This window comes from Rhopilema esculentum, chromosome 20 (genome assembly GCF_057945365.1).
Source record: "Rhopilema esculentum isolate cy_ngs chromosome 20, ASM5794536v1, whole genome shotgun sequence".
NCBI classification, from domain to species: Eukaryota; Metazoa; Cnidaria; class Scyphozoa; order Rhizostomeae; family Rhizostomatidae; genus Rhopilema; species Rhopilema esculentum.
Genome location: NC_142834.1, coordinates 10933807 through 11052413, shown reverse-complemented (window position 1 = coordinate 11052413; position 118607 = coordinate 10933807). Strand labels below are relative to the sequence as shown.

Here is a 118607-nt window from a genome sequence, read left to right as displayed (position 1 = left end):
TCATTGGCATCGTTATGATACAGCTAATGATTTTTGAATGCCATGTAATCCGTATTTATTAGCTTTTTTCATAAGTATCCTCAAGGAAGATTCAATGGGTGAGTAGATCATGAGAGCCTTTATGGAAAAAGAACTGACTGGCACTGTTAGTCTATGTCTTAAGATTATGAATACCTCGTAATCTGTAGTTATTAACTTTTCCGAAAGTATACCTTAAGGAGATTCATAGATGAGCTTCTTTGTAAGAGATTCTCCTCATTTGACCTTTGCCTCTTTCATTAATCGTCATGTTTATAGCCAGTTTTTTATTTAGTGTTGGCAAGGGACTTGAATTGAAGTTAATAGGAGAAAAACGACGTACAGTAATCGATCCTTGAAGACGAAGAGCATTTTAATCCGTTTAAGTGATTCTGTAATGCGTAACTTGCTTTGCGCGAGGGTCTTATTACTTAAAGATTTGTTCCTGAACTTACGTTTTTGACATAGATGGAAATAATGGCTTTCGTACTTAGAAACGGGAGAGATTATCATAACAAACGCACCAGAAAGAGCAGATTGGAAGATGAATCTCTAAACTCTAAACTCTCTATAGTTAGTTACCTGTAGTGAAAAATTCGTTGATTAATTTCAGAAGCTTAGATTGAATTTTCAGAGCCATACTAGGTTGTCAGACTAAAAGATGTCGAGAACTAAACAGCTGGCTTTAGCGATCTAGTCACAGCTACCTTGATATAGTTCACAGACCAGACAATTTGTAGATTGAAATGAAGAAATTACTTTTCAAACTGCTTGGTGTTGTGGATCTTAATTTCTTATCCATGATTCCCTAGTTTTTAAGTTATTCAACACTCACAAAAAACATGAGTTCATAAGAGTCAAAATATCCACTCTCTCGTGTCACTTCAAAACTCATCTTTAAAGCAGAAGTGTTTCAACTTACTTTTCCAGACTTATTAAAATATATTTGTACTTACAAACTCTTCCCCTGCTTTAAACTGCAAGCAAATTACTTGGAAACATATGGAAATAAGCAGTATCGCAACATGCTATAAAGATAATTGCAACCAGGTAGAAATATTTGTTCACTTCTCAGAGTAAATTTGCGAAGGGATCAGTTCAGTTTTCAGTTTCCTATTTGTGATCAATCAATGCAATGTTCAATTACATCCTATAACCATATAAATACAATAAAATCCCTTCAGAACTAGCAAATTACATGATTTTAAAAAGAATTGATTGACTAAGAAGAAGATCACTGTAAAGGTTTATTTTCAAAAGAGTCCTTCTCCATCACCCATAGAAAAATGTCAAAGTTGCTTCAGTCGCAACGACGGGTAACTTTCTTTTTCATTCATGCATGTCGCATTATAGTAGTCCATCTACCAATATTTCGTGTATGAATATTCTGATGACTTGTTAGGATTAGTATTTTTATTAGTTCACAATGTTTTCTAGCGTAACTGTACTTGAAAAAATATTATAAATTTCAAGCCATCAGGTAACTATGATTCATCTAGTAAGTTATCATTTCTAACATCAACCAAAAGGAAGTGAGTAGAAGTCAGGAAAGTAACATAAAAATTTTATTTCAAATAAATATTCCAAATATTGTTTCAAGCTTTTTGTTTTTTCTGTGAATAAGCATGATGTATTTTGAATATTATGCATTTCTTAATGATACTTTGATAATTGACTAGAGACGAGCTTCCGATACTTTGAATTTATCGTTTGCATGACGCCTTTTGAGAAACTGTTATTGGGAAGGATTACGACATAACATATCTGAAAGAGGCATGGCAACCTTTCTGGCCCAATGATAACACTGAAGCCTAAAGCAAATGTATAACTTAGCAACCGTTATTCAAACACTCTTCCCGTTTTGACTCACTATGATCAGTGCCGCTATGTAAATATATAAGGCTTGTTCCTATCGCCCAGATCGATTCCGTCTCAACATAGCATAAGCGTAGGCTGTAAAGTATCAGTGATATCGATTCAATCTCTAAAAGTACTTATCTTATGCTACATTAGTCATCTTTCATCGACCTTTCAAAATACACGCAAGCATTTACCTAAACCTGAACCAAAACTACATTTTTGTAACTGCAGACAGCCTATATTTTTGTGGATAATATTTTTAATTCCAAAGCTTATTTTTTCTGCTCAGAGATTGTAAACTTTGAAGTGCTTTACTCTCTCATCGCTTTAAAGATTCTGCCATCTTTTAAATTTAGAATCAATAAACTTAACCCCATCTCACTCTCTTCATTTAGCCTCTCTTTTTCACTTCTTAGCCTCTCTCTCTCTTCTTAGCCCCTCCCTCCTTTTCTTTTTTAAGGACTTTGCAATAGGCTCCCACGCCTAATTATATGCAAAAGTAGTTTGCAGGCTGCAAGTGTCTAACAATTCTTTTTGAGACCAGATATCAAGGCAGTTTAAGTGAAGCACATATAAGGAAGGAAGCAAGAATGATGACAGATCTACAATTTTCTAAGGACTCGATTGTGTAGAAAAGAGAGCACGACTAGGTAGTACTTTAAAAGCGAAGCCCCCTAAGTCTTGCCAATACCTGACTGCCTTGCATTATTTTCAAACGATGCCTTGCTTTGTTTTCAATGATGTTTTAGCTTTAATTAACTAGTAGTAGGCAGTGGCCTGACGACAGCCCCTCCCCCAACAAAATACATCTTAATAGCAATGTTTTTAAAACTTCGCTCAAGTTCACCTTGTTTAAAAACAATTTTGAATGTTCTTTAACTGAAGCATGTATCTCAGGTCCCCATTTTGAAATCATTATTTTGTTATCTTATTTTTTCTGTTTAACATGCTACAAACCAATGAACGAGACCTTCTTGCAGTCCGTAGAAACAAGCTCGTTTCAGCGTTATTTCTAAGAGCCAGAGGTTCCTCTGTTACGCCATTGGTAACAGATTTGAGTGAGCTTTGAATTTTTAAATTTAGGTGAGAGTTGTGTATGTTTAATGACCTATTTAAGAAAAAAAATACTTAACCTAGCACCAACTGTTAGTTCGGATTTGAATTTGAAAAAGTAGAAGATATATCTTCAATAATTGTTTCAATGCATCAAAAAGATATTATCAATCATTGCAGATCACAAATTAATATTTTGATTATCTTCGAAACCCTTTCCAAGTTGAATTGAATAACAATTTTAGGTATGTTTCCAACAGCAATCCAATTTATTTTGCCTTTATAAACATAATTTCTAAGAAGTGATGCAAAGATTTACCAACATACCGATTGCCTGTATCCTTGAATTCCAAAACAACGCCAGTATCACAGAGGGTTTTCCAGTGTTTACTATTGATGCCATTAACTCAATTCTCACACAGTAATCCATTCCTGCGTAAACGTAAGATTCTGCAGTAAACATACTTGATGAGATACATTTAAAGTAAGTGAGCGGCATTATTGACAGGAAATCAGTAGCAAATACTTCATACAAGAATAAAATACATCAAAGTAAAAAACTTAATTGAGATATGTTAACAATCTCGATGAAAATTCATCGTAGTTATTGACCTAACTTTTCTCTATGGCCGGCTTAGGCCTGCTACAATGCTGGTGATCGACAGTATTGCTGTCTTATGTAAGTTGCAGACATTTTTGCTCCTATTAGATCTCTGGAGCTTAACTTAATGCCGGTGTCTTTAACGTTTCAAGATAAGCTACTTTAAGTGAGCCTGGAAGTCTTTATACCAAATTAAGGCATTCTGCAGTAGATCGTCTAGCAGAAGAATGAGTCGCATCAGGTGCCACAGTCGCATCAAGTTAATTGGCATCTTTATATGTTGCTGCTCTAAGGCATTGGCAATACCTGTTTCTTTAAGATACTGGAATTAAATTTACCAGCAATTGCTCAAAAAATATTCGCTCAAAATTTAAATTTGTTTTTTCGAGAATATTTTTCGAGCGTCTTTTGTTGGGTATCATGAATATTTTGATGAGGTATTCCTGAAAAACACATTTTCTACCAAAACTGAGATTTCCAGGGAGACTTCTCTATTGATTAGGAATCCTTCTTCATCCTTTCAATACTCCTTTTCTTTCAATGATAAAAAACAAAATAAGGCACATGAAAGAATCTGCCTAATTTATATCGTACTTAAAAGGGTATTATTTTTTCAAAATCGACTTTAATTATCTCAAAATCTTAGAGAAATGTAGTTTAGGCCCACCAGTATTTATTCAAAATAGGAATAGTCGTGCAATCAATTATATCGTCCAATAGTAAAATATAAATAAAAGTATATAAGCAAATATAGATATAAGTAAGCATATAACGTATATACAAAGGATACATGCAACAAAAAGCATTCATTTGAAAGGCTGAAGTACTGAAAATTTTGAAGCTAACGACAATCTTAAAGAATGAAATTTTTTATTTTTGTCTCCACCACTGGAGAAGATCAAAAAATGTACTCTTTGCTTTGAATATAGGTTATTTTAAGTATTTATAATAGAAATGGTTTTCTAATATATATCTATATATTTATATATATTCTATGATTTACATCATAGAATATACATATATATATATATACTTGCGATATAGATTTAATCGCAGAAATAACACATTGTTGGTACCGGTTTCATCTGATCGTGCAGAATCTTCAGCCATATATATATAGATATATATTTCTAATACCCTGACCCTGAACTCTATTTCTAAGACATATATCACAATATCTTTAAAGGTATATAAAATCTATTATGGTATTAACCCAAACCACGACTTTAGTTAAAAATCAAATTAACTCTTTACTACTAATTCTAAACTATGATGGCCAGCAATTTAAGGTATTATATTTAGCACTTATACTTTAATCTCAAAACAAGAGCCTGGGGATAGATACCTCAAACTTAATATCTTGAATTCCGATCCGATTCTAAAATTGATAGAGAGGCAGAGAGAAAAACTTTTGTTTACATTTCATATTACAAGCAAAACAATAACATTTCCATAGAATAGCAGAATACGACTCTGAACTCTACTTCCATTAGTTTCTTACTACATGTCTACTTAGACCTTGGAACTTCAATGCAATACTTCTCATTACTCATTTAATAGATTCTGATGGCTGATAACTGGGGGAAAACTCAATAGACAGTAGCTCATCAATCTTCAGTCAAATGATTTTGAGCATAGAGAAAAGCTCATAGCAGCGAGACCTCCTCGAGGGAACCGACGCTTTCCTTGAACATTATCATAAACTACCTTGGTATTTACGAACCATATAGTCAGTTGAGGTAATGTGAAAGCCGGAAAACTGCTCTCAATTACATTTGCCTTCACCGGAGTGGCTCGTGCGGGACATATCAAATTCAAGTGATGCTTTTTCGCAAATAAATTTGCGTTTGTGTATTGTTTTGTTTGGTGGCAACGCATTATATCACTTGTCACTATAGCTGTTCAATGACCAAAGGGTAATGATTCGTGGCACAAGTTCTGGCTTAATTTTGGATTTCCGAAAACTATATTTGACTTGGTCAACAATCTCCTTGCAAACAACTGGTTTTCAGAAGAATCTTAGTATCAGTTTCTGCACAGGAAACAAAAAGGGAACGAAAGCTGAAACGATTCTTCTAGAAACCAGTGGATTAGTAGCAAGGCTCAAACTTTAGTATTTCACATTTTGAATTTCACTGTGTTTGTTACTTAAAGACCTTTAAAGACTAAGATAAACTTTGCTACACAGTTAAGAATATGAAAATGTGGGGAAATCTGAGACAGGGTTTCACTGACTGAAGTGGTAGAAACTGCACCGTTATGTAATTGCGAATTTTGTTTATCAGGAAAAAGCAAAATTCCGGGATTTAGTTTTGTTTAAAGATCAACCTCTTATGTTCCTATTTCCACCATGAGTTAACGCTCGGATGAATTTTTAAGGAAGCTCTTACTTTTCAGCCAGATCAATACTATGGTTAGATGTACGTCATTCAAATATCTAATTCAAAGCGTGTTCTTTTCGGTAATCTAGCTCTAATTGTACATGAAAGTCACAAAGTAAACTTGATCCACATTACTTTGGACTTCTTTTACACTTAAAAGGGCCCTCTTGAGGTAATTATAGTTTCGTGACATCGGAATTGAATGCAGATAGTATCAATGAAACCTCATTGCAGGTCCTGGAGTCTCTTCCCATTCAAACAGGGGCGTCTCTGCACGGATTTTTTGGGATTAAAATTAACTAAATATACAAACGCAAAAGCATTTTTCGATTCTCAGATATAGTAAAAAAATACCGGAAATGTTTTTAATAAAAATGAGTCCAAGGAATTAACAACTTTGAGACATTTATCAAATTTCATGGTTGTTCATTGTGGAGGCTGAAGTTTAATTGAGGAAACTTTTGAATGAAATCTGCAAACATCATAATCTATGGAACATAAGAGAAACCTTGCCAACAATTTTTGTTGAAAAAATCCCATTGAAAGTTTTTTTGCGTCTATAAACCTTTATCTTCTAATGTGTATAAAGAATTCTAATTAAGAGGCAAGTATAGTGAAATCTCACCTTTATAAGTTCATAGGCCTTGAGGATAAAGAGAACACATTTGACGTCATAGCAGTCATTCTAGAAAAGAATATTCGTTTTCTTTTCCTAAGTATCTTTCATATCATTTAGCGTTGCTTTGGGTTAAGCTAAACCTTTAAGTTTGGAGGAATCTTTAGTCTCTTCCTCTTAAAAATCTCCCAATTGACTGTTTTGCTGGTGTCCTTCACTACATTTCTAATAAAAGACTTCCTTAGAATTGAAGAGGCACTCTACAAATTGTCAGAAGTTTTTTGTTAAAATCTAAAAGAGCTTGGAATCTCGCACGAAAAATTAAAAGGTTTTATCACTTAACGATAAGACATTAACATCAGCGAATGATAACACAGTGTTCAGAAATATCCACATGTATCTGTAACAGGACCACGGGGAAAGTGCGGGCAGCGACAGATAGGAAACCAAGAGGTTTTTCGGTTTTGCAAAGCCCAAGGATCATGGCTCAGTCTATGTTTGTGAGAGTTAATGTGGGAGCTAAACACAGCTACAACGCTCCATGATCCGCATTGACAAGGCAGGTAAACCACCAATTTCGTCAAGACAGACTTCTTTTATATTTTGCTACCTACCAGTCTTGCAGCAAAAAGGAGAAAACTAAGTTCTTTTTCGCATGAACCTCGAAATCGTTTCTATTAATATAAACAAATTGGTAAGGATGGAATTAGCGCATCCAATAGCAAGGAAAACCCATCTCTTGCATTGAACAGTCAGTACTTGGAACTAATTTGCAATACTCGACTCGGAACTTGAAAAACTAACTAAGATCTTTCTGGAGAACGGCTATCCAGGGGATGTCATTTCAGTTTACAATAAGGAGAAGATAGGAAATTTCGCGGCTGACGTAAAATTTGGTCCTCAAAAGTGCCCGGTCTATCTAAAACTACCCTGGATCGGTGACAGTTCCCTGCTTTTTGAAAGTCAAATAAAACAGGCCATTGCAAATTATTTCTTTGCAGTCAACCCACGTATTGTTTATAGTACGAAAAAGGTCCTTCCGTCCATTAAAAAGAACTGCGTTCCTGCCACACAAAAAAGTTCCGTTGTTTATGAATTTACGTGCCAATGTGATTCTGGCTACGTAGGAAGCACTACCCAATGATTGGAGGATGGAATAAAACAACATGTTCCGCCTAGTATTAGAAAAAAAACTCGTCCCCAAAGAGAACAGTCGCCTCGGTCTTGCAAATCTAAAATTACAACTGAAACCTGCGATTCTGTTATCGTGCAGCATTTACTGGAAAACCAAGATTGTACAAAAAAACTATAATGGCGACATGTTTCGGATTATTGGTAAAGCCCGATCGTCGTTCCACCTAGCAGTTTTGGAATTTATCTACATAAGCACGAAAAAACCGCTACTGTGTAGACAAAAGGAGTTCGTTTTCATCTTAGGACTCCATTGGTGACATTCTCATTAGGCAAGCGCCACTGATTGGTCAACCTCAACAGTCATGTGCTTGTGTTTCTGATTGGCCCATTCCGATCCACAACTGGGTATATATATTTCTTAGCGTAGAGTTTTCGATCTATGTTCTGACGTTTTAAACTCTGAAGAGTGTCAGACGAAAAGCTTTAGTTTACTAAATGTTTGCTTTTTTCAAAGCTATTTTAATTTGCAATAAAGGTGACAAGATTCAATTTAGTGTAACTGCTGGTTTAATCTGAATTTTCAGTTTTCCAAATTTCACCAGATAACTTTGCTAGTGAACTGAAATTACATAAAATGCTTCTTAACTTTCTGTTATAAAAAGTATTTCATTACCAAAAGTTGCTACAAAGGAATGTCTATAGAGATTGTCTGCTTGATCAACATATACCTCTAAATCTTTGTATTTTGATAATATTGATAAGCATTGCAGTGTAAATTATAGATACCTTAGGTGATTAGAATAGTACGCGCCCTCTGTAGTATATGAATAAAATTGAATAAAATTGAATGGAGTAGGTTCTGTAATACAAACAGATTTTTGTTTTTGAAAATCGGTTACCTATAAAAAACTATGAGCCGTATTCAAAGGTACTGAAGGCAAAAACATATAGTTTCATTTATTTGAAGGACAGCGATTAAAATCTTATAAATTCCCCTCACAAACCAATTCATACGAATAAAATTGAATTGGATTGAATTGAGTAGGTTCTGTAACATAAACAGAACCTTACTTTTGTACTAAGGGCCATATCCAAGGGAATCGAATGCAAACACGTATATTTTCATGTATTTGAAGGACAGCGAATTAAAATCTTATAGATTTCCTTCACATACAAAACTGGCTTTAGGAAATCGATAGCTTTCCAAATATACTCAAATGCAGAATATAATCCTGGAGCTAAGCTATTTTGCAAGTAAGAAAGACCTGAAACTTACAGAGATTGACCAAGGTCAAAACGATTTGCAGTATGAATATGATTATGTAACTTTCGGTCCTCTCCAGTCAGCATCAATATAAAGAAACTTTGAATGGAACTTTTTAGGGTAATCTAAGGGATTGATTTGTGAGTCAGAATATTTTCAATTTAATCTTAGAAAGGGCAAAATTGGGAAAGGATAAAGATGCTTGGTATATTTGAAGCAGCGTGAAGATTTGTAATTACAGTTATCCACATCAACAGATTTTCTGGTTTCTTAATCTTTGCTTCCATTTTTCAGCCTTTTGTCTAGCTTTCTAGGTTCCATTCAAACCGATTTGTAAAGAAGGGAAAGGCTCTTCTTGACAAAAATTTCTTTATACGATAATGCCTGCCGTTTTGATTTAAGTACCCTTCTGTAAGCGTTGATAACTTTAGAAAAAATTTTGCATGCGTGTTTCTCAAACCTTATGAGTACATATCGTAAATATTTCAAATAGAATAAAATTGAGTTTTAGAATTTATACAAAATCAACTTACATTCTTCATTGCATCCTTTAACCCATTATTCACCTTCTTCTTTGACATGTGCAAATGCAGTCCTATAGTATACAAGATTATCAAGGACATAAAAAAATTCCTCTCCCTTTATTTGTATTTTCTTTATTTGTTTCTACTTAGCACCCGAAGGTAGTTTTTAGGACACTAGGAAGCTATGTTTATCGAGCAGTGTCTTGGTCCTTCCTCTCGATGTGACCACACCTCGTGATTTCTACGCCTGGGATTCGGAGAGCTGGCGACTCTCCTCACTCTGGGTGAATGTCTGGTCATGCCAGGGACTCGAACAACGGACCCTTAGGTCTGTAGTCAGCGCCTCTAACAACTGAGCCATCCTCGCAACTCCCAGTTTAACTATTTTTATTGTAATTATCATATTGCTATAAATGTCAGTAATGACAACTGAAAAACAGTTGTGGATGGTACCATGTGATCATTTTTAATCATTCCAAATAGCATGGCGCTCATGCGCTACGTGAGTCGCTAACGTCGAAATTGTTGTATCGCTAAATATTATGCTCCCATCTTAGTTGCACGCAACAAAACACCGAATCAAATAGCAAACAAGTCAAGGTAAGTAACTATCAGTCTTGTGAATGGCAAGAAAAATGTTTCACAATCATATGCAATGAAAGGACGCAAATTAAAATAGAAAAACACTTTGAAATTACCTACTTGGAATACGTAACAACTATGCTGAGCAAGCTTTATAGTAGAAGTTCTTTCTTTTTAATAAAAACTTTCAAGACATAGGAAGTAGCTTAGGGCAGTACCTGAAACCTAAACGCACCTGAAACGATTCCATGACAATGGCCTAAACTACTTCACCAAAACATGGTGCTCTCGTAAATTGGTTACGCTAATCAGCGGAGCAGTCAGTTCATGAGCCATCTCAAAAGAATCATTATAGCTTTTTCGTGAATTGGAAACAAATATCATTCTGAACTGTATTTAGCTTTTTCTATGGGGAAGACGTCTCTAGAGGTATTGATTTAATTGTAATTGTCTGAGCATTGAATAGAATCGATATCTATATTTTCTCTTGCAAGATGCACGCGGGAATTCCCGTCCTACGCAGCCCCGTGCAATATAAAATGTGCGAGACTGACTTTTACAGTACCATTGCTTTTTTGCTTTGCCACAACATTGTCAACAAGAATGGCAGCTAAGACTGAAACAGACGGAGCAAAGCCAGAACAGGTGAAGTATAAGCATCCATCTTATGCTGTAATGGTGGAGCAAGCAATAGTAACATTGAATGAGCGTCAAGGTTCCACCAGGCAGGCGTTGTTTAAGCACATGACAGGCAAGTACCAACTAGATTCGACCGCATGTCAGACACACGCCAGCAAAGCCCTGAAGGCGTGCATGGAAAGCAACACGATTGCATCATCGACAGGAGATCTTAAAGGAAAGTTCAAGCTCTCCAAGGAGAGAAAGGAAGAGTTGAAGAAGCTTGAAAAGAAATTGGTAAAGAAGGCAGAGAAAGATGCAAGTGAAGAAAGCGGTAAAGTTGCCAATAAACCACCAAAACCTTCGCTCGAGAAGAAAAAGAAGGCCTCAGAAAGTAAAGAAGACAAGGAAAATGAACCAGTTAAAAAGGGAAAACAGGGAAAATCAACAGCCAAGGACAAAGAGAACGAAGAGGCCTCCAGTAAGGCCAAAAAGCCTGCAAAAGAAAAGGAAGGGAAGAAGACTTTGAAAAAGTCAGCCAGCATGAGTAAGGTTGAAGAAATGCGAACCGAAGAGAAAGCGGCAGCAAAACCTAAAGGAAGAAAAAAGGCATCTGACAGCGAGGACATAAAAGATCAAGAAGAAGCCGAGAAAAAGGCTGCCAAAAGAGGGCCTAAGAGAAAAGCCACAGAGTAACTGAGCGGTTCATATGCCTCATTCGATGATTTGGATACGGTCTCATAGCTGGAGATAGAATGTTTGTATCAGGTTTGCAAGAGTATTATTCAAGGTCAATAAATCAATAGAAACATTGATGTAAAAATAGCTTTATGATGTTGCTCATCGAATTATCGAAGTTTTGCTGTTTTAAATGAAATTAATCGTTGGGCGTTATCTTAAAAAGCGAAAATTTCGGTCTATCGATAGTGAATTTTATAGAACTGGCGAATTTTCTTAGAAAGCTTTTTTACCTTTTTTGGAAACATATAGTTAAATGTTCATGTTGATCAATTTCTAGCTTGTAAATAAGTATTCTTTAAAGTATTAATTTTATGTACATTTGAAAACATTGAAAATATTTTTATGAATTACGATATATAAACAATTTGTGGCTCTTGTAGTTAATATTTCTCAGTGCCTGCTCATCAAGCCTTGATAATGTTGATTACTAAAACTTATAAAAATGGTAATTAAAACGTGCACATAATTAACAGAGCTTGGTTTAAGCGCATGCAGTAGAAATGGAAAAACTTCTAACACGCTGTAAGAGAGCACAAGTAGCGGGTTGAAAAACAGCAAACTATGTTAAATTCAAAATTGTGCTCACAATTTCAGAGTGTGTTGATCTGCATATTGACCAAAATCAATTTAGGTGTTGCTTATAGATTTTAAATTCAACTACGATATCAATAATAACCTGTATAAGTTGATACTTTGAGAAAGATTGTAGAAAATACAAATCTAGAAATAGATTCATACAACATAGAAGTTCTAAAGATTCATGCACTAAGGAGGAGCTCTATAAGTGACTAAACGAGAAGGAAAAATTTGAAAGAGTCAGCTTGGTTTACAACAATGTGCAATAGCAAGTGATTGCTAAATTTACAGAAAGATTTAAAAAAAGTATTGATACTTAAATGGTATACTTGCATCTACTGGAATGTTGTTTCAAAACCATGCTCGATAAACCAAGTTGTTGGAATATTAATTGCTATCATTAAACAATTTATAAAAACAATTTAAATGTATTATGAAGCATACAAGTAAAATATAAATTATTTAAATATTCGATACATTGTTTATATGCACTATAATTGTTTCTTACGTTTCCCAGGAAAGTACCTTATGTTATTTCAGGCTCAAAATTTACTTAAATTACTTTCAAAATTTCGTTCTATTTATCAAAAAAGTTAATGGAACAATTTTGCAGAAGCTTCATAAAAATGAAACTAGAAGTTATAGTACTTTTGATACTCTGATGAAATATTGATAAACTTTCAAACACGTATCAAAGTACATAATCGAGATTCTATTAAAGATATTCAGTATTAAGCTGCTACAATAGGTAGAACAATCTTCGGCTTGACATATTGAAGACAAGATAACTTTGTGCTTTTGCTAATAAAATTTGAAATTTTCAGTGGCGACATCCAATGGTATTCTTTCTCCTCCAAAGCTTGCTGTTTTCTAATATCATTAAAGAAGAACAATTTTGTCATTGATAAGAAACATTTTAACCTTTTAGGAAAAGTTTTATAATTTTGGAAAGGTATTTTAGTGAAAGGTATATCAGAAATAATTTTGAATTGTTTAAAAATATTTCACCCAATAACCAGCCCATTTTAATAGCAAGCTACACGTCATCATATTTTGTGACAACGGTGGATAAAAAGAAGCAAAGAAGGTAGCTATCCTACTTCATTGATCATCACAACTACTATAGCAGCCTTTAATATTTGAAGAATCAAGCCACATTGATACTTCGTGTATCGTGTCATGTCAATGAAAGATACTAAAATGGGATAAAAACATTAAGATTATTTCAAAGATGGGCCAAACAGGATTGATATGGATATGTGCCTACATTATGAAAATTGCTATCGTAAAACGAGTCGATCATGGTGTTGGGTAGTTTAGTCGGTTATTGTAAAGAGATTACCAGAAAAGAAAAATCCAATAAAGAAACTTCTATATGAAAAAAAGTTTAAATGAAGAAATCTTCAGGATTAAGAGTTTTTCAGAAGAGAGTATTCGAGAAAGTAAAATTTCTAAAATGAAGAATTTTCAGAAAAAAAGTTTTCAAGACGAAGGAAAATTCAGATGAGGGCTATTTGAGATTTTTTTTACACAAATCTTGAACGAATTTTGTTTCAGTTTAATGTTTCATTACGCTCACTCTGTTTATACCAGTTACCGAGGAGTAAGTTTTACATTCGGATTTGACTCCTGAGATAAGTGTTTTTCTTGCAGCAACGAACAGTACAAAATATGCACGGCAAATGTCTACACAATAATATTTCTTTAATAGAATATTGAAAAATTCTTGAAAAAAGAACTTATTAAAAAGACTGCGGTTTCACCAATCACCAATCCAATCAAATTATTTCAAATAATTTTTGACCATATGACCTATGTAAAAACAATCTTAAAATCTCTGGGAAAGCAAGACTGTTTAGTTTTCTCTCTCCTCTTGTATTTTTTTTTATAAACCAGAAACATATCTTCGGAGCTCGTTTTGAATTTGGACTCTTTAATCGTCTCAGTGTTAAATGGGCATTTGAATACAACAAATAGGCCATCGGATGCACCCTTCGGTCACAAGAAAATTTTTGATTCTGAACTGAATAGAAATTTATTTTAACCTCAAGCCCAACCTAGTTTTTTGCTCTGTCTGCTGTTCTTTTTGTGAACTATCGCCCAATTTCCTTTTGTCAATTCTTGGAAAGATATTTGAAAAACTTTGATTTGATGCTATCTATAAGCATTTATATTACCATAGCCTAATAACTCCAAATCAATCTGGATTTCGCCCTGGTGATTCAACCATAAACCAACTGTTGTCAATAACGAATACGATATTTACTGCCTTCGAAAACGTACTTAGCAGGAAAACTCGAGCCGTCTTTCTTGACTTATCAAAGGCATTTGGTAGGGTATGGCACGAAGGTCTATTATACAAGCTGAAATGCAATGGCATGGGTGGAAATCTTCTTCGAATTATTCAAGACTTCTTACACGAACGCAAACAACGTGTCATATTAAATGAGAAATATTCTAATTGATCCTTAGTTTCAGCTGGTGTACCACAGGGCTCAGACCTTGGTCTCTTGTTCTTCCTCGTCTACATAAATGATCTCCCTGACAGTGTTTCGTGCAGAGTAAAGCTCTTTGCTGATGATACGTCTCTTTCTTCCATTGCAAAAAATAAACATGAAACAGGCTCAGACTTAAATTGTGACCTTGAAAAGCTCAGAATGTAGGCATGGCAGTGGAAAATGTCTTTTAATGACGATAAAACAGAGGAGTTATATTTTCTCGGAAAAAAACTAAGCCACGCCATCCTACTCCCAAATTGGGAAAAGACGAAATGAAACCATGCTCAGAACACAAACACCTCGGGATGATTTTAAACTACAAACTTGATTGTCAATGTCATATACGAGAAGCAATTCTGAAGGCACCTAGAGGTATTGGGTTGATAAAATATTTTTCTAAATGTTCCCAGAGACGTTCTCGAACTCTATAAACTAAAATTTTTGCTTTTTTCAAAGCCATTTTCAAAACAAAATATGTTTTTTCAAGGTTTTCAAAAAATCTTGCAGAAAGTGCTGATCAAAACTTTGTCTTCGGTGAATTCTCTAAACTTTTCATGGAAACGTACTTTAGACAGGAGGTCAATTTATGATTGCAATCAGTTTTAGTTTTATTCGAAGGTTAGTTTCTCTTTTGAAAGTTTTCAAGTTTTTGAAAAAATATCTTGGGGCAAATGGCCTACCGGGAAATTTCCCGGTGTGCCGGTGGGCCAGTCCCCTTCTGGTTTCAGACATGCATTTGACTGCCTTGCCCCTGTCTGTATCTGTAGTTTAGCCGATGAAAATAATGGACATTTTCTCCTGCACTGTTCACAGTTTCACACCTTTCGTTTGGATCTCTTTGAGCAGATACCGGACATCCCCGAAATGGACCTTACTTGCTTAGATGATAAATCCCTGTGCAATCTTTTTTTATACCAAAATCCTCGTTGCAATGTTATAGAAAATAGTATCATTATTGAGGTTACTATTTCATACATAAAAAATACGGGTCGGTTTGATAAGGGATAAATGGAATCAAAACAGCAGCAGCCTTTTATGTCCTTTTTTCTATCTTACTTTATTTTTCCTTTTAATTTCAATCTATCTTTCCCCTTAAAGGTCTGTCTAGGGCTAGACGTTGGAAAGGTCTGTAGGAATAACGCAAATCACTGATCAATTCAATTATAATTCATCATTTCTGAAGTCTATCTTAAGACACACCTTTGGTACGTTTTAATCTTTCTAAAATTATTGTATTCATTTCTCTTGTTAGTATGTATAATTAAATGTTGTATATTGTAAGTGCCACACATAGCTAGAACTCGGTGACCCTGTGTCTCTTTTGGCTATGAATGGCACATTTTATTGAATATATTGTGTTCCTTTTTAATTGGAATACAAAAACCTAGTTTTTGTCTTGCGTTCCCACTGCTCTGCTACCACAATGGAGTCATCTAAAACAGCAGATTGAATGCAGTTACTACTGAATACTTACCGAACACGCTTCATTTTTAGTGGAACGCCAAAATTGGAGACCCTTGAATACTCTAAGTACAGCAACAATTTACGCGCTTTCTAGCTACCCATTTTTCGAACATTTCAAATGGGTACAAAAAATGTATTCACAATAAAATTTTTGCAGAGTTTGATGGCGATTGTTACAGTTTTAAGTTAAATGTTCTGTTTAAAAACGAGACTACAAACAGCGTTTTAGTTTTAGTCAAGAAAATGTGAACCCTTTCCGCATTCATGGCACATTCATTCAAATATCGGACGTCTTTTGCACTAAGGAAAACCAAGGGAACTGAATACAGAGCAGTGGGAACGTTAATCGCTAATTGATAATACTGATAAGATTTCTATAAACAAATTTAACAAAATGTCAGATCATCTTTTAAAACGGCCAGGTCGAGAACGCGGAAAACGCGGAACACGCGGGACACGCGGAAAAGTGAAATTTTGCTTTAAGCTCCTGGATTGCAAATACATAAACAAAGCAACAGACATCTTTGAAGAATTGAAATGTAAGAACTTACTTTTAAAGGAACGAGAATTCCGCGTTTTCCGCGTCTTCGATTTTCACCCGCGTTGTATTCATAAGACAGGTTTGAATATCGTTGTATTCATGAAACTCTACCAAAGGCTTAACAACTCATTATATACCTCTCTTGTCATCAAATTAGCAAATATGGTTGATTATTAAAGGTTTCCGCGTTTTCCGCGTTTTCGATTTTCACCCTCGTTCAAAATCGAAAACGCGGAAAACGCGGAATTCTGATTCCTTCAAAAGTAAGTTCTTATATTTCAATTCTTCAAAGAGGTCTGTTGCTTGTTGTTTATGTATTTGCAATCCAGTAGCTTAAAGCAAAATTTCACTTTTCCGCGTGTTTGCGTGTTCCACGTTTTCCGCGCTTTCCGCGTTATCGACCTGGCCTTTTAAAAGCTATTTAGATATTTTTTCTTCGACAAAAGTCAGCGTTGGGTGGGACTCGGGCACAAAGAGAAAGTTAACGACGCTAAATCAACGCCAGCATTTCAATCAAGCGAACAAATAATGACACGGGATTATGATACTTAGATGAATGTGGGCCTCTAAATGACAAAAGTATATAGATGTTAATTAAAACATATCCTCGTGATACTCGTAAACAGGACATGTGTATGACTTTATGTAAACAGTTAGATTTATCTATTCAGTAAAGAACTGATAGTGAATCGATTCTTTAGCCTGCTAATATGCTATTTCTTTATGAAGAGAGGCATCAATTTGAAATGAATAGAAAGTTTATAAATGATGGCGAGATATCCAGACTGCTAACATCCATTATCTATGTGACGCATTGCTCGAGACAATGGAGCAGGACGGCGCTAAAGGATTAGCGAGCCACAGGCAATCGTTAAATCTCTTTAAGAAGGTAACAAGCCGGCCATATTGAACGGCCATATTGAATAGAATAGATGAAAAGTCGTCTGGACAGGTTGCAGTATTCAATGTTCGAGGCTACCTCGTTTAGGCTTCATTTACTAATACAACGTCATGCTAAAGTTGTTATTAGTTTGATCATGCTATGTCACTAGCTTGCTGTCATAGGCAACAGTTTAGCAGAAAATGCATCAATATCCACATTAATTCTTCTAGCACCAACTTTCGCGGCAAAGTGCACTTTATTAGGAATGTGGCAGAGAACGGTTCAAAGATGTCAGTGTCACGTATCAGCCAAATGTTTATGAGTATTGGATCCCTTGGTGTATAAAGATTTTGAATTGCAAATATTTGAATATTATGCTATTAAGTAAAGTTACTGGGATGTTGACCATAATTTAAGTTTCTTTGGCACTTTGGTTTTAAGTTTCTTTGGTACCCCTCAAACTGCACTTTGCGAAACATCAATCATGTTCCATATCTATTTTTTTGAGGCAGAGATTCTACGAGCTGCAAATCCAGACGACCAGTACCTTGGATTCGAAACCAAAACAACTTCTTCTTTAATTGAGCTGTGCAATATTCTCTTCATTGCATATTCAATTAGCAATGTAGCTTTTATAAAAGAAGGTTGCGAAGTTTATTAAAAAAATTCATTTTACAGCTTTTGAAATATTGAAGTTTCTTGCTAGCTCAGTTTAGTCTAAACTCCTGTCACTGCAAAAAATAAGACTTGTATAAGCAAATTTTTGTAAAAGATTGAATGTAAAAACTATGGGTGTAGTAATCTCTTGGTTCCTGTAAAAATTCCTTTCTATTTGGAAAGGAGATTCAGTCATTGATGGTAGCGCCATATCAACCACAGGGCACACTTGGCATTGTGGCCAAGGCCCTAGCATTAGAGAGGCCACAAATTTTCAGGAATTCTCAGTTTTTTCGCAAAAGGATTTATGGCACAAGATCAAAATCCAATTTTTTGGACAGCCATTATTTCATTACTTCATCACTTTAGAACAATCGTATGACAATTCGTCTATACCAAGTAAATATACTGGGTTGCATGCAAGAAAAAATAATTACCTAATGTGCACTCAACGCCCTATGTGTTGCTTATAACTGGAAAAAAGCTTTAGACATAATATAATTATTGGCTTTCGTTGTTGTGACATAATACAGGGCAATTAAGAAAGTTTACAATTTGAACCTCAAGATATGTGTTGTTATTTAAACATAATTTGCTTGCTTGTTATGTTTTTCTGCAAAAAGTTTTTACGATAGTGTTTTTTGAAGTACGGATATTCACATGGGTGCCCTAATTACATTTTTTACCCAAGGCTCAAGATTCTGAATGCGGCCCTACTTGTTGATGTAAATATTAGCCAATGTGTAATAACGTGACAGCAACTGATGATTAGCGAAGAGACAAGGAGACTGGTGCACAAAATGAATTAAGAATTCAACCATTGATAACTGAAAGGCTCCACCTATTCAAAACACAGACATGGGCATTCTTGATCACTTTCCTTGGTTGTCTCCACCTGTAACATAGCCTCTTCAAGTTAAAGGAAACACACTAAAATATCTAAGAAAGGCTACATAAAAGATATAATTTTGAACCAGCAGAAGAAAGTTTTCAAATTAAGATCAAGACAAGATCATTGCCAGAGAATCTACGAAAGGTCTGTTAATCACTGTTATTGGAAGTGTTAGAAGCCCGCGACTGTACAATTTCATTCTCAATTGTAAGTACAACTTTCGATTATGGCTTTTAAAGCAAATATAAAGTAAGAATTAATTATCACCAGCTCATAGTTTAACAGTGCATTCAAGAAGATACTGTTCGAAGTGCCATGTGATCACGAAATATCCGAAAACATAAATCGACAAATCATTGACATTTACGGGCGTTAGTCTGTGCTACTTTCATATTCTTTAAACTGCAAAAAATTGCAAGGAATCAAAGGAAGATCTTCCTGCAAGTTTTTTCTTTACGAAAACGTTTTTCTGGACCGATTCTCTCTCATTGTTTTCCCGCATCAAGGTACCTTAAAAAGCTACTTTCTTTCTCTAATACCTTTGCTCTTCGTGAACTACAAAAACCATGAAAAATAGGCTATAGCTTTTAATAAACTTTGACTTTCTTCTAGCAAGTGATTGATTAGCAAATTTCTTTGGTTTAATATTCGAGCTTCTAAGCAAATAAATGACGACACGTTTATAAAGGATAATGCTTTCAATACACACAAAAATTGATACGTCAATAATAATTTTGATTAATATAAATATATATAAGTTTCTATGATGTTATTGCACGTTGTGTCCTTCAAAGTCAAAGCTAACAAATGACCGCATATATCTTTTTAACCATCGTTAATATGTCATTAATCTTTATAACAAAAACCTCACGTCTTATGTTCAACATAAGAATCCATGCAAACAGTCGAAATGTCCATTTACTGGAGCCATTTGCATATGTTATTCCAGTCAAAATAAGAATGACACAAGAACTGGTTTGCTTAATTATTTCAAGATTGTGTTTTGCTTCAATAAGTACTCGGTAAAAATACATTATTGAATTTAACATTTATCAAGATAGTTTGCGCCAGTAAAAAAGACAAGTGTGCTGCGTTAAATCATCAATGAAGTTCGTACATATTCAGAACTTAAGGACTATACAAAAGGTTTTGAACTTTTATAGTAACCCAAAGTTCTTAAAGCTTGGATAAAATTTAGTGTTTAGGAAAGAAAAGAAAAATGCAAAAATCATTAATTTTAGAAAAAGCAAGAAATTCCAATTTTCACGGAGTTTATTTTCAAAAAGTCACTCATTAATTGTTGCATTTTGTTTATGAATCCGATCATGTCCTTTAAAGGTCTTATAATTGGCAAAATACAGATTGCTCAGCAGTAAATGAGCTTGTGTGAATTTTTCTAGATGCTAATAGAACAATCTTTCATCTTGCGTTCTTTTGGATTATTTTTATCGTTAAGGGATCTGATGTACAAGGCACTTCTGATACAATGGTCACCTTATGTAAAACACAAATTTATGCCAAACAATTAAATATTTGCCTGCCTTTGCCATTCTAATATCCTTTAATTTGTCTTGTTTTTTTTAAATCATGCAAATGTGTTACTTGAATCGAAAATGCTGCTCATCAATTACTTACTCAATTTAAAATCATCACTGCCATAAAGATATTTTCAATAAAAGTTTCGCTATCGAATTTAGTGCTATTTACTATTGTAAAAGAGAATTAGTAGACTGCATTACAGTTTGAGCCTCTTTCTACTTCATTTATCAACTTCTCTTTAAAGTCCGATTTATTTATTTCACTAGCTATTTGCAAACCTAGTTGCCGAAGCACAGCTGAAATGAAATAACAATCTATTTAGATTAAGGGTATTTATTGTTTAACAGGCAATTGCTTCTTTGGCCTTCGAATTGAACTCAGCTGTACAAATCACATTGTAGCGTCATTTTAACATCTCAATCAAAAAATCATCCCATATATCTACTAATAGAGTAGAAAATCTTATTTAAACAAGCTTTCCTTTCTTCCCTGCGCCTTAAGGCTGTTGCCATGGATACTGTAATCGAATATTCGCTTCGATCATACTTTGCTTTTAAACTCCACAAGCCTCGTTTTAAGACTGCGTTTTATGACTAAAATTCTTGGGAACACTAAATTTTAGAATTTTGAGCCTGAGTAAAAATCAAACAAGATTTCTTGAGGATGGATTCGGTAATCAAGACTATTTTCCATACAGTAACTTAATAAGATGCTTGACTAAGGAATAAATAACCTTTGGATACATTCCAAACGTAGCGAAATACTAGTCACTAAACAGAATCAAAACAATGAAAATCTGATGCATTATCATTTTTCCATCGTATTTGTGATGAAATGAAGTGATTAATTATCGAGCGTTTCTATTCTCTCTTTAATTATTAGTTTCTATTTTTTCATATTAGGTTTTTCTAAACAGGGTAAGTCACAGAGGTATTCTTAGCCACAACTGAGCCTGAAATAAAAATTGAAGAAACAGCCTTGCTTGCACTTTCTTTATAAGAGACTCCATCCAAGTATAAATTTAAACCAATAATTTTGCACTTATGTTGGATGAGAAGTATTCGAGTTGCCCGCCAAAACAGCTAACAGATAAAATTGATAAAGGATATTTTCTCTGTACCAGCCTACGCCAAAACACCAAATTGGTTGCATTTAAGATAGATAATATTACTCTGCAATATATTAGAAAATATGAGTCTGCAATTTATTCAAGATCATTAAGCCTTTTCTAAAAAAATCATAGACATATGATTAAGAAGACTTGGCATAAGTGAAGTAGTAATTGTGTGTGTGTGTGAACATAAAATACTGACATATATTACAATGAGATGTCGCATAACATCAAAAAAACGAAGCATATTTATAATATGACCGGCAACTTTCTTTTACTTGCAACCACAGAGAAGAACCTGCAAAAATTAGCACAACGAACCACAGGACAATAATTTCATAACGAGCTTTGGAAGATGCTTTCGAGACTAACTAACAACTACCCGTTAGCTCATCTAACACCAGTCTGTGTATCTTTTTGCTTCATCGCTGATTGCCTAAGCAGGTGGTTGCATTTTTTTGATTTATGATTTTATGATTCCATGTCATTTAACCTAAGGCCGAATTGGTTTTCACCAACTTTAATTAAAATGTCGGATGGAAAAGTTTTGCTGGAGGAGTGAAAAATTATATTATTAGTTTCACTTATATTCATGAAAGTCTAGCTTATCAAGCCATTTTAGCACATTTTCAAATTCTGTATTTATGTTTCTAACAAGATTGTCTATTGATTTTGATTCGTAATTAATATTTGTATCGTCTGCAAAAAGGTAAAAGTTTAGTTTATTGAGACTTTGGGTTAGTCATTGCTAAAAATTTAAAAAGCAACGGTCCTAGTACAGATCACTGTGGCACACCAGATATGATTTTTAGTAATTCAAAATTTACGCTATTGACTGAAACATATTGATGTCTTTCTGAAAGGTGGGACCAAGCAGGGGCAAATCCTCCGATACCATAGTGTTCAATTGTGTTAATGAAATTATCGTGTTTCACAGTATCAAAGGCTTTTTGTAGGTTGATAAATAATCCACATCCATATTTCCAATTGTCAAGAGTGCTTCTTATTGCTTCAGCCATACTAATCAAAGCATGGTCAATTAAATGATTTTCTTGAAAACCAAACTGTAATTGGTAGATTATTTTGTTATGAGTAATAAACGAATAGAGTCATTTGTATATTAGTTTTTCATATAATTTGCTGAAGACTGGCAACAGCGATCTAGGCCTAAGGTTTGACTTAGTTTCGGCGCCCCTCTTTTCAAAAACAGGAATCACTTTGTTTGGCTAATTTTAATTCATTTAGAAAAATTCCTTCGAAGAATGACAGATTGATGGTAGCTGTGGAGTTCATAATATATGGTCCTAGAACTTTAAATATATTTATTGGAATACTGTGAGGCCCAAAAGAATTCGGCGAGTCCAATTTTGAAACTTCACTCTCAACTTCTATGTGATTGACTGGAGAGAGGAAGGTTGAATTTATTTTCTTATTATCAAAAAGCGACTTAGAGATTTTTGGCAAGGTTTGGGTGATATTTTCAGCAAGGTCGACAAAGTACTTGTTTAAGATATTAGAGATTTCAGCAATTATTTTTTCGTTATCCTGGCTTATTTGAGGTGAATTATTAGTAATTCAATGTGAAAAAATTCTATAAAAATACCCGTATGCATTTCTCGTTATGAAAATGGCATACAAATGTTCTCAAAAACTTTGCTAGCAGTTTCGAAAGTTTCTTAAAATCAATCAATTATAATGTCCTCATCTTCCTCAGAGTCACCAGAATCAATTGATATCCCTTGAGACATCTTCTAAACAAATTTTGACTGACCTCTAAGGCGCACAAGTGAATCCTTACATGGGCTGTATTTAATGCACACAATCTTATCGTCATCACACTCGTCAAGAGACCACTGAATGCACATGTTTTCTTTGTTTGTCATCAGGGGCTTAAGAAGGAGAGGGGCTTAAAAGAGAAGGGAGGGGGGCTTATTTTGAATTTTGCTTAATAAGGGGCTATATAGAGATAGGGGCTTAAAAAGGGGGCTTTAAAGAGAGGGGGCATAATAGAGCTTTTACGGTATCTGAACTGGTCGCCCCTCGGCATTTTACGCATCTTCAAAATAACGATGACAAAGGCCTTCTGTAACACACATGGTTTGAAGTTTCGACGCTTGCATTATAACTTAGATACACGCCCAAAATACAGGGAAGCTGTTTGTTTGAAAGTATTTTCAGTTTACAGATCATTTTTCACGAAAATCTCCTAAGTTATCTCCACAAAATATGTTTGTCACTTAATCATATCAGTTGATTATTCATAATTCCTCCTAATACTTTTCATATATTTGCCAAAAACGGTGTTTCCCTCTATTTCGATATAACTATTCCGCAACACCTTAAAATGATGAATCTTTTACACCTTGGCTCAACAGATATGATAATCATTAATAAAAAAGACTGCTAAAAATTCACAGCTTGGGCGTTTAACTGCTTCACACAAACTACAAAATGTGGAAAAACTGCATCACAAATACTACCAGCACATTAACTAACTGATAACTTGTTTTCTAATGAAAGTATACTTCCGGTTGTTATTTCCGTGGGTGTGGTCGCGGAACTACAGCCTCATCTGTGTGGCTTGAAAGCCACCCTGCAATTACGATACCAGACTGCCGCTGGCAATGCTTAAACGTCTTCTTGAAACAAAAATTATCATCTTCTTGATGTATACTTCAGTAAGGTGTTGAGGAAATTAAGTAGCAAAAGGGTTATAGAAATTGAAAAAAAGAAAGCTTTTCAACTAAAAGTACTTGAATATTTTATTCATTACATAATTTTATACGATTTTTGAATGAATGCTCTTTTTGAATGAAAAGATCAATAATATAACGATAAAAGTTTGATATGATGCACAACGCTATGTATTGATTATGTTATCCAAATAAATAAAAAAAGTGCCGAAAACCACTAAAAAGCCCGTCTGAATAAAAAAAGCTTTGTGCGCCTTACAAGTTCCTGAAAACCTGTTTTTCTTAATTTATACACTTTTTAATCTACAAAATGATAATGTTTTGGCTTTATGAATTATAGCGATTAGAAGTAGTAGATTTTCTTGCATTTGTAGAACAAGATAGCTTCAAGCTGAGCGCTCTCCTTAAATGACTAAACAAATATTGGGGCAAATGATTATTGAATAGTTTTTCAGTAAGCATCTATAGTTTCCTTAAGATTGAACTGATAATTATCCATCAAACTTTCAAATCTGTTCAAAACAATTGTTCAAAATTTCTAGTGACACAAAGATGCTACTATTGTACGGCTGGATAAAGTTTCTACATACACGTCTATTCATCAAGGAATTAGTTTGTCTAGGAAATTAGGAGTTTCTAGGAAAAGGTTTTTGAATAGTGGGAACGTTTAAAAGTACTCGCGTAAAAGAACTTTAGCTATGCCGAGCTTCAGCTGGCGTGCTTGCATAAGGCTGTTGTGCTGATAGCTATTGATTCCGCTATCTAAAATGTTTCATCTCAGCTTTTAAGGAAATCACTCCAGAAATGATTTTCTTTTTGTGGTGCACAAACAGAAAGCTAGCACACATGGTACACATTTTAGCGGGAACCTTTGAATCGGAGATTATCGCTTTATTTGAGAGGAAACTATCAGTATAACATGAGGCTCTGCTGAAATCATTATTGCGAGATCGCAGTTAAGCTGTTCAGAGCGTCCTCCGACATAGGTCCGAAGCCTCGCCCATCTGACTCTATTCCCATGGATCCACCACGAGCAGACAAGTCAACAAGAAGCGGTCAAAGCTTCCCAAAGAGAATTCCTCTCTGAGAATGCATCTTTGCCTATGAGCAGGTTTGCTTTTTCGAAGAATCGCATAATTTCCACCCTATATCCTCAAGATTGTATGAAGCTTACGCTGTGCAAGGAAAAGCTTAATTTCTTTTAAAGCAATAGGAGAAATGAACATTTTAAATATTTTTATTTTGCAGCGAATGCTAGATCTGTTAAGAATATCAAAGTGAAACAATAAGAGATATATCGGATGCGGAAGCATACTTAGAATATGTCCGTGAAAAGTGAATCAGCCAAACGATCCACAGGCCAATGTCTAATTAAAGCATAAAACATGAAGCAATAGCCAATCAGAATTGGTGATAAACCCATATCAGGAAAATCCCTTGTTTAGATTACACAGTTAATTAGCTAGCGGTATTACAAACATTATCATTAAAATGTTATAATAAAGTTGAGCTCGTTTTAAGGGGCTGATTACATGGAATGGGCTGGCCGGGTCACCCGGGCTGTAACTCCCTAACGATTATATGGATAACACAACCCGGCCTGAAAATTAGCGTAAAAGTATTAGAGGGTAAAGTGATTTTAAACATGGCTGCAACGCTCGCCAAGAAACCTTTTCAGCTATGAGAGTCTTCAGCTTCATGATTTGATTTATGCCCGAGAGCGCATGCGTCGTTTAAAGCCGCATTCTGCATTGCCGGGCTGGTCAGGCTTTAGTCGATTACATGAACAAATACGTTAAATTGCGGCCCGATTTGCCGTGCTAGCTCCATATAATCAGCCTCTTAAGTGTTTAAGTTATTTCAATTTATGATCGTTTCTTCATGCAGATCTTAAGAGCGGAATCTATGAAGTAGGCCCCAAAAAATCATAAAACATCTGCGTGAGCGAGCTCTGTCTTGTGTAGTCGCTGTGTTTACAGTTGCGGTGGCCGCAGAAAAGAAATAGAGTAGACGGAAAGAAGACGATAAAGATAAAATCACAAAATCTGCTTTTCCCGTTGTGCAAAGCTGACAGTCTTGACAGTTGCCACTGTCACAAGTCGCACGTCCCATTTTGAAAATGTAGTAAGAAAATTCAGATCAACTCACCAGATGGTGTACCTACCTTCCCATCAATGCTCCCTCTGTCATATTCTTCTTTCGGATGATGTCTCTGCTCTTGACATGTAGCGCGATTTGAATCACGAAATGTAGGCCATTGATGTCGTGTAGTTATATGTGTTTTTATGTAACTGCTCTATGTGTCCAGCTCAAGCCAAGTTGGAATTCCCTTTCAACAATTGAGCAATTCTGTAGAATCTAATAATCGTGAATCATTTCCTCTAAGGGATTGCTGTTAAGATTTTCGTGCTTTTTGCATCGAATTTGCAGAATGGAAAGGTTATTCTGCTAAATTCAATTGCACAATTCCACTTACGGGGGGAGGGGGGGGGATGGTGCGGAATTCGAGAGGCTGTAAGAGAATAAATTAGAAGAAGGAATCTTTGTAGAAAACGTCGATTTTACATTGAAATGCAAATGTTGCTTTATCTTCCTGGTATGTCCGTCTCCAGCAAAAATCATAAGCCAGCAGCGGTTTAAGGGACTGCGAGGCCCGAAGCCAAAAACATATACGGGGCCCTTGTTCACTACAATTTCTGTCTTTCTAGGTGTTGGGCCCCTTTTGGTTACCATATACGCGGGGCCTGGGGCCATGCCTTAAAACCGCCACTGCCATAGGCCTATGCTTAATTTTCTTATATCATCTACATCTTAAGGTCTCGAGTTAGAAAAAAGTGTTTGACATGAAGTATGTCACGTAATTTGATGTAATTTTGAGGTAACAGAGATAACAATAATAATTATAATAAACATTTTTAGAGCGCACATACAAATGAAAAAATATCTATCTATGGCGCTTTACAATGACAAAAGTTTAAAATAAGCTAGTTTAAAATTTAGATAATCAATAAGAAGTCAGAATCATTGATCATTGATCAAGAGATCAGAATGACGTCTTTGCAAGAAGAACTTTGGCCTATGAAATGTTTATGCTGTAAGAGCCACTATCCTATGTTAGTGTTCACTACAATTGGCTGTCAGGCACATTGGCTCGGTAGCTTTTTAAGCATATACATCAGTGACTAGCAGTTAAACTTAGAGGTTGATGGGGCAGCCAGTAATCTCAAAGAGGTTGCATGGCTGTGAGATGCTGCAATCCACGTGTCAGTGACAATAAGATGGTATAGTTCTGGCTCGATCGGGTAATAGAGGATAATTTTTGACTAAGCAGAATCAGAATTGACAGAAATATCCTATCTTTTGTGTTAGGCTGCCAACAGTAGCCTGGGGAGTTGCAAGATCAATGGAGCTCTTGAAATGTGTATAAGAAAGTTGTCTGTTAATTGCTTAAACTATTCCAGTACATATTCAGAGTGTATTTTCTATCTTATTATTGTAATACAAATTAACTATTAGACGATTATTCTCCCATAAACATGTCTGAATTTTAAATTTCAAGAGATTATCCCCTAACGACATCTAGTCAAACTTTTAATGTAGCACTCCATTGAAATGTATTATTTGGATGTGTTGTGTGGAAAATGCTGGCGCCGTGTTCGGCGTAATCGCGTAAATATAGTCCGTCATGACCAGTAGATATCCTGATTGTGGCAGACTTTGGGCTGTAGATAAATCGAGAAAAACAACGGATTAGGCCAATTAATGAGCTTATTTTCCAAATCAGAGTTGATTTCATAAACAAAAGTGGAACAGTTAATAGTGACAAAAGGCAAAAGGAAGTCTGCACTCAGCTAATCACTTAAACGTACCACTGTCAAAATTGAGAAGATATATGAAAATGTGACGGTTTAAGCATATCAAATAAATTGTAATCAATGGTAGAACCAATCAGTGGATGTTCATATGTGTGGATGCCATCCTTGATAACCTAATCACAAAATGATTTGGTGAGAAGAGCTCAAACGGGACAACACTACCCCATATCTTTCCAATTCATTTACTGTCATTACACTAAAGAAGTTTGAATGGAATAACAAGAATGTTTTGCGCATGTCAAAAACAGTGGCGAACCACGTCTAGAAAAAATTCTCTTTTTTGCCTCCTTTTGAAAAGATCCTTTCTACGTGAATTTTCTTGATTTGCTCATCTTAAATCCAGAAGGTTTTTCACGACAAAGCTTACAAAATCACTTGAATTGAATTAATGTTCTTAAGTATTACTATAGTATGGTCTAGAAATGCCATATATTGATGAAAGCCAAGTCTCCTTTTAATTTAGAACATCAATAGCCCTAAAGCATTCCTAAAGAACTTCTCGAGCAATTTCAATACAAAAAGAGCTCCTCTAGTACCATACATCTGAACTATGCAGAATTTCACATCGACAGAGCTGATAAGAAACGAGCTGTGAGATAGAATAAATTGATCTGTTTCGAAGAATGAACAAAGATCAGAATTAAACAGAAATAAGATTCTTTGCAGAGTTTTGCAAATAAGATTAACTTGAGAAAGTAATAATGATACAAAACAAAGCAATATAAGAAGAATCGTTTATATACAGCCACTGTCCAGATATTTTCCTTGAACCATATAGGCCTGAAACATTTTTTGCCTCTTTTCCACATTTTTCTTCCCCTTGAACATTTTTACCAGTTTGGAACAATATCCTCTTAGCAATAAAATTTCTTCATATGTAAACGTCTTTGGAGAGATTAAGTTGCTCAAATAGGCCTACTTCTTCTTTGCTGCAGAAAATATATATCAAGCCTTGCTGTACCTAAAGCAAAGCTCCACCAAGCAGATTTACATATTTCATTATTAAAAGATAACAACCACAGAACTCAGCATAGCAAACAAAAACAGAAACCTAGAGAGAACAGAGAAATCAAGATTATTTCTGAGAAGATTGCATTCTCTTTCTGCCAAAAGAGAAAAACTTTTAACCTGAAAAGCCTAGCTTTAGAAGAAAATGCACCTGGGCTTTGTAACTGAAATTATTTGCTTTAATGACGTTCTTTGCAGTCATCTGAGACCTATGAGGAATAATAATTTGCATAAATAGAACTGCACCATGTACAAAAATCGAAATCAATGGCTGCATTGCAACACTCTTAAATAAAACAACCAAATATGACCTTCTTAAACTGAGGCTTTAGAAATGAATGAATTTTAGAGTTTAAAGGATGAACACAGAAGAAATCCGAAAACGTTTTATAAAATATTACTATAATTAGTAGCGAGAAATTCACTCAGAGCACAGTTCTTTCATGGTAAATGGTATTTGCAATACGAGCCTAGACCTATTTTTTTCTAATTAATCCGACGCATTGCCTCTCTTTAAAAACATTTCTGCCGTACACGGCTGGCAGTATCTCTCGTGGTCTACAGGCAGGTGAAAAGTAATGATGTACACGTCACTGTAGAAAAATGGAAGCATTTCTTGCTATAAAAGAGTTAGCGATATAACAACATCATCACATAATGACAAGCTGCACAGCAAACAGACAGTAGAAACATGCTAACGGCAGACACACTCGTTGTCCACCGAAGGTAAAAAAACCGACACCAAGGTAAAAGAAAAAAATATTCTATCTATTGTAAAATGTTTTTGCTTCAGATTGACAGCTTTAGAATATGCTGAACCTATGTGACCATTCAATGTGAAATGATGAATATGTGATTCGCAAGAATATTTCTTTTAATACCCTTTTGATAGGACAGGAATATCGATTGGTTGCATAACGGTTTTTCACTAATCGAAATTTTCCTAACATTGTCATTTGGTCCATTTACAATGTAGTGACATGGGAGTACATTGCACACAGAGAATTGTTTTTCAAGCAATCGTTGCTGGAACTTCTATAAAAGCTTTGCAACAACATCACTCCTTTTCGAGGTCATTTCGATATCAGAATCTACACAAAAACAGCATAATGTCAGACTACACCTTATTGAAAATTAATATCAAATATCAAGCTGCCAAAATATCTAAATAAAGAGAAATCACATTAAATTGATAATACATCAGAGAAGTAACATGATTTAGTTAGCCTATTTCATTTAAGGTTACACCTGGTGCATCTGTGGCTCGAATGATTTTTGCACAACAAAGAGCAGACACTTGTAAGCGGATTTTCAACATGACTTGACGTATGTTTTCTAATAATAGTTGATCCCCTACATGAAAACGTCTGTTCCCCCACGCCATTTTACCCGCTTCGGTAACTTTTGTGTATCCTATCGATCAGCAAATTAGAAAAATTAGCCAAGATGATAGGGACAAATTTCATACTGGGTATTAGGGAATACTTAATTATACAATTTTCAACATCTTGTGAATATGTTTCTTTGTTTTATATGTAATCTTGAAGTACAGAATCACTTAAATTCTCTTAAATAGATACAAAGAACACTATGTCGCGTGATATTCCAATAATCGGCGAATCCTTGCAAAATGTAGGAAATCAAGTAGAAATGAGATCACAGGGCTGTAGGTTCCCTTGTTTAATGGTTAATTTTCCATGGCTTTGAAAAAAAGATTCTAGAAAGGAAACTTGCGGGAATCCAAAAGTGCAGGGCGATGTTGAAACTTGACGTATATTTTCAAATGTTTGTCTTTCAACAACACTTGGTGTAAATGCTTAGTTGGCAACACTTTTTGTCGCCTTGAATTTTAGCAAAAAACAAGCTTGATGATTATTCCAAACAACAATAAAGCCATTTCTGCACGGAAGACTGGTCATTTCTCGAGGAGAAGGTCATTTCTGTTGAATTAAATTTCGGGTAAAATGAATTTTAACCTTGTCCAGGTATTTGAAATACAGACGCAAACACTAGAAAAAGTGAAAAGCTCCAAAAAAATTGCAGATTGATAAAATGTAACTTACATTCAGAATAAAAGATAAAGCTTTGTACTAATGGTTGAAATATTGAAAAACTATGTGCTAGCGTGAAGCGGACTTTAGCGTCGAAATAAAAAACCTGGGGATTCTATGAAGTGACAAAATATTTTTACAGAAAATCACAAGTGGCAACAGACAGGGTATTCTTGTAACAACACAAATCTGCATTTGAATGTATGTAAGAATCAATCAGAATTCTATATCCTAAAAGCTAAGAAGTCAAATATCATTATAAACAACCCGATTTGGATTGATTTGCTAGAAAGTTTTGGATTCATAAATAAATTTCATTTATAAATACCATTAAAGTTATTTTTCTATACTGTGTGAACTTTTTTCGTCAAATACACTTTCAAAGGAAAATACAAAAGCCATTGAAAAGGTGGATGGACTCTGTAAACGTCTTTGACAGTGACTAAAGACTCTTGCGCAACCGCCATGCTTAGCGACAGTTGTCTTGAGAGCTTGACTCTGTTTGGTATTTTCATGCAGTGCGATATTAGGCTGGTCTTTTGAATGATAGTCGCAAAGCATGCCGGTTGCGCAAGAGACTTTAATGATGCTATAATTCAACAATCAATTATTTGGTATCATGTAAGCAATGAGAAAAAAGATTAGCATCGAAATTTGAAATCTTGATTGATTACTAAAAAGGCTTATTTGGTTTCAATAATCTTTGAAGAATTCTCTATTTTCTTATTTGAAATCAACTTGAAAGTCTTTGTTTGAGATGGCCTTTTCAAATAGAGGAAAACATCAAAGCTTGATAGCTAGAAATGTTTCTACAGTTTCTCAACTCAAGCTTTTGAATCTCAGCTGACTCGGTATCAATCGTATCCGTCACTTGTGAATTGCTTTCTTAAATAGAGAAGAGTAACTGCACATGTGATGACTCCATACCATATGGCTTTACAGCAACGTCCTATCATTTATAATTATCATTTAATATTACTATTTATATTTTCGTTATTTACATAGCTATTATTTTTATATTCAAAAATAGCAATAAACAAGACAAGTGAGTGGAGTTGTAATATTAACTATATCAGGCATTATAGATCTTAAGCAATATGTCTGTTTCTAAGGCATGAATGGGAAATTGTCGATATTCATCAGAATAAAAAAATATAATGATATTCATCAGAATAAAAAAATAAAAAAATAAGATGCTTCGTGGCTCAAATAGCAGCCCTGCAAACCGTTCTGCGGTCTTCAACTTTATAGAGTTTGATATGATCTTCAACTAAGTATCCCGTCTGCAAAGCTTTGTGACATTTCTGTCGAATGCCCTACTCTATAACTTTCCCCCTCTAAGTCTTATATCTGACGATTTCTCACAGTTTCAAATCATATTGACATTTTCATATTGCAGAATTTCAAAATGTCAAATTAACTTAATAACACTAAAGAAAGATTTTGTAACAGTAGAAATAACGAAATGCAAGTTTATGTGCTTGCATGTTCAATAAAGTAAAATTGAAAGCAAAGCCTTTATCACCAAAGCGGCAAGGAAAAGGAGTCAAAGAAAAATATAAAGGAAATCAGTAGAATTCACACTGAAATCACAAATACAGGCAAATTTGATTGTAATTAATCATCATCGGCTTTTGGCCTTACAACGGAACTAGCTGATAAATATTAATTATCAAACGACCAACGAAATAATCTTTTTGATGAATAATGTTCAACTGTGAATGATTTGCTCATTTTTGCGAAAATTAATCCTGTTTCTTTTTGACTAATACCACTATGATCCATCGAAGAGATTATAAAATCATTTGAGCATAAACAAATTCCTAAATATCGGTAAAGCAGTTTCAGAGATACCCAGCCTAGAGCATTTTAAAACTTACAAACTACACAAAGAAGAGATTTATGGGCTTGAATCCAATACATGTGCTTTGTGACATAATAATTTGTGTTAAGTATAAACTGAATCTATGGGTTGCCAAAATCGAATAGAGATAAGCCCCTTAAAAATCTAGTAGTCTTTAAAGAAAGTAGTTCATAATCTTCTTTGAACATTTTGTATTTTCTGTGTTTTCCATGTCCTCTTGGTGTTGGGGATCTGATTTTCTACATCATTTTTCTTCTCAATTTAACAGTATTTGCAATAGTGCTTGCGGTTTATACAGGGTGTGACATCCTTATGTAAATATGACCTTGCTACACATGAAACTAGTGGAAATATGGTACCTGTAACTTCGCTTCAAAAACAGGAACTTTTTGGGACAAAATCCCAAGCCATTTTAATAGTCAAGTAAAGCGAAGAATTATCATGAATGTGCACGATAATTTTTTATGCATCCTACTGTTTTTCGGCTGTACATTAATGCCATGAGGAACTGTTTACAATCCGGGAAGATTAACGTTGCGTGACGCTCTTTCATTTCAAATAGACGCCGATCGTTCTACAAGCCTCAGTTTTGATGTAAAGCATTTACACGTGTATTGGTAAAGATCCTACAAGCATCTAGGCTGGCAAAAAGTCAAAATAACAGAATTCCCACTAGCATGAGCGTGCTTCTCTTACAGTAGAATCGGATGCAAAAAACACAGTTTTGGTAAATTTTCTACAAGTGATCAGGCCTGTCGGTAAATTTGCTCATTTTAAAGCAAAAAACCAAATGTATTTGTTTATTCTTTGATAGAATGTCGACGTGAATAAGGTATCGGTAGTACTATATACAAAGTGTTGTCCTGTAAATTCATAAAAACTTCGATGAAAATTGAAATAGGTTACTATCATAATTATATAGGCATGTAAACGAGTCATATGCAAGTCAACTATAATTGAAATTTAGAGCTGTGTGAAAATTACTAACAACTTTCCGGTGGTACAGAACTACAAAAATAATGAGAGGGGTTTATCTTTTGACTATCATTCTGACGATTCACACACCGAGAAGAATGAGATGAAACAGGCTTTAAATATGATGAGGCTGTTTCTTGAAAATGCTTAGTAACACTATTGTATTGCAATCTTAATGACATCTAAATATACGCATTGCTAAGAGAGAGGTCAACTTTTGAATTCTCAGGTCAGATTCGGTTGTCAGATGCAAACAAGAGGACATCTATGACGTTTTGCACTTGAAAGAGTTATACGAGTTTCTTATTGATAAAATGAAGTATCAGTGATAAGGAAGACAATTATACACATCTAGTACTTTGGATATTATTGTAAAAAAGTATTTAATTGATGTTGATACGATCGTACGTATGCAAATGTCACCTTTCAACAAAATAAACTGATAGCACAAGCAGCCTCCTGGTGTTCGAACTAGTTTCTAGCACTACGGTTTGTTCCAGCTTTAGCCACTATTAAAGGCCAAACTAAAATCCACGAATAATGACAGAAAATACCGAAAACAACATTTTTCAATCTGAATGTATCATCAACATAGACAAAACGGCTATGGTAACCATTGGTGATCAGCAAAAACCAGCCTGGGTCATCAGTTGATTTAGAAAGGTGTCAGCCAGACCGCGAGTCATAAGCTAACCACCTTGCACCTTAAATGCGGTCAGCCTGCAATTGTTACGTACTTCTTGACTATTTTCATACTAAGGTAGATTTGCTGCAGTGATTCATCAACAATCAAACAACCAATAGCAGAGTATTGAGAATTAATTACTTATTGGTTATCTTATAAAGTTTACGATTTAGAGAAGGTCAAGTAAAACAGTATTTAAACCACATGCTGCGTAAAAACAAGGTCACGAAGAGCGCGTTGGGGCATTTTATCAAACATCGTGTGAGAGCAGAACTGAATTTGTAGTGTGCAAGTCGAAAATCGATGTGTACGGCGCTAAAGAAAGCATTTGAGAGCAACTGAGCGCGAGAAAATATCAGCATCGTGAGTAGAAGAATTTCAATATAAAGGCACTTAAAGTTTGTGAAAAACGAAAGCAGGTTGTAAAAAGACTTTAATAAGTTATCATCAAGTATTATTGTAAGCAAGCATAGGCAAGCATTAAAGCAGTAATATAATTATAAATATTCTGTCTAGCAAATGTTTATGCACAGACATTAGATAAAATAGAGGTTTCGTTCTTCAATGAGAAGCTTTTTATACAGGTAAACTGGGATGGCAAGATAAGTAAATGAACTTCCTCATTTGTTTAGTGTTTTATTAGTTCTCAAGCTAGAAATGTAAAATCTAACAACCTAATCATGAATCGGTTTTGCTCGTCTCTTCCAGATATTCAATACACCTTTACAAGCATTTTTATTTGGCAAAGTCAACCTTTTGGTAAGTACATAAACATGTCTAGGTATCGATAAGTTGAATTAATACGGACTTCGATGCAACATGTCTTACTTAATTTTACTGTACATATTTGATCGACAAGGCTGCATAAAGTATAGCAGAAAAAGATTCATTTAAGAAAAGAGCTGTTAGAAGTAGTATAAAGGGTAAAAGAGTATAAGAGGTATGAAAAAAGTATCAATCAGGGGACAACATTCATAAACAAGTGGATTAGATAATTGGATGGCGTAAAAAGAGCATCTGCATAAATGTGATACATTAGCTAGCATTTCAAAAGGGATTTTTGTGAAGAATCAAATTTCTATTTGTAAATCAGCAAAGTCAAAGCACTGTCTTCAAATTTTCATCATTCAACTTTCTTCAAGTTCTATCAAAACTCCACCACAATCTTTTGGGTGCAAAAACACGACAGGCTTTCCATGTGCACCAATCTAGAAAAAACAGGAGATTGTTTCAAATGAAAGACAAAATCAGTGTTAGCTTCATACAAAAAATCCTTACGGACAGTCTTGCTGATCGTTTACTTACAACGCTTTGGGAAAAATTTATTTCCGACGACTACCTGCGAAACAAGATATTGCTAAGCTTCGATAAAACTTGAAGCGGAGCACTCTGTCTTTAGGTTGTAACGAGCCTCAATATATTGCAAAAAGTTCAATGAAATGAAACACAACTAACAATCAAATGTATTATATCGGACAAAGACATGTACTATCATTCGCCCAGAGTGCCATGCTATCAATTTCGTGAAACGATCGAAGAGAAAATCGAGTTTTAAGTAAACTTCTTGTAGAAAGACATCGCCAGAAAGAAAGACAGATTTTTTTAAAAACCAAGAGTAACGATGAAAGCAAAAGTATTGTTTCTGCAGATAGCATCAGTTAATGGAAGCAAGTTCTTATAGTAGCGTTTTGTATATTTCAGAAAGCTACATACACCATCGGCTAGAGTTATAAAATTGTTTAAATATCCGATCGTTCGTCACTGAGGTTATGTTATAAAACAGTCTTACGGAAACTCATATCTGATTCGAACACGATTCTTCACTTAAATCTTAAACTATCACATATATGAGGAGAAGTTGAAGCGATTTTGCCATACACATATAGACCTTTGATGCATAATTTGATCGCTTTCGCCTCTCAGTACTCTGTATGAGTGCATTGCAAGAGGAAAAGGCTAGACGAAGCAGGAATTCTTTAAAATAAATGATCAATACAAAAGAATCGCAAGGGCATTAAACCATTAACTGCAGTATGCAGAAAACATGTCTACCAAAAACCCGTTTAAACGAACTAGTTTATGAATGAACGTACATTCTGGAATCAACATGTAGGTGAATTGAAATTAGACCAGCAAGTCCATGAGAAAAAGGCATATAGGAACCGCATTCGGAAACCGAACAAAGTGGATCATGAGCAGAGTTAAAAGAAACCGTCTTCCTAATAGCCCGTTGAAGTGCTAATAAAATGCGCGTAAAAACTCAAGTAGAACATCTGTAATAGCTCTTAAATGTTATGATTAACAACTTAGACCCGTCTAAAAGTGATGATCAAAGAAACTTCGCACCAAAAATTGTTGAATATTTCAAGATGATAAAATTGTTCATGATAAGATGGTGTCAACGGCTCATCCTATGCATTAGAAGTTGGCTTTTTTCTCGTGCACAAACAGAAGGCCCAAAGAAAGAGGTTTATTAGAGCATTGTCAGAAATTTTGTCTCATCAAACCGACAATTCTCGGGATATTAATAAAAACAACTGGATATTTCAGCTTCGGTCTTGCTCTATTTACCGAATAGATTTAGAAGCAAAGTTCCTTTGCTGATGTGTGCTCAGTTACGGTCATAAAGCAACATTTGAGCGCAAGCTTCTGGTGTTAGTTGTTACCTTAGAGTTAGGATATAAAGTAAATCTTGCAATCTTAAAAATCTGTATTATCCGGAAATATAACAACAATCACCAATAAGAGTATATTTAAAAAATGTACGTTTCATGATTAGCAACGGAAAACGTTAAGCTTTTTGGCCAGTTACATAGAAGTACATTTGACGTACGAACATAAGGCGATGGGATATTAGCTTAGCTTGTAAACTGAGTCCCTGAAAGTTCAATCTTTTATGAAATAATAAGAAAGTTAAATGTGCCGCCTATATACCACTGCATTGCTATAGACCTAGTGATGAACATTAGTTGTATTCTAATCAGCCATAAAGTGCTCGAGGCCGTGTATGTAGACCTATGCACCCTTGGTGTGTAGAACAGAGCAGGTTTCTACACCTATCTAAGGGATAACTTGCTTTGGTAGTAATTTCAAATTGGGCTTTGGACAGGGATATTTCCTCTAGTTAAAATATGTCGAATAATTATCTGTAAAACTAAGAAGAATAAGCTTTAGCAAGATTTTGTTACGAGCAAAGAGTATCTAGCGCTCTATCAAGCTGTCTTCACACGAACTAATGAAAATTAGTTTCTGATTATAATCAAGCTTCGGTAAGACGGCAACCCAAAATTTTGCCAATTTTTCACTCGAAAATTATTCAAAATAATTTTATGAAAAATAAGTTATCGATTTTTCCTGTAGAAAGCCATATGGTCATGCATCTGCACACATTAATGTGCACAATAGGACGGTCTCGAGTTGATACAGTGAGTTTCACGCTCAATGCAATAATCAGCCAGAGTTTCAAATTTGTCCGAAAGCATATATTGTATTTAAAGTACAAAAAAACAGAATGAACCATTTTCTATGTTTTAGGGCATTGTTTGAATAAATCAAATTTGAGGTAAAATCAGTTTGCAGTCATTTCGCCTGATAAGAAACACGATGGCATAAGAAAAACGCTATTTAAGCTAGCAAGAAGGTGGCATTCAATTAATGCCATAGCACATGAGCAAGCACTTGGGCGATTGTCTCCGATGAATAAATTTTGTAAACCATTCAATCAAAATCAACTACCGTTACAACTGGTGCCAGAGAAGCATATTTCGGAAATATGCAGCGTCGTTTATAGTAATACCTTGATGTGGTAACTGTATTAAACCGATGGGCATCAAAAGAAATAATGCCATTGCTTCTAAGATACCAGTTACCTTGAATACAACGCAAGCATCGATAACGTTCCAGCGAAATGAAGCAGAAAATTGTTTTTATTCAATAAGTAAACAAGTTTTACATTTGCAAAGAGCTGGTGGGCGATTTTACCTGTCAGCTTGTTCACGCAACGAAACAGTTATTCCACAAAAGATATGAGGTGGCAACAAAAAAAGAATAACAAAGGAGGAAGAAAAAAGAAAGAAAATGGAAGATATGACAGACAAGAATAAAAACGGTTAAATCTATCAGAGTCTAGATAACATTGCAGTCACCCGACCATTTAAGGTGAAGAAGGAAAATGAAAATGATTTGAAATTTTAGTGCCACTCCCGAATTCCACATTCCTTTTATAGCTATTCCTAGAGACGTTCTCAGAAAAGGTGAAGATAGGCACTTTTCTAGACTCTTCTTCATTAGCTTTGAGATCTGGAACTACTGTTTTGTGAAACATCTGAAATGAAGCATACCCTTAAGTATAAAATTGCACGAGTTAGGGAACGAATACCAAATGGGCAAAAACGCAACAACAAATAGCAAACACTACGAAAGTTTACGAAAACTAGCTCTTCCAAATTTTTTAACTGCTGGTACAGACTAGGTAATCTGCATTAGGGTTGCATCCGCTTGTAAATTTGTTTGGATTTCAATAAAGTAAAGTGGTGAAACTTGCGTTGATCAGTAAAATCTCTGACCTTGTAGGACAATGAGCTGGAATACAAAAAAAGGTTTGGGATGCTATGCAATGCCGTAGCTAATTGCAACAGGGGCGGAAGGTTCTTAAAAAACAAAAAATTTATGACGATACTGTTGCTTTGTTTTGTTTAAATATTTTTTCCCTGTTTTCTTATTTGTAAGGCAATCAGCGACATATCTCTAGCATAGAGAAAAATCGTTATGACAACAGTGCCTTGAGAAACTATTCATCACTTTAGATTTAAGGGTCCTTCCCTATTACGATCCCGAAGAAAAAAAACTTCATTGTTTTATGATAAACAGGGCTAATAAGTTATAAAAACAAACAAGCTTTCCGTTCATCAGAAAATCAAATAAACTCAAATTTGAAAAACATTGTTCTTTTTAAAAATCCGTCCGTAAAAAAGATTGCATCACGATCGAACCGAGCATAAAATGTTTTAAAAGACATCCACCAAATAGGACATATAAAATGAGTTACAGATGATATGAAATAAAAAATTTCTAATAAGATTTAAAGACGCTGTTCTGTGAATACTAGCATGATGCTTGTTAATGCTTAAAAAAAATGGACCAAAAATCTCTTTATGCACTTTAGAGGCGTCTTTAAAAAAGTACTAAAACTATTTTGATTAACCCAACTTCGAAGAAAAAACATGCAAAGCATGCATAGAGCAATGTCAATTGCGCTGAAGCATCATTTGTTTTATGTTAGGGATATCTGCTGTTTTATTTGAAGAAACAGAATTGACCACGTTATAAATACGTTCAAAGATTGATAAACTGAAACAGAAATGCTGGTTTGAGGTCTACAAAGTCCTTACATTTGTTCAGCAACATAATGCCATTGCAAGTAGAACATATTAGCATTTTGAGCTACATAAAGCACGGATGACATATTTAAGGGGTCAGACCCTATTAAGGGGGTTCACAATTTTAGAAATTTTAAAATTTTAAAACAGAACATTATCTGGCTATAGAGAACATTATGTGGCTTCGTTAAATCTGAGCTGGCAGAAAATTAATTGTACTATGCTGTCACATAGCAGTAATTCTTATATAACCATGAGTCATTTCACTATGGCTAAAAATACGGCTTTGTCAAAGAGGTAAAAACACGGCAGGTTCAAATATACTTAAGATCGGCCTAGAAAAGTCTCCTTCCTCCTGTAAAGAGAGAATTACTTTTAGTAAAATCTACTTTAGTTCAAGGTAAACAATCCACAATCCCCCAAAAGATTGTATATAGGAAAGAAAAGTAACAACAAACACCGGTGGATTGACGGTGGAGTTAGCTGGAAAATCAAGGATATCTCAATTCAAACAAGATATATACGAAAATCGGCTCTTTCACACATACAATATTCACATTCAAAGACTTTAATACCCGAACTCGTTTGATCTTCTCTGCGCAACTTTGACATAGTCACAACTACTATTCATTTACATTTGCATTCAAATAAGAAGCCCGCACAAACATTGTTCACCAATTGAACAAAGCCCTAGGATACCCTCGCGAACCGACAGACACAACCGCGCATTACGTTTGCGCATAGAACCATTGATGGAAAAAGAAAACTGTAGGTTTTAGCATGGTTTAAGGGAAGGTTAAGAGGGTAAGACTGTTCAAACGAGAAAGGTACATGAAAGACATATTCGCGTTATGAGGCTGAAAGATGACAAAAAGCGCGGTGATCTTAACATGATGTTTCCATCATTGCGACAATTGAGCGACCAGTAATATGTGCGTTGCACCGATAGTAACGTGACTTAGGGCGCAAACTTTTTAATCCTTACATATACTTAACGATCTAGGATAGTGAATACGTGTTGACAAACAGTATTACAGCTTTCCTGTTCAAAAAGCCTTCGGACCAAACACTTTTCTTGTACAATTCTAAAGATCGTAAACCATGAAAAAGACCGAATACGCTTTTTCGTACTGTACAGAGTTATTAGCCGACAATCAATAGCGCACAATACAGTAACTTTGACAGGTTTGTATGACTGCCTCTGAAAAATGATTGACAGATCACGCCCTCTATAGCTAAACTGCGAACGACCGTCAAGCCAAAACCAACAATTTGACAAATGTGCCAATACGATAATGATGAGCGAACATCGCTAAACGCCAACAGACTAGCATCCGCGCTTGACGGAGCGGAACGCGATAGTGGAGGCGTGAACAACCGACCAAAGTAAGTAACTACGAAGATATCTTTGTCAACTTTTATTGGTTTTCTTATATTGGTTTTGCAACATGATACTTTCGTTTGAATGTCTTAAGTCTATTTGCCATCCCATTCCAGCGAACAAAGAAGTGCCATGAGAAAAAAGCAAAACAATTCCATTAACCTTGACGTTTTTTCAGTTGCAAGGGCACATAAAAAGATTTTTTACAGAAATTTGGAAGCAATAAACACATAAGAATAAACATCCTGTAGAATAACTACGCAGTTTTGAACATATTTCTTAGAAGTTAATGTTATCATTTCATCACACGCATAATCATACGCAAAACACTACCATTCTGAATTTAATTTGTACGCTTTGAACTGGATTTTGGCTTGATAGCCTAGCTTCCTATGCAATAACTAAACATTGGATATGAGAGCAACACAAAGTAACGATTTCTGCAATTTTCATCCTGAATTATATCTAGGTAAAAGACGTAGACAGTAACAAATGGAGAATATGCTACAAATGTTATAAATCAAAAATTATTACCAGGAAATTAAAAAATCTTTGCAGCTAAAGATATAAAAAATACTTGTTTGCACAAATAATATTCATTCAAATATAAAGTAGCATTTTGCATTTTTAAACTGCAAGTTTTAATGCATTCCTACAAAGTATGTGTCGAAACAGCCGATTTGGCGAAAACGAAAGTCTCTGTGAATGGAAATCTTGAAACTGAAAACAACTTTAGGGAGATTTTTAAACGTGGATGAAAGCCTGAGCTCTACATAAAGTCAACGATAAGCTTGGAGTCTTTTCCTTGCTCTTTGAGTCTATGAGTCTTCAAGTGGGAAAAAATTTCTCTATAATACAAAGATAGCAGTTTTGCTATACCACCTTTACAAAAAGATGGAATAGTAAACTGAAAACTGTTATGGCAATGCTTGAAAATGATATTACATAACTTAGTACAACAGGTATGTGAGCTAACAACAAGAGTTAAAATGTCTGTCCCTCAAATATTAGCCAGATGCAGAGTACAACGCTTTTTATCAGCAAACATAGAATATGTACAGGGGATAGAATTCATTGCCCTAGCACTGAAAAACTACGACTGTCACAATTATTACAAGCATTGAGTTGCCTCATTAAGGTAAAGGTAACACTGCAATTGCATAACAACAGATTGGAGATAGAATACAGTTTAATCGTGATAGAGAGCTTAATCTCGGTAATTATAAAGCAAGCATCTTAAAACAGAACAATTTAACTGGCAAAAATAAATGATTTGAATGATGCTTGGCTTGAAATCAGAGTGGCATTTTATAATACTAAAAAACGATTGTTGTATATTCATGAAGCGCACACTATCACAATGGTGGAAAAATGTTTTTATCTAACAAGTATAAGATTCTCTAAATACTATTTCCTTCAAAGATTTAAAAAAGAGAAAAAAATAATGGTTTTGTACAGATTTCTGTGTAAAAAGATGTGCAAGAAGGTATTCTCAAAAGGAAACACAAGACGAAGTACATTTTAGCCATAAATATTTAGCGTTGGGTACTAAAACTGAAAGGTTTGGGGCATATCGAGCAAAATACTTTGATACAAAGAGCATCTTTAATTGGAACAAAATGTGAAAAGGTTACAAATGGCTTGGTGACCACACCTTATAGAAAACAGACCAAGCCATTATGAGGCATATTCGCGTAAACGAAATGCTTAAACGAAATTAAGCCAATTAAAAGCGCAATTATTATAAAATCCGAAAATAAACAGTTAACAAAATGTGTGAAACTGTCTAAAGTTTCAAAATTAGCGAAATAGGGACAAATACGAAAGGGAGGGGTACACATGGTTGATAAGTGAAGCAGAAGGGAAATGGTAAACGCCATATATTTAAAAATTACGATTTTTCAAGAGGATATGAAATTATTGAAACCTTGGAAACATACAAATTTTTTAAAGAAACCTGAAATTTGTTGTTGTTGTGGTTTTAAGGAATATTTCAATTATTTTGTAAGTTTTTCTCACTTTTGACTTGTCTAAACATAATCAATAACGCTATAACTGCAGAAATCGTAATTATTATAGAATATACTTAACTTGGTATAGCTACAAATTCGCAGATATATTCAGATGAAAGTATATCGCTCATAGTCAAAGTTTGGTCCTGCCATTGACACGAGCCAGAATTGAACAAAAAAACAAAATTCAACTTTAAGAATACCTTTCAGTTTTCAATTTTTAGAAAGGTTGCTACCTAAAAGTACTACAGAACTCGCTATGCAGTTCAGAAAAATGTTCGATGTTCTACTTCTGAGAAAATTTGAAAACCCAGTTTCAGGTGTCAATAGTTGTACCAATTACAAGCGATGCATCCGTTAGATCTTTTATGCATCTAGGCATGTGTTTTTAACAAAAGTGTTAAAAGCCTCATGTAGTGCAGCGAGGAGCTGCAAGGACTGATGCGATAAGATCATTCTAAGACAGAAGCATTTTTCGCAGTTGATACTCAACTCATTAGAAGAAAGATGCAACCTTCGTATCAAATTATGCTTGGTATTTGATTGAATAAAACAGTACTGATAGCAAAACATATTGCTTTGTCATAAAGTAACAAATTGAGAAAAATTAATTGACGTTGTAATCAGACTGTAGTACAGTACATTGGATAAAACAGGCGGATTAGCAGTTTGCCTTTACATAAGATTACATGTGCGTTATCCACCTTGTTTCTGGCAACACTGCAGCCATCTGACTTTCTCATTAAATACAAGAGATGGCAACTCCGCAGACAAGCAGCTACTTCGACTAGAAAGCTAATCGCTTGAACAGACGACAAGAGCAGATAATATGACCAATTTAAAAACGTCGCGGCCACCTAACGCCGATCAACTGATTTCACTGTCTCCCTTGTATCATGATGTAAATCGGACATGAAAATTTTTTCATATTCATCTGTCGATTAACCCATTTCGATTGTAAACAGTGTCACAAAACAATTAGAAAATTGTTTTGCATAAATAAAGAACGGGCCTTGAGATATGTATGAAATAACAGTGATAGAGAACAATGAAATTATTTCGCCCGCAAAGGGAGGGAAAGCTACCTAGCGCACATAAACAACATATTGAGCTAAATCTCCAGTGGTAGCTACACTAGTTGAGTGTAGGATCTTGCTCTCTATCAAAAGCAGATAAAAATATCAAGTGAGTCTACCTTTGACTGAAGACGAGGAAATTTATCGCGCCACAAGTGTTTTTACGAACAAAGACTTAAGTTATTTATGGCACAGAGGCAACAACGCAAGACATTTCTACAGAAAGTAAGTAAAATGTAAATGGCAGACCTCAGTCCAAATACAGTTCTAACCGACGTTGTGTTAAGTTTCATTGATGGTTTTTATGTTTTATCCTTAGCTCTTTTATCCAAAAATTTATTCTCGTGAAGATTTTTGCCAAGAATAAATTGTGTTCTGATTATTTTCTAAAATTGTGTTCTGGTTTGGCAAGTTCTAAAATAAAATGCACTGCCTTTAAGATCTTTAATATCCAAATAGCAATAAAAACGTACCGGTATATAATAAAAAGATGCGTGGAGTAATTACTCTCTATTTGCTTGCATTAAAACGTTCCAGGATTAATAAATTCACTCTACTAACGAGTAGGGCTTTAGAAATATAGATATGCACATGGCCAGTGGCTTCTAATGATTCAATCAAATCATTAACTGCATTTCATATGTGCAAATAGCTATCTAAATTCAGGGCACTAATGACGAAACTTTTCTAAAAGAATCCTAAGGATGGAATATCGTTTCCGACTTAGTGAATAACACCACGCCCAGAGCATGGAGCCTATAAATGATGATAAAGTTACTATTAGGGTTATGCAGTTTGTAGTGTCCAGTAAACAGGTTATAAAACACCAGCATATATTTCATGAGAGTAGCTGTAGGCCTTAAAAATGGTCAGAATACTAGCAGATACGCAGAAGATAGGCAGCAAGTTTTGCTGGCCTGAGCCATGTTCAAAAGTCGGCATAACATTTGGAAGTAGAAGAGGAAAAAACATGTGCTTGGAACGACTGCCACGAGGTGGACTAATGATGGCTCAATCTCCGCATAAGAAATCACGGTACCTAAATCTTCATGATTTATGTTCAATTATCAGAAAGTTACCACATTCTATTGGCTTGTTGCACCAATCTGTTTGAAAGCGAATGAATTAGAGATGAAGATCACCAAATCTTTCAAGAACGATTAAAGGTATACATAGCTACTAAATAGATAAAGTTTAACCTAACTGTTTTTGGCTGATCATCAATTCTAGCAGGTTTTTACTAGCCCATATTCTTCAAATGTTGATGCATAGAGACATTCTCGTCATGTGAAGCAGATAAATTCGCTTAATTCTAAAAATAATTAGCTAATGTAGATGCATTTCCAGAAGAAAAAAAATTTTGAACATTTTAAGTTATAGATATTGCATGGAAATTTACAAAAAGTAAGCACAAATGGAGATGTCAAAAACTAACTTTTTTAACACAATAAAAAGAGCATAAAAAATGGTCAAGGCTCTGAAATTTCTCCTTTTGCATCCTTAATTAAACAATTTTTTTTATAAGCTCAGATAATTTTCGCAGCAATAGTTGTGACGTCAAAAAACTTGTTTATTTGAAAAATAACATGAAAATGCGGAAACGCATAACTAGTAGAATTATACTGACTTTCCAAAGGATCACGATTATCGATCCGGCACTTACAGTGAAAAGTAAAACTAGTCGGTTAGCTCTTCACAGTACATAAGTAAATCTGAATTTAATACAACAGGAATTGCAAAAAAATTCATTGCAAATTTGCACGATTATTGTCTAGCTAGTTCAAATGCTAGTTCAATTGTCTAACATCAAATGCTTTTCAAAAACAAAATGTAGAAGACCAAAGGCCTGATATAATAAACATGTTATTATTTATAACAAACTGGTATATAAGAAACTGTACAGACACGAAACTCAAGACGGCACTATAATTAGCGGATAAATTCAGTACCAAATGAAGTAAATTTTTATCTATTTCATTTTGGCGCTTAGCTTGTTCGCTGATCATATTGTCGTTATTTAGATAAAATACCACACGTAACATCAATACGAATATGTTATTTACAAGAGGCTTTTCTTATGGGCAAACTGAATTGTAGCTTTGTTGTTTCATTGTGGTTTTTTTATACCTGAAAATAATTTTTACTATATATTCATATTAGCTCTAAGGTTCTTGACTTATTTACGATAAGGCATGTTCTGTTATCTTGAAATGATTGATTTCTTTAACACATCTAAATGATCTTTGGCATAATTATAAGGATATGCAAAAGATCATAAGTTAGCGTTATTTCTTATGGTAAATGAAGGTATAGCAATGGTCATGAGCAAGAAAAACAAAATAGAACTAATAAACATGTAATAACGAGACAAAGCTTATGCTAACCGATAGTTCAATAATATTATTCCAGTTATAATCATGATGATTCGAGCAATAATAAATACAAAAACAAACGTTTAAACACGATAATAATGACAAAACCGCAGGTAAAGTGGAACAGAAACATTGTGTTACAAATAAACATCACTGTGGTTGTTGCTGTAGCAAAACATGTTTAGAATCTTCTGAAAATGTACATTTGCTGGACACATTTGAAGGCTTTCATTATCTCCTGTTAGCGTTAATATCGCATATTTTCACAATGTTAAGGTCTGTTTGCCTCGGCATTTTTACTAAGCAAATACTTCAAGCATTTCCTTACCAATCGGTACTTATGGAATATTAATCATTTTTAAAAAGAATGAATCAATGTCAATCCACTCAACAAACAGATAAACGTATCAGAGTTCCGCAAAAGACTGAAAGAAAGCTCTCAGAAAAATATAATATCGTCTTGGCAAATTCGGTAACAGCCAGCTCTTGATCAGCTTTGACGGCCTTTCAAATGAAAATGAATGATTTCTGACTGCTTCCTCGAAAAAATTAACACGGTTGGATGATAATTGTTTGTGCACGAGCTCATTTGCTATTTTTACAAAATTTGCAGGACGGCAAAAAATTCACAAGCTAACCAAACATTCTCAATATACCTGTGTGTTACAGTGCGCTTTTGAAAGAAAATCATAAAAGCAAATCAATGACCTTTTCATTTGCTAATATTTACTAAAACAGATAGGTTAAAAACAGACAATATAGAAAAAGATTTCTTAAGAAAAAGCCGCCAATAAAATTGTACAAAAATATGTCTTTCATACACGGGTTATGTTTTAATAACAATGACTGTAGAAAAGTGATCAGTTGGTCCATTCAATGTGCAACAGATTTGAAAAGTGCAGGGCGTGCAGGGTTTCTGCAACGAAGAGCCGTTGTTTGCCTGTGAACGGCATTGATTGCGGAATCAGATTTTTCCATCTTTCTCTGGAGTCATTTAGGAACACATTGACAATAGCAGTGTTAAAGAAGAGCAAAATGAATAGCAAGCACTTGTTGCCTGAGAATACTAGAGCTGTGTCAACAAAACAAATAAAACACATGAAGCGGGGCCTTTACCACCAGTGAATTTCCCCTGATAGTTGTGAAATGATTCTATTTGGTTGTTATTTTAGCGAGGAAACGCAAGCGCGCACAATCACAGCAAAAGCGCCGCTCAATCGCTCTTTTGTGGCGGGATGTCCGCGAAACGATGATATTAACGTTTTCTATGCAATGTGCAAAAGTTTAAGCGGCTGACGATTTGGATCACTAAAACATGTATGGTCGGTTGTTCTTTAAGGTCTTGTTGAACATAGGAAGAAAAAGGGAAGCGAACTTTGCGAAACAATAAGACAATCACACAATGCAGTGCGCTCAACAAATGTTTTCACCATTTCATTGTGACAAAGAAATAGAGCTGCTTACAAGCCTAGCGAAGCCCTAAGAGCATTAAAAGGGTCGTCAACAGCCTTCTATTTCGAAGATGAAACAGAGAATAAGGGTGTGACCTCGAATTTAGCATTAACATTGATATCTGAATGCATCTGGTGAGACATGCTTAACGCACCAAACAGATATTCAAATACAAATTTCTTCAGAATTTCAAAGATCTTCGCTCTCATATTTTCGGTGCGAATTTAACGAGTCATTTTTGCGGAAAATGTATGTAATTTTGCAAAAGGAAAATACTGAGCTTTTAGAGACTTTAATTTGTTTCTTAGAATTAAAAAAACCCATAATTTTAAACATTTTCTAACATGAATCAAGGAAACTAAGTTATCAAATAGCAAGAAAACATCATTAACTTTACTGGCTGAAATAAAGCTAATTAAAATTTGTCAACTTATGCTGTGTTCGTTAGGTTAAATGTAAAATTTGCAAGAGCATTTCATGCAAGTTCCGAAATTCTAAATATAGATTGCTTTGAATTACAACAGGCATGGGTTTGCTTGGAAAAAGAATTTTTGATACTGCCAGAAAAAACATCAAAAGTTGATTGATATACCAATATTTAAATTGAAATTTTTCTTTGTAGGTGCCAAAAATTTGTTCGAATAAAACTGAAAACTATAGAGATGCAGTTACTTAACACGATAGATCATGAAATCAAGGGCATAAAACTACTTAAAGGAATCTAAAATAGGGTAAAGCGTTTCTGTTCATTCACAGTTAAAAACCAATAAAAAAACATACAACTTTGAGTAAAGATTCGCTAAAGCTGTCGAATGTCGTAGAAGATTTCTGCTATAAGTTCACGGTTGTAAAAATAAATAACGGCACAAAATAATGACAATAATGATAAGAGACTGTGACAGTTTTCTGTTTTTTTTCCCGAAATGCAAAGAAATATGTTAGCAATATAGTGACTTATATGCAAACTATGGGAAAACTGTATGATTTCGTATTTATAAGAATGAATACCTCTTGACTGATCTAAAAAGAATAATCGAAGAATCTAACGCAACGACTTCAAGTAATGAAATTGATGGTTCGCTCCAGAACTCAGATAGAAAAGAAGTGAATATAGTTTGATAGTTAATAATTGCATCTGAATACACAGGCTTTTTCAAAAAACTATTAGGACTTTGCTGTTGTAAGTAGTAAATGAGATATGATAGAGCTGTAAATAAATTCAAATAAAAGCAGAGTAATGAACATTTTTTTCTTAGAAGAATAAGATCCTATCCCTGTTTTGCAAAGATAGGCGCAAAGATAGGAGTTCTTCATGGTTATTAACTTTAGGAGTCTTCTAAACGGGTTATACTGATTTTTTTTTGGGAAAAGCTAGCAAGATTTTTCCGAAAACTATCAAAATGCCCCTGTTGAATTAAAGAGTTATATTTCAGTAGCCTCAAATACAAGCATATGCTTGGATGCTGGGTAAAAGAAGTTTAGCCTGTTGAGGAAAAATCAAAATAACTGGCTTCTTCAGGGAGTTCTTAGACTTGTGGGACAGCTGGTTATTTTGTAAAACATAAATCTTATTAGCTTATTTTGCACGCGCAAGGAATATGATTTTGATTTTTTTCAAATTAAAGCCTGATTCTTTTGCAAACTGGTGTGGCTAGCTTGAAATTCAGTTGGGGTTTACCGTTATGTATCCGGGATCATTACAGCAAGTTATTGATTTACAATAATATATCGATTAAATATTGACGAGCTCCAGGTGTCATAAGCACCTCTTTTATGCCCCAAACATGAAAGAAATGGCAATCTTTATTCATGATGCAACACCATTCGTGACAATCTTTCACGGAGAGATATCTCCGTATGAGGAGTTTTCCCACAGAATAGAAGGGCATGGTTTCATGGGAAGTGAAATGCGTTCGCACTGCTTTAAATTTACTCCAGAAGAGCGAATACCCAATACAACTGGGAAAGCTCAAACAGATTTTTGAAAAGCTTGCAGGGTTTTCGCGGAAGGCCTTTTCAGCTACATTATGTAGTTTTGGAATCTGCATATGAAGCGACTCTCTGAAACTCTACAAAACACTGACAACATGATAGACATGATCAACCTTCTATTTTATAAAACGATTTAAAATTTGTAGACTACAATAGCCTTTCAGTTTTCAAGCAATTGAATGGAAAGTGATCAGGATAATTAGAAATTTCTTTAAAACATAGAAAACAACCACAATTCGCCATGCATCCTTAGTAGTTTAACTTAGAAAACGCACAGACATCTCAGGTACACTAACTGTCTGTGGGAATACACTTAGTCCTTTATGTAAACAAGCCCTACCAAAGCGGGTTAATGCGAGACTTTGGGCTTTGAATCGTAACCACAGTTCGCCACCCCTACGTTACAATCAAGATTTCAAAGCCAGGAAAAAAGGGCAGAAAATGAACAAAAATTTAAAAATTATTGTCTGCATTAACTTAAACAAACTGGAAACTGCTTTCTAGTTTCATATCAGCATTTTAGAGTTTGTTTAAGGATAGGAAGAGAAATTTTCATCTTTTTAACATCATTTTGCTCGTGATTATGTAGGATGTGCTGAATAATCCAAGGCTTTCTTTCGACTTTCCTCTTGGTAAAAAGTGGCCAGCATGTAGAAATTGACAGACTAGATTAAATCCAAGAACAAACAAGTAAAAGTTGCAACCAAAAACTCAAATCGCAAATGAATGGATGGTAGTTGATCACTGCACAAGTTGGAACGTTAGAAACAGGCAACACCAGTTTTATCGAAAGAAGTGCTGCAAAAAAGATTCTGCCTCATTCATCTTGAAAATAAATTAGCAACGTATTGCAAAACCAACAACTCATTTTACCTAACTCATTCGATGCTTTGACCCATTACATATTCGTAATAAACTACATATTCTACATATTCATAAAAAGTACATTTTCTAGCCAGAAATGCCTTCATGAAAACCCTCTTAGAAAATCTGTTCGAGCTTTCTCAGCTGTACTGGGTATTCGGCTTTCTAGAATGCACTTTCAAACTTTCTTGTAGCAAGCAGAGAGAATGAAAGCTACTTCAATTAACTGTTGACAAGATTCCCTTACTTCTTATCAAATAAAAGAAATGATGGCAACCAACTCTGATCATGCAAATTAGAATGAAGTTTAAATGAGGAATGTGAAAGATTTGAGACATAGAGTACCAGTTTTCACAATTATCTTGAGCATATCAAATGAAATTGCAAACAAATATCTGCAGCATATGTAGCTTTGCTGAACAATCTCAAAATGTTTCATTGTCTGCTCACTTTGCAGGGTTTAAAATACTGTTCACAAGGTGCTCTTCACGTCTTTCCATGAGTTAACATAACTGGCAAATTAATTTTCATAATAGCAAGTAATTTTGAGCAGGGTACGAGAAGTATCTACCTCAATGTAAAAATGAAAATTTAGGCTTTAATTAGAATCTTGTCGATAGTAGCTTAACAGTTATCGTGTACAGATAAAGCGCTATGCCTTTAGAATTATTCAATCATCATTAGGGCGACTGAGTTCGTTTTTTGTACATTTTACAATTCGTTTTTTCTTTTACGGACTTGATAATGATCGGAGCATCTGTTACAACGGACGGCAAGCTTTATGGACTTCCAAAGTCCAGTACACCGTGGGAGAGCCTAGCATGAGATATTATAAGCAGGCTTGCAGCTCGTCGTTGACAGAACAAAAAAGCCTTTGGCAAAGTAGCTCTTTGCTTTCAAATTTCAATCCATATCGAAAATTTCTTAAATTTTTAGAAGCACATTTTTGGCTGTAGAAAAACAGGTTAATTGCTGTTTAAACAGAAGATCTTTTATGATAAAATTTGGCACAAAAAAATCCGTAGGCGTCCTTGATTTAGGGGCAGCTGAGAGAAACATAGTAAGTAGCATTGTAATTTCGATACTAATATTTGTTAGACATGCCTAAATATTATTAGCTGACAAAATTTGACCCTATTAGCCATTATCTTAATAACATAACCAACATAAAAGGGGTTATTAAGAAGATAGAAAACAATAAAGAGCAAGAAATATTTTATCTCTAAGGTTTTATTATCAAGCAAAATTTCAATTAGACGACTAAACTTTAGACAACCAACTTGCAAGAAAAGCAAATGCAAACAATCGCCATGGTCGCGTAATCTACTGAGCAATATTATAAAAACAATACTGAAAAAATATTATAAAAACAATACTGAAAAAATATTATAAAAACAATACTGAAAAAATATTATAAAAACAATACTGAAAAAATATTATAAAAACAATACTGAAAAAATATTATAAAAACATCAAGTAGGATGAACTTATCAAATCATAGAAAAGTTTACTCAGCTGAAGACACTTTCAAAAATCGTACTCATTGCGGGAAGACTAGTTACTGCTGGAAAACTATTCCGAACTTGTTAGATAAAAGGTAGCTTCGTTAATTCTTATTAAATCATTATTATTTTAATTACATTTATAAATTCATATCTTTCAACTAAATCGCCAACCATAAAAAAGTCAACAAAATGGTCTTCAACAAGATACACCAGAAGCTATCACATAGTAAATCTTTCTACAGTACAGCAGTGTAATCACAATTCTTGTGACGTAATGATATTTCACGAAGAATTTTGATATCTTTAAAAGCCAGCGTATTTTTAATTAACATACTTCTGCGATATTTCATGTATTTGTCGATTCACAGATCAGAAACCAAAGCCAGCTAATCAAATGTTCGGTCATTAAATAAGGAAACGAACAAATATATCCAATTTGCACACCATCCTGAAGATGTGCGTGTAAAATAAGCAAAAGATAGTACATGACAAGTGAATTTAAACAATCACAATTTCCTGTTAATTTTCCGTACTCATCATCTTTCCGCATGGTGTAGTGTATTGAATTTTTGTTCTCTGGAAAACATGATTCACACAGCCCATGCTAGCAGTTGAACAAAGATTCACGATTGTAAGAAATTCGATTGTTAGAATTAAAAACAGCAAAATGGGGAAATTTTACAAAATAATTTTCACCAGACATTTGTCAAGTTCTAAGCATCTCACTTCACAAACATTCCGGTTTTTGTTCCATCTTTTCAGAAAAGACGACTTTCATAATAAATGTTGCATGATTTAAAAATTAACGCCCGAAATCTTACGTTTATTTGGTAAGAAGCATTCTATATTTACTCCAAGAACTATAAATATCGTTATAAACTTCCCTAATAAAATCCCTGTGTAGAAAATTCAAATTTTCAGCAAAAGTTAATTACACTTTAACTGACTGTATCATATCGGCACTGCAAAGCGCAAAAACGTTGATCATAATTTTCCCTAAAGATTCGAATATTAATCTAAGGTCTCCTTACATAAATCTATATCCTATACGAATTTTAAATAGGCAATAGCTATCTGAAACCAAATGTACAAAATAATTCTTGAAAAGAAATTTATGTCATAGAAAATTATGAAAATATCCAATGGAGTACTAGTGAATAATACTGGATGCAAATTTTAAAGTTCACGAAATCACGAACCAAAACAGCTGCCTTGAACAACTGATACAAACTGATAAAAACTACTATTGGCTGAGTATATACAGAAAATCTCGTTTTCACAAAACACAACTGCACTTCTCAATGTTAAATGTTTTTGACACAGCATTAAAAAATACACAATAACATTTGTTTCTGGCTAACATGCTGCCTCTGCGCAGGCGCAGGTACCAAACAACTTGGCACGGAAGCCCAGAAGTTAGAGCATATTATTGCCTGAAATAAGAATAATTGTGGATAGTGTAAACCCAATGAATATATCCTATTACAATCTATTTGAAACAATAAATGTTAGCGAATAATTTGAATAAGGTGCACAATTTTTATGAATTAACGCATCCAGCTGTTTAACCGAAAGGCTCTCTGAAGCACATGTGCCAAGTGATGAATGTTATTTTTGCTAAGTTTTGTTCAATACAACTATTTAGATGTGACCACAGAACGATGAATTGTTAAGAGAATAACCTAGGATTTAATAGCTTTCACTGGCCTTTGCTGAATTAACGCCATTGATTACCAATTAGACAAGAAGCGGGTAGTTGGAATGACTTTGTAACAAAAGCACACTACTTCTTGATAAAAATCCTATTATGTGTCAAACCGATGTAAATTAAACTTTATTTCTTTTATAATCTTGCTTTAAAGCGTCTACTGGATTCATAAAAAGCTCTCAGAGCAACGTTCTAGCAAATACCAATGTGGTTATTTTGTACTGGCAAGTTAGTGGGAATCAACAAAATGTGACTCCTCAGTACATTTTGGTACTCGAACCAGACTCCATTGAAGCAATAGGCGAAAAGGCGAACCAACAGCATCATGCTATATTGTTTCATAAATCACGTGGTCACTCGGTTTTCTAATCAACAGCACGGGCATAGCGTATTAGCACAGATCTTAATAAACAACAATGAGGCGGTAGGTAAAGAGGTTTATTATTTACAAAGAAACCTGTTTTAAGTCAGATCGAGAGTTCGTCATCGGTCATCAAGCATCAATCCTACGCTCACATTCACGGAGTTGTGTCAAAATCACTCTCAGAGCCCGTATATAACTGACTGTATAGTTGGTTTGGGGGAGAGTTACAAGAAGATCGAGCGCGCCATCTGATTGGCTACTTAGTACGGGTAGCTGCGATTGCTAATTAGCTTTTGAAGTGTGAATGTCGGAAGGGCAAAAGAGGTCATAATACGGCTATAATGAACGGGCAACATTACCGCTTTAGTCGACAATCGTTTTAACAAGCCAAGACAATTACTCAGAGTGTCGGTAAAAGGCATTCTGTCTTAGATCTCGTACGTAATATCTTTGACAAACACACGGCAAAAGCTTCATTTCCCAGTTTGAATACGTCGATACTTGTCGTTTTGTGCAGGGTGCAGCGATCGTAAACACACCAGACCGAAGTTGCGGAGTTGGCGTACACAACGTGGAGTAGCAGATGAGCAAAAACGTAGCCGAGATGAAATCAGATTTTTCCATGGCATCCATTTTAGAGGGGAGCAGTGGCAGCCCGAAGAAATCTCCCGATACGAGTCCTAAGACTGAAGTATCATCGAATCCAGGAAGTCCGGACTTGGAAAACAGAGAGACGAGTGGGGAGAGCAGAGAATGTGTAAGGGTAATGCTGGATGATGTTGATTTGTGGAGAAGCTTTCATCAACTCACAAACGAAATGATTGTCACAAAAAACGGAAGGTAAGTAAGAACATTAAAAGCTTTATTGACGCTTCGTATCGTAAAGAATCTCATAATTCTTGATATACCCTCCCAATTCGCTACACTTTATCGATTGACCGTCTGGTTTTGGAAACAAAAATAATGGAAATAACACTCTGGATCGAAACATGCATATATCACTTCAAAATATCTTCAAATCATTTTTCAAAACAATGCTTCAGTTTAAAATATTAAATGCTTTTGCATCATTCAACTGCACTAAAACATTGCGATAAAACAGTTATCGTTTGATCGTTTCATATTATTCGAATTATCTTATGTTTGAAGCAAAAATGGTTTCTCTACTAGGAGATAACTTGAAAACATCGACATTGGAGTTTAAAAACTAACAAAGAATTGCATTAAAACACACAGTATTGATTAAGTTACAAGACATGAATAAAGAAGGGAATTCAGTTAGCTGAGATTAAACTTTATCCATTCCAATCTGTATATTCCTTTGGCCTTTATGCTTCTGAGGCATCGTCTTTTCACTTCCTTCAATAGGCTTTAAGCGAATCCACGATTTATGAAAGCTTAATCAAAAGCTACTTTCACCAGAACAATGGATTAGAATTATTATCAAAAAAGTTATTGGGATTTAAAACAAATTAAACGAAAGTCATTTTTGCCAGTTTTTCCTATCACATCCACACCACTTCTCAGAGTGTTATGAAAAATGGAGTTTGATTTCATTTGCAGTATACAATCCAAATAGAAAATTTAATTAAGAGTGTTTACAGAAGCATCTTCGTGCTAGGATCAGCCAGACTATAAGAATTTTATTTGCACAAAGTTTTATCAACTGACTTCAAAATATATGGTAGTCACATAAAGGTGCTCACTTAAAGCCTTTTGACAAGAATCAATTCCATAAAGTTAATAGATTTCCGATTCTCGTTTTCAAAGTCAGTTGTACGTCCTCAGATGTAAATTCCATTACCCCATCAATTATATTTTCATTAATAAATTTTTGTGGATGGGTCCATGGCTGAATTTTAAGAAAATGAAAATCCAAAGACGCAGCATGAACAACTTGTTTTCATATTAACTTCACATTTTCACATTGATAACTTGAGAAAGGCTAGCAAGCTCTGAAATAAATTTATATTTTCTACAACCGTTTCCCACTTTCAAATGTATGCCCCTCAAACAGGGATGTTGATGAGACAAGAGCTTTTAGATAGAATAAAGTTCATTTTGCATTGCTAAAAGACATTAAATTGTGTTTTATGACATTATACATAGCAGCTCCCAGTACTTCTTGCAATTAGGTAAATAGCCCAGATCTGAACTGAAACATATAGCAATGTTATAAGAAAATGCCTGCAGCACCTTTAATGACATTCAAAGGGAAAGCAGCCATGGTGTTAGCAAAAGTTATTACAATCCACAAAAGTAGACCTTCCATAGGTTTGAAAGCTTTATACAATGATAACAGATGGTTTGTTCCTTCGGGTAAACAGGCTACAGCGAGAATTGTATTTTTGGCATGAGTATATTGTGAAGCTTGTTGATCTGATGCCTTTATTTTAAAGTGCGAAAAGATTAACAGAGATCTATATGACAGGTGGACTATACACAGTGCAGGAAATACAGGTCACTTTCAAACTAAACATGCTTCTAAACATAGGCAACATGAAAACCACAAAGCAGCCCTATTTTGTGTTGCTTTAAAACAAGAAATTTGCAAATGCTTATAAGTAAGATGAAAACTCATTCGCCACTATCTGTCTTCTATCAGATGAAGAAGGCAAATATGCAATTTATAAACAACTTCTTGGCATGAAGTAACAACAAACGTTAACCCATTTAAAACACGAGACTTGATTACAGCGAGAAACACCTGAGGACAATCAAAGTAGAACAAAAGAGCGATAAAACGCCGATAAATCTTAATTGCGCCAATAATAGGTAACAATTACAAGACGTTAGCGCCAAAACCAAAGTTGCTCTCAAAGGACCAAACAAACAAGGCGGGCAAAATCATCACAAATATGACTTTTTGTATTGATTTCAATAAGGCAAGACTTCGGTATCTTTAAGTATGATCAGTTTTTAAGAAAGTAAATTTTTCATGTGGGTTAGATTGGTAGAAAGATGGGTGGATAGATAGATATTCTTGACCAATCAGAACATTCAAAATGGCTTTATCATTTTTTGGGTAAATGACCAAAACTGTGCTTTACTAGGACTTCAAGAAGTTAAAACATCTCCATTTCCTTTATCAATAATCCTTCACATCAACGTGCTAGGAAATGATGAAGCATAAATTTGGAGAGCTAATTTTACTAGAAACAGAACAACTGAAAACTACAATGAATCCTAAATACGAAATTTTTTATCTCGAGCGTTAGGAAACTGTCAGACATAACAAAAATTAACATTCTATAGCCACTGAAACTCTATTTAGCATATTCCAAGTCTAAAAGACGTAGGATCTAGAAAGACATATAAACAAGAAAAGTCTTAATTCACAAGTAGATTTTGCAAGATATTTGAAACTAACTGGAAGGTCTTTAAACTTTTATCTCAACTGAGCATTTGAACAGTTTACCATATCCAACATCACAAAATAAATTTTAAGTCAAATAGTTTGATGGAAACTCGCAGCAAAAAGTTAGCTCTTTCTCGATTTAAGTATCAGCCTTAACTAACCTAAACTAAACGAACATCATTAGAAAGATTGCCCTGTCGCATATTTATTGGGAAAAATTATTTATTTATTAGAAATTTATAGATTTTTAGGTTTTTTTACATTTTAATCAAAAATTTTCTAGGTAAAAAAGTCTTAAAAAGTTTCAAAGTTTCAATCGTACATACAAAATAAACATAGAATACACCTTTATTTTTATGAAAATAAAGCACAACTGTAAGTCTTCAAGGTTGGAAAAAGGGTCCAATTAAATGTCACAATTTTTCTCTAACTTATATACTTGAATAAATTTGTATTCAAAAATAAACAAGCAAAGAGCAAACAAAGCATAAAGCAACATGAATAAATTGGCAATTCAATTCAGTTAACACTACAACATTCGTTTTGTTTTTAACTGCTTTATTTTCATCTTGATACAAACTTGAATCTTCTTGCAAATGAAAGAATCATTTTGAATCGTTTGCGGTGTACTATACATTTTCCAGTTCATCACTTTTAGCCGTAAACACGAAGCAATCCGTAAACATCAACTGGATTTAAACCAATTTCAAAAATGTTTAAATCAACAAAGTTCTTGATCCGATCTTCAGATCACCAAAGTCATTCTAATGAAAGCAAAATCAATGAAAGCATTTTAACAGAGGCGTTTTAAACCGCCAAACAGTCCTGAGAATATATCAAGCACCAAAAAATAAATTTTATTTTATGTTGCTGAACTTGCATTTCAAACTTGCAATGCAAAGTTGATAGAGCGGAGAGAGGGGGGAAATTTTTCTTTCCGAATACTCGAAAGGGCCATTTAAAAATTTTTCTTGAGTGAGAGCAAAAATAAAAAGATGACATCACTGTATGCTTGATTTTCTATCTCGTAAAGCACTAGCCTTAGGCAGTAAAATTCTCCTCTCGTTATTTTAGCGGTATTGCCAACGAGTTGCAAAATTCTAGCAATGACAACAGAATTCGCGAACCTAAAAATTTGATAAAAGTCTTTGAATCCTTTACGAAACTTATGTATAAATGTTTAAGATCAAGTATAACCCCAGATTAGACTCTAGCCCCAACTCCACAAAAAAGGGAATGGTTAACAAATGTTGGCAAAATATTTTCCAATGTTTAGGGTATACATGCTTGGCAACTTCGAAAAAAAGGATACGATAAAAATGTATGTGGGCAAGCAAGAAACTGTCCAGTATTAGGAAAAAATGAAACAAAACTAACTGATATAAATTTATGGTAAGGTCAACCAGTACAAAAGTAGTCTTTACTTCCCAGAACAGTTTCCTTAATATTGCCTTTTGAATTGAGACTTCATATCTTAAAAGTTGCATCTTCAGAATCTCCACTATAGTTAAATCGGGGTTGGCGACTGTTATCTTAATATTGCAATGTAGCATAAAACTGTATCAATCGGTATGTAAACAGTAGGCCAAACTAACTGAATGACGTTTGGGGGATATGATGGTTTTTCTCTCAGCTACAAATAATGTTAGCTGTATGCATCATTGTATTATTTCAAGGAACTCAGTCAAGTAGCAACGCAGTATCAACGAGCGTGTTTAAATTTTCGATACAGAAGGCAACCTACCGCGTGGAATGAAGTACAACATTTTTACTAGAAATTCTTTAAAACTTTTGTAAAACGCTAATTTTTTAAATCAAATGCACCTTACTTCGCTACAAAATACACGAGGCCTGCAAGTGCTCGTGTATCCAATGAATGATAGTGTTTGTAAACATTAATTTGCTACAAAGGATCCGGATTGGGCGTGGTTTTTTTAAAAATCAGAAACGGGTTTCTTTTTAATTTCCACAATGAGTTTCCGTTAATGCGCATGTGCAAAATTTATCGGTGCTATTTACCAAATTAGTTGTAATGACAAGGATTAAAGGACACCATAAGAAAACAAGGAAAGTTCGACAATTTTCTTAACTGGAATTCCAATTTTTAGAGAGATGGGTGTACCTGAAAGCCACCCAGGAAAAATTTGTGACAATTTTGACGTCCTCCATGTTAGCTGACAAAAAGGGAAAATGTACATTCTAATTCAAAATGCAGCGAAAGCGGCATACTCGTTCGCTTATTTTTGGATTTCAGAGAATCCGAAAGAATGTAGAGTGAATGCAGATTTAGCCAATCAATGAATTACTTAATACGTGAATACATCCAATCAAAGAAAAGAGCGATCAATTTAACAAACAGAACAGATTAAGACCTGTGGGATTCAATCTGGTGAAGCGCATGGCTAGAACGGCAACATAAAAAGATGCACCTTAATGGATATAAAGCCTTAACCACGTTGCAAAATCTTCTAAAAAGAAGCGGCCTAACAAAGCCTGCAAGCCATACACAGCCCGAAACTAAACAAGTATAATTGATCCTTAGATCTGAATTCCTGCCCGTCCAGTGCGAAAAAAACGCTAATTCAGGATACAAGATTGGCGATCTGTTTTATTTGTTAGAGAAATTCTAGAAAGTAACCGACAGAGATTTAGAACATTTGTGTAAGAAAATTTTCCTTTCTGGCACTTCTGGTGCCGACAAGGTAATGCCCATGCCACCTCCAAATACCTCGCTCATTCCAATCAACCTGTGACAATCCTCAGGTTTCTTATCAAACGATTCCGAGCTACGAATTTGTACCTTAGTCTAAACAAAAGCCTGCCTTAAAACGCATACTTATTAAAAATCGTCTAATCAAAACATTCGAAGTTTTTGAATCACCAACACTAATGGAAGGTATTGGGTTAATATAGAGGCAAACAACTGACTTTATTTTGCAAGCAGTAGGCAGTGGAAAGCTTGGATCATGAAAGGAAAGCAAAGCTAGAGATAAGGGTACATCTTTTAGCAAACTAACCAAATCTTGTTGTGTACCTTCTTAACGGATAAAAGTTATGTTAACAGGACCTTTCTCTGAAGGGAAATTGACAAAAGTATCTACCAAGCCAAAAGTCTCCTGTTAATATAGACTACGGTACCTGGGGCAAGATTCCAACGCTGTAGAGCAACAAAGTATTTAAAAGTAACGTCATCTAGTGGCTAAGCGAATTGGGCCTGGGCAGCTCGCTCTGAAATTTCAATAATATAAGAGACATGAAGGTTTAGAGGGAATCGTGATGTATTCCAATAATAACAGCAGAGATTAAGGGGGCAATCAGAGCAAATGTGCCAAAGACAGTCTGAATTCATACTAATCGCTAGGCTCTACATTTTTTAGTATTCATATAGGAATTGATAATCGCATGGTACATATTTCGATGCAGATGAAGACTATCGGAACCTTTTAATGATATATCCATAGATTCTGGTTGCCAGGTGACAGTAAAGGTGCTAGCACAGGATAATGCGCGGTCGAAATTTGAACATTTATCGTGGGTGAAGTGTCAAGGATTTGACTCAAGTGACTTTGCAGAAGAATACTCCAAGAAGAGTTGACATATTGTTCTAGAATTATCCTGCAAGAAGAATGATGTACCTGATCAAATACTTACATAAAGCTAAGCTGTATGTGGGAAAAGTAAATCTGGGACCGAAACTGAGCCCAGCACATCCCCAAGGCATAAGTTCAGGTAGAATAACACGGCGGAGTATGTGAATGGGGCCTAAAAACTTTCCAATAAATTGGAGATCATTATGAACAAAGGCCTATATCAATTAAAGTCTTTTCACTGTTGTTAATTTTGAAAAAGTAGCTTGGTTTTGTTCACTATTCAACTGTAGGATCTTCAAAGAGATCTGTAGGAGAATCCTTACTAATAATTGCTGAGATTCGAGCATTTGCGTCAAATGGCTTTGAGATCAATGTGCCATCCAAAAAGATCATCTAATTTCCTTTTAGTAATGCCGTATTAAGGTTATACAATAAATAATACGCGTCATATTTCGATCGAGCACTCACAGCAAGAACCCTCTGGATTTACAGGCAAAAATATGACAAGTTTACTAGTTCCTCACAGTCTCACGGCTTAGAGTGTTAGAGACTAAGATGAATACATTAAGTTAAGGGCTTATATGGGTATATAGACAGGTCAGAAGTTCATCTCGTGGTCCACGTTCAATTCCAGACAGTGGTATCAAGTTATCACTGTTGAGTAGAAGACAGTCTCTTTGTGTAACGGGCACACTGCGTTGGGGACAGTTAGAAGACAATGCCCTCCGGAGAAAATATGGCAATCAAAACGGGCAACTTGATAATGTCTCGATAGAACATTCCAATTCTAGTTGTTGTCTACTTGGTTATGGCTACTTAGCACAATAAACATAGGTGTGATAGATAAAATGAAGATATATGCTTTGCTGTATTATCGTGAGCTGCTTTAAAACCTATGTTTCTACGTAAGTAAGGGCAACAACACAAGTAAACTGTAAAAAAGTAGAAATTGTGCCATTCAGGCAATGACATCATGACAACTATTAATGCTAACAGTTGAAAGACGTTCTTCATATTAACCCGTTTCTACGGATTCGCAATACATCAAGGCCATTTTCGATTGGTTTTAGAGTTCCTATCTTTAATTCATGATTAGGTATTATGCCAGTAAGAGGCACCCTATTGTGGTGTGAAATCAATCTAAGGCTAGAAGATTTACGGATCAGCATCGAAATGTCTTTATGTTTGATCTTTCCGCAATGTTTTCGCGCTCCACTGTAATCATGCGATATATGAATGTTTATCAATGAGCTTTTACCGTACATCGGATAGAAAAGACTTAAGCCAATCAAACCAAACAGAGGCGGAAACATCGAAGAGAGAGATCCAGATTTTTGAGATGCAAAGTAAAACAAGGATGTGATGTAATCTGATGAAAGGACGGGAGGGAAAACAGTAAGAATTAATGTCACTAATGATCCGGAAAACACACAACTCGAGTATAATTTTATTATTATACTCAAAACTAAATGTGTTTTAGATGAAAATCCCCCGTAAATCTTGAGTGGCATTAACAATTTGAATGGTATCAGAGAAAGTCCGGCCTTTGTGTCGCATTTTCTGATCTTAAAGACTATGCCATTATAACCTATCATAAAATCATAACAAACAGCCTCCAAATTAACTACGAATGCTCCTTCACCAACCCTCCAAAATTAATACTGTTGATTTAATGTCGTTTATATTTCGATTTTGTGAATAACTTTCGATGATAACTGGTATAACCTGTTGACAATTAGGCAACACTGATAATTACAAGCGTGGGGAATTGTTGGTTATAAATAGGCCAGGTAGACAACTGCGATAACAAGTGGCATAAGCAATAACAATCAAGTTTACGATTTAATATCATTTTATTAAGGATATTGAAAAGACAGTCGTATCAAATGATCCTTTAAACATAGGCACAAACTTTTACAAAGCAAAATTTGAGTCCATTGACTAAAAATTCATAAAAAGGATTTGATATTTTGTAAGTCTCAGCATCATTAGTTGGTGCAATTATCACTTTCTCGCAAACAGGAATATAGCAATAGAGAAACTATAAAACCAGATAAAAGTCAATGGATACAGTCTTGTGGGGTTAAACTTTGAATTTTATCAAAAATCTTTTATTAATTTATTTTTCGATTTTGAAATCTTCATTGGTGCCTCGTCGTGGTTCTTCATAAGAAACATCTACATCAATCTATATCCGTTAATGAGTCGCGGGTAGGCAGTTTGTCCGCGACGCGCTATTTGCTCAACTATCTAGTTTTGATCAATAGGTGGAAATTCATTAACGAATGTGTGAAATTTGACAAACAGTTTACCGTTTTGTATATTTCAACTTTGAGGGAATGATAGCTGCAGCTGACTCCTTTCAGAGAAACAGCTTTGCAGTGAGAAGATTTTAATTATAGCTACGAAAAAATCATTAGCTTGAAAAAGCTTTGAATGGACATTCTGGAAATGTGACAAAGTATTAATAGGCAGATAACAGCTTCTGATCTTCTATCTCACTTTTAAAATTTTCCTATCTATAAAACATGTTTTGCATTTCGCGGCTTTCAGAAACTGAATAAAGAAACTAGATAATCAGTAAAACAATCAAATGTAGGTATATCGCGAAATACTCGCAGCTTGAAAGGATATTCATCATTGTTGCTTAATGGCATTTTCGCACCACACTCAAAAGAATGTGCGATGTATTAATGTGGATACGAAAGAACACACAAGAGCTGAATAAGATGAAGAGAATTGACAACAGTCGGTAACAACATGCATTCTTATCGTACAAATTGGGTGTTAGATGAAGGATAATCCCCGAAGGCAATGAAATTAACGCGACAAACAGGTGGATAGAAGAAAAGCTTAAGGGGCACATCAGTGATAGCATTCGCTTCTGGTAACGAGCTTTTACTTAAACAAAAAATTGAATAACAACATTGCAAGGCGCCTGGTCTTAGGCACATTGAGAAGACTATAAAGGTTTTGAAAATGTACATGTTGAGAAAATGCAATGCCTGCCAAATTATTTGCAACATTCTTGCTTTTTGCATTGCTTTTCATTATCTTTAAGAATTCGTACACAAACAAAACCCTGATTTCAACAAACATATGTCTTTGGTTGGCTTTCAGAAATGTTAAATAAAGAAAAATTGAGATAAGAATTAACGACTAAATGGAAATAGAGAATGTTTATCTAATTAGAAAGAGAATTTTAAAGATTTAAACGTCATCTTTAAATGAGATACATTAGAACGATTTACTTGTATTAATTCGGAAAAGTTATCGTTGACAAATATAAATAGTTTTGACACTGATGACCCATGTCGGTTCCTTTTTGGCTGCAAAGTCAGACACAAAACCTGACAGCTTTAATCTGTTTGTTGAGATAAGGGCTACGTCAGACTAGTACCAGGTCCCTTTGAGGCCTTTAGAAAAGAGAGCCTAAAAAGAAATATGCTAGGCTGGCTTATGAAATGTAATAGGTTTTATTGTTTAGGACCAGTTGAAGACATTAGCAGGTAATACAGGGAGACTAGACAAATTATCTCTCTGAAAGCAATTACAAGAAAGAGGATCAACAATGTCATTCCCCATTATTCCGTCTCTGCCAGAGATTGATAAGTGTAACTATTTCAATAAGATACGCTGATTTGTTGATAGCAGACAAAAAGATGGTTTCAGCAATACTGAGATATCTGTACTTTTGGTGAAAAAACACCGGAAATATTGCCAGCAAACTCAGTAACCACTCCCAACGAGATACAGGAATCCTATATTGTGAACACAATCATTTTCAAGATTAGCCATCGCTCGTACTGAGTGGGTTATCAGGACCATGCTACTTGCTAGACTGCTTACATCTTACTACAGCTGGGAAAACCTTGTTTTCTAAACTGCCTACCCTGTAGTATCATCGTATGTACATAGGTTTCTGTATCATCTCTTCAATTCCACAGCAAATTTGCCTGGCTTGTTTTAATGTTGTACCACAGTCTCATAGAAGGGTATTTAAAGTTGGCTTCTTGGATTTCTATCCTCCCTCTATAATGCTACATCTCCATGGTAGAAAAATTTAGATTTTTCAATCTCTAATTTCATTATTTCTTTAAATGAAAGTTTCGTTATTTACAATAGGAATCCAAATCACTTTCAGATCATTGAAACATCATTTTATCCCACATAACATAACATTAGCCATTAGAGCAGTGGTAGCAATGAAAATGATAAACGCTTGCAGATACTAATGTTTATGTTTATTTCCTCAGACGAATGTTCCCTGTTTTAAAGACAACGATTCGAGGACTGGATCCTCAGGCTATGTATTCCATTCTTTTGGATTTCGTTGCTGTTGATTCACATAGATGGAAGTACGTTAATGGCGAATGGTCACACAGTGGTAAGCCTGAACCAACTCCTCCGAGTCAGGTATACGTGCATCCGGACTCGCCAAACTTCGGAACTCACTGGATGAAAAACCCCATAGTCTTCTCTAAAGTCAAGTTAACTAACAAAGAAAGCAGCAACAACCAAGTGGTAGGTAGCAAAAACACTAAATTAGATTTCAATACTTTTATACTTTAGATGAAAAATTTGAATATGCAATTAAAAACATAGGGCTATTGGTCTGAGTCAAGGTCTGTAGTCTTACATAGCATATCCATCATTCATTTAATCGGGAATAATCTTGAAAGGCCCACGCATATTATACAGGTAGGAGCAGTAACCAAAACACTAAAGCAAGGCAACTGGTACTTTCGCAAAGTAGAAACAATTAAAAAACATAGGGCTCTATACAGATTATCAAATAATTCATTATGCTTTGAAATTTAAAGAGAGTTAGACAAATACTTTGAATATAATATTCAAGTGTTTGTAAGATTCAGCAATATTGTGATTAAAAATGTGGGTAACCAAGGTGTTCTGATGATCTAATTGAGACAATACATCGTGGTTTACACATTTCATCATGATCTACTTGAAAACAGGCCATGTGATGAAATATAATTAAAAATACAAAAGAAACGAGTGTTTACTTGGTATTCATGCTTATTGCAACTTTAAATATGTATTTATACCATTTCTTTGATAATAGCCGCCACTTGGTAAATGGCTGCTATTTCAGAAACAATCTAACCTGCACCACCAAACCTATTCCCCACAAAGATAATTGAACAAACGAATCGTCAACATGTATCTTGTAATTACATACAGGTTGCTTTATTTTCGTTTCAATAGTTGAATACCAAATGAATGTCACTTCAAATGTGTGATATCTTTACCAAAACTGGTAGCTTAATGCCTGACAATTCTTTGTGACAGTTTTGAACAATCAAGTAATTTCACAGATGGATGGTAATACCAGCAAAGTTTTTGACATCTTCAGACATGTTTACATGGAACTCTAAAAACACGTTTTAAGTAACAGCATACGCGTATAGGATAGCAGGCACTTTAATTCGATCAGTTGGTAGTCGCATAGCTAACTTGAAAGTGATGAGAATAATACCATACAAAGCCTTGTCCTACAATTGAGTTTTCATTCAATATCAATTTTCATGTGTATAAATATCTTTAGAACGTATTCATTAGGCAAAATATTTGATCGCCTTCTTTCTATTAGCAGTCACAGAATCAATTGCTTGACATAATAATTAAAAATGATGACAACGAGTTTGATTGCGATAACAACAAAAACTAAAATGTGAGAATTGTAATTTGGTTCGCTAGCCAATGTTTTGTAAGTGTTTTCGAATGTAAAGCGAAGCGTAGACAATATACTGGCTTGGCATCACCTGGCTTCACTTAGCAGGCTAATTGATGAGTTTAGGCCTTGTGGATTGAGTGTTAAACGACAGTGCTTGAAAAGCAATAGAAATAGTTGACAACAGGCAAAAGGAAAAAAATCCAAAGAAAAGAGAAAATATTTCATGCATATTTATTATGCATAAAGACTCATTTCATATTTTACATCCAGTTATCTAACTTTCTAAATGTACTTAGCTCGTCTTCACTTTGTAAACAACGCAAAAAAAGTTGATTCGCTAAACAAGTTCATCAAATCATCAAAATAGGCACTCGTTTTTCCAAGAGTCGTTTTACAGGAAGCCACTTTTGAAATTTTTGCAAGGAGCATCTTTGTTAAGATTAATGAGAATAACACAGTTAGTAAATTTAGAAGCAGTAACGACAAAAATATCATTTCCATGTTGCCGATACATAAAGTTAGGAACATGGATGCTCACGATTTCCACAGAAGCTGCGGTACCTAAACAAAAAAGTTCGAGCTGTGCGGACTTTGGCTTTCATCCCATTATTATAAAAATATTTTTACTTTAAGGTGATGCTCAATTCACTGCACAAGTATGAGCCTAGAATTCACATCATGCGAGTAGGTGGACCAGACCCAGAGAAGAGAGTTTCCACGCATACATTTGCAGAAACCCAATTCATTGCAGTTACAGCTTACCAAAACGAAGAGGTAAGCACTTACTTGAAAACCAATTATTGTTTCTTTCACAAAGACTAGGATCTTCTTTCTCGGACATATTTTATACGTTGGGAAACTTATCTATAGGATAGTTGCATACCAACTGCTATTTATGAAGACCTTATTTAGCACCCACTTCCTGCTCTAGAATATCGATGTAAAGGTGTGAAAAGAAACACAGTTGCGCATTTTTGGCTAGCTTGCACTTTGATGAAAAAAGGTAAAACCTGTTCACAGGTGCCTGGAAACGTGAACTTTCTTCAACATAAATATAGAAGATTATAACCCATTTGTACGAAGTTCGGTCCCTCTGAAGGAGTTTGTGCCAAGCGCTACAAGAATGAATAAGCAAAGTCCCACGCAAATCCGAAATTCGGCATCGTTTAACGCGATTCAAATGGATGGTCGGTCGCAAAAGACTTTGATGTCAAAACAAATTCACATGTCTTGAGCAGAAATCTCCATTCTCTCAGTTTCCATGTCCATTGAAAGTTATTCATTGGCGCTTTAATCAAAACGTTAGAAATGCGAACAGAACTCTTTGACTTAAAACGGATAGGAGCGCATAAAACACTAGCGTACAATGGACATAATAAATCTTAATAAAAACATTATTAAAACGAGCCGATGAGCGATCGATCAATAATAACTGTTTATATACTTAAAGGATTTAGACAATCTATGTAATGAGGGCATTTTATAGCAAGAAAGCTGAATTTGTAGAAAGGTGCGCGAAACTCTAAAGGAGCCTTTCATGGCTTTCGGATAAGATCTATCTTACACTAATATAGTGTACCACAAAGGCTACCGCGTGCGCAAAATACCAACCGCTTTGCCAGTGGAGCTGATTTACTCGCACTTGATGAGATACACAGAGAGCTATTTTATCTTTCTAACTACATTTCATTCAAGGCTAAACCAATTAGCCGATGATCATCAGTGGTCGCAGGACAATGACGCGAAAAACAGAAACTCTCAGCGAAATAAAAACGCATGTGATTAATGAGTGTGTATGTATGACAAATCATTTGTGGTCGAGACGGTGCATGATAAATCCACGCTAAAATTCCTAAAACGGATTGTGTTTGTTATAAACGTCTTCAAATCACTCTGTCGATTGACTCTGATTTATAAACCCCCTGCTAATCAACGATTTCAATGGATTTCAGTGCAGCACCTTGGGACAGGGCACTGCTTTAAGTGACCTTGTTTACTGCTTAATAAAATTCTAACGGATAAATAAAATAAACACATTGGAAGCTACATACTAATTCTCGCGCACCTACAAAGAATAAATAAAAGCTAAATACAGCTAGATTTTAAACGTCTGTTCCCAATAACCTGTATTCAATTAGTCTATTTGTAACCCCAGGCATATAAGCTAAGAACGTTCATCGTGCCACCAACCCTTTGAAAAGTTGACAAAAAGAACAAATCATCAAAGACCAAACTTCTGGATATCTCGTCTAGCTGATTTTCGTGAAGAAGATAGGTTTCCTGGGCCCTTCTACTAAGTCACAAGAAAATTGACTCTTTTCTGAAAATTTTCAAAGAAGCATGACAATTTTATGAAACTTCTCAATGCTATAGAAGCGGTCCTTGCAAAGAGAAAACAAAATAGAAATTAACATCAATTCAAAAATGGTAGAAGTTTTAATTTTGTAGACACCACAAAAAAACATTTGTCAGCATTCTATATACAGATGACATGATGACACTTAAGCGAGAATGACTTCGACTTGCAGTATTACTGGGAGAAAAAATGGAGGTTACTTTCTATTTTTGACCTGAAAAATGACATTCGAAATACGAATACGGCAAGAATTAAATAAAAGCTTTCTGGAACGATTAAAAAGCTGAATATGCTCGTTAGCTTTGCACTAAAAAACAATCGTTTGCCAAAGTTACTAATAATAATGATATAGAATCTAAAGCACGGTATTCGGAATAGGGAGGACTCTCAAACGTGTTATAGTTACAAGTGCTAAGAGCTGAATATGGCAATGTCGGTGAAATTCACAAAGCAATCTTTAAGGTTGATAACAACAACATAACACTGCGGCATGAGGCAGAAATGTCCAGAGAGACCGAATAAGTAAATCATGGTTTATCGATAATTCGAACAAATGAAGATCATTCAACAAGTTTAATGAATATTAAACAAATATAAGAGAAAAACAGTTGAATCGGTCGCGCTAAAGATTTGGTAAGGTCGCTCGTTTCTGTTCGCTTAGATAAATTTGAGGTAAATTAGTTCATTGTTCAAGCTCTGACTGGATTTGACACAGGCCGTCAGGCTTGTCTTGTTAAAAGAAAATACTGATTGATTTAATAAATGGGCCAATATGCATTTTCATTTCAAACTATAACATGCGGAGAAGTTAATACAGTGATTTTTTTAGCTTCAAATTTATTATGACAGCCGCTAATTGACTCTAGTTTAGAACAATAAAAGCGGCAAAGTGCAGATTAGCAGGGCTGTGTCTTCTTAAATATTGTCACAAGAGGAATATATTAAATGAAACCTCCTAAATGAAGACAGAGTTATGAAATGGGCAACCTTAAAAGGGAAATTACTATAAAGATTGACAAAAAGATGCGCCAAGAAAGCATGCAAAAGTTATGAATGGTTTGGATTATCTTCCCATTGAAAAGAAAGACGGTTTGAAAAAATTACGTTACCTTGCAGAGGTAGCCAAAAGGCAAATCTTTGTTGGGTAACATGGCAACGTACTCTTGAGTTGTTATCGAGCAAATAATTGAGAAAAAGGCCGATGTTATGCCTATCATTTGTTATCGATGCATGTTAAGATTCCAAGCTATCTAATGATGACTACTTTTAATCTTAGACATGCATATAAGCGACATTCTAAGTTGGAATAGATTGAAGCATTTGCAGTATGAGTAGCCGTTCTATGTTTTGACTAATTCAACTGCTTGAAGCAGAATAGGAAGTTTTAACTGACAAAATCTTCCATTTTGCAGATAACGGCTCTGAAAATCAAGTTCAACCCATTTGCCAAGGCATTCCTTGATGCCAAAGAAAGGTACGTACCCTGAGTATAAATACCAATTATGATATTTGCACATTAATATTCATTCTGCTCTCAAAAATATAAAATCAATGATTCTAAAAGGATTTCAAGTAAGCTTAATTCGTATAGGACTTACGCCATTCGGTGGGAGCAAAGTCTGGGTGCTGAGCTATCAAAAAACCATTCATAAGAGACAAGAATATTTTGACGGCTTTAGTAAAAATCAGAAAGGAAAGAGACGATATTTCATTTTACGTTTAGGCAAAACAATTTTCACTGTTATTAGGACTACAGTTTGTTATTATTCTAGGCGCATAACGAGAATTTTTCTGTAGTTCATTGGTAGTTACCGTCATTTACGGCGATTAACATGAAATCATCTTAAGTGGTCGATAGATTCCTTGGACCGTGGACGTTAAAGCACCTGAATTCGCAGAAGGAATAGTCATAACAAACTTGTATAGCTTTGCGGTTCACACTATTAAAACATAAGTGATAAGTACACCAAGGATGATTAGCTTCATAATTGGAACTATAGTAATCACATATCTTTAGTTATTAACTCTAAATTCCACTGATAGGTTGATGACCATGCGACTGGACAACAGTCCAACTAAGACGCGAAATGCAATGAAAATTGTCATTAGATATAAAGACAAGGTCATATCATGTCGTTATCAACAGCATAACAACATGCAGATGGAAGATAAAATAATTATGAGATACCATAAAGACAAAGAATATGACGGGTTTCACGCCTAATTATTTTTACATCTGTTGTTTCTCGCTAATCATCAAACACAGGATTACACCGCGAATCGTCTGTGAAACTGGCAAGCTCGCAGTTTATGCACTGGCCTATCTGCCACAACTTCTGCTAACAAACTTAGGCCAATAGACGAACTTGCTGTATCTTTCGAAGAAATTTTCTGTTGAAAACGTCTTTTTAAATAGATAATCAAATTTCACCGATTATTTTTTCAGGGCAGAGCAACGTGACATCATCGAAAGAAGTTCCATGATGAGCTACGGTCCTTCCTGTAAGTATGCCCAAAATTCAGATAGCTGTATATTTTCTAATACTTTTTAAAAAAAATAGCTTATCTGCCATGTTGCTCGAACACAATATGAGTAGGCCGCCACTACAAGAGAATCCCACAATTGATAACAAATACATATAAAAAAGGCGAACAAAAGGAACAGGAGAAATTTGTGGACATAGCCAAATCCAGTAGCCGACGTAATCAAATCTTTGATCAAAGAAGAATTATCAAATCTAAACCAAAATAAGCATTACTGAGAAAAAACTCTTTCAAATTTCAGGCAGCTGCTGTCATCCATCTGGTCCATACAGCCCACCGTCTCATCTTCCACCGCAACACACGATCGGCCTTCCTCCTCTCCTTCTCAGACCGGAAATGCGCATGCTAGATCCACACCAGTCTCCTTGCCACAGGCTCGGTCTCAAATTGCATCGCCATGCACCGTATAGAATAAGCCATCCAATAGACGACTCAGACTCACGACCGCCAATGTGTAAGTATTTCAAACCAAAAATTTTCGATTGAATCTATATTTTATACTTCTGGAAAAAAAAAATTGGGAATATACGAAGATCTTTGATCGGCATTTCCAATTTTACTGAGATTTCTAGTGTGATTTGTCGACCAAAGTGTTCTTAAATCAGAAAGATATCATAACTTTCAATAATTATATTCTTTATAAAATTTTCACCATTACTGATTGTATCAACAGGCTCATCACCTCCATCACACAGCTGCCCACGATCAAGCTCTCCAGAGAGACATAGGCATGTTTCTTCGCGGCACCCAGTTGACGACGAACATATCAAAATAATTGAATCGATGCGACATAGTCATTCGATATCCGACCGCCTCAAAGAGGAGAGCTACCTACGAGATATGTCACGTGGTCACCCATGCGAAGGACATGGTCACTCCTCTCACCCAGTCCCTTATGTGCATCTGTCACCAAGATCTGGTGCACCGTACTACAATGGTCACAAGGTCCTACCTTCAGTCTGCCATAGATCACCAATAAGATCCAGGAGCCGAAATCACAGATTATCACCACCTACACCCTACTCTAGCTCTTCACATCATGACAGTACACGCAGAGACTCTCCACATGAATTTGATGAGTCGCCAAGGCACATGAAACACCTCTCGGCAAAGCATTGATAAAGTGGTATAGACGTCCTTAGAAAAATTTCAATTGAAACAATAAAAAACGGCTTGAACAATCAAATAATTTCATTACAAGGAAAAGTAAGCTTGGAAAAAATGGATTTCACCACTCTGAAAATGCAAAAAATCTAGAAATATTAATGAACCAAATGCCAGTAAAGATAAAACATGAATCTGAGAAGTTTATATAGCCAAGAAAGTTAAATTGCTTTGAAAATTTCACAATTTGTTGCATTTTGCTAAAACAATACTGAAAATAAGACTTTTAAATGCATCAAATAGTAAAGACTGACTGAGCTCATTGAAATCCAAGCAATTTTCCGTTTTAATAACAAGAATATTAACCTATTTATTCAAACTCTCGGCAAAGAAGATTTGCTTTGAGTTAAAACAGGTAGTTCAATTCAATGATATGCCTTGTAAATATTTCTAACTTAGAGTAACTTATCAAAAGTTTAGCTTTGCGGTGTCTGGTTTTTTCACGCATCTAATTCTCAGCAGAAAGTCAGTCACATCAATCAGATTAGACTAGATATTTTGTTTTTTCCTTGCACAGCAAAAGTATGTGAAATTGCAAGCTGGGAGGCTATCTAGCTGGCCTATTTGCTAAAACCTCTGACAACTTAGGCCAAAACACTAAATTCTATGATGATAAACAAAAGAAATACAGATGTGAGATAAACTGACAGTTGGGAATGATGCAATGAAGTAAGCGTTGAATAGCAATAATTTACGCTAAGCTATCATTGCTTTGTTAAATACAACGACGGAGCACATTTTAATGTCATTAATGTACAGAATATGTAAAGATTTTAGCACTGTATCGCATCGTATACAAACAACGTTTCGTGAAGGATATAAATAATATTTGAAGATTTGAGTGAAAGTATTTAACATGTCTCTTATTTCTTATATCCAGAAACAGCCAATGCTTAGTACGTGGAAAAGTCACGTGAACATAAAGCTTGAATTGCTGGAAAGAATATTTCTATAAAACTAACCAAATGACATTTTATTTCAAAGAAGAATAAACCAAACAGCTATCAGTTTCTCTTCTCAAATAGTTTCACCATATTAAACGTGTATAGAGGAAAAAAAAGAAAAACTTCGACAGTAAAAAGCAATGAGATATCTTCGTCTTTGGGCACAATTCCAGTGAATCATATCTTTGCTTTTAGACCTAAATTTTCATTGATACTTTCAAACTTACCTTATTTTAATTATATGTTTAGTTTGAGAATTTTTTGGTGGTACAAAATTTGAAAATGGCTTTGAAAAAAAAAACAAAAATTTTACAACATACTAAAAGCTTTTTTATCTGAAACTCCTTGGAGTATAAAAAGTCAGAATAAGGTTCCGAAAGAACACGATGAAAAATAGATTTCCAGTTGTGGATCGGAATAGGGTAATCAGAAAAACGCGAGCACATGACCAGGATAGTTATTACAATTAAACTATACTTTAAAGGAGCTCAATAAGCCATGATTGCCGCATGAAACAGAATAGGCAAAGACAGGAAAAAGGTAAAGAGCCTTTTAAACCCAAAAGTGATGCCAACGGATTACTTCTTTCGACATGAATAATTTTAACAGTTTTTCAACGCCTCAATTTTACTCTAAACTCTAAATTAAAAAAAAATAACTTGAAACTTAATCAAGAAAGCATTTTGGTTGAAGTCTAACTTGCTGCCTTATACTCGCTCCAACCTCCCTTCTAAACGATAACCATAATTGTGGTAATAGTCCAGAGGCACAAGGGGGAGCATTGCCACCCGAGGGAGGACTTTACCAAACCAACTTTTCCTAGATCAATTTTTGATGTAGAAATCAAATCCGGATGTTGATCGGGGGGAGAGAGGGCTTTCCGAAATACAGGGGGGCCTTGTCTAAAAACTGGGATGCAGCCTATGAATGAACTGTCAATGACCATCCGAAGAGGAACTTTACCAAACCAACTTTTACAAGACTAGTTTTTGGTGTAGAATTCAAAAAGAAAAGTTGATAGGGCGGGAGAGGATGCCTTTCCGAGATTCGGGGTGGGGTTGTCCAAAAGTGGGATGCAGCCTGGGAATGAACTGTCAATGACCATCCGAAGAGGAACTTGACCAAACCAACTTTTACTGGACCAGTTTTTGGTGTAGAATTCAAAAATAAATGTTGATCGGGTGGAAGAGGACGCTATTGCGAGATACAAGGGGGCTTTGCCAAAAACTGGGGTAAATCCGCTGAATGTCCCATAAATAGATCAAGTTTATTTCTCGCGCATGTTTAGCAAAAAATCATCTCCAGTGTACATAGACGAGCACTGCTGTCAGCACTGGGGCTCTTGACTTAGGAAGAGGGATGAAATTAGGGTCATCTGGTTTGGAAAAAAGAATTATTGAATCAGTTTAGTCCCTGAGTTATCTCTACAACATCAAAACCTGAAACCATAACACATTTACATTAGCTTATTTTATTCAGATAAAAATTTCAAGTTCATAAGCTATCATGTCGTTAATTTCTCCTTTTTCTGCACTGTTACTAGATTGTTCAGTGTCCGTATTACCTTCGTCATCTAGACTTTCTTTACATCTAGCTGACTCAATAGTCCTTTTTTTACTTCTGAATATGGCTTTTCTATCCTTTTCTATCCTCCAAGGCTTGCAATATAGTTTGAGCGTAGGATGTGCTTCCTAAAGCGTAATCTGCCTGGAGGAGGTATTTCGGAAAAGCCCCCCCCTCCCGCCCGATCAACACCCAAGTTTGAATTCTACACCAAAAAACTGATCTAGAAAAAGTTGGTCTGGTAAAGTCCCTCGTCGGGTGGTAATGCTTCCCTTTGTCCCTCTGGACTCTAAGCTAGGGTGGAGAAAAATCCACAAATTAATCTACAGTTTACAACAATAAAAGCGAGAGTGAATTCCTAAAACTATCTTGAAGAACGAAAGCTGAGACGGGATGATGACGACTTCAAAATGACAAGACCACCCTTAATACTTAGACAAAGACAAGAGTTCACCGACACAAAGTAGCATTAAACACATTCGTTTATGAGGCCATCATGACAATAATCATTATGGGATCTAACTAGCACGTTTATCACAAGCTAATGAAACAACGTCATTACCACCGTAAAATGCATAACACTGTACATTTAACTTAATAACAATCCACTTAGTAACTGATCCTAGCCGAAAGGGGAATAAAGCGATTTAGTAAACACTAGAATTCTAGTATAAACTGCTTAAATGTAGCTAGAAGCAATAAAGTCACGAAGAAAGCACAAACTTTGCTTGCAAAATCATCTGGGAAGGGCTTATCATTGCTGCGAAGAATGTTAATTGTTGGATAAGAAATCGGCTAAAAGTATCAAAGGATATCGGTTGATGACTTTCGACATAGAGGCAAAATAACATTATTTGAATTTGTATAGCAATCTGCAATGATGAGTAAGATCTATTGGATAGTTTCTCTTTACATCTGTAAGATAGCCAATTGTAGACAACAACAATTAAGAAGCCTTAAAGCAAGTTTATCACTGGATAAAATCATATTGGAGGATTGTTTCTTAATGGAAAACGTTGATCATGACGTTAACCGCTTCTATTGGGTTCCCAAATATGCGAAAAATGATGAAATATTTTAAAAAGAAATACACATAGTCTTAAGGTCTTTGCAGATAACTCGTGAAAAATAAGTTAAATCTCTTCTGAGAGACAGCACTGATCGAGACAATTATTTGCTGATACAGTCCATACGGTATAGAAAACGACTTTGATTGAGTTGTGAACTCTTACAGAAATTCGCGTAGACCTGACAATGAATGCGATGATCAAAAACCAATAGAAACAAGAATTGAAAAGATGGTCATAAATATTTATCTTTCAAGGACAATAATAACTACAGTTTTTAGATTGTCTTTGTATTGCAACAAAGTTTAAAAAACATACCGAAACAACACCAAAGATCACCATCAGAAGCAAAGAACAAACATATTGTTTTAAAAATTTCCCCGAAAATTGTAGTTATGAAATTCCTGTCATAACAGTAACCAAGGATCAAATACTACAAAGCAATATCCGCAGCAATGAAACAGCTTTTGGAAAATATGACGTAACGAAATAGCAAAAACAGAAACAAAGATCAACCTAGGCAGAATGATTCTTGGGCAGATAAGGTCTTCACAAATAAATATCCACCGAAATGAACAGGAAAGCGTAGTTTACAGGAGATGTGGAAAGTTCACAAAACTAGGATTTACTTCTCGAAAACAGAAAATAAGCACCAGAAAGGTCTTCGCAATCTGCTTGAACGGCTTGAAGACAATAAGATATTTTGGTATTTCATTCCATGGCTTTGAGTATCTTTTCAAAGAGGATAAAATGTTTAAGAGAATGAAAGCTTGCTGGAAGAGTAACAGAAATGGATTAGCCTTTTAGATATAAAAATTGGCTTACAGACAAATGTGCCAAATATTTGGAAGGTTCTAAGTTAACATTCAGTTGAAAGTTGAAAATAGCTAATAGGTTATTGAAATAACTTCTTTCGTCTCGATCTATCTAACCAGCACGTACGTTAGTATCAGGCAAATCCACGTTACGTTAGTTCTGTAAATCCTCTAAATGGGTACATAAGGAATTTACTCCCCTTGAAAACGGATGACTTTTATTTCCATAAGATTTAAAAATGCTCTTCTACCTACGTCTTTGCTAAACGCTAAAACAATCAGTAGAAAAGAAATAACCGATATAAGACTAAATGGGAGATTCATGATAAATGATGAGCTGAAAAAACTAATGACAGATAAGTTCAAATTTTAGAAAAGTCTTTATTAGAAGAAGCTTATTAAAGAAAAAAAGATTCCACAGGTTGAGAAAAATGACAAGCATGCAACACGAAATATTTTTGGTGCAATGTTATTTAATCATCACATTAGTAAGAGGTACAGCTTTCAAGAAAACTCTCGCAATCAAGTCAACAGTTAGACAGCTGAGCGTAACAAAGTTTCGCAGCTAGTACAATTGAAATGTTTGATCGAGATGAGACAGATTGCATAACATTAGAGTAAGAATCAAAAATCAAAGCCGTAACCAAAAGAGGCCAGGGTACCCGTTCCAATATTTATTTAAAGTATTCTCCCTCTCTGTTATTAGGTATAGGCAACTCAATTATTTCGTGGAGATATGAAGCAATGCTGTCACTAACGCACAGCCTAATTTGTAACAGACATATATCATGGTTGTTCTGCAAGATTTTGAGATCTGATAAATTTGAGATTTTGAGAAATTGAGCACAAATGACTAATATAAACATGATGTCGTAGAATGCATTGGAACACATGTCTTGTAAAGAAAGCGTTGCACTAAGGGGAAGTGGAAGGACATTTGTACTTTCCATGCGATGAACTAATTGTACAACGACGGGGAAAAAGATGAACAACCCACCTTCACTTTCTTCGTGAGCATGTAAAGCTATTCCCTTACCGCAAAAAATATACGTTATAGTTAACATGGAGGGAATGGGAACTGGAATAAATTGTGTTTCGAAAGAAAGATACAAGGTTTCAAAATATAAGTACAATATTTGTGTCCTGAAGACCTTTTACCATGCCTTGCAAATAAATCGTCAAAGAAGCAACACAACCTGAAAGCTAGCTGCATTTGTGCTTCTAGCCTGTCTACCATTGTGCAAAATGTATCAAACTGGAAAGACACAAAGAGTTTTGTTCTATCATTCAAAATGTGAGCATTTATTCGTTTTGGAATGCAAAAATATTATTACTATTAAGCAAACGAAAGCGGAAATTAGATCTTTTGAGGCGGGGCCTTGTTAGGAATTATCTTAACTCTCATGGAAATTGAAGATCTAGGATTGAAAAGATGCCTCATTCTGTTTTCTGTGTGCAATTATTCCATATAAAACTGCTTTGATATTTTCACAAAGTTTTGATAACACAAGAGATCAAATTTACTTCACATCCTCTGGCACACCGGAAATTTAAACTGAATCACAAGCCCATTACTAAAGCTTTTCACTACTGGTTCAACGTGATACTAACTGATTGAGAATACACTAAACTGGGTAATCACATACTAAGGAGAACGAGATTGCTGCTCAAGGCATCCATTGATCAGATCAAGGCTTTTGTCAGTATATGCAAAAGCATTAGAATGTATCGCTTTGATTGTTCCTACCTAGCGTAAGACAGCATATTATAAGACACCGGAGGGCTATATGCTTATGCAGCCACACCTAAGCCTTATCAATATATTAACACCCCTAAATTCTTTGTCAAAAAGAGAGCTTGGGGGTCTCATTTGTTCAGAAATAAAGTTTGCAACATGACACTGAGCTAAATCGCTACTTTTCTAAATCTGCTTTAACATTATTCGCTTACATGAAAAAAATATACATTTTAAATGGAACAGAATTCCGCCACTGATCAGGCAAAGATTCCATTATTTTTGTGGATTGAAATGACGATGCCTGGAGAATCAAATCAAATCTGAGTGGTCGTATCACTACAGGCGCTGCAGGCGTACGATGGCAAAAAATCATAAATCGTCAACTGTCGCTGCTATTCTTCAAGGTAGTTGACAGAACTCTCCTGCGGAAACGATCTGATTTTACATTTATTTACATTTATTTTCAAAGGTATTTCAATGTGCTGCCTCCATTCAACTCAAAGCAATTCATTTACAAAAGATTGGTGGGTACTAAAAAGAGGCTTGTGTAGCTTTACATTATTGAAAATTTAGCGTTATGATCGAAAAAAAAGTACGCTAGACTACACAATGAAGTTTTACTCTCTCTTCAAAATTTGACAAGAACTTACAGTTTTAAATAATCTTAGTTTAAGCATGAGAACGTAAAAAAAGTTTTTTTCGTTTGTATAGAGAGAAATTGTTGCCAGTAAAAAATTAATCTAATTGAATTCAAAATTTTAATGATAGTAAATAGCATAAAGGTAAATATAAAAAAGTATGAAATAAATTGGTTGAAAGAGAAAAAAAATAAAGATTCCTAAATCACTTGAAAATGACTTCCAGCAGGTCGCTTGCTTTTAAAGATGGAAAAAGCACCAGTTGAATGACTGGAAATGATATGAAGTACTATGCAAATACTATGCAAACAAAATTGAAACTAAGAATCTCATTTTCTGCCTTTTACTGATAAGATTAGAATGAACTCATAAATGCCTGGGCACTAGATATTCATCATCATTACTGATGGATATGGGAATCGGTTGCCGGTTGCTTATGCAACAACCTACAGTGACCTACAACTCTATGTCATTCGGACTTGTTTCTATTCACATTTGTGCAGTATGTTGACAAATGGCAAGTTTAAAAGAAGGGGCTTTTGTCAACCTTTGCAGCATAGATGGTAATATGAGGCCTCGGAGGAAAAAGATGGTCTCATCTACGTTGTGATGTCTGGGAGAGACGTCAGCACTAAACCTGATAGTATGTGGCCTCAAAATTACTTAAGTGAATTGTTTAAACAGATGAATCCAGTAGATTAATGCTAGGTAGAAATGAAAATAACCAACTTCTGTAACCTACTGCGACAATTTCGGAAGGACTTTTTGTACTTTGAACGATCAATCGTTGCTGTTCTACAAAACTGGTCACAAATGGAAAACGGCAAATGTCACAAAAAAGCGATTCGCACAAAAATAACCGAATTTGTTTTTCATTTAGCTGCTTTGATAGCAGTAAACGTCTATAAGGAGATTTTAATGCCAGAATTTGCCAAACAATCCCTGTGTGATAGTGGAAAGTAATCACCCAAAGGCTCACACTAATACAAGGATAAAGCATAAGAGAAACCTGCTCCGCGTTGAACAAGGCTAGCCGCGTACCATGCATACTGAAATAATCCACCGCAGTGAGTCACCCTTTCAGCTTTTAGGAGAAATGAGAAACAAACAAGCGTTTTAGGCAATAGCCGACTCAATGATGAAATCCTCTCTAATAGCCAAAACATTATAGAAATCGACGACAAACCCCAATACCTTCCGCGTTCAATAAGTGATAAATAAATTCAATTTCTAACAGAGTATATCCAGGGTGTACTTTCCTCTGGAAACTATCCACAAGGTGTGAGAACCTTCCTAAAAAACAGTCAAAAAATAGTTGGGTATGGGTGTGGCACTAAAGTTTTCACTATTTTTTATTGGCCTTCCGCGCGGCCTTTGACAGAGTGGCCGTCGTGTTTTCTAGTATCTGATTATTCAACGTCTTTACGATTGTCGACAGATTTGCAGCGTTTTAATACTTACAAGCTAAGGAGTAGCCTGTTTCTGACTAGGCTGTTATCATGATGCTTATACAGGAATCATTTAAGGATCTAGTTGACATTTGCCATTTCATTGCCATTCATTACGTCATTTTAAAGATCCTAACACTTATCTCAATTTTAATTGTGAATGATGCTTGCGTTCTGATTTGGACCTTACCTTTGAAATTCAGGGAAATGTCTATTTATGACAGAAAGGGTGTAAAGAACCGAACAAAAGGTGTAACAAGGAGGAGAATGTATGAGGATATTATGAGGTTATTTGCAAAGGAATGATTTCCTTTCATAATAAGTAAACATCGGGCAGTTTAACTTAACGTTTAGATACGATTTCAGATCTAACGAAAAAGTTACCAATAAATGTCTAAAGCTATCTGTTTTTCGCACCATAATAAGACGATTAAGAGAGAGAAGTAAGGTACCTAACGATAACTCGGTAATTTGAAGTTAGCTTATTACTGAAAGGGCGTATGATACAGGGTGGAGTCATTCTATCAACCAAGGCACTTTCCCATTCATTCTTTCGCACAGAGAGGCTAGTGAGACCATTTCGAAGAAGATTTAATAACCTTGTGTAGCCATGCTTTGTAAGTAGCTTTGCAATATTGAGTCTAATTCAAGTTACAAAGATGACACGGTGCCATTTTCTAGTAGTTTTACAAAAAGCGGCGTTTCTCTGTTGCCCTTTACCTCTTTCATTACGCCTCAACCAGGTTATTGACACACAATACCGTCAACATGTTTTGCATATTGGCCTCCTGTCTCTACATTTCGCTAACTTGCAGAAGAAGTAAGCGCTTAGCTGCACATTGATTATAAAATTAGTTTGGACTGACGGTCGCATGTGACATCCATTGAAGGGGTGTTTGCTCTAAAAGTACTATGAAAACGCACCCCTTTCTTGAATTAATGTGGATTTCCTGAGAGGCAATATGAATGGAACACGTCTACTGTGATTAAAACTTGCACAAGGCCTTCGAATTGGAATATTCTAAGATTTGAAATAAACCGATTAAGGGAGAGCCAAAGAGCGCACCCTTTACACTAATTTGTAATCATAACATTCTCATCAGTGCAATTTGTTAATCCACAGTCACTGCCATCACGCTGTAAACACGATCGAGGAGGTAAAGTGCACCAACGCCATTACAAAATTAAAAACATTTGTGACAATCTCGATTAATAGTTTATAGGGTATGTAGTATGCAAGCATAGGTTGATGCCATAAACTTCTGGATATAACAACGAAAAGATACAGATATATTCTATTGGAAATGCTAAGTTGTTATCTAAATTATTGTCAACATAGTGCGAGAGCTCAATGTAACGGGCATGTCTGACTAATCAACATTTAACAATTATTTGACCACTTGGGCGAATGGGATAATTTGATAACAAAAAACAATTCGGCTTTATGTACCGCCTTGAAACAAGAAACACATGGCAACTTGAATATGGACAACTAACTAAACATTTGAGCTAACTGTATTCTGCACAACCTGCGAATTCGACCAGAAAGTGAACACTGCCTCAGGTGAAATGAATAAGATGTGGAATGCCTGAATCAAAATTGTTTTATATCCCAAATGAAAAAATTTCCATTTCTGTCTCTTGTTCGACAGCTAAAACAAACAGGATGATTTTCAATACAATATGCAATTTCATCCAGTTCACAACATCTAAAAATACAAAGTGGTAGAAATTTTAACAGTAGTGAACCACTAATAAATAGATCCAATAACACAGTTCCCATTTAATTTTGCTATGTTGGTCACTTGGAAAAAGCAGATTGAACACAGCGCGAAGGAAGGAATTGTAAGAAAAGATTATCTAGATACAGGAAAAGGTTCTATAAGCAAGTTCTTGAAAGTGGTATGCCTATTTGAAGAGGCGAGACAGCAAGAAATATGACAGGTATAAGAAAGGTAGACGTCAAAAGGAAGGAATGAACAAACATAAGTAGAAATCAAAATGACGAGAGGAGAGAGACGAGAAGATATATATTTATTTCTGTATTTCATGAATATCTTATGACGACTGTATGTACCAAGCAGTCTTCATGAATTATTCAACTTATTTAACGCTATTTAGCCTGAATAACCAGAGAGTAAATCAAGAGAAAATGCCACCTTGAAGAAATATCGCTAACTAGATGTAATTTACAAAGAACATGTCATTTTGCTGTATGCACAGATAATCGAGCTAGACATGACAAGGTGGGACTGGATCAATTTCATGTTTGCCAAAACTAACAATACGTTTGGCGACTGTAATAACAGCAGAAAAGTAGCAAATTCTGCCCTAAGCAGATTCTAGTTTGACATAATCGGCTACCTGCTGACATTCATAGACTGCAGCTACACCTGAAAGTTCAATCAGGAAAAGCCACAAACGATCGCAGGGACAACACCGTCTATAGGACCATGTCCCATAAAAATCTTAATGAATACAAAGCAGACTTAGACGGTATGGATTTTGACAAGATAGGCAGTGGCAAAACAACAAAAACCATTGTGGTCGGAAAGGCACTAAGACAAATACGGGTATCAATCAGAGAAATGCCAACAGTGAGAATAGTGAGGTTCTGCAAATATCGTAAGAATGATTATTGCAGATATGCGAGTAGCTAGGAAGAGTGCTAGCAGTTTGGTTACTTTAAAGCCTTACTACTTTTTTTCCTATACAAATTTTTTCCTATACTGCTTTTTTTCCTATACGGCTTACCAGAGATCTTATCAGGCTAAAAAGATGGATTGGAAAAGTTTCTTCTACACCACAATTCAACGTATCTATGGCTTTGCTGAGTTTTCAGCTGACGTTCATTGAATGTAATCATACAGTGCTAAGCTGTTTTATTGAGAAATGGATGTACAGATCTGGAAATGACATTTGCACATTTCACAAGCATTGTAACCAGAAGAATCCTGTCAAATCAACAAGTGCAGAGATGTCAATCTGAACGATAAGATAAGCAAACATAAAGACACCGGCTTACTGAAGAAACAATCTTCATTAGAGAAAAAGCCTGGATTACACAACTGGAATGTCTCAAGAGCGCCAAATGGATCCACTCTCGAGAGCGCCTGCGCTATAGTAGATTAATGGGCCAAATATTGTCGCTTTGTCAGAGACCAGAGTTATTTGCAACATCAACCTTAGGCCAGTTGTTTATTCTCAAAAAAGTTCACTTTAAGAAAGCTTGGAGGTTGAGGTGTCAAATTTCATAGAGGTTGAGGTGTCAAAATCATCTTGATTCTCATTCGGGTAGATAGGCCCTTGTCAACCACAGCATCAAATCTAATTTTTTTCTGCTTTAATCAACAAAGTCATATAGACTTATGTAAAATAAATGAATCTTACTCAAAAAAATAATGAAACAGATTTGGCAAAGAAAGGTAATGTATCGATAGATTGAGTCCACCTTTCTTGATAAATGACTGTGACACGATTGTCTCTCGCAAGGAAGATTGCTGAAACACACAAGGTACCAATCCTGTTTTGTGCCATCTACCCTATATTTGTTTTTAGAGAAAATTTGCAAAGATGTTCCTCATTGGCCGGAAGACGAACCAATACAATTTAGGGCTTTACTTTGACCACAACAAGATTCTATAAGCCCTAACTTACGCCCACTGACAACTCCTAATCAATTCCAAATGCATGCCCTTCAATCTAAAACTTGGCACTGGAGTACAGTCAAGTCATTAAACCGGAAGATTTAATTGAAGGTGATAATCATGCTACAAAATATATGAGTAACTCCCGGTATAATAAAAAATTTTGCTTTCAAGGATATTAACGCAAATAGGTTTAAGGTTATTAATAGGTATTGAAGGAAACATTATTGTTCAAACACTGTAAACATATTTAGCTTTTGCTACAGATGATTGGAAACTAAAACAGTAAACTAATTTGGCTGTTTGAAAACCTTAATAAAATGAATGGATATGATTAAGTCTTTTGTCTTATGCCATACACATAATTAAATATATAGAGCAATCCTATGATTTGTGGCGCTTTCTACTTTCCAGTCTGCAGACAAATAAATTTTTACTAATAAGACACCAGCCGTTTTTCCTCTTACCTCAATGAAAATAAACCAAATCAAGTCAACTTAATTGAGACACACCAAACAAATTCCTTTACTTTGCACCCTACACAGGCAGCAAATGGGCCTAAAACTAATACAGCCAAAGAGAGGTACACGGTACACGTAGGCAGCGGAAGGAAGACCTTTTGTTCAAAATCGCCTTTCATTGATAAAACTTCAGAAAGTCTAAGAAGCAGAGTCATCCTTTCAATAACTTTCCTACAGCGATAAGATGAAATTCCTGATGGTCTCGAGACCATGAAAGACAGAAACAATCGTAAATTATATTGAAAGCAAAGCTGACAGAGCTCCTCGGGACATTCTTCTTATCACGGCCAAGCATATTTTCCAAGCAGAATCAAATGACACGGCAACTATCAGGTCCCTTAAAGATTGGTAAAGTGGCAAATTAGATATGCTTTCAAAAATACATTAAATGCTAATCCTGGTATAAAAAACCAAACTAAGTCTAAGACTTGGTAATGAATGAAAACAGAAGCAGTTTTAAACATTAATTGCAATAAACTAATGCATTTTTTGTCAAGCCAAGTATCATTCTTCGCTAGGAAAATTATATCACCATTGTAACACAATGTTTACTGGTGAATTTTCATTTAACGAAATTTTTATTAATATAAACAAATGATCGATCAAAAATGTTAAAAGCCATCGAAAATAGCTACAGCAACGGTTAGACTAAAACACCTCATAGCTACAAAATTTTAAAGGAAAAATGCAAAGACATTTCTGCAAAATCGTCACCTATTTTCTAAACTTCAAATCCTAAAGAATTTCCTGCGTTCGTAATTATGAAACATCGAGTCTTATGTTAGGAAGCTCTCAACTTATTTCTATTGCATTTACTAAGGTTTATTAGATCTTTCATTTTGCATCAAGAATAACTTTCTATTAACTCAAAAACTTCGCAATAAAATGATATCTTAGGTGACCAGAGAAGAGAAGACATAGAGAAAAGGTAATAAAATTAGTCACAGTAATGCATACAAAAACGATACCATCAAGTAAAAGTTTAAAGGTCGAGGTACAAAGCATCAAATGTATATTAATAGTGGGCAGTAATACTTTGCATAAATATCAAAGATTGTGAAACGACCAATAATACGAGCAGCAGTGCACAAACATACTGAACTGGTTTTGAAATGTTAACAGAAATAGGACCTATCCAAGAGTCATAAATGCCAGGTATTTATTTAGAATATAAGAGTAAAAAATAACAGAGACAGCAGTAGCTGCAAGCATTGATTACAGAGAATCGACATTCCAAAGCAACAGTGTATTGAATCGGCAGAAGAAATAAACTAGAGAGTTTATTTGATATTGCGGCGTTGTTTTTAAGATTTTACACTCGTGAGATGTTATAGGAGGCTCATTTTGATTAAAATACTTTGATGTAGATGCGTTTTTATAGATAATAACGATAAAAAGTGCGCGTGCATCTTCAACGATACTTTGATCAAACCGATCTCGCTTTGACCAAAAAATAAAGAAATACAAATCTCTGTCGATAAAAACTAAGCATTTAGAAAGGTTAGTGAACAAGAATTTCAAAATGATAGAATTCCCTTTATTTCTAACAAGTAGTCTATAAAATAACTAATTGTATGAACAGAAAGGCCGGTGTCTCGAAAATATACTGGACTTGAATGCGGAGCGACATAAAGCCTAGATTGCCTTGCGAAAGGTGAAAAGAGACCTTATCAAGATAAGCTGAACAAAAAACGAAAAGAAGGCTTTAATTGGCTGATGTAAAACAAACATTTACTATCAGATGTAGTTGATATTCAATTTTCACAAAGTTATGAAAACTGCTTTGATCCAAGGCCACATTAATCCTCTAAGAAATGGCAAAGAATAAGACACCCGTAGCTTAGGCGTTCTGATTACATCACAAAATGGCCGACTGAAAGATAGCGGGTGATTCGAGCCGTGTTATATGCGTAGCCCATGATACGCATCTTCATCCCTTTTTCCATGGATAGTGTAACAAAAACAAAATAAAACCAGACACCTAGCGATACAAAGATCTTTGACTTTGTCAAATATGATGACATAATGCGATAAGCACACAAAGTCACCTCCCTTATCTCACAGGCGGCACATTTTGCTTAATTTTAACAAAATCCATCTACATTAATCGGAAGATGATAAAGATTTTTTGGCGATAATGACTTTCAATTGATTGACCAAACGTTTCAGTTATGTCGCAGCATTTTCTCTGCGTTAGGTAGCCGCTGAGATTTTCAATGTCTGTGAATATTGATGCATTGATGGTAACGCATTGGCTTGTAGTTAAGTATAAGACAGTCACTATAAAATGGGCAATTAACCCATGCCTTGGGAAGCATAGTTAGGATATGTTTACATTAGGAATATTCTCTTGGAAGTTCCTCTTTAAGTTACTTTTGAAGATATTTAAATAGCTAGTGATTATTACCTTATTCTCCAAAAGACTGCTTTACTCCTAATAAACCAAAACACTAAACGATATAATAAATAAATTCACAATGAGAATTACATTGGAAGGCTAGAGATTCTTAATATGAAGCGGAGGCTCTGATACCAGAAACAAATTTTTGCTGGAACTACGAATATAAACGACAAATACTTTGCACATCACCTGAACCTGTCTAGAAATATCATGAAAAATATCAAAAGTTGAAAACATAATAAAACATCTACACAGCAGACTCCCTGTTTGTTGAAGGGATATGTCCTTACTCTAGCGGCTGCTTTTACCAGACTTTAATCCAAGGAAAGAAAATCTGTTCGTTTATCGTTTGAATCTAAATATTTCTCGCTGCTAAGGTCATAGCAGGAATTGTGGAGGCATCTTGAAGGCAATAAAACTCTACCATTGTGAACTATACCATTGTGAACTTTGGCAGATATCAAATCATGCAACATTCCTTCTTTCAATATAACTTGCTCTTTGATTTATCAAATTCAAATTCTAAGCAAATGATAGTTCACACCTGAAAATTCAATGACAACCAACAGAGAGACAGTTTCCTGGCCAAATAAAATGACCGTTTCTGTTTACCAGTTCTAGAAGCTTAAGTATCACAGAAAACTAGCTTTTATCAACATTAAGCCAGGATTCATTGACCACGTTTGAACCTGGAAAGCTGCCAATTTCGATTGGCTATTAGGTCAAGGCCTGTAGCCAGCAACCCTCTAGAGTAAAAATAAACACCAGCACCAAGAGTGACGTGGGAAGAGATAAACTGCCAACAAGACGCTTGCAATTCAGCTATGGATTTTAGCCTATGAGCAAGTTCAAATTCAAAAGCAAGCAAGATTCCTATCAAATGTTAGCAGTATTGAATTTAGTTGAAAAAATGTTTTCATGAAACGGACCGCCAACAAAAAAAAAGCAAAAACTCAAAATTACTTCCCAAAAGAAGACTTCATTACTTAGTTCAGGAACATGCCTACCCTTAAAAAATTATATTGAAACTACTTTGCGAAGATATTCAGTGACACTAGTTCGCTGGTATTCTCCTTCAGAAGCAGCTGAACGTCTGGACTAAAGATAAAAAATCAAACATATCAGAAAAAACTTGGTGTTAATGAAAACCAACTTTCTGTCTTCTTGATGTTTGATTTGATCATTGCCAAGTGACATACAATCCCTTTCACGAATATTCAAATGTGAAATTTATCTGGTTATGCTCACTAATCAAATACATACAAACATGCAAAATCGAGTAAAAAAAGCCTTACTTACCGTCTTTATGCCACCTAAAAATCTCCTCAAGTCTTGGCCTTGTCTTTCGCTAGTTTCCAAATAAGTATAACTATGTTTAGATTAAAATTTCAATCAAATGGTACCTTTGGCTCTTTATCCAAGACTCTGATGTTGTTTTCTTTCATGGATTCCATTGCTTTCCTTACATCATCAACCTTAAAACCACAGTTAAAATAATTAGGCTTGTTTATTTGCGTAAATATTTCTTGACTTGAGCGTTGCTTTCAGAAATGCAGCTTGAAAAACATCAAAACTTCACTAGCAAACGTGCTGCAAAATGTAACAGAAACTGGAAACTAAGATCCCAGAAAATTATCCGAATTAGTAGAAAAACTTTCACCAAAATAAATACATTTACAAGTAAAATCTAAAAATTTAGCTCATTGTAAGAAAAAAATCATTATTTGCAATATCTTTCACAATCAATCTACAAATCTTTAAAGTTTTAAATCAAAACCAAACTGAGAAATTTTTGTGGAACTGTTTAATGAAAAATTCTTTCATGTTGCAGACAAGTTTTCATCCACCAACAAGTTCCCAGAAAATTTTTATTTTCTGCAGGAATGCCAAAACATACAAAAATGATATATTTAATCTGCACAGTTTTTGAGTCTCATAGAGGAGAAACAGCAAAGCCCAAAACTTCACCTATGGATAATTTTTGTATCACTGATATAGATAAAAGCTGAATAGGTATAAAATGAATAGCTAGAAAATAGAAAACTAATGATTCAGGTAATTTGAAAAAAGGTGGAGATATTTTTCATATCAAATTTCACAAAGCAAAAAAAGCTACGAGAAAAAGCTACAATATTCTGATTAATTTGCCTAGTGACGACATGCAACAGAAGTCTAAAAAACAATATATTTTGGGTGAGTTTTAAGGAAAGTGCAGTGAACTATTGCTTACAATTTTCTAGGTTTCTAACTGTGGTTGTCATTAAGATGCACTTTCTAGGCCTAAAAAAGGGGCAATCTTAGTAGATGGAACCACATCCAATAATTTATGTGTCGAGTAAGACGTAGTTTTATAAATCAAGATTAAAGAAAACCTTTTCGGTACTTTAAAATACTACCCAAAATAAAAAAGCAAAGCGACCACTTTTATTTCGTGAATATGTTTTTCTAATAAAAAATTTCAACAAAGCTTTGAATAATTTTGAGCAGAGTTATCCAAATAAACTGAATCAATCTTCTTGATCTAATCATGCATTTGTGAAATATTTCGCTGCACATTTCAAATTTTAAGACCAAAAAGTCGAACGGGCCTACAACTTTATTAAAAAATTCTTTAGGTTATTAAAGCATAGTATGCAGGACAGAAACTAGTGTGGTTTTGCTTTTTATCTCTGAGGACCCTTGTACGATGATCAAAATGAAGATGTCACGCATAATGGGCAGACTCGAGCCAGCCAATCGGACCACACAAAATGACTGCAGTACAAAATTTACTTGAAAGTGTTACCAACTGGCTAAGGTGTGGATACATGAGCATAGTTCCTTTTCCCTATCAAACCACTGTACTTTGGCCTAAGTTCTAAAATTCATGAGCCAACCCAGAATAACAGTATAACGTTACCAAATTTGTAAACTTCCATTGGCCATATCTAGCCCAGATTATAACATATCTAACGGTATTTGCAAATTAAGAGGAATTTCATAATGCTCCTCCAGGCTATGCTGTCAAATTGAAATATTCTGAAAAGAGATTTTTGACGCCGTCACACTTTAGCACCCTAAACCAAGCGCATGGCGCGTTTGACAGGACTCAACTGAACGTCAATTTTGTAATCTCTATATTGGAGAAATTTTAAAGGATACAAAAAATATATCAAATTAAATAGAAACTAAAATCACCGTGATCACAAACAAAACCCCCATAACCTGTTTCTTCGTCTCTCAAAAACGAATTTTCGTTGAAACCCAAACAATAGCTTGCACAATTTTCATTCATGGAGGTTTTTTTATAACGGAAGCACTATCATGGGCCTAACGGCTTCTTCGATGAGACGCCGGGCTCCCTGTTATGATGCTCGACAATTTTTCTGTGGCTGAACGTGTGACACGTGATGAAATCTCATTCAAGTTAGAAAACCAAACTGGGGGATAACTTTAACTGTAAGCAAGATGTGGTTTTTTCCTATAACCAGGGAGGTTATAGAAGTTATTTGAACCAATTTGTTAATGCTGCAGTTTTTATCTTTAAGGACAAATGGCCCTACGATAAAATTCTATCGAACTCTGCTGAGTCATGAAATTAAAATTATGAATATTCTCCATGTTTTGCCTCACCTCAATGCAAATATGATGAATTCCGCCTGTTGGATTCTTCTTAAAAAAGCCTGCAATCGGGCTGTTCTCTCCATACACCGATAAAAGCTGTAATAAAAACAACAACAATATTCAAAATTCAGAATGTAATTCGTATAGTCATTCATTTGTATGTCTAAACTCTTATTTTTTATAAAAAGAATAAGCTGCTCAAGAAAACTGCAGAAAATTTTAGGCTTTAAAGGGCACACTTTTCCTAAAATTTCATAAAATCAGATTAGGACTTTTCCATAAAGTATGTCGACATTTATTTGCCTGTAACAAAGCAAAATGTGCGAGGATTGCTCAGTTGTTAGAGGCGCTGACTACAGACCAAAAGGTCCGTGGTTCGAGTCCTTGGCATGACCAAACTTTCACCCAGAGTAGGGAGAGTCGCTAGCTCTCTGTAATTCCAGGCATAGGAATCACGAGGTGTGGTCACATCGAGAGGAAGGACCAGGACACTGCTCGATAAGCATAGCTTGTCATTGTCCAAAAACTACCTTCGGATGCTAGGTAGCAACAAATACAAAAGCAAAATGTAGATCTATATATAAATACGCAATTTATGTAAATGTGCAAGTTAAGGACAACTAGTCCTAATTCCCTTTTTATCATCAACACTCCTACGATGGATCGTTATCATCACCATAAAAGTCTGTATAGAACTGCATGATAAACACCAGACGCAAATAGCTTACGCTACCTCAATTTTTGTGTTTCCAAGTTCAACAAATACAGTGTAGACCCCATGTTCAGGCTGAGGCTAAAAAGAAAGAAGCACAAAAATACTTAGTTTCTTTGAGAGAAAAAACCCAAGTTAGTTGAGTCATAAGATACTTTGAAGTGAAAAGAGTGACAGTCTCTCTGTTGCTAGATTTGATATCGCTACAGTCTCTTTAGAGGTTCATTTTCAAAAATTCGAGAGTCATTTTCAACAACACTGATATTTTAAGTATAAATTCTGCTTAGAAAGAAAAATATGGTAAGTCGAATATGGCTTTTACTATTAATTTGGTAAATGTCACAATGTGTTGATATTGCTTCATCGCGTGATATCATAAAGTGAACATTCCTCAATAGCATTCAAGGACAAACACTATGAGAAAATTGCTTTCTCTTTTCAATATGACGATTCAACATCTATCCATCATATCATTTAAGGCTTTCCAGTCTGCTCATTTGATGCACAAATGGAAAGTTGTAACGTAGCCTGAAGTCTTTCCAGGCCACTAGATGGCTGTGACATCCTCACCTGTTTTAAACCATCATTACTTAGGACTGATGAGCGTTCCAGTTTCAAATATTTTATTCCCAAATACAATACCACATCTTGAGAAAAAGGTATTCACCAGTTATTCGCCAAAGTTAAAAAATGGCACATAACTAATGGTTTGAAAAAAATTACTACAATGTTAATAGAGGAAAAACAACTTAAAATATTGAACAAAAACTGCTTAATCTTTCCTTATAAAGAAAGAGGTCAAATTAATGTCTACACAAGTATTTCTCTGCACAGATAGTCCATTGAAAATTTTTGACTTTTTCAAGAAAAACCAAACCTGCCTTTCAACATCAAAAATACTGTCACCAGTGAATAAGGTAATAGGAAACTTGAAAGGTTTTTAAACTACGCAAATATGCAACAAGCATTCTCTGTGCGGCAAGAGTGATCAGGAAAGCATAAAGAGAAATGACAAGTTGGGAAAATTGTGAGAACGTATCAAATGTAGAATATATCAATGACAAAGAAACAGATATGAGGGGAAAAAATGGCATACCACTGCTATCAAAACAGATCTGATGGTACCAGAAATTAGAGAAGCATTAGAAGAAACAGAAGGCTGGCAGAGGTGGCCAACAACAGAAAAACAAAAGCCAATAACAAGAAAAACAATACAGGAAGAAAAGATGGATGACTTATTCTACCAAGCCAGAAATATATACCAAATAAACAGATCCAAAATATATTTAGTGCCTGAGCAATCCAAATACCATATTCTTTATTCACAAGCATGGTATTGCTGGTAAAAAATTATTCCACCATTCTGAAAAATGTTGATGGGAACAGTTCAAGAAAATACAGAAATGGAATGATCTAAAAAACAGAGACTTACAAAAATGGAGTAATGAAAGAAGGCCTCAAAGTAAATAGCAAAAAATCAAATCTTTAATTGATAATATTTGAAAGCATATGATAATATCTGGTAATATATTTGTTGTTGGCATTTTGTAGAAAGACTCAAATTGCAAACTGACTCAAAATAATTATAGATTTTTCTAACAACCCCTCTTCTCCTCAGTAAAAAATGACCTCTTCCCTGTGTTAGTTTCTTCCTTTTGATGCTGCCCTTTTTTCTTGGGCATAATTCAGTTCAACTCATATTACTGTAATAGCGACCAATAAATCAGCACAAAAGCACTAACTAGTAAGCTTTTGCATTAAGCCATACGTTTTTTCCTATGCCAAAAAGGTTTAAGGTGCTCAGTTTGTCAAGCACCTAGTTCTCCTTTTTCTGACGTTTTTCTCCATGCAAGCCCTGACGGTATTGCTGGTATAATATGATTCCACCATTCCAATACATCACTTGGTAGTGAAAGAAAAATGTTCAGAAAATAGCCAGTACAGCAGTGCCAAGACATAATTAGCAGATATATTGACAAAACACCTGTAAAATTTCTTGCAAAAATATACTCACAACTTTCTCACTGACGTTGGCTTTAAATGCATCTTTATAAAGTTTGCAGGCTTTTTCTAGAAGAGGGACATTCCTGGTTAGAAATTGTTGATACTGTTTCACTCATTTACATGTTAACACAGATATGACTCATTCCTCTTCATGGCATTAATTTATTAGAGTACTCCAGAAAACAGAAAAAGGAATTTTCATATTAGCTATAAAACCAAGATACATAAAGAAGGATAACAAACAGATAGAGAAACCATCAATTCAAGGGCCATTTTCAATATTGCAAACTTATATTGCATAGCTGATCAGCGATACTTCAGAAAGTGAAAAAAAATGGAGAAGGTGGAGGAGGTAGTAATAATTGGATGCAATTAATCTGAACTTTTTTTGTCATATCTTCATTATTACAAATACAAATAATTAGAGGTCTGATTAGCTGAGGGTAGAAAAATTTTCAAAATTTAATAAACACGAGGGCTGATAATTTGGTATTATATAGTTATCAATTTGAACATTATAGAAATCAAAAATGATAAAAATGCACCTCTTTACAAAACAGGTCCTTCAAAAATGAAATATTTTCTCATTAACTGAAAAGGGCCCACTTTAGAAATTAAATTGAACTTTAAGATGAAAGTAAGGAGATGTCAGTTACAAATGGCGGCCTACAGTAGCCAGGGGCCAAAGTGAACCAACTTACAAAACATAATTAATAGGTGAAGGGGCTTGAAAGCAGTATTTCATTGCCCAAAGATGCATTTGCCATTTTACAGTTTATAAATTGAAACAAAATTGAACGATTAGAGCTTGGTGTTTTAATGAAAAAATTCAGTAAGACTTTGAAGCACTGCTCCAAAACATAGGGGTGTAAAATTGCTGATAAGTATTTGATTGCTGATAAGATGACAATGGAAAATGCAGCTTTTTGAAAAAGGATGTACCATACTTTAGAAAAGGTTATAGTAAACCATTTAAAGGTTTGCTCTGATGACAAGTTATTATAGAAGAATAATTTAGCAGAAATCAATGTCTCAAAGTTTAATAATTGACTCCAGGTGAGCTGAAATTTTTGTCCGAAATCAAGACTTTTTGGCTCAAACTTTCTGTTTGAAAATCAAACATCTGAAATTAATTTTTGGGGATTAAATGTATTTGTTTGAAGGAACATTCCAGTAATAAATTACTTGTCAGAACATCAGGATTCAGGATTCAAGTTTGAACAAAGTATGTTGTTCTTGTTGTGATTGTTTATGAATCTTTTGATAATTTTTCCAGAATGGTTTAAAGTTTCCACAAACTTCTTTTTCAAAACAGTAAAATTATTCTTCAAGTTAATTTTTATTCCAAAGCCATTGATTGCCACATTATTTTCCTGCTAAAGTATCTAGCCATGAAGGTACATTCACCTAGCAATTTTGCTGTGGAAATTTGTTGATTTAAGCCCTTGGTGACCGTAAGCTGTACTTTTTTGTTTCCATACTTTCAATAGTACCCTAAGAGTATGTAGCTTGGACTTAGAATGACAAATTATGGATTCAAAAAATCAATTCAATCATTAAAATGCCAATATTTTAAATTCCTCTTATGTTTCTACACATGACTTTCTAGCTGACCTTGCAAGCTCTTCTTCTTAAAAATGACTGGTGGTATTAATTACAATCAATTCTGCTGGATGCATTGCTAACAAATTTATTTTGATTTTCCAGTGGTGGACTTTAGGTATCTTTCTACATTCTTTTTGCCATAAATAATCAAAGAAAGTTAAAGCTTTAAAATTATCTTTGCAACAGCAGAGATAAATGTTCACACTCACCCATATCAGGAACAGCAATGGCAACATGATTTAATTTTCCAAGTTCCCATGGATTTTCCTTGAAAATATAAAAAAGAACCAAACTAAAAATCTTCATTACTCTATAACATCTTTAATGTAGAAAAAGGGCTTTAAACAAAAATCATTTTGACAGCAAGAAAGCATCCACAAAGATTAACCTTATTTTATAACAGCTGGGTAAGAAAGCTTGTACTGCGCACAGAATTTTTCCCTGAAAAGCTGTGTTGCAGATTTGCAAAATGGGTGTATGTGCGCAAAGTAAAAACTTTCAAAGCACAGTTTTCATTTTTGGTGCCAAATTTCACAATGAATTTGACATTTAAGGTGTCAATTTTTACAATTTCAGGTGCACAAATTTTGACATAAATATTTTAACAGTGCAGCTCCTGGTGCATCATGGCTTCAGTTTCATAGTTCAGGTAAGCAGATTTGAATAAATCACATGGACTGCAATGGATCTCCCTTTTTTATCTATAGCTTAAATTCATTCCATAAAGAATGTGATCCTGCTATTCACAGGGACCTGCCAATAGAGTGAAAATATATTTGATGCTGCTTTGTAATACACTGACACTGACATTATTCAACCAGCTCCTGATCAGAGGATAATATGCACTTTTTAAATAGAAATATAAGTAGATCTTGCTTTCTTAACTAAATAAAGGTTTGTTACCTGAAATATTTTGGTTCATGTAAGGGTACAAGTCCAACGGGACATGGAGGGCAATTCCTACCTTGTGACAGAAAACTTGAAATCACAATATATACTTATTCATGACTTAGGCTCATTCTCAGGGATTAAGAACATTTTCGGAAATTTGAACCATAAAATGTTGGTCCCTGAGAAGTCCACAGCACTGTCAAAAATTATCAACAGCTTTAGCAACCTTTCTTTTATAGCATTGGATTGGATTGGTCGTTTTGTATCCCCGTGTCGGCGAATCAGGGGCTGAATGGTACTGCCAAGACCAACTAACGATCACTAGCAACATTTGAAACAAAGAGGTAGAAAAGTGACTTTAATCAAGTAGAAATTTACGAAAGTCACATATTACTACGTATTCTCTCAAATTATTGTCATTTTGACACATTTCATGCACTGTTTAAGGCCCATATTTTTTGCAAGATGCGAATCTGGGGGTTGATAAATACCATGCCTAGGCCTCCTTAAAACATCAAAAATAAATTGGCAGAAAAAATATATTGTCACCTCGACACATTCAAGCAGCAAAAAAAAGTTTTCGAATCTTAGGATGAACCTGGGGACGAATCTAGGGATGAATCTGGTGTTAAATGGCACGAGGTAAAAGGGGGCGGGATATCAAAAGAAAAAAGCTCACACACAGCTCATGGCTTACTGCTACTTTAGGACTTAGCTTTCTGGAAAATAGTTACCAAAGCTTGTAACTTACTTTTAACAAACACGAAGAAGCATGGAAGCTTCTCCTGAAGGCTTGAAGAAGTGCTCCAGAGCGAAGTACGTTTCCCAGTCTTGACGCCATTTTGATGAAACCAACAAGAGGCTGCATGTAATAAAATGACCTATGCCTCGACTTCTGACCTTTTCCCGCCTGTCAACAGAAGGGGGCTTAAATAAACTGAAAGGAGGAAGAATTTTTCTGAAAGACAATTAAAAACAGATAAACAAATAGAGATGCTTTAAGATGAAAATAAAGCTTTTCATTATCATATGCGAAAACCTTCTTTCAGTGATAGGAACTGATTTTTGAGATTCCTCTTAGTTTTGTACATTTGGGTAAAAAACTTTATGGTGTAAATATCATATGTTGCAATTTGCTGTTATTTTACATTAATCAATTATTAGCAGCTCACACTCAACAAATGGGAACATATTACCTGCTGCATAATACTGCAACGTCAGCTCTTTGAGAATCTAGTACCCAATGACGCCTATGCCAGGGGGGGGGGGCTATGGAGACAGGCTTTTTTATTCGTTTTCCTATTGTTTTGCCTTTTTTTCTTGGGGCTTTGCCTCAGTCGCCCTTTTTTGAGTACAGGCTTCCCTGCTAGTAGCCAAGGTACGAGGAAAACTGAGAAAAGACTGTGGGTATTCAGAGCATAGAAAAGTGGGTTTTGATTCTGTACTACATTGAGAAAAGAGACTACATTCTGTACTACATTCTGATTCTGTACTACATTGAGAAAACTAAGAAAATCGTAGTAACTGTTCAAAGCTTAGCCCTGAAAAACCTTAGAATCTGAGGCAACGAAAGTTAAAGCCAACTGCTTTGTATCAAAATGCTTTTAAGTAACCTTATGTGCTAGGGTTTTTATAATTTAAAGAAAATTTCCTGCACTTTTCAAACCTTAATTTTCTGTCAAAGTCTTACATGCTTTTTTCTTTTTATTTTCGAAGGATTTCAAGCTTTGGGACGAAAAATTTCCTGATCTAATAAGTGGGAGTTTCCAAAAAGCCCCGGGAAAATAGATGAAATATACAAATCAATGAGCGGTGGTAAGCATTTATTAGGAATAAAAATAGGCAACCAAGAAACACAGTGAAAATGAGAACCATTGCAACTTTGTCAGATTAATTGAAGCTATACATTGGAGTTGAAAACTGATTATTTTTCATCAAAAGTGTCATCTTATTGGGGGCTATTGGGCTCAAGCCTCTCAGGAAACTAGATTGGACATGGCAACTACTGGTAATTTTGAAAATTCAGAAGAGGTTTATGGGAATTACAGAAAGCTTCTGTATCGTGAAGGTCATATCATAGGAGGGGCCAAAAAGACCAATTTGCATTATATTTGGTTTCATAATAGACTTATTGGACATGAATTGTTTTGCTTTTCAAAATTCAATTTTTTCTTATTTTTATTGAAGCATAGATATGAGGGTATTGAGAAAGCGATAACTCAGATTTTGTAACAATTTGCGCACTGTCGTAGTAATTTATGTGTTATCCGAAATTGCTTCAAGACTGATTTGCGATGCACTTTGGTAGGCAGCTGAATCTATGCTAGAATTTAAATTTGAGAAAAAGGTTTTCTTTTTATTAATCACACTTAAAACAGTCATATGCAAAGGAAGGGGGTGTGATGAAAACAATACATTGTAAACATGCAGCAAACACAAGGGGCTGTTCTATCGTTTCTGTTTCAAAATCGTGCGTAAAATGCAAAATCGTACATAAATTGCAAAAACTTTCACTTTAAAATTGCAAAAGATTTCTAAGTGAATCAGCCAAAACGTCACTGCTTTAAGAAAAATAATTATATCTAGCTGCTCTAATACTTCCAGAGACAAAAAAGCTTTAAACAGAATGGAGAAAATTATGCATTTAAAGAGCATGAAGAATAGAGAACGAAATGCTTAAAAATTTTTAACAAAATGTTTTGGAATCACTTTAATTTTGGCTTGCAAAATTATGGCCAAATCCTATATTTTCCAAAAGCTTGCGAGAGAACTCCAAAAAAAGAATTCTCAAATGCTATCGTAATCGTTCGGCCTTTTATTGACCCTTGCTCTCATTTGAAGGTGCAAAATGCGGCCTCAAATTAGAAACCTACTTAGGCAAATAACCTTATACAAAAAAAGAACACAAAGAGTAACTGGAGAACCATCGCACTGGAACCTGCTTTCAATAACCTGTTTACCCCTTGCTTACACGCATGCCACTCACCATTCTATTTACTCGACAGCTCTGTAGCATGTGGTACGGATCAGTGAATGTAGCTTTAATCTTTAGCTCTCTTATAGCCGCGTTTAGAGCCAAGAATATAAAGGAACAGCAGTTAAAGCCTCCAAAAGCTCGCATCCTTAATTTCACATTGTATATTTGTTGGTGATGTTGCTATAAATCAGAGGTATTTATGTTGATATATTTTGAAACGTTTGGTAGCTTGAATATGTGTCATTTACATCTTACAAATTAAAAATAAATGGAGGCTATCAATACGGTTTACTCAATTTTCGTAAATGAATATCATTTACCTTGAAAAAGGTTTTAACTATGACCTTACTAAAATAAATCTTCTTTGATTAAGGTGTTTTTCATGATATAAAAAAGCGCTTGAGGCTAGGGCAAGGGAGCTGCAGTCCACACAGATTTTAAAAATTATCAAAGTTAACAACAGCTAATAGAGCAAAGACATCTGATACTCAGGCAAAATTTTGGAAAAAACTTTAGGCTAGCAGCCTTCCTCCCTTTGCAAAACCTATATTGCACATGCACATAATCATCTCCTGTTGATATGCACAGACGTGTTCGTGAAGTTTTATTTCTTTGGCATTTGACTGTTAAAATATTATCATATATTCTGGCAATTGGCGTTACTTTAATGAAAGACTTAGATTCGTAAGATAAATATATTGATGCATACTGGATGCTAGGAGTAGCTTGGTATCTGTTTTGTTTGCGTATATTGTTTACAAATATTGTGTACCAGCGGCTTTAATACTGAAGTTGTTGTTGTTGGAGCTCTAGCTCAATAGGCAAAAGCATACTGAAGCTCGCTTTGATGCAGTGCCTGTGCTGAATGCTACCAAAAACTGCTAATTAATGATAACAGAAGTATAAATGCATATAGCGAAACGGTATTGCATCGATGATGACATGAAGTTTTGATTAATATATCGAGATGTTATTCATTCAAATATTATAAGGTGGTATATTCCAGATTTGTTCTGACAATGTAAACTAATATCTTGAAAGAAAACGTTAGAACAAGGTTTGTACTACCTCCTTGCCAATTACTGAATAAATTTTTATGTTCGCAATGTTATTCTGATACATTATGGCAAAGAATATGTCAAGTCTGTATTTCTAACACATTCCATCACAAATTTTTTTGTATATGCTACTATGATATATTGAAACTCTTCTCGTTTCGTTTCTTATGCATTTTACTATTTTCTAGATATGAAAAATATTTTGGCGGTTCAGAACTTGAAAATCACTTTGAAAAAGCCAAAATTTCGCACGATACTACGTATAGTAGAAGTAGTTTATCCACAGGCACGCGGCACTGATGGGACAATTATGCCGATAATGTGCTAGCGATTTTTCTGATTGGCCTATTTCGATCCAGAAATGGGTATATATTTTCCATGGTATTGGACTCTTATTCTGACATTTTTAACTCCAATGAGTGTCAGACGAAAAAGCTTGTAGTAGTGTGCTATGAAAGGTTAGCTTTTCAAAGCTATTTTCTAGATATGCTGACAACAACTACGTGACTTAGTTTACAAATTAGACAAGATTTTTTTATTTAACTCTGTTTTGCAATTATTTTAAATTTCTGCTGAAATTGTTTAGAATTAGGATCTATGCTTTAAATAGTTAAATTCTGTATTTACAACAGTATTTAAATAATATGTATACTCTCAGAAATACTGTAGAAAATGGTCACAAAGAATTCCATACTTATCAAATTCCTTTTTGTGATGGCAGGAAATTATTTTGTCACATTTGACGTGAGCTCAATGGCAATATATCAGACGAGATTCCAAAAGACAAGAGATGGCAAATTTGTTCCTTTTCACAATATACACGCAGAAATGAATCAGATCTACGGGAAGCGACCTTAATAATAAACAGAAAAAATCTCAAAGTGTGACGTAATTATGCATTGCATTAGAGCACTGTTTTCTGTCATTCTGTTGGGTTCGTCGCTGTCATGGTTTGCATTGAGAAGTATCTTTCTATGGTCTACAAACATCGATGATCTGTTTGGTCCGTCAGTAGATTTTGAACAGTTGAAAAAGGACTGGTGCAGAATAAGGAGACAAAAGGTGGAGTGGAAGGAGATGTTGTCACCATGTTTGAAAATACTTTATAACGAAACACTAGCTAACACTACCAGGTGAGACATTTGCCTCTCCTCTATGAATTTTGAAAGCTGTGCCTAACTTGAGAACATAAAAAATTGTCTCGAAACGTTTGTGCCTGATTATTGGTTCTTTTTTCTTGATGCACAGACATTAGCTTCCCAATAATATTACTGACGATTTTGTTGCTTCTTTGGTCATCTTTTATGGACTAATGAAACAGATCATTCATGAAAGCCTTGTAATTTTACGTCTACATTCTCTCCATTGACCAACAAAGGTTAGGACTTCAGTAGGTAATATAAAAAATGCTATGGAGACTCACTATCTTTATTTACACGTGAAACGCAACGTGACGTGAAATAAATGGATTGCTTGTTGACAATTATTGTTTTAAATTTAAAAAGGGAAAGTATGGAACTAATATTACAGGAATTCTGCTAACTTGGTGAAACTGAGGCCTTCAGCCAAAATACGAAACGACATTATATCTGTAAACAAATGAAAATCCTGACTTGCTGAACACTGTCTCTATACTCTGTTTTTCTTCTTTACGACGGCACAGAGCATTCATAGCAAAGCATAAAATAGATGTGTTCTTCAAAATACAAATCACTTTTCAACGTTATATGTTAAAATACACACCAATGATGCGTTAATTGAAATCAAAGCATCTCCGAATCGCTAATTATTACAGAAAACAATGTAACGCCAATACTTCTAAAAAAAGTTGTGATATTGCTGAAAATAATCTCTTTATAGTCGAAACACAAAAAATTACACCAATTCAAATGAAGAGTTATGGTCGAAACGTCATTAAAAAAAGTAAATTTTCAATGTGTAATTACAACAATTTCTTGTTAAACAAGTAAGTTTTTGCTTGAGTCTATTCTTTGGATTCAAACCTTTCGTGCCCATAATGAATGATTTAATTTATAGATTTGCAACAGATACCAAGAACTCAAAAGTCACAAAAATGAAGATAATGCCCGCAGGCGAGCACTCTAAAATCCAGATTCAAACATACTTCCGTAACGGAGAACCAAAAAACTTCGGCGGCGATGCAATAAGAGTTACGTTACGAGGCGAAACAACCACTGCCGCAAATGTTTGGGACTTGGGAAATGGACAGTATGAAGCCGTTGTGTTACTTATGAGCCCTGGTGACTATATTGTCGATGTTCGGCTAGATTACACGATGTGTGCTGGCTTGAAAGACCCCCCGATGGAATGGTTTGTCAACGGTAAGTGGTGTTTAACTTGGTGCAGACCTTCCAAGGCTGGTTTCCATTCAAGTGCCTTTGCATCCACATATTTGTGCCTCAAATGGCTGCTTATAAAAACTTTAGAGTCAGAAATGAAGGTAAATGCTTGGCTTAACCAGTGAATGCCACGAAGGAGATATGTCTGCGACAAAGACACAAAACTACTGCTATAGAAAAGCTTTTATTCCTTAAAGAGCAAAGTTTAACCTGTTTCATGGAAGCTAATATACCTAGAACGCTGGATCCTTCATTGTAGAAAACTTATGCATTTTCGAAATTATTGAAATCATACAACTCTAAAATACTTGAATTATGTTTGCAAAAAGGAACCCATTTCTTCTTTTTAGGAACCTATTTCTTCAAAATTGATAACCAACAAAGAAAATCAATGCAACTGGATCTTTCTTTTTAGGCTTGCTTCTATCGACGGTCTAGAAAAGCTCGATTTGTCGATAAGCCTATGTTTTAAGGTAGATTATATCTGACACTTTTAGGGGAACATGTTTGGATACATTACTAAAATATCCAAATTGCTTGATTCATAAAACATTCTTTTTGCAGCTCATTGCTCTGGAAAATGGAAAGGCATCAAGCGTGTCATACCAAGGAATCTTCTGTCTAATATGACTGAGTACATCAACGGGCGAATTGCTCCATCCTTGTCAATCACTGTGCCCCCTGCACGCTACAACATATCTGGTAAGTTGCCCCAGTAAGCAGAATTTAGCGATGGAGACATAAAAGAAGACAATTTTGTTCCTATTTTGTTTACGGTCAGGTGACTGTAAACAAAATTCTTTGTTTACGGAAGAAATGGCCAACCAACAATTTTACCCGACAAACTCGAGTAACACATGGTGTTTCATATCCCTGTACATACCCGTCAGTTACACGCTGCTTATAAGCTCCATTAGATACAGGCTAATGAAGATATAAACAGCGAAGGAAGTGACCAGTACATTATGGCCTCTAGAAACTTGCATGGTTTTTAAATCTGCAAGTGTTATACAAATTTAACTGAGACAGGAATAAAAGGCAAAAAATCCTAACAGAAAGTGCAGGGCAAGAGCAGAACAGGATAAGATCAAGTAAAATTATTTGCTATATACATAAATATATGTATACATCAAATAAGCCTGCCATGGAATTGAAAGTTAAGCCTGTGTCGAAGTATCAACAATTTATATCTAAAAAAATATGCTAAAAATTTTTTTCAAAGTAAATATTTTGGTTAAAAGATTGTTGTTCAAGACACGCCAATACAAATTACTTTCTAAAAAATGCAGGACAAATTTAACTTCGTGAGATACTAAAATAATAGTTTACTTTCTGGAAAACACGGATGTCTTTCCACACAAGCCTTTGAATCAAAAAACGGAATGTAAAAAAAATTCTTTCAAACTTATACGTAATTAGAACCTCTCTTAGGACAAAGGTTGTATTTTATAAAAACTACGACAGTCTCCGGAGATAATTCAACTTGCAATGACAGTTACAAACTGCAAAAGGATCGACCATTGTATTGACATACATAAGGATTGTTTCTTCCTGTATAGAAATAAGAATGCCTCAACATCAAGTTTATCAAATTGGAACAAAAAACAGTATAGCAATATATATTTGTGTCAAACACAAGATACAATACTTATGAAATACAAATAACCGTTATAAATGCCATCTATTTACATTCTAAAACAATCATGATGCTACAAAATATTCACTATTGAATCTACAAAGTATTTTATGCCTAAAATCACTAGAAAAAACCATTATGTGAAAAATTCACCTCAGTCACAAATTTGATTAAGCTCGACTCGCGAGAAATGTTTAAACTTGTGCTACTATAAGGTACCATTTATAGACCTTAGGTCTTAAAAGACAAAAAGCTAATTATACAAAAATACGCCATTAAAAAACTAAAGATTAAATCAATAGCTAAAAAAATGATTTACACTCGATCAAATAAACTATAGTACCATCATATGATACAAATTTCAAGTACATCTGTAAAACTCGATAAAGCAAACACATAAATTCTTCTTTTTTTAACAGCCAACGCTATCTTTCGCATTTGCTGGACGTATCCATCTGAAAAAAACATCCTTATAAACTGTGAAACCTAGGCCATCAAAAAAGGATTCTTGCATATACGATGTTTTAATGGTTTCGATGAATACGTACGGGATTAGCCCTCTATCAATTAGCCTTCTTGAAAGCTCTTTGATAACAGCTCTTCCCAGTCCCTTTCTGCGGTGATCTGTCAAAGTTTCCAGTGCTGCCATGGCGCCTTCCCAAGACCCAAAAACCCATGAAACAGGAAATTCACCATCAACTGGAAAGGCACCAATTGCCAAGCCATTACTGTAGCTACTTGTAAAACGAAGCTTGCTTTCACTTGATGCAAATTTCCATTTCTCTATTGCAAAAAGTGCTTCCCTTAACGTCATCTCTCTTATCACATAGCCTGGTACGCTAGAACTTATCGCAGTGTATTTTGGGCATTGGTTATCATGTAAAATTGCTATATGTGCAGTTACATTAAAACTAGTTTCAGCAAGAATAGGAATATATTTCAGAATGTCACTTCTGCAACAAATCAGCTTTGCGGATATAATATCTGAAGTGAAAGAATTGTGAGAAGCTTCTTCTTCGCAGCAACTTGGATTTGAAAGACAGGTGACAAAAGTTGACGTTTCTACATCAACAACAGCAGAGCCATCTCCTTCTGAAGCTTTTAACTCGTCAATAAACTTTGGTTTGAATTGCGCAACGTAAAATTCAGTTGATAAAGCAGCAGATCCTGGCATTCTTGATCCACTGCCGAGACATGTTACTTTCTCAAGACAGCCAGTCCAAAGTTTGTCTTTAAAGTACAGAAAGCCATAAAATGGCAACAAAGCAATGACTCCTTGGTCACGGTACATTGACAGAACATCTTCTCTCAGTTTTGGTATATCTTCATCTTTAACAGCGGCTCTTTGCCATTCAACAAATACATTTTCACTTTCGGCCATTGGATTATTGCACCTATGAATAAGACCACCAATACCGTATTACCGAGAAAAAATCGAAATTAAATAAACAAATAAATAATAAGTGCTACCACACTTGCGTTTCAATATGTGCCACAATAAGTGCATTTCTTTTGCCAGTTAAACTCAAGATGACCATGCTAGATCTTCTTCATCGAGAGGTAGTTTATATAACCTATTTTAACCCAAAGTGCAAATCCAAAACATTCCAACGAAAATAATGTTTCAAGGGTATACATTAACGTCAGGTTCATTGCGAAGAAAACCCTATATAATCTAGAATACCATTTCAGGTCTAAATGTGCTTTCAAAACAAAAAATCCAGTGTTTATCTCAGTTACCCTTGAGGTATAGGTAACTTTGGGAAAAAATTTGAAAGGTCTCCACGAAATTCGCCAGCGAATAACTTTCATGCCATAACGGACCAAAACTGAAGCGGTACTCGAAATTGCTTCTCTACTGCTTTGTATGCAATTGATCGAATTTCTAAGAACATAAAACTAAACCGTAATCTACTAAAAAATCAAAATCTGAAAATAAATGTGCTTGATATGCACGAAAACAATAACAATGCCCGGAACAGAAAACAAATGTGATGATGTGGGAATGCGGAGCTAAAGAATAAAGAGCAGAACAAATACGTTTATATGCAGGCACACCTGTACTCCTGTCATCAGCACAACTTTCTTTAAGTTTTGCTTCTTACATCACTAGCAAGCATAGGTTTCATGAATACAAAAGAACAAGAACTAGACTAAAGAAACCTTGAGGCAGAATTCATGTATTATGCTTTCAAAACTATTTACTTTCCTAGAACTGCCATCGCTGATTTTCGGGCTTGACTGTGGCCTACCGTGCAACTTGTTCTGGGACGGTCACGGGGAATGGAGTTCAGACGGAAAGCAATGGCGACCATACATACCGATGGACCTTGATGGTATGCTTACTGATTTATTGCTGAGGCATTTGTGTTTATTTAAAACAGTATGATTTTGGTCCGAATAATGCTCATAGAATTCATATGCAAAAAACTGTGACGATACAAGGAAACATAATTAGAAGTTTTGCTCGTTACAAAGTTGTCAGATAAAAGCTAAACAAATTCACATTGTATGAAAATCAAAAAATACAAAATAACATTATAAACTTTTTTGGTATCACCAAATGCTCAAACTGATGTTAAAATTTGTTAACGACTTTCAAGGAAAAAATACACCAAAATTGTGGAAAAATAAGAACAAGTATTCTTTAGTTCTTTGGGCAATACATTAGGATACGAAGCATGCTAACTCTTGTAGCGAAGTCGAGGACCTTATTGGCTTGTCTTGTGCCTCAAAGGAAAAATACACTATGAGCATTACAATTTATGGACCAAAAATGTCTAGCTTTGAAACATTCTTCTACCTTTTCAGTGAAAAATATGATGTTATCAGATAAACCTTGGTCACGTGGTCATGAGCCTCGCAAGGGTAACCTATGGATCTACGGTGATTCGATAAGCTACTATTTCTATCAATCAGTAGAGCACAAAGTTCTATGCAAAAAGATATTCAGAAAATGCATGGTGACGTACAACTGGCTATATCCAAAAACGCTTTATGATGTGGTGAGTGTACAAAAATTAGGCTCACATTTCTATGGCATAACGACTAAGCCACTCATATTCTTTTCTTTCTTTATTCAAAGTTGCTACAATCTCTACTTATATTCAAGCTAATTGAAACCAACTAATTTAAATTACCAACGCTAAATATAATGTAATCAAGTATACCAATGTTGCATACGTATTTTGTTTTTAGCTACTTTTACTTTTTAATGGGCCCTACTGTAACAAATTAACTAACACGTTGTTAATTAGTGTAGATTACCCACTTCAAATATATCATATTATTATCATTACTATTGTCCCTCATGTCCATCACAGATAAAGTTCCCTGGAATATTCTGATATGCTATTCTTTGAAAGCGGGCGACAACAAGCCACCAAGGGTCTCAAAGTTTTTACTTGTGATCTCTAAAGAGATAAAACTCCCAATTTTTCAATATGCCTTTCAAACTTGTCCGAGATAACTCCTAATGCTCCAATCACTACAGGTACTACTGTAGCGGTTTATTTGCCATACATGTCCTATCTCCTCCCTCAAATACTGGTACTTTTCAATTTGTTCAAGTTCTTTCTCTTTAACTCGCGAATCTCCCGGTACGGCGATGTCTATTATTTTGACTACCTTGTTCTTTTATCTACTAACACAATGTCCGGTCGTCTTGCCTCAATCATTCTATCACACTGGATCGTAAAATCCCATAAGAGCTTGTAATTCTCATTTTCACTAATTGCTTCAGGTTGCTGATTATACCACCTATCTGCTCTCCCGATCCCCCTTTGCTACAGAGTTGCCAGTGTACGTATCGTGCTACATTATCATGTCTTTTCTCATACTCCCTTTGTGCCAATTTGCTACATTCACTAACTAGATGACTAATAGTTTCCGCTTTCTCTCCGCACATTCTACACATAGGAGACTCAGAACTCTTATCAATATGGAACTTTGTTTAATTTGTTCTTAAAGCTTGTTCTTGAGCACTGCGAATCAACGCCTCTGTACATCCCTTCATATCTCCCTTTGCAATCCATTGCCATGACCTATCCCAATCCACCCCTTCTTTGTCCCTCAAAAACTGTCCATGCAGTATCTCCTGTTTCCTTTCGTCTTCTCTTTTCTGGCTATTAGACCTTTTATACTCATTTGGTCCAATTGCTTCGGCAACATTAACTATGCCTGTTTCCCCGACCTTCCTCAAAAGTACCTCTCTACTGTTAAATATGTACCAACTCAAACTATTCCCCCCCCCCTTTACACAACTTTCACAGCTTATAAGACCTCTTCCCCCTCTCCTTCTTGATACGTATATTCTTGCAACATCGCTTCTCGGGTGAAGTTCTATGTTTATTGTCATGATTTTTCTTGTTTCTCCGTCAAGCTTTTGAAGCTCATTCGTATTCCATCCTATTTGAAGCTCATAAGTATACCTGCTCCGTACCTCATGAGTGATACTGCCCAGGTGTTAAATGCCATTATCTTATTCCTACCGTTCAATTTTGATCTCATTATAAGATAAAAATTTACGATAATATTAAAAATTAGGTCTTAAAAATTAACTAAAACGTTTTACAATGACTTGACTCTAACGTGTGGTTTCTTTTTCAGACCCATACCTGCGCGGATGTGGATCTCAACGTAACTATTGTAAAGAATTATCTAGAAAACATTACAGGCCGAAATGATATGGATGATTCAAGTGTGCTTCTCTTCAATGCAGGGGCACATTATGTCAAAGTAAGGAATACTGCTGCGGTGGGCAATGCCTACAATATTCAATCTCTATGAATACAGACAACGGCGACTCCTAAGAAATAAGAATTTAGAAATCTGCCATGCAAAAATTCCCAAACCCTCCTTCACAACTATTGCATGCTCTTAATTCAAATCTAAAAAGGTATCTATTGCCTGCATGTAGTTTGATTTAAAGGGAAGAGAACAGTATCAAAAGACAACAAAATTGGACATTATAGCTCCCACATAAGCTATCAGAATACATTGAAGTTTTGCCTTCATAACTAATAATCGCTCTCTTGACCTTCGTAATTACTTGGAACATTTCAGCTTCATGATGAATTTCGGGGCTACTAACGTCTTGCTAAGTCTTGAAAAATGTTTCAATTCTTTAGCTGACATAAAAAAGTCTTGTGCAACGACAATTTTTATGAACAGATTTTATGATAAGTATGATCAAGAGAAATTAGTGAAATGGAAAAAACGATAAACCTAACGCTTTATCTTTTTATAAAAAAGCTGCTAAGACTTTTGATCCTTTCTTTCAGAACACTTCTTTCAAAAAGTACAGAGAGACAATTGACGCCTTGATTGAAGCTATAAAGGAGACATACAATGGAACAGCAATATGGAGAAGTTCAACTGCTATTCATAAACAGTCTCTTCCAATCATGGGCTCTTTCCGAAGATACATAACTAGCCAGGTATTACAAAGCAAAATAGCTTTCAGTCATTATGTATTAGGTTTCCAAAAAGGATATTTGTTGCCAATCAAGGAGAATTCTAAGTCAAAGATAATCAATCTGATACCGTTAATGAAACTTTGCGTATGGTAGGTATCTCTCCTGTAAAAATTTTCTAGTAATTGCATAGAGGGAAATTTCTCTCTTAATTGAAATTTGTCTTCTGTCACTAGCTCGGTATTTAGAAAAAATGAGAGAAAACCAAAAGTAAAGTAGAAAACGGTAAACTTGTTTATATCCTGATAGCAAAAAATATCGAAAGTATTATCAGAGATCATTTTCAATCTGTTCATATACGTTCACCCAATAAATAGGTAATACTACTATTAGATGCAAAACACCTACGGGTAGCTACATGTAGCGGCACAAGCTGGATAGCTAATAGTCTAATAGTCGTTATCATAGCAAATAAATGTCTTCTAGACGTAACTGTAAAACTGCAACGATCACTATTTTAGCGAGTGCAACTGTTTAATGCATATGCTAACGCTGCAATGTGCAATGCCGACATACTTGTATTGGACGCCCAGCCTCTGACGTCATCGTACCCCCATGGGACCAAAGATGGTATTCACTACAAAGATCATGTGCTACGGCCGATTGAACGCATTTTCCAGCATGCTCTGGTCTACGGGAGCTAACAGGGTCTAATTGAAAGGACCTATGACTTACTCTAGTTCCTACGAAGCAACCATTAAATTTGGTACGTTGGGTGAAGAACAGACAAGTTTCTCCGGCACATGCGTTAACTTTGGATCATCACAGGCTTATTCTAAAAAGAAAAATTATATCTCACATTCCAAGCTTCATCAGATCAAATGTTGGACATTTCGATTTGAACGTTGAAATCGATCCCTTGCAGTATGAAGATGAATTTAGAAGAGAAGAAAAGATCGGCAGCTCAATGGCAAATATTTGGAGGAATGTACCATTTAGTCCCACCAGCCTTATGCTACCAAAAAACGCAGCCTTGAAAGTGAAGGCCGTATTCCACTTTGTAAAAGGCGGGGGTCATTCAAAGAGACCGTTCTAATTAATTAACATGCATCTAACAGAAGGGCTAAAAACTTTTTAAGCTAAACTTTTAAAACTTGTATATAGGGAGAAATTTTATACCAAACATTTGAATTACAATAAATCTACTTTTTGCTTATCCGTCAATTATGTCAATTATCTTCAAAGTGTACTGTGCCAACAGATGTTTCAAGTAGAAAGTAGTTTAAATGTGCTTGTGTTGTTTATCGCTAATAAAATCGGCGTTAACTAATTTCTTATAAGGGGGGTCTACACTCTGTTGTTGCCTCATTGTTCATGTCTGTTTTTATTGATTAGTAGTCAGGTTAGTGTAGCAAGCTATGATTCATTTGTATGAATCTCTCTCGCTCTTTTTATTTCACGTTTTTTATTCATAGAATACAGGGTATTTCTAGATTCAAGTGCCTTATTGCATCCAATGTTTCTTAGTTTTTCTTGTGTAATGAATGCTATAATTGGAAAAATACAGTCAGCATAAACAAATAGTAAAATATTTCGTCACAATAGTAACAACGGGTTAGAATAACATTGCACAAGTTCTAAGTGCACCATTTCATTTGGAAAAATCACGAAACTTGAAATAAAATTTTTTGTATTTCTCAATTTGTCCAAGCTTCTGAAATTTTTCTTCACTTTTTGACAGCTTAAGCTTAATATTTTTACCCCTACGTTTCTGGTACAAAAAGATGCAAATAACAATGGAAAAATCATGTGGCTTTAGGTCATTATTTGGGTTTGAATTTGGTATATTTCTGAAGAAAACTTTGTATTTGACTGGCTTTGGAAAATTTACTGAAAAATAATTTGCAGTAGCCCAACTTGTGAAAATTTTGCAAAAAGATTTCTGAAATGAACCCTTTCATTTAGTGAGGAAAATCTGTAAGACCATTAATGCGGTCGAGCTGAAAGGCCAATGAAAAATAAATGTGCAACTGAGCTTTCTTGTCTCTGAAATCCTGTTATTCTTCATCTGCCTATCAAGCAACCTTTCAGGAAGTAATTATGCTACCTGGAGGGTGGAGGCAAACAGATATTAAGTGGTTCCTCGCAAGTAGAATCTGCTCCTAAAACTTAATTTATGAGATGTAAAGAAAGTTTACCTATTACTATTCAGTGCTACCAAGATAAGAAACAATAGAGAAAACTTCACATAATTTAAAAACTAGGTCTTTTAACTCAGTTATATGTAGCAAATTTCTTTCAGAATTGGATTATTATCATATGCTTGAATCTAGTTCAAGGCATTGCCTTTTAAGCACATCTTTAAAAACTTCATAATGATGGTTTAGATTGTCTTGACAATGGATCTTGAAGTGACTGCCCAGACCACCCATCACTTTATTCTCCAATCCATAAAATACCCTCCTAATTCTTGAATGAGTAAGAGCCATTGCACACATAACACAGGGTTCGTGTGTAACATACAAATCAAACCCAGTACATAGATAAATATTGTCAGCATAATCATTTGTGGATTTCCTTTTCATATTTTGGTTTACACGTGTGCTCTTGTTAAGACTTGTATGAGTGGATTGATGTGTCCCTCCATCTTTTACTTTTTCAGCTTGTTCATTTCCTTGTACAAAACTATGTAGAGGACTATGATCATCAACATGCTTCAAATAAACTTCTTCTTTACCTAAAATATTTCCACCAAAAGCATAATTTGGAGTTGAGCAAGATATTGAGTTTGGATCAGCCCCAAAAGCTGACATAGATTTGAAATTATCATGTAAATTATCCAAGAGACACAGGGATCCATCTTTAGTTTTCTCTACTAGCAGCTTTAATGCTCCACCACCTTGAAGACTTGCCACTAGATCAATGCAGACCATAACTGCATGTTTTAATGGGTCACCTGAATTTGTGCAGTCATATGCCTTTGCCAAGATTCTTTCCGATTCTGGATCAACAACAATTGCTCCAATAGCCTTCATGCCTCTGCTATGGCCAAGCTTTGCATACTGTATAGCAGCAGACATGAAGTGCTGAATTTTTCCCAAGTCTTGAATTGAAAACAATTCTCCTTGCTGAATTTTAGTTACGTATTTATCTTCATGAAAGGAAGTTGGCCAGATCTTTACTGCATCTTGGAACTGGCTTCTAGTAAGTGGCTTATGCTTTGGGACATCACTAACTTTCAAGTCTGTTACATTTTTTGTAAGACAATCATCAATTAAGCACTGCGCTAGGTTACCATTATGTTCCTCATCATATTCACAGATAATAATCTCTAAGATCTTCTTCCCATTTTGCAATGACGAACGAATTCTTTTTAGATGTGTAATACCTTCTAAAGGATATTTTCTTTTCAAAGTGTTGACAACAAGCAATGAATGAGATGGATTTAACTTTCCAGTGATCACACGGGTAGTTTCAACATTTGCACAATACTTGTTATGTAAAACTGGCTGGGCTATCATTGTTAATACCAGAGAAGTACTTGAACAAGAAGTATGCCATATAAAAAATCCATGATATGTCAAAAATTCCAGTGAGTGAAAAAACGTAAAAGTTTTACTCACCTTTATGCTGCTTTTCTTGAAAAATCTGTAAAAAAACATTTCATTTGAATGAGAAGCATTATTTTCAATGACAAAATTAAACTTTTATATCTAATGAATAACAATATGTTTTCAATCATTGATTGAATAAAAGGGACTACCTGACCAAATTTCTGAATCAATCTGAATAGTACAGCAACTTCCAATGAAATCTCACTGGTGTGCAAGAGCCAAATTTCAATTGTGCAAGTGTGTACTTTAGTATAATTGTGCACTTCAATTTTATGCACAATTATACCAAAGTTTGTATAATTTTACACCAAGATATCAACGATAAAAATGACATAATTCATAGGTATTTTATCAAACCAGTGCAAGATTAAGTTGATTTTGAATAAACACGATTCTTCATTTGCCCTAAACAATAGGAAACACCCATGCTATGCCCAGATCTCAAAATGCCACATCCTTCACCTGGTGTGCAGGGACATTTTAGAAAAAATATCTCGGGTGTGAATCTCTGCAATCTGAGCCTAAGTAGGTCACAGTACTGTGGTGACAATGTAACCTGATGCTGATGGGCCAATTTCACAAAGAAAAACCAATGTCGAATTTTCCAAAGGGCTATCGATTTTGCAGTCATTTAAAAAGCTAATGTTACTGAAACTTAATCTGCATTCTATGCGCCCATGAACAAAGACTCTTTCCTAAATTAAAAGAAGTATATTGCACCAAGGTCTAACTAATTTTTCCTGCACCAAATCATATATAGTAATTGTGGCTTTACTCTGCCTTTATCAATGAGCAATATTGAGAATAAATACTTAGTAATGGATTTTAGAGATTTGTTAATTTATTAACTTTTTGTGGCGTGATAACAAGTGGCTAGCCAAGCTCAACAACAACAGCCAAACTGCTACGCCATATCTTCCTACATTTTTGCTTCTGTAATAGGTTTCCACATCTTTTCTACCGGTACCTTACATAATGAAAATTAAAATCAAAAGAAATCAAAGTAATACTTACTTCTGCTTTGGACTATTACCTGAAAGCCAAGAAACTTGACCCCTTGGCGCTGGCAAGGCAAGATTATCATGATGTTCGCTTGCCTCGTCTTCAGATGTACCTGCCTCCTTTGCAACTTCTAATTGAAAAAATAAAAGATATTGAACTGATGTCCCGCGCGCAATAAATCATTCGCCATTCGCTACCCTTGCAAACGTGCAGGTAGTTCGAGTATATGTACATACACATATTTACACATATCGATGTTTGTCGGATGACGCAAGCTCTTAATCACTCCAAACAAGCAACTAAAAACCATTTGCAAAATCATGTTTCTAGTTTAATGTTATTCATTAAAAGTTTTGATGTAGGAGCTCTGTTCTGTTATTCTAATTTCTGACTGAAAGGAATACCTTATAGGTATGCATAAAACATCAATGCAATGGCAAGTATATTGTAATGTAAGGTAGAGGGAGACATAAAGAGTCAGACAGAGGCGGATACAGAATAAAAGTTGACGGTCGCACATTAACACTGCCCAGCAGGCGGTTTAGGGGGCCTCCCTCATGGCCAAGGATGGAGCTATGATGGGGTCCCAGGCCCCCCCTCCCCTCAGAACCAGAGCAATTAGGACTGGGGCCCTGAAACGTTCAAATTGTTCAGTCAAACATTTTTCCCTTTACAACCTCATCCACTTTCTTCCCTTGCCAGCAGTTGTGCGGCACAGTAATCTAACATAGTGTTTACAGACTTTTCGTGCCGCACAAATATGTGAAAACTTGAATTTTGATTGGTGAGATTTGGTAAAATATTTGCATAACAAAGAGCCTTGCATATTTGTGCGGCACGGGCGACATGCTTAAAAATCATACTGTTTACGGTCTAGGATGGTCTTGGAATTTTTTCTATATTGAATTAAATTGTAGCACTGTGTGTGAGATCGACCAAGTTCGGTCCTGTGTTTATTGTGTAAAGCGAGCAAAATTTAGGAAGGAGGAAAATAAAATATTGTTGTAAACATGATTGCCTTATTTAAATGACTGAAGACTAAGACCAAATTCTGAAAATCTGGCAGTCTTCCGTGCGACCTGTACGACACCCTAAATCCGCCCCTGGAGTCAGAGGCACCGAGGAAAACAAAGAATGGATTAGTAAGAAAAACTGTGTTTTCTTCATTGTTCCCTTAGTACTTAAACATTAAATATCTGAATCATGAAATATTTAATGCTAGCATACTATATAAATTCTACAGATTGCACATTGCAAACTTTGCAGGATGATACCTTTTGCAGTGAAGGAAAACCAAGAAAAATTCCATCAAATAGAGGAGCCTTACTTCTCTCTGCACCGTCAAACAAGCAATATAGGTCACGCCCATTCTTGTGAAGTAACGTCCAATAAAATTCGGTACACCCTTTTTGTGTTGTTAAAGGTCTTTTGTGCTTAGGTTTCGAATACATACTTTTTGTGTTGTGGGGTTGTCCCTTGTTAATTAACGAGGTATGCTAGTTCTTTAAGAATACAATAAATGTAACATAATTTACAATAAAAACGTTGTACTCAAAAGAGATAATATGATGGAGATGAATTTTTTCCCAGGATTTGGCGTCAACGTATCTAGCAGGTGTTTTTATGACTCATCAAACCTTGTTTCCTTTTTGTTAATGCATGTAAAGTATATAACACCGAACATACCTTGAATATATGCACAAATGACTGTGTCGAACATGAAGCATGAGGAAAGATATAGAAATCGAAGCAATGTATGTTGGAGTCATGGAAGGCACTACAATGAATGCGTATTTTATTTTCTAATTAAGCAGCAACAACAGAAGGCACTTAAGGGCAATCAAAAGTTACATCCCACCTTCTTAGATTAAGAGAAGGATATAATAATGTCGAGATAGGTCCTTAAAGTAGAACAGGTGCAATTGAACCTTTCAAATTGGAGGAAACTAAAAATGGGATGAGCACATTGCGCTAAGGTCAGTCACTATTGTAAAGTAAGGTTTGCGGCATATGGTACTGCGCAGCGGCATGCACAGTGAATTACAACACAGCATGTCAGCAATAAATCAGATTGGATTGGAGTAGTGAGTAGAGAGATTAGATTATACACGCAGTGATGTAAAAGTGATTTCGGTTATGAATATATATTAAAGTTTTGTTCATAACAATCACAGAAAAGAGAAAAAGACTAAACACACAGTCATCTTTTTTCTCTATTCTGTTTTTCCTCCTTGAGCTCATTCTTATTTGGCCAACAGCAAGAAAGAATAACAGGAAAGTCTGATAGATCTCTTACACAATTAGAAACGTTTCGACTTTCCTCTTCATTAGTAATATTGAATTATATATATACATACACACATGTACTAACAATTTGGTTAATTGTGATTTATCTAGATTTTAAAGATTATATGATATTTTTTTACTATTTACATCTTTGTAACGTTTGTATAGCTGAAAGGAATATTGGGTATAGACAATGATAAAACCAAAAAGAAAAGAAGAATGAAAAATGAAAATAAACAAACTGAATATGAAAGTCCTGCTATAAAGCAAACAAAGGACACGTTGTACCAAAATTCTTATAGCTTTTATAAAATTTTCAACTAAAAGTGTTGCCAAATTTCAAACTGCTGGAGCCCAGAGGAGGTGCGAAGCTAGGCGGCGCATGCGCATTTCGATGTTTTTCCTGAAGAAGCTTATGGCCGACATTTGCGAAATTTGCGGTACAATTTCAAACGGTAAGTGCTCATCCAAGTTTTTTATCAATGTTTTCAGAGTTTGTAGAAACCTCTAGTTTTATCTCTCAGTATTACCTAATTTCATATTTACGGCTTTGAAATTACTTAAAATGCCCAAAATTGAGTTGTAATCCCCATATGGTTTAGGCCCATCTTACGAATTTGGCCAAATGCATGTTTTCTTGGGCCGTGTATTTCCTTTCTTTTGTGGGGACAGATTCATTTTATGTGTAGATTAGGTCAATACAAGTCTGATGATGTTAAAATTTCTATTAGTCCCAATTGGTCCCCACAGCTAATGGGTGAAATGACCTTTTAAAAATTGTAAATTTTGGCGGGGTTTAACGAACCCGCCATTTAAAATTCCGAATGTTTACATATGTTGCATGTAGGAATGTTAAGTTAAAGTTGTCTTTCAATATTGGTATTACACTTATTTGCCTAAAACGTGTTTTATTTTCTATGGAGACATAATACTGAGTGCTAGTGTTAAGTAAATCTAGAATTTAGGCTAAAACTCTCCTACCAGTTTGTAAACTTGCACACATAAAGTTAAATGCAAGTTTAGGGGTCATCCAAAAATATTTTCTGTCCCAGTTAAAGCAATTTTGCAGTTAAAGGAGGGGGGGAGGTATGAGTTCAGCTGGAACTTTTAAGAATTCTGCATTTTGCACAAGGATGGTTTTTGCCTGC

General features: G+C 35.0%; 4 protein-coding genes across 7 annotated transcripts; 3 read left to right on the top strand and 1 right to left on the bottom strand.

The window, feature by feature from the left end:
- The first annotated feature begins 10450 nt into the window (after nucleotides 1-10450).
- On the top strand, nucleotides 10451-12142 carry LOC135687181 (uncharacterized). The gene has a single exon (XM_065203680.2). It carries the CDS (start codon nucleotides 10637-10639, stop codon nucleotides 11345-11347), a length of 711 nt encoding a protein of 236 aa, XP_065059752.2. The 5' UTR covers nucleotides 10451-10636; the 3' UTR covers nucleotides 11348-12142.
- Nucleotides 12143-35068: 22926 nt separating this feature from the next.
- Nucleotides 35069-115231, bottom strand: LOC135687514 (uncharacterized). Its single transcript, XM_065204088.2, has 9 exons — nucleotides 115205-115231; nucleotides 114181-114205; nucleotides 97864-98022; nucleotides 96431-96488; nucleotides 94627-94682; nucleotides 92634-92693; nucleotides 91910-91996; nucleotides 89701-89772; nucleotides 35069-35912 (listed from the first exon to the last, which is right to left on the bottom strand). Exons 3-9 carry the CDS (start codon nucleotides 97978-97980, stop codon nucleotides 35832-35834), a joined length of 531 nt encoding a protein of 176 aa, XP_065060160.2. The 5' UTR covers nucleotides 97981-98022; nucleotides 114181-114205; nucleotides 115205-115231; the 3' UTR covers nucleotides 35069-35831.
- Nucleotides 40059-74365, top strand: LOC135687512 (T-box transcription factor T-A). Of its 3 annotated transcripts, none has more exons than XM_065204084.2 (8): nucleotides 40059-44776; nucleotides 55326-55648; nucleotides 66013-66280; nucleotides 68085-68225; nucleotides 71220-71281; nucleotides 72254-72309; nucleotides 72593-72805; nucleotides 73025-74365. In XM_065204084.2, the coding sequence occupies exons 2-8, from the start codon at nucleotides 55392-55394 to the stop codon at nucleotides 73468-73470; spliced, it is 1443 nt and encodes a 480-aa protein (XP_065060156.1). In that variant the 5' UTR covers nucleotides 40059-44776; nucleotides 55326-55391; the 3' UTR covers nucleotides 73471-74365. The 3 variants fall into 3 exon arrangements, with proteins under 3 accessions (XP_065060156.1, XP_065060157.1, XP_065060155.1); XM_065204085.2 differs by having other exon boundaries at nucleotides 40059-54868; XM_065204083.2 differs by having other exon boundaries at nucleotides 40224-41468.
- On the top strand, nucleotides 100033-115782 carry LOC135687510 (uncharacterized). Of its 2 annotated transcripts, none has more exons than XM_065204081.2 (9): nucleotides 100033-100282; nucleotides 101869-102280; nucleotides 103185-103489; nucleotides 104072-104209; nucleotides 107357-107479; nucleotides 107955-108148; nucleotides 109752-109880; nucleotides 110426-110581; nucleotides 111079-115782. In XM_065204081.2, the coding sequence occupies exons 2-9, from the start codon at nucleotides 102042-102044 to the stop codon at nucleotides 111259-111261; spliced, it is 1467 nt and encodes a 488-aa protein (XP_065060153.2). In that variant the 5' UTR covers nucleotides 100033-100282; nucleotides 101869-102041; the 3' UTR covers nucleotides 111262-115782. The 2 variants fall into 2 exon arrangements, with proteins under 2 accessions (XP_065060153.2, XP_065060154.2); XM_065204082.2 differs by lacking the exon at nucleotides 100033-100282 and adding an exon at nucleotides 100316-101146.
- The last annotated feature ends 2825 nt before the right edge of the window (nucleotides 115783-118607 follow it).

What these genes read in the sequence shown, in the direction of transcription:
- LOC135687510 (XM_065204081.2), top strand. Translation starts at nt 102,042, where the DNA reads ATGCATTGCATTAGAGCACTGTTTTCTGTCATTCTGTTGGGTTCGTCG. An exon ending in CAAAAACGCTTTATGATGTG is followed by an intron (nt 108,149 to 109,751) that starts GTGAGTGTACAA and finishes TTTCTTTTTCAG; the next exon opens with ACCCATACCTGCGCGGATGT. An exon ending in GAAGATACATAACTAGCCAG is followed by an intron (nt 110,582 to 111,078) that starts GTATTACAAAGC and finishes TCACTATTTTAG; the next exon opens with CGAGTGCAACTGTTTAATGC.
- LOC135687514 (XM_065204088.2), bottom strand. Translation starts at nt 97,980, where the DNA reads ATGCAGCCTCTTGTTGGTTTCATCAAAATGGCGTCAAGACTGGGAAAC. An exon ending in CCAACGTCAGTGAGAAAGTT is followed by an intron (nt 92,694 to 94,626) that starts GTGAGTATATTT and finishes CTTTCTTTTTAG; the next exon opens with CCTCAGCCTGAACATGGGGT. An exon ending in TTGGAAACACAAAAATTGAG is followed by an intron (nt 91,997 to 92,633) that starts GTAGCGTAAGCT and finishes TTTTTATTACAG; the next exon opens with CTTTTATCGGTGTATGGAGA.
- LOC135687512 (XM_065204084.2), top strand. Translation starts at nt 55,392, where the DNA reads ATGAGCAAAAACGTAGCCGAGATGAAATCAGATTTTTCCATGGCATCC. An exon ending in ATTGTCACAAAAAACGGAAG is followed by an intron (nt 55,649 to 66,012) that starts GTAAGTAAGAAC and finishes TTATTTCCTCAG; the next exon opens with ACGAATGTTCCCTGTTTTAA. An exon ending in AGACTCACGACCGCCAATGT is followed by an intron (nt 72,806 to 73,024) that starts GTAAGTATTTCA and finishes TTGTATCAACAG; the next exon opens with GCTCATCACCTCCATCACAC.
- LOC135687181 (XM_065203680.2), top strand. Translation starts at nt 10,637, where the DNA reads ATGGCAGCTAAGACTGAAACAGACGGAGCAAAGCCAGAACAGGTGAAG.